Source organism: Pteropus vampyrus, unplaced genomic scaffold (assembly GCF_000151845.1).
Source record: "Pteropus vampyrus isolate Shadow unplaced genomic scaffold, Pvam_2.0 Scaffold67, whole genome shotgun sequence".
NCBI lineage: Eukaryota > Metazoa > Chordata > Mammalia > Chiroptera > Pteropodidae > Pteropus > Pteropus vampyrus.
The window spans coordinates 8165227-8309405 of record NW_011888848.1 but is presented as its reverse complement, the minus strand read 5'-3'; the positions used below and the strand labels follow the sequence as shown (position 1 = coordinate 8309405).

The 144179-nt window shown below is 36.4% G+C and overlaps 4 protein-coding genes across 13 annotated transcripts in view; 2 read left to right on the top strand and 2 right to left on the bottom strand.

The window, feature by feature from the left end:
- Nucleotides 1-16429, top strand: part of CUNH4orf17 (chromosome unknown C4orf17 homolog) — a 41810-nt gene extending 25381 nt beyond the window's left edge. Inside the window, exons 3-8 of the mRNA XM_011361536.1 lie at nucleotides 2034-2098; nucleotides 6931-7074; nucleotides 11916-11997; nucleotides 13358-13547; nucleotides 14579-14622; nucleotides 16227-16429. Coding sequence (XP_011359838.1) covers nucleotides 2034-2098; nucleotides 6931-7074; nucleotides 11916-11997; nucleotides 13358-13547; nucleotides 14579-14622; nucleotides 16227-16429 — 728 coding nt within the window. The remainder of the gene's footprint in view (nucleotides 1-2033; nucleotides 2099-6930; nucleotides 7075-11915; nucleotides 11998-13357; nucleotides 13548-14578; nucleotides 14623-16226) is intronic.
- Nucleotides 16430-23317: 6888 nt separating this feature from the next.
- TRMT10A (tRNA methyltransferase 10A) lies at nucleotides 23318-38667 on the bottom strand. 8 transcript variants are annotated; one of them, XM_023531406.1, is made up of 9 exons: nucleotides 38501-38667; nucleotides 32960-33108; nucleotides 32627-32828; nucleotides 31600-31762; nucleotides 30764-30835; nucleotides 29663-29737; nucleotides 27676-27825; nucleotides 25836-25941; nucleotides 23318-24630 (listed from the first exon to the last, which is right to left on the bottom strand). In XM_023531406.1, exons 2-9 carry the CDS (start codon nucleotides 32970-32972, stop codon nucleotides 24365-24367), a joined length of 1047 nt encoding a protein of 348 aa, XP_023387174.1. In that variant the 5' UTR covers nucleotides 32973-33108; nucleotides 38501-38667; the 3' UTR covers nucleotides 23318-24364. The 8 variants fall into 8 exon arrangements, with proteins under 8 accessions (XP_023387174.1, XP_023387173.1, XP_011359828.1 ...); XM_023531405.1 differs by lacking the exon at nucleotides 38501-38667 and adding an exon at nucleotides 35774-35869; XM_011361526.2 differs by lacking the exon at nucleotides 32960-33108.
- MTTP (microsomal triglyceride transfer protein) lies at nucleotides 38299-92039 on the top strand. 3 transcript variants are annotated; one of them, XM_023531403.1, is made up of 19 exons: nucleotides 38299-38463; nucleotides 52664-52851; nucleotides 54140-54283; nucleotides 59969-60076; nucleotides 61274-61390; nucleotides 61704-61843; nucleotides 63516-63666; nucleotides 66048-66205; nucleotides 69100-69268; nucleotides 70120-70227; nucleotides 75421-75633; nucleotides 77145-77356; nucleotides 79562-79659; nucleotides 79765-79886; nucleotides 81276-81503; nucleotides 86986-87110; nucleotides 89126-89296; nucleotides 90685-90903; nucleotides 91665-92039. In XM_023531403.1, exons 1-18 carry the CDS (start codon nucleotides 38331-38333, stop codon nucleotides 90854-90856), a joined length of 2757 nt encoding a protein of 918 aa, XP_023387171.1. In that variant the 5' UTR covers nucleotides 38299-38330; the 3' UTR covers nucleotides 90857-90903; nucleotides 91665-92039. The 3 variants fall into 3 exon arrangements, with proteins under 3 accessions (XP_023387171.1, XP_023387170.1, XP_011359827.1); XM_023531402.1 differs by having other exon boundaries at nucleotides 90685-92039; XM_011361525.1 differs by lacking the exons at nucleotides 38299-38463; nucleotides 91665-92039 and adding an exon at nucleotides 47167-47301 and having other exon boundaries at nucleotides 90685-91308.
- Nucleotides 92040-98822: 6783 nt separating this feature from the next.
- LOC105293058 lies at nucleotides 98823-119126 on the bottom strand. The gene is made up of 3 exons (XM_011361535.2): nucleotides 118750-119126; nucleotides 110986-116432; nucleotides 98823-103480 (listed from the first exon to the last, which is right to left on the bottom strand). Exons 1-2 carry the CDS (start codon nucleotides 118803-118805, stop codon nucleotides 111023-111025), a joined length of 5466 nt encoding a protein of 1821 aa, XP_011359837.2. The 5' UTR covers nucleotides 118806-119126; the 3' UTR covers nucleotides 98823-103480; nucleotides 110986-111022.
- Nucleotides 119127-144179: the final 25053 nt, after the last annotated feature.

Genomic DNA, 144179 nt, shown 5'->3' with positions numbered 1-144179 from the left:
TCCAGTCCCTACAAAAATACCTAAGATATATCAAAAATGAATGTTTGGCCAACATTGATAGGGAAAATACTTCAGACAAAAAATGAGCCTGGGAAACGCAATAGGGATGGAATTGCATGTTTACATATCCCCACTGGATGGTCAACTGTTAAGGTTAGGGTTCTGTGTTCTTGCCGTTCTTGGTATCTCTCCAGGTTCTAGCATAACGCCTGGTCTTTAGTAAACAATTTAATTCATTTATTAATGTTTTCTGAAGTAAAATAAAGAGGGATTAAAAAATACAGCATAATGGCTATAGTTATTATGTATTGTGTATTTGAAAATTGAGTGTGGATCTTAAAATTTCTCATCGTAAGAAAAAAATTTGTAACTATGTGAGATTATGGATGTTAACTAAATTTATTGTGATAATCATTTCACAATATATACATATATCAAATCATGTCATACATCTTAAACTAATACAAAAAAAGCACAGTATGACAAAATGTAAAAATCAAGGTAAAAAGGAAAGAATTCTGGATGTTAGAAATTATATCCAGTTCTCTTTCTCCTACCCTGTACAATTCTATGATGTTACTAAAAGTTTCAGAGCATATGAAAATTATTTTGGCATAATATGGTAAAATATATGTTATTCAAAAGGTAACAATAAGAGGGATTATTAATAGAGTACTTACTCCATGATCCCATTCTAAGGTCTTCTCATTTGGTAATTCTTCGCCTTCTAGAGAGTTCCTCTTCTTTCCTTTCCACTAGCAATGAAGAATCAAAGACCACTTATTTACCTTCCTTCTGGTGTGTCTTATATTGTGAAATGTAGAAACTTAAAAATTACATTTGCAAGAGTCCCTTGATGGGAATTAGCTGTTGGCATCTGGTAAACTTTATATCACAGATGTGGGACTAAAGTCATCTTTTTGGTTGATGTCTGCTATCATAACTGGAGACATGAGGTGTTTGTTTGTTGCTACAACATCCCAGTGTTCAAATTCTGTATTTATAGGTGTCATAAAGCAAAGTCAGCAGATATGGTGGCTTTCTGATTGCAGTCGCAATCCAGTACCTAATTTTTAGCCTCATGGATGTTATGACAGCAAATTGAAGTGGCAATGACCTCCTGACTCCCCTTCCTCCCGATTGTGATAAAGACTGTGCCCCACTTGGTGGGCCAGGTGCAAGGTGTTGTTCTTGAAATGATTTATGAAGGATCAAGACCAGAGCTCACTGCTCTGGCTCTTCCAAAGTTGTTACAAAACAACTAATTCCCTGTATCATTTACATTTTCGCTTAAAATAGCTAGACAGGTTTCTGTTTGCCACAAGAAGGCACTAACAATAGACTCACACTTATTAACTTTGTTCTCCCTACTCTAAGTAATGAATTCAATTATTGTGTATATACGTAAAATCTTTTTATCTTTAAAAAAAATTGTTAACTATGGCTTCAGTAAAAAAGATAGCATTGCTTACACAGAATATACCTTTAAATTAATGCAAAAGAAAATTAAGCAAATGTTTAAGTGGTTTTAGGTAATTTAGAGAGATTTAGTTAGATGACTATATGAAATAGGCGGGGTTAAGAGACTGATGAAACAGGAAATAAAATAATGTAATAATAATGCAGCACACCACTTCACTTTCTGTCTACAGGAAAAAGATCACATGTATGCACTGTCTTTAATTAGAGAAAGTGAAAGTTATACGGGTAGGAAACAGAGAAAAACATTTCTGACACTGAAATATGTACTTTTAAAAATCAGTTTACCTAGACCAAGAAGCTGTTGCAGTATTTCTTTATATCATCTTCCCAGGCATGGAATTAGTTTTGTAATATAAATATGCTTTTATTATGTTATTATAGAATAATTCTACCTGCAGATTCTCTAATGTTTATAAACAGGTCCTCAGTTGCCCTTAATTAAAATTCAGGTGTACTCTCATCTATTTCAGCAACTGATGCTGTATATGGCAAGTGATAGATTTTTTTGTTGTTGTTTCATCTAAATATATTTTTCCTCAATATCATTTCAGAGCCCTGTAGAAAAATCAAGGAGTGCTTCAAAACTTCCAGTGAGAATCCCTTGGTAATTAAAAAGGTAAAAAAAAAACTATTTACACCTACCTACTTAGTTTGACTTCTATCATTCCCTCTCTTTTTCTTCACAAAATTTTCTGCAAAACCAATGTTTTTTACAGCTTTATTTAAGTATAATTAACATAATATAATGTGCACATATTTAAAGTGCATGATTTGATGAGCTTTGACAAATGTATATCCACGCCTGGGAATCTACCACTGAAATCAAGAGCATTAAACATATCCATCACTCCCAAAAGTTTTCTAATGCCCCTGGCCCCACTATGGGCAAAAATTTATCTGCTGTCATTAAAGATCTGGCATGTAATTTTTAGGATTTTTATATAATGAAATCATATGCTGTGTGGGTTTTTTTTACTGTTTTCTTTAACTCAGCATAAATACTTTAAGATTCATCCATATTGTTATATGCCTAGATAGTTCATTCCTTCTTATTGCTGAGGAGTATTCAATTGTGTGGGCACCCCACAATTTGTTTATCCATTTACCTGTTGTTGAACATTTAGCCTGTTTCCAATTTTTTACAAAGGTGATACGAACATTTGTGTACAAATCATTGTGTAAATATACATTTTCTTTTCTCTTGGGTAAATACCTACGAGTGGAATGGCTGGATTTTATAGTAGGTGTATTTTAAGAAACTGCCAAAGTGTTTTTCATTTTACATTCGTGCCAGCAGTGTGTAAGACTTTCATTTCTTCCACATCTTTAGTATGGTATTTTTATTTTCATCAATGGGTGTGTGGTGTGTAATGGTATCTCATTATAGTTTTAATTTGCATTTCCCTAATGACTAATGAGGCTGACATGTTTTCATATTAATTGCCAACTACATATCTTTTTATAGAAAGTGTGTGTTTAAATCTTTTGCCAACTTTTAAAATTGGGTTGTTTGTCTTGTTATTATAAAGTAAAAGTTCTTTTTATTTTCTAGGTATAAATATTTTGTCACACACACATTTTGCAAATATTTTCTTTTAGTCTGAGGCTTCTTTTTCTAACTGTATCTTTTGAAGAAGCAAAATTTATAATTTTGATGAAGCCCAAATTTTTAATTTTTCTATTATAGTTTCAATGAATATGCTGTTTATCTATCTATTGTGCCTTATTGCAATGCCTAGAAGTTCTAGTGCAATGTCGAGTGGAATTGATGAGAGCATACATCCTTACCTCACCCAAATCATAGGGAGGAAGTATTCAGACTTTCACCACTAAGCATGATGTTAGTTTACTGTATTCATAAATGCCCTTATCCAGCTAAGGAAGTCCCTTTCCATTCCTAGTGTTCTGAGAGTTTCTTTTTTAAATCAGAAATGAGGGTTGGATTTTGCTAGATGCTTTTTCCGCATCTCTTTGAGATGGTCATATTATTTTTCCCTTTTAGCCTGTTTAAAAGGTAAATTACATTGATTAACTCTCAAATGTTAAACTAAACTTGCATTCCTGGGAAACACCCCACCTGGTAGTGATATGTTATCCCTTCCATATATTAAATTGTTTGGCATTCTTGTATCTACATTCATAAGGAATATTTTCAGTTTATTTGTAATGTCTTTTCTGATTTTAGTATCAGCATAATACTGGCTTTGTAGAATATGTTGGGAACTCCTCTTTAATATTCTGAGAGATTTTATGTAGAATTAGTATTATCTGTTCCTTAAAAACTTAACAATTCTTCAGCAAATCCACTGAAGCTGGAGTTTGCTTCGAGTCAAGATTTTTAACTATAAATTCAATTTCTTGTTTTCATAGATGTAGACTATGCAGTTTACCTATTCTTTAGTGAGTTTAGGTAGTTTATGTTTTTCAAGAAATTTGTCCATTTCATCTAAGTTGTTGTATTTACTGATACAAAGTCATTCATAAAATATCCTTTTAAGGATTTTATGATCTATAGAAATGTTCTCTGATGCAACTAGCTAGAGATTTAAGAGTTTTATTGATCTTCTTAAAGAATCAGCTTTTCATTTAATTGATTATCTCCATTGTTTGTATCTATAAAAAATGAAAGCTTAGGTCATTGATTTGAGACATTTTTCCTTTCTAATAAAAGCACATATTATTATAATTTTTTTCTATAAACACTGTTATGGCTGCATCTCAAAAACTTTATGTTGAGTTTTCATTTTCATTCTGTTCAAAATACTTCCTAATTTTCTTTTTAATTTCTTCTTTGACCCATGATTTACTTAAAATTTTGTTATTTACTTTTCAAATATTTTAAAGATATTAAAGGTTTTAATATATCACATAAATGTGATCTTAAAGATATCCCATAAATATGCTTGATTTCCAATTTAATTCCATTGTGGTCAGAGAACGTACCTTTTTTAAAAATCTTAAATCCCACGATCATTGTTAATTATAAAGGTACTCTAATCTTCATGATGGCTTATCAATAGGATTTCCGGTAGTAAGCACCAGCATCAGGGATTCTGAGATTTTTAAATTCACAGTGATGGGGATTAGGTAACAACGAGGTCTAGTCATACTGGATGAGAATGTCTTTGAACTTTGGAGTTGAACTGGTAGGTTGCATAAATCTGGGCCATATGACCACCATCCTTCACATGGACATGGATGCCTACACGAGCTAATCAATTCTGTCCAAAATACTTTGAAATTTTTTAAATTTATTAAGATTTGTTATATGGCTCAGAATATGGTTGACCTTGACAAATTTTCTGTATGCCTATGAAAAAAAAGTTCAGTCCAATGTTATCGGGTAGAATGTAATATAAGTATCAATTGAGTCAAGTTCATTGATACTGTCATTCAAGTCTTCTATGACGATACTGATTTGCTCTCTATCTATCAATTATTGAGAGGGAGGTGTTGAAATTTCTGACTATAATTGTGGAGTTTTATATTTCTTTTTTTTTTTCTATCAGTTTTTAATCATGTCGCTTGAAGCTTTCTTATTAGCAGTATAACTTGTTAGGTTTATTATATCCTCTTGATGAAATGACTCTTCAATGACTGTAAAATTATTATCTTCCACCCTGACAATATTCTTTGATTTGAAATTTATTTTGTTATAGAATTGTTTAGGTTTTCTATTTCTACTTGAATTGATTTTGGTTAACACATTCTTTTTCTAAAAATTATTTATTTTGGATAAATATTCAAATTTATTGACAATGTTATATATCATATCTTCATAGTCTTTTAAAATATCTCAGGATCTCTAAGATGTACCCTTTTATATATCAGTCTTGTTAATTTGTGTCTTTTTCTTGATCAGTTTCAAAAGAAGTTTACCAACTTTATTAGTATATCGAAGAACTAATTTTTCCTTTTTTTATCCTCTATGTTGCATATTTTTTATTTTGTTGATTTCTGTTATCTCTTTCCTTTCATACACTTTATTTAATTGTTCTTGTAGGTTCTTTTATCTTTCTAATATATGTATATATTAAAGCTATGAATTCTCCTCTGAGGATTGCTTTAGCTGCTTTCATAATTTTTGCTACATAACATTTTCATTAGTATTAAGTTAAATTTTTTTCTAATTTGCATTATAATTTTTCTTGACTCACAGCTCAGTTGCTGGATATTGTGTATGAAAAAGATATTTGTGGGAATCTGAAGCCCATGGTAAATAGATTTTCTTCCAGAAGAATTTGTGCTTGCTTCTATAGGAAGCCAGAGGCCCTACCAGCCTAGATCAATTTAAACTGAGTTCAAACCTTGACCACAGGCTATATTTCTTCAAGGACTGTTACATTTCTAGGTCACCTTTGCCTTGAGAATATAGCCGTGGGTGGCTCTTATCTGGGTCCTTAACTTTGAGTCTAGTTTTTTAAGACTTTTAAGTTAAAAAGAGAGTTCTCATTTTCTAGAGTCAGACAATGACTTCAGGGTAAAAATGGCTACTGTACTGGATACACCTCAGGCTTTTCACTTCCCCTTCACTTTTGACCTATTAATTCCTATATTATTCACTCCTTGATAGTGGGTTTAAAAAAAAAATTTAACCTGCTTTTTTAGTTGTATTCAGTGGGAGGGTTAAAGCAAAAAAAAAAAAAAATGTATATTACTATTTCCCAAAACTGGAAGTCTACATAATAAACTTTAACAAAAGAATGCACCCAAATAAAACATAGCTTTTATTATTCTGTCAATTCCAATTATCACAGTCCCCGATTATTGACACACTCAGCCACTAGCTTCCGTGTGTCTTTATATACCACTCACTTCTGAAGGTTAAAAAGCTTTTCTTGGAATAAGCACACAGATCTATAACTCTTCTTAGACTTAAAGGTACTACAAACTTTTTTAAAAAATTGCAGTGTATTTACCTCCTAGAACAAGAAAATAGACTTTCTATTTCCTCTTCCAACTAATCAAGGGAAGTAATTTAGTTTACCTCTCTAATTCCCCAGCTCTCAGCTGACATTTAGCAGAGCAAGGAAGCAGCAGTTCACACCATATAGTCTTTTATCAGACACAGCATAAAACCTCTTGGCTTTTTTTTTCGGTCATAAAAGAAATATCTTCCCAACTCAACAGAAATCTCATGTGTCATACGTTGGCTGTTACCTGAAACAGGAATATAAATAAAAATTACACATTAAACATTTAAAATTTATTATCTTGATGTTCAACAAAGGTTTAAAATGTTTTCACAAAAAGTAATATATTACCATTTGTTCTATCTCCAAATGCCAATATTTGAAAATTAAATAATTAAAGGAAGAGTAAAATTAACCTCTTTTTACTTTTATGTATGTCTCTCATTTAGCTACAACATTTCTCATTCATTTTAATTTTTATATAAAATATAAGTGGATGCAAATGCATATTGATTATATTGTATCTTTGATTTAGGAAGAAATTAAGGTAAAAAATCCACCCTCACCACCAAAGGCATGCTCTACAGCTGGCTCTGATACTTCAGAGGTGATGAGTACCAAGACTAATGTCAAAGAGAACACCATATGCATACCAAACTACCTGGATCAGGAAATCAAAGTAAGAGGCAGGTTTATTTAATCCATAACTTGGGAACAGCATGAACAAACAAAAATATTATATCACTTATCATCTTTAAAACTCTTTGGTCCCCCTTGACAACTGAATTGATTTAAAACTACTTAGCCTGAAATCCAAAGCCTGCTCTTCTTTTCATTTGCAGTCTTACTTCTCCCTGGAAACCTGTCACTCTTAAAGAAACACAACCTTTGGTTTAGACATAATGAAAAGCTTAGCATTTGCCAGACAACCTTGGCCCTATTCTTCCCATGTCTTTCTTTATCATCTTCTTAATGCTTAAGAGGCACTATCCCCAGCTTCTAATCATTACCTATATATTTCTTTCACATATTTTAAAGAGATTCTTCCAATCAACAGAAATTACTCCAATCAACATTCACCTCCCTCTCTTATCTATGGAAAACTGTTTCCTTAAAACTTTACCTGGAGTTATAAACTTAGTTGTATTAATAGTAATGAGCCATATCAGACTACTGGACAATTCTCTCCAGCCACAGTTATTTCTGAAAATGACATACAATCAAGAATAAATCAATCAGCTGATATTTGTCATCTGCCATTCTTTGTTCTCTTTCTTTAGATCCTTTTGGTAATTTCCACCTTGCCTCATTATAAGACCCATTACAATAAATTAAGGGTCAAAATATTATAATGATGACTCTGATAGAAGTGTTAAATAAGTATCTGTAGTAGCAATTGCAAATAACAGGGCATGTTGTAAAGGTTGTTATTGAATAATTCTAATAAGGAACTATTTTTAATGTAAAGGATAACTGTCATTGAGTATAATAATTTATGCTGGTAATTAAAATTGGGAAGGAGAATATAAGCAAAATGAGGACAAGTATAGAGAATATCTATAGACAGGACTTGTGTTTATACATGATTTCCTGATGATTCTGGCTAAAGACTTTATGTTACACAGAGTCTTCAGAATCACTGTCCACCTCTGGTGCCACCAATCTTTCTCTATAATTTGCTCACTCCCTCCTTAAGAGTTTTCCCCTATGAAGAAGTCTCTTCTCTTTGATTTTTCCAGTGGTCATTTTCTTCTCATTAAGGTCTCAGTTTAAATATCACTTACTCAGAAGTACTTTCTCTGACCACCCAATCTGAAATAGTTATCCAGTCACTCTCTATCTCATTACTACCCCCTTTTTTTTGCATAGCACATGCCATATCTGATATGTTCATCTTCATTATTTTTTGCAATATTATCTCTGCCTCCCTGCCCCACTTAAACTAAAATTTAAGCCTTTTAAGATCTTAAACTTGTCTGTCTTGGTTATTGCTTTATTTTCAGAGTCTAGATAAGTGCTAGGCATCTAGTAATTATTAAATAAGTATTTATCGAATGTCGAATACATAAATTAAAAAATAAAAGTTTTACCAAGATCAAAGTAAAACTATAGAAAATCATCTAACCACACAGGCCCTCTCAACTCAACCAAGCTGAGTACAGTTTTAGTAAGGCTGTCTTGCTCCCTCGGGTACATCAATAGACCAGCATGATTCTATAGAACTGGTCTTGTGGGGCATCTATTAAAGAGCCCTCTTGTCAAAAACATCTTAACACATTACAGATATTGACTTAACTGGACATCAGTTGATATAAAATCCACTCGAATGTAAACTCTTTGAAAGAGAGAATCTTGTCTATCTTGTTCACAACTGATTCCTCAGCACTCATCACTTTGCTTGAAAAATATTAACTGAAACACACAGCATGACATTTTACTAAATAATTATTGACTAATTTGTTGAATAAATGAAAGCAGAGGGAGTAAAGTGAGAAAATAGGTCTTATTAAAAATTTTTGGCATGAGTCCTAAAAGTAGAGCCCATCTCGGTGATATTCTATCCTTCCATGCCTTCTACAAAAAAAAAAAAAAAAAAAAAAAAAAAATTCTGAATTATCTTCAAATTTCCTACTATCTAAGCTGGTAACTCTGAATGTTTGTGCAGGGGTATGTATGAAAAATTATGGTTTCACAATTATTACTCTAAGGAAAATAGAATTCCATGTCTGTTATGATCTTGTTTTTAGCCCTTCTCCCAAATACCTTGAAGTTATAGAAATAATAGTCTCATTATTATTGACACCAAAGTCTGTCAAACACATTCACTTGCTCTATAAGTATTTAATGTAAAATTAAAAATACTATATTTTGGAGATACAGTTGGTTCCTTCATTCACAAAGTTTATGAGGAGGATTGTACAGGTGTGTTAGATTATATAGGAAGAGATTTTGGAGCTAAGAAATTCTTCGAAGAGAAAGAAACCTAAATAATGTTTAAGGTATAACTAGAAGATAAAGAGAAGCATAGAAAAAGATCATTCCAAGACAAAAGAACTTCTATCTAAAGGTTAAGAGGTGAGAGCATAGTTTATTTAAGGAGCTAAAAGCAATTAATAATGGCTATTGCAGAGAGTTCAGGGAGAACATTGGAAGAGATGGGGCTGGAGACTAAGCAGAAATCTGATAATGAAGTACTTTATAAGCCATATTGAGGCATTCATATTTCATCTCTAGGGCTGTGGAAAGTCAACAAGGAATTTTAAGTAGTGAATTATACAGAATTACTTTGTAAGTACAAGAATTATGTAGTCAAAGTTGTACTTTCAAAAAATTACTCGAGATACAATATGCAAAATTAATTGGGAGTAGGAAGCAAAATTGCGGGCAAGGTACTCTGCTTCCAAAATGATAGATTAGGTTCAAGACTTAGCCTCCTAGTGTAAACAACTATATAACTGGGGAAATTTTATAAAGAAAGTGACTGTTTTCAGGCAGTTTTGGGCAACAGACTATACAAATATATGACTACTGAGAGAAGGAAAATAATTGGGAAGGTTTCCACATTTCTGTCTAAGACACTTTCCTAATCATGGCACAGAAAACTGGAGTCCAAAAAAAGAGTAATAGTTTCGCTAAGTAGGGAAAGCAATTCAGATTTGGGGATGCTGAGGTGGCTAGAATTTGCGAATTAAGATTTTGAAGAAGAGGGATCTGTGGAGAGAATGAGCTCCAAAAATCTGTATAGGGTTCCATGAATCTTTAGTTCATAATAAACTGAGACATGGCAGAAAGAAGCTAACGGAAGGTAGCACATTGCTTAGAGATGCTGTACTTCTGTTCTGCCAGAGTAAAGAGACCTTGCTGAACACACCAGGAATTCAGTTGAGACCCTAGAAAAGTCATACCTTAAAAAAAAGTAGGGTACTCCAGCCCCACAGTAGGAGATACCGTAGACCTACACTCTCAAATCCTAAAATCAAGTTTCAACAGATCAAACTCACCTGCCAATATATTCACTACCTTCTAGAACAAAACTCAATGAAGAAAAAGCAGGAGGCTTCCGAGGAGAAGATATTCTACTTCCTCTGACTGCAAGGATAATTATATTCTCTCAAAGTTGATCAATGGGCGATCTATGAATTATAAGAAACTGAGAGTAATGTGCAATCACCATATTGATGAAAATACCATTAGAGGCAGAGTGGCCTAGAGAATACCATAGAGTTCTTTTTTCTGTGTTTGCCATGGCCATTGATTTCTTGTGAAATTAAGAGCAAATTTAACTTGCTGTCTTCAGGATATGGCATTACTGAGAACAAAAATATTAATAATATAATAAGTACAATATAAGGGAGTGCATTTTTCTGCCCTTTATTTCAATTCTATATTTCTAGCATCCAGATCAATGAAAGATACAAATATTTGTTGAATTAATGGTATTTTAAGAAAAGATTTCAGGCAGTGAGGCTAGGAAAAACGTTGTTGTAGTAGCTCAAGGAAGAATTGATGATGGTTTTGACTGGATCGAGGGTGTGCCAATAAAGAAAAATAGATTTAAAAAATATTTAGAAAGAAGAATTTACTGAACTTGTTGTTTGGTGATATGTCTTAGAAAAGGGAAGGGAGTTGTCCAGGATGAATCCCAGGGTCTGGCTTGGACATACATTCAATGTATGCTTGTGCTATCCACTGAGACAGGGGAACCAGAAGGAACAGCAAGTTTGGTACAGGTTTTAGGAAGAGAAAAATGAGGTTTTAGTTTTAGATATTTGGGGTTCAAAGTAACTATAGTGTATCTAAGTGGATACATCTGCTAGGCAGATTGGATATGCAGGACTGAAGTTCAAGAGACAGGTATGAATTTCAGATATGTCTGAAGTCCAACAGCAGACACAGTATAAGGTCAAACTAGAAACATCATTACTTGTGCTTAAGACTTTGTACTTTAATGCTTATTATAGTCCATTTTTATTAGAATTAATTACTTCATATATTTATCTCCTCTATCATCCACACTTCAGCCCTTAGCTCCAGATAAAAATTGTCAAAGAAGGATTCTGACTGGCAAAAGGGAACTATATTCCTATTTTATTGGGCAATTGCTGTGTTCAGGTAACTGAGGAACAATGATGAATCCAGCTAGGTCCACCCACTATAGAGAGGAGCAGTACAGATGGAGGCAGTACTGTGACTAAAAAATCCCCATTAGAACCTCGCGGTACAAAGGGGAAGGATCAATTTCCCGAGAGAAGAAAAAATAATGGTTCCTCCAGATGCTATTTGTACTGAACAGACAAAACAAGGGAAACACCACACTGCCTAACCTAAACTATGACTACTTGTACTAGAGATGTTTTTTAAAGATTCCACTGGCTCCCAAGCTAAAATCCCAATTGATTTAATTGAGCATTGTATACAGAGTGACATTTGGGAAGATGAGATTGTAGAGAAAGTAAAGGGATCTTTGTAAGTCTTGTATGATTTATTTGCTCACTGTGTAATTCTAATATTCTCTATCAGATTTTGGCAAAGCTTTGTAACATTTTACGTACTGATTCTCTGGCAGAAGTTCTACAGTGGCTGCTTCATGCAAGTTCAAAAGGTAAGATTAAAATAACCATTTGCGAACACTGAGCTAATTTATTGTCAGAAACTAGGAATGTGCCAATATCTGAAGAAATTAGAATTTACCTTGTATTAACGAATATATATTTCAGTGTTATTTCCCTAGTGTTTCACTGTCAGAATCTTTGTAGTCCTGTATATCCAACTGCATGCAAGCTGACTCAATGACCCCAAATTTGGTATGCCCCATATTGAACTTCTCTGGATGATGTGAAACACTCATGTCCAGCGCTGGTTTGTGCTTCTTCTAAGTCCATACACCCAGGGCTCCCCTGAGCATATCCTCCAGCCTACTGTGAACCCTGAACACAGAGCCTGCTTCTTCTTTCAGTATGGAAGGCAGTAGCACAACCTTCCAAGTTTCAGATTCTAACAGATTTGCCAATTCCTCTAGCAAAACCATCAATTTAGCCATCTCTCAGCCTTCTTTAGACCCTTTCTGGCCTGTTCCATGAAAACGCATGCCAATCTTACCTAGAACAACCACAAACAGCACAGAGCAACTATGGTCAAACCTAACTGGTCATCAGTCTGACTGAGACAAAACTTCTGAGGTGGGCGGGACCTGAGAATTTACAATTCTAATAAGTTCCCAGGTGATGGTAATAATACTGGTCTGAGGACCACTCCTTGAGAATCACTGCACTAGTCAACGTTAGGAAATACCAATGTGTTAGTGACAGTCTAATGTTTTTAAATGAGAGCATTTTGTAAATAGTGCCTAACCCTAGGAATTCAAAATTACTTGGCAGGCAATGAAGAAGTATTTGGGGATAAGGAGTCTTTAGTTATTCTCTATTTTTTTCCTTGTTAAGAATGTAACTTTTAAAAAATCACACAAGTAATAAGTGCTTATTGTTGGGGGAAAAATAGATGAACCAGGAAAAAAAAAGAACAATAATCAATAAAATTATCACAGACATGATTTCAGTGAATACCTTGGTGTATATCTTTCTAGATATGTTTGTAACTATTTATTATTTAACTGTCACTGTATTTTAATGAATATTTATTGTTTTGTATAGGTATCTTTTTTTTTTTTTTTCCATTTGGCAGTGGCCTTTTGTACTCAATATTTGAAAACTATTCCACTGTCATTCTGGGACAAGTACCCCAGTGAGTTAACTATCCTGGACACTCTACAGTATCACAGGTGGACAGAAACTGCATTGTTGAGAACTGACTTTTCTGCAGAAACCTTGACTCACGCATAGGTCCCTATCCGCAAAACTGCCTTTCACACTAGAGTACTGAATAAAACAACTAATTCAGTGTTTCTAGCCAACATGATAATTACAACCTTCCTGCATTCCCCCCACCCACCCTTTTTAAATCAGAAAAAGAGTGGGTCTCAGCTTTGATTCATGCTGAACTGGCTGAGATAAACTTGTTGACTCGTCTCCGAAGAAACATCTCAGCAGAACCAGCAGCAGTGGCTGGGAAGCCACCCAGGGCTAAACTGCCTCCAAATTCACCTCTAAAATCAAAAGTGCTGACCAGATCTGGGGAAGGATATCAACTGACCAGGTAATTAGACATAATGGCCACCTAGAGGGTATGTGGTATACAAAGACTGAATTCTCTTTTCATTATCTTTCCAAACACTAAACATGCTAAAGTTTTAAGTCTCCTCTTTATTCAATAAATGACAACAATTTGTATTTGTTTTCTTTCATTTTCATAAACGTAATTAGAATCGTTCTAAATCCTATTGTTCAGAGCTTTTCACAGGTGCTATGACTTTCTAGCCCAACCACCTTTCTTTTTAAGGGCAAAGCAAGTGTAGCCAACTAGAAATCTAAGAAGATGTCTTTTTTTTTTTAGTTTACCTAAAAATAAAAGCTATAAAACCAAAATTGTATCATTATTATATATTTTGATAAATGCATATCATACAGGTATCATTTTTCTGTGCATAGAGTAATGCGAGATTAAAATAAATTGCTTCACTTAATTATCTTTGACATACTCCTGCCAGAGGGAAAAATAACTATTAAGGGAATTGGAAATTGTTTCAGTAGAAATTCTTCCTTCACCTTATAATTTCAATGATAGGATAAAATATATATTTACGTATAACATCTTGGTGAAAGAATGTGGTAAGATGTTATTTAAGCTGGTAAAGAAAACTTTGTCGCTTTAAAATTAAGTTGAGTAAAGCTTAAATTCAGAGAAAATAAATATTCAAAACACATAATTATGTCATTTAAAGAAAACATTAAAACGAGGAGGATTTTGTAGTATTGCAATTTGTCTCTACCTTAAATTAGAAACCATAAAATTAGAACTAGGAGATAGTTAAGGTCAGTCTCTCTACCTTAGTGAGAAATATATGAAGTACTATTTAGCTATTTACTCAGTCATAAGAATTTTTTATCAGAAACTACATTTATTTTTGGGGGCGGGGAACTACACTTAATACTGTATGCTTTGAAAAACAAAGAATTGGAATAGCACATTTAAGATACATATATATTTAGCTTATGTGATGATAATGCAATTAGAAAATACTTGTTTGTATTTGTGAATTTCATTTTCTCTTTCTCCAATTAATATAGAGTGTCAAGTCCAGGATCTGAAGGAAATAAGGAAGTACCAAAAGGTTAAGTACAGTTTGTAATAATTATTGAGTTGGTATACGAAAACCAGTAGGTATCTAATTAGTTAGGGACACAGATATTAAGCATCTATGGTTTTAAAAGCAGTAAAATACAACAGTGATTTCCAGCTACTCCAAGGAACAGCATCTGCTGAATTTCTAACAGAGATAAATTTGACATAAATTTAACTTTATTTTGAAAGGTAAAGTGCCTCATCGGGTATAGAATCTTTAAGAAATAAGACAGCCAGACACAGGGAATCATAGGGTTTAGTCATGTCAGTACAGTGACAGAAGCTCTGCATTAATTTAACAAAAAGACAATGGCTTCAGAGTTTTGGTTCTTCACAGCTCAACTGTCATTAAGCTAAATGATTTTCACTAGAAACAAGGTCAACCAGAGGAAACAGTAAAATGGCAATAAGCCACAAGCAATTGCCCCAGGAGACAGCTGAAGTACAATAGAAAGGAACAGTTTTGTGTCCCCACCAAAATTTTAGCCCCAGCCTACAATTTAGACCAAGAAGAATCGAGAATCAGAGGGGAAAAAAATTTTAATCATATATTCAATTTAAAACATTTAAATCGTTAATTTTAATAAATAAATAAATAAAAGTGTGTCTTCAATACAAAAAAAAAAAAAAAAAAGAATCACAGAAAGTCCTACGTTGGTCTAGAATAGCCCAACTGAAACATACCTGTGTGACTGGCAATCCCTAGGTTTGAAATAAGCACAGCAACAATGACTATAGAGCAATAGCTATGACATATGTCTACTAGCCTCAAACAAAAAGTCTGTCTTGTTATTTCTACAAGTTCTCTTATACCAGGAATGGTATGGTAATCAATTAGAGTTTTTTGAGGTCTCTCCAGACCCCAGAAGGTTCCATTGGGGTTAACCAACCCAAAAGACGCCCTATCTGCTAATGGGCAATAATAACTGTAATTTAGAAATTTAAAAAAATACCCCCTTACTCTGACAGTCCAAGGATGATCTATTCTATCTGACTTTTCCTACCAAACTTGTCACCCAAGAACTACCAAATCTTGACAGTGATGGTTTCTATTACTCAATTTTATCTTACTTGATGGTCCCAAATATATTTACCCTGTCTAGATATTTGGAAAACATTTTGTATAAGAATCCCCAAATCAAAACCCTTTGTCTCCAGTGTTGATATCCAGCATCTCCCCAAATCCTTATTCCTCCTTGAGGGTGACCTTTGAGAAGGCTTTATGAATACAATTAATTTGTTTTAACCTGCTTGTCTATTTTTTGTCTATCAGGACCATAGATCCTTCTCCTCACTCTCTGGTCCTAATCTTGACTTTCACCTTTACCCATCACCAGCTTCAGTACATTCCTACCAAAATAATGTTTGATTCTAAGATTAAAGAATGTATCTGCATGTTATAGAACACATAACTCATTAGAGATGAGCAGGCGGTAAGAAAGAAAGATGAGAATAGATTATTTTATAAATTTTGGTGTATTAGATTCACCTAAACTTCATGTAGTTTTTTGAATACCATTTGCTACTAAAACATGGCAGATATTATGTTTGATGTCTCAATTATGGTCTTATTTAGATTTTTTTCTATTTCAGAGGCTGAGCACAAGCCTCCATTATTTATAAGAAGAAATAAGATGACAATACCTGTTGCAGAGTATTTCAGCCAGCCAAAGTCTCCTTCCAGGCCTAAAACTCAGGAGAGCATATCAACAAAACCAATGTCGGCAAGAAGTATACAACAAGGATACAATCTCTCTCCCCAAAGAACATTTTCTTCTCTAACATACCAAAGGTAGAAGTTCTAGACTAGGCTAATTCTTTCCTAAACACAAGCTTTACTTTGTTACAAAATCAAATTATTATTTTTTTAAAATTTGGTATCAAGGAATCGATAGCTTCTCTATCTGGTGGCACATGTAAATCTCAAAGCGCCTGCATATAATGCTACCAAATAAATGTTAATAGATACAATATGTCTACTTGTAGTTAATTTTAATTCCATGTATAAAAAACATTTATATACATTTCTAATCTTGCACTATTAGTATTAATACATAAGTATAGGGCCTTGATACTAGAAAAATCATCCACAATCAGAATTAAGCAGTTATAATTAGACACCAGCCCAAAAACTCTGATAGAGGAAAAAAAGTTTTAATAGCTGAGCTTATATTCATAATGTTTCAATATTGTTGGGCTATTATGAGAAAATGCTGACCTCCCTCAAAAAAGAAAAGATATAAAAATTATCCCTAACTTATGAGCCAGAAAGAAGCTAATTTCCACTCATTACTAATTGTGAATATTAACAAATTTCCTAATACTAAACATTTTTGTATTTTAAAATAAACGATTCTTTGGCCATGGCTGCTATTCTTTCAGTGTACTGCTGGATTCTGTCTACTAATTAGCCAATCTTTCATTTAGAATTCTTGGTCAATATTCAAAAGAGACATTACAAATTGTGTGTGTTTGCATGTGTGCATGCATTCATGCCTGTGTGCCATCTTAATAATAAAATTTATATCCTACAACTAAGAATATACAGCAGAAGTCACATCAAGACTGGTAGGAGGGGAAGAGACATGTAATGGGTTGGTCCCCATACCCCGAGCATGGTATAGCCTTCCATTTATTTATATCTTTCTTCAATGCCTTATAGTTTACTGAGTACAGGTCTTTTGTCTCTTTGGTTAAAATTCTTCCTAAGTGTTTTTTTTTTTTTGTGGGGGGGATGCAAATGTAAATAAGATGGTTTTCTTAATTTCCCTTTCTGATAGTTCATTATTGGTATATAAAAATGCAACTGATTTCTGAATATTAATTTTATATCCTCCTACTTTACTGAATTCTTAGTTGTAATAGATGTTTGTTGGACTCTTTAGGGTTCTCTCTATATGTAGTATCATGTCATCTGCAAATAATGACAGTTTTACTTCTTCCTTTCCAATTCAGACATTTCTTTTTTTCTTGTCCGATCGCTATGGCTAAGACTTCCAATGCTATGTTGAATAAAAGTAGTGAAATTGGTAGAGTAGTTCTAGTCAAGAAGGCAGAGTAGGTAAACACCACGCTTGCTTCCTCTCATGACCACATCAAAATTACATCTAAACTACAGAACAACAATCATTGAGAATTGCCCAAAGTCGAGCTGAAAAGAAGCCCTATAACTAAGGACATACAGAAGAAGCCACATTGAGGTCAGTAGGAGGGGTGAAGGTGTGGAACAAAGCTAGTCCCACACCTACATGTGGCAGTTAAAAATTGGGAAGGATATCTTGGCTGTGGAGGTCCCCCCTGAGGAGCACGGAATCCCAGCCCCATACCAAGATCCCCAGCCCAGGGTTCCAGTTCCAGGGAGAGAAGTTCCCACAACTTCTGACTGTGAAAACCAGCAGAGATTATGGCTGAGTCAGACAGAGGGTGGCTGGACTCCCAGGTATTCCTCTTAACGGGTCCATCTGTGAACTTACTGGTGATGGACTCACCAGCTCTTAGCTCCAGTTCTGGGCGGCAGCTCAGGCACCAGGGACATACAGGGAGTAACTGAGTTGTCTGGCTTCAGGGCAAGGGATGGAGGGACAGCTTTCTTCCAGATAGAGGTGCTGGCAGAAGCCATTGTTCCTTTGTTGATCCCTCCCCCTTTCTAGTATGCAGACACAGGTGGTAGCCATATCTGAGTCTCCATCAACCTGGCTAACGCTGACAGCCCTACCCTGGTGATTCCCTGAGACTCTGCCAACCCAACTTGCAAGCCCACCTGTCTTGGCTCATGCTTTGGACTATCTGAAAATCTCTCGAATGTTCACAAACCCCAAACGAACAATATCTGGCCTAGGCATGCCCCATATCTATTATCAAGCAGCCCCAGGTCTGGCACTGGCAGCGGCCAACTTCAGTTCGCAGCTTAGCCGCTCCAGGCACCTTCAAGCTCAACACGAGTGAAAAACGTCTGTGGATCACTTTGTGGCTCATGCCAGGTGGCCCCACTCAAGGTACAGGCTGCAGCTGAATTTGGCCTATGCTGGGGCCCTTCCCAGGAGGCCCTTGTCTGGCTTTGAATGGTGCCAAAGGACCACTTGGCTGCCTCCACAGATGACAAACCTAAAGGGCAGTCTGGGTGGGTACCAGAGCCCTGCTAAGGCAAATTCTGCTTTGTAGGATCAGTGCCTGCACAATAGGTCCTCCACTGGAGTCACAGCCCGTCCTCACAACCAGTCAGCTTGTGAGTCAATCCCATTCATGGGCAAACAGCAACCAAGGCTCACCTACAATAGGAAGGCAAACACGACCCACACAAGGGACACAACTGGAGCACCCAGCTCAGATGACCAAGGACACTGCACTGCTCGGGCCCCAGAGGACACCTACTATGTAAGGCCACTCTACGAAGACCAGGAGACAGATCAGCTCTACCTAATATGTAGAAACAAACACAGGAAGACAGTCAAAATAGGAAGACGGACATGTCCCAAATGAAAGAACAGAACAAAGATCCTGTAAAAGAACTAAACAAAATGGAGACAAGCAATCTACCAGATATAGAGTTCAAAACACTGTTTTTAAGACTATTCAATGATCTCAGTGAGAGCTTCAACAAAGAGATAGGAAGCATTAAAATGGAGATAGAAAACATAAAAATAGAACCAGTTAGAAATGAAGAATACGATAACTGAAATGAAGAATACATTAGAGGGAATCAACAGTAGATTAGATGAAACAGAAGTTCGAATCAGCAATTTAGAAGATTAGGTAGCAGAATACACCCAGTCAGAACAGCAATGAGAAGAAGAATCCCAGAAAATAAGGCTAGTTTAAGGGGCCCCTGAGACAACATCAACTGTATCAACATTCGCATCATAGGATTACCAGATGGAGATGAGAGAGAGCAAGAAATTGAATACCTACTTGAAGAAATAATGACTGAAAACTTCCCTAACCTGGTAAAGGAAAAAGGTATACAAGCTTGGAAAGTGTAGAGTCCCAAACAAGATGAACCCAAGGAGACCCACACCGAAGCACATTGTCATTAAAATGTTAAGGTTAAAGACAAAGAGAATCTTAAAGCAGCAAGAGAAAAACAGTTAATTACCTACAAGGGAGCTCCCATTAGACTGTCAGCTGACTTCTCAACAAAATTTTCAGGCCAGAAAGGATGGGCAGGAAATATTCAAAGTGATATTTCAGGAGAAAGAGGAGGGAAAGGGTAAGGAGAGGGAGGAGGAGGAGTTGTTTTCCAAACATATTTTTATATGATTCATTATTTAATTGCCTTGTAATCAGATGTGATCTGTAATATTGACCAATCCTTTGATTTTGAGGGTAGCATTGAGGTTTAGCATATAGTCAATTTCATAAGTGTTCCATATAACTTGAAAAGATTGTAAATTTTAAAATTGTCGGACACAATGGGGAGCACACAATGCAATATATATATGCCTTACTGTTAAATTATACACCTAAAACTTACTGGAATTTGTTAACCAATGTCACCAAAAAATAAAAAATAACAATAAGTAAATTAATAAATAAAATTGTTGGACACAAAGTTGTAGATATACTCATTAGAAAAAAACTTGTGCTGTTCGAATTTTATATATATCATCTAATTTTCTCTTTTTGCTTGATTTATCAATTACAAAGTTGTACATTAAATATTTTCAATTATGGTAGATATTGTGTTGTTCTGTGGTCTTTGTAATTTTGTCCATTTTGATTTATATATTTTGTAGTGTGTAAACATAGTTTATAATTTTATAATTAATTCATGACCAACTTTATTTCTAACACTGCTTTTTACAATAGACCATCTGACATTAAATAAAAAACATTTTAGGTAGTAAGGCTTTCCTCCTGTCTTTATTTTAATAGCTTATTTTCTACCTTAAGGTATTGTCAGAGAAGGTGCATATATTACTTCTACTATTGGAATTTATTTTCCATTGTGGAAAGTCCACATATAGATACCTCCATGAACATTCCTTGGGCACTGGAAAACTGCTTTCAGCTTATAGAACTTGATATATATCAATTACATCTCTTATTAGAACATTTACATATCTCATATATTCCTTGTTCATTTGAGCTGCTGCAAGTTGGAAAACATGAATCAATCTCCTAATGCAAATGCATTTCTTACTACCTCATCTAATTCCTTAAGTTTTTTCTTAATGAACTTGAATACTATGCTACTTGATGTATATTCATACTTGTCAGATTTTCATTAAGGATTGCATTCTTGAACATTACAACATGCCCTTCTTTTCCTTGTTTAATTGTAATGTGTTGAACCTCATCCAATATTAAAACTGTGACTTCTATCTTCTTTTTATTAGCCCAATAAATGTCTTTCGCTATTCTTTATTTTCAACATTGCTCAGTAACTTTATTGAAATACAGCATGTATTTAGGTTTTGGGTTTTTTTTAAATCCAATTTGAGTGATTTTTAGACCTTTGTATTTGCTAATAGGAGAGATTTGGTCTTGCGTGGTTATTATGATAGCTTTTGGTTTTTATTGAATTTTTAAACGTTTCACTAAATGATCTGTGATTTCCATATTTTGTTTAACGACTATTCTGGTAATTTAGAAAGCTTGCATTTTAAAATCTTATCTCAGCTTGGGTTCCTCCAAGTGTAGAGTGTGAAAGCATATTCCTACTTTTTCTCAGTCAGGCAATGTTAAAAAGACTGAGAAACAAAGAAAATAGGGCAAGAACGGAAGGAATGTCAATATGAGAAAGTATTACCAAGTTAGCAGCTGCTTGGTTTCAAACTGATTGCTCAATCTTAAGAGAAGATAAATGGGATAACATTCTCAATTTATTAATGAGTACACTGAGACTTACAAAGGTTGAATCAGTTGCCCAAAGTCACATGACTGAGTGGCAGTGCCAAGATTTAAGAGTATTGGATAATACTCTTTCCAATAATAGTATTATCTCGATTGTCACTGGTTCCTTTCTTCACGTTTCTTAAGTGCCAACTCTCTGTGTCTGACCAGGAGCTAGGAAACAGAGATAAACTTCCCAATGCTAATTGAGATCAAATTTTAAGGAGCATTATAGACCACTGCTGTCATTAATTCTAATCTCTGCCTTTTTTTTTTTTTTACAACCGTTCTCTGTACATGTTCTTGGTGTTCTATGAACAATTCTTGCCTTTTATCTGTATCATTTCAGTGATCCATTCTATGTATAAAATGAAATATCACTTTACTTCGTAATTGTAATTAGTGGGTTTCATAATGGTTCATTCATCTCCTAAAAGACATTCCTTCAGAATTGCTTCCTTTTTTCCTTTTTGCTTTTCCAATTTCCAGTATTTTCAAATGCTACAAGACTGATCTCTGAAAAACCAGTCTGAAGACTGTCCCTTTTCTTAAGAATGAGCTTCCTTTATGAAGACCATAGGTTTTTAAGGAAATAAAACGAGAGAAAACCTATTATTTCAGCAGACATATGTCCTTTTGGTGCATTCACTTAAAAACTAACTAAATTCCCTACCTATATTATGTCCCAATACATGCGGCTTTACTACTACTGAAGTTTTAAATAATAAGGCACCTCAATAAACCAAGTGTTGAGAGAAAATACATAAAGAAAATTAGTTACTTAAAAAATCAAACTTTTAAATACCTCAGAAATTTGTTATTTCTAATTGTGATCTCTCCCTTCTTGTCATTAACAGCCTAAATAAGATATGGATTTGTAGTAGATAGAATTGTGTTATCTAAAACATTCAAATCTCAGTAGCTAGTCCTTGTGAATATATTAGGAAATAGGGTCTTTGTAAATGTAATCAAGTAAAGATTACAGTGAACCCTACCTAACCCAATGACTGGTGCCCTTATAATAGGGACACAGACACAGGCAGGGGAGACAGAGGGTTAGGTAGGCCATGTGAACAAAACAGAGATTGGAGTGAGGCAGCTGCAAGCCAAGGAACACCACGGATTGCCGACGACCACCAAAAGCCAGGAAGGGGCTGGGACGGATTCTTCACCATTACCTTTGGAGGGAGCATGATCCCACTGACCCCTTAATTCCGGGCTTTTAGCCTCCAGAACTGTAAGAAAATGAATTTCTGTTGTTTTAAGCCACACAGTTGTGGTACTCTGTTTATGGCAGTCCTAGGAAACTAATACAGGGCTTTTATAGTTAGTGAAAATTAAACTACACAGTGCCTGTATTGATTTTTCCCCACCTTTCAAAATTAAACTATGCCTGTTCTATCTATACGGAATAATTTAAGTAAAAGGCACAATATTTCATGCTACTAAGCCATATTAACTCGGAAAAACCTTTGAAAAATACAACTTAAGACAAAAGCTTTGTTCTTCTAGAATTGTAGGGGCCTTTATTAGATTTAATATTGATGTTCACTGTCTCTTAGTTTTTGTTGCTTTATTCCTAGTAATCTATTACAGTTATCCACTTAAAGCAAGGTCTGTGAGCAAGGTATGTAAATAAACTTTCTACCAAATGTGTATGTAATTCGAGTTGCCAATGAATAAAAAGAAAAGCAACTTCATTTATCCACTCAGGTAAGGCTTCTGAAGTCTTACTTTAGCTGTGACAAAGAACAACTGCTTAAACATAACTGCTCTACTTTTACTGGTAGGGAACTAAAACATCTCCTTTAAGCCTCATCTCCCCTTGCCAATGTCTTTATACAAATGTTTACTTATGAATATTTATATTTTGTAAAATTTAAATTCCTTAGTGTAGTTCAACACAACCATTCACAGAAATAATACACATATATGGCAACTCAATTGTTTACTATTAATAACAGACTCATACATGCTGTGGACAAACATGTATATATACAATTATGTGCATATTTTCATACATCCTTATATAATTTACAGAAATATACATTTACATTAGCTTGATTATATAATAGTAGGCAGATGCACATATAAAGTTAACTTTATTCAAACAACAAATATTTTATTTAATCAAAGAAAAGATAGCTGCTGAGAGGTTTTTCATCTTAAATTTAGGTAAAGATAAAATTTATCCTTCAACAGCCTTTTAAAATAATCTAGCCTGAAAAATTAATTTTTGTAACTGAAATAATTCATCACCATTATTTGAATTAAGAAAATATAATAAAGAGATTAACTCTTCAGTGATTGCGTTAGAACCATGAAAAGGCATCACAAAGGAGGAACAGAGACAGGCTTCATAGTCCAGAGAAATTAATTAAGTTTGTCAATCCAACACTTCCTCCTGAAATCACTATATTCCTTTGAAGTCATTAAATTCGATATAAAAGTTGAAATAGAAGCTAACTTCCCATACAGAACATTTTGGTACACTTACATGTGAGTATCTACCTTTACAAATAAGTAGGCAATAAATCAGAAAGACACTGATATAAACACCATAATAAAACTAAAAGGTCAAAGGCACATTTTGAAGAATCCAATCCAAAAAATAAGAGAAGGAAAGTCTACTAATAAAGTAAAATTCTCAAAAACTCTTATTTGAGGCTTAGAAAACTATTTTAAAAAAATTACACATTTAAATCTTATGCAAAAACAAAAAGTGCTTTTTTTTACAAGTGTTTTTACACTTAGCTCTAAAAAAAAGGTTTAAAAATTCACAACAGAAATAAGGGAAAATGGAATTTTCTTCCAATTTGAATATTCTATGAAACACCTCATTTTCTCCTATTTTGTTTTTAAACTAAAGAACAAAAACAAAAACAAGAAAACAGATGACATTAGTGTGGTATAGAGTTCACTGTAGAGTCAGTGCTATTTTCTTTGTCCTGCTTTTCTTCAGGTGGAGAATCTAGTTTATTTCTGCTATTTTCTTCCTCACTGGAATCACTGTCCAATTCACCTTCAACTCTGGCAGACTTCTTGTCATGGGAAGAAGTTTCACAGGCTTTGTCTGTGGGAATGGCTCCTTTCCGCTGGGGTAAGATAGTAAAAAATGCTTCTTGCCAGTCTCTTGTTTCCAGGTATTCCAGAATTATTTCAAACACTGAAACAAAGACAAACTCTATACATTTCTTAGCCAAGTTCATCACAATGTTGCATACTATATTTTAAAATACATTGCTTTTGTATTAAGAGTGCTAATATATCCTAATTACTTTGCTCTTATCACTTTCTTCTCCTATTGGCTGTCAGAGCCAATTTGCCCCAATGCTCTCAAGTATGTTACCTTTTCTTGAGCTTTTCTTCAATTCAGTCCTTAAGTGCTCAGAGGTTTACCATTACCTATCGCCAATTACAATCAATAGAGAATCTTTTTGTTTCCTTCCTATTCTTCATTCTTTTTATTTCTTTATCCTTTATGTGATAACATAAAACTAGGGGGGAAAAAAAAGGTTGGGATTAATCTAAATTTCTTCTATCTTTTCTATAAAGAGCCACTCACTCTAGGGAGCTCCTTGCCTTTTTTTTTTTCCCCCCCCACATTGGAGGTAAAAGAATATTAATACTGTCTCCAAAGTACTCACACGTTAATATATTGCTGCAGGGTTAATCTGGACTGCTTTATGAAAAAGCAATTTCCACTATCTATGAAAGGTCTTAGAAATTCAATCCTTGAATCAGCAAGATCATTTCTATAACTCTCTGAGCCTGCTATAGAGAAAGTGCTTAGCACATAAGAGACCAATGAACAGTTGTGTACTAACAAAAATCTCTATTAAAAAAAATTTTTTAAAGCAAAACTTCAGGCAAATACTTAGCATCCAAGAATGTCTATTACAATGTTATTTACAACAGAAAAAAAATGAACAGGAGAATGGTTACATTTTTTATATTCAGATAATGGAGCATAGTCACTAACAATTATTCAATGATAGAGAAAAATATAATTATAAATGAGGGGAAACACCCCAGATTTCTAATATTTTATGCAACAGAGTAAGAATCCAATCATGTAATAAATACCATATATGTATAAGAAAAGAACTGTAAAGAAACACATCAAAAAGTTGATACCAAGTATCTTTAGTGAAATTATAGCTTATTTATTTTTCTTTATACTTCTCTGCATTTTCAAAGATTTTTAAATATGCGTGTTATTTCTATATTCAAACAAATTATAAGTGATTATATTTTATAATTTTGTCTCCAACAAGGTGTATATTTTCTATTTGTCCAAAATGTAAATATAATGTTATTTTTCACAGTGTTGGCTCAGGTATATTTTCAGTTTATCCCCTTATAGCTTACCATGATTAATTGCCAAAACTTTTCTACTATTCATCTTCACAAAATTTCCAAGGGGGAGCTGTGCATGATCAATTCCATGATCTGATGCTTGTTTATATGTGAGTCCCTAAAACAAAGACACTATAACTTGAACTAGAACATTAAATTATTTTAACTTTAAGTCTAAGACAGAATAATTTTCAGAAAAGATTTTAGTTCAGAGAACATTATCTGAAGAAGAGTGTGTGTGTGTGTGTGTGTGTGTGTGTGTGTGTGTGTGTCTGCTAATTTGGAAATATTCCCTTGACAGTAAATACAGACAGAATGTTTAGGGTATTTGTTTTAATCCATTTACAAGTGAGAAAACCAAAGACATTATGTTCCCTGCCCTGTCACAAAGCTCCTCAGTGGCAGAACCACAGGAAAAACCTGACTCATGCCTCCCGGCCCAATACCTTTTCACCATTCCACACTGCCTTTCTCTAAGTTTAAAATACTCAAACTCAATTCTTAGAAAAGCACCATCACTTCTGCATTTCCCATGAATGCAAAAGATATATAGATAAAACTATGTTTCAATTACATAATACTGAGGCACAAATGACAAAATTACATGAAAACCTGAACTGAAAAAAATGTTTAAATTGCCTATAAATTTAATTTTTCCTGTCAATTAAAAGAATGTTGAATATGAATTTTCTCTTTTCTCAAACTTAAAATTCTTAAAGCCCATCTAACCAGAACTGAAATAACCAAAACAGAGTACAGGAGAAAAAAGAGCTAATTTTCTCAACCAGTAGTTTACATATTTTAGGGACGAATAATTAATAATAGATTGAGGCATGTGCTTTCGAAAACAAAATTGTTTTAGTTCACAGAAACATACATGAAAGAAAAAAAATATTCTACATAAATAATAAAATAGAATTTTCCCACTAGGAAAAAAAAAAAGGCTAAAGATCATTCTGATAAAATTCCCTCTGATGCTACAGAGATTCACTGTCCAACTATAGTCGCATGTGACTACTTAAATTTAAATCGATTACAATTTTAAAAAATTCCATTTCTCAATTATACTGCACACATTTCATGTGCTCAACAGCCACAGGGCTGCCGCACTGGACAGATGATAGAAACATCTCCAGCACTGCAAGGAGTTCTACTACACAGTGGTGCTATACAAGAACAATGAAGTACTTCACATTATTTTGCTGACAATATTTCCTCAGACACTTAGTAAACATGTTTTTTCTTTAGTTGGGTTGAATTTAGACATTGCAAAGTAGCTGACAAAGTACATTATTATGTTTTCTATCAGAAAGTATATTTCTGTAATTCTTCATTCAAATGAGGATAAGGAGGTAGAAAGAGACAAAAGTGGAAATGTTAAAGAACAGAAAGCACATCCCATGAAAATCGCATATTTAAAATATAAATGTACCAGTTTTATTATAAATTTTACCCGTGGCCTAGAAATTTATTAGCAGCAGCATCTTCTATCAATACAACATAGCGTTGAGCATATGGGCTCGGGAAAACTCTGCGAGGTTTCAAATATCTGTTTTACCACCCACTACTATTGATTTTACACTTCATTTCTCTAGGCCTCCAGTTCTTCATCTGCGAATGTTGATAATAATAGCACTGACCTCACTGGTTTATAATGAGGATTAAGCACACTAATAAATGTGAAATGTTCTGCTTAGCCAGAAGGATGACTGAAATATAGTAGACACTCAATAGAGATTAGTTATCATCAGTATTATTGTTACTATCAAGAAGATTATTGTTACTATTGAGAAAATTGATTTATCAATTTTAGATACAAGCAAAAAAAATAAATAAATGAAAACAATGGTACCTTGTGATGGTTGTGATCTACTAATCCTCCAATTACATAAGCTTTTGATTCATCTAATTCCTTCAGTACATTAGGTGAATCAGATGTAAGATAAATCAGATCTTCTTTCTTTATAAATGCACTATAATGCTCTGGTTTAATGTGGATATCCTTTAAGATACATGGGGAAAGATGTTATTAATTAATAAAATTTTGTGAAGATTGGCTAATAATCATTTTGAAAGGAAGTGAATCATATGAAATTTGAAAGAATGTCATTACAATGTATTTTTTATAAGCTACTACTAAAAACTCCTTATCACCTCACATCTCAATTATTTAAATAGCTTCCCAATGTTATTTATCTGTGTCTAGCCTCAGATTACCCAATTTATTTCCATACACCAATGGTAGACTCATTTTCTACAAATACTACTTTTAATGTTTTATCTTTATAGGATAAAATTCAAACTCCTTAACTTTGTAACTTTCCTGGATATGGCACTAACCTACCTTTCTAACTTTATCTGTTCCAATGAAACAAATGCCTTTTGTTGCATATTTGCTCACATTGTTTTCTAGCCAAAGAATGCCTTTTTCAAATTACTTCCTCTCCATCTATATGAATCATCAAAGGGAAATGGCTTATAGATTTAATAAATTCCATGTCTCTGTTTCTACACAGATACACATCTGAAATCTTCTTCACCAAAACTGTTAGGTCATAGATACAAAATTGAACAGTTGGCAGTCAGAATTTTGCAAACTACATTGATGGTATAAGGCTCAGATGACATTTACCCAACAATTTTGAAGGAAATAAAAAGTGAAGCGGGAGACTTCTCACCTAAAATGTATAACCTATTAATAAACAGTTGCTTTTCTGTAAAATGTTATAAATTTGACACCTACGCTTAATAAAGGCTCCGAGAGGGACCTGAAATTAGAGACCAGAGAACTTGTGTCTCTCTGGAAAGCTGGTGGCAGAAATAATAAATTTAACAAGCCACGAAATAACTAAAAGTATACCTACTCTAACTTATTATATTACTTCTTAGGAAAATAGGCATGATCATAAAACTTGGTAAGTATATTGTACTTTCTTACTTTAAAAAGCCTTTAAAATGTTTCACATTATAGGCTATAATATAAATGTAGTCATTATGGGATTAGTGAGTATGAGAGAAAAAGTCTGTTACAGTGAGAACTGGCTTTTAGAAAGAAAAAGGACAGAAATAATCCAGTACTCTGACTAAAATAGGGTTCCTCAGTGACTGGTACTAATGCCAATCTATTAGTCATCTCTGCAAATGACTGAGAATGATTTAGTCTCACTAAAAAAAATTGTGAGCCACACATGTAATTTTAAATCCTTTGGTAGTCACATTAAAAAAAGTGTAAATAAGTGACATTAATTTTAATAATACATTGTATTCAACACAATATACCTGCCATGTCATCATTTCAACATGTAATAAATATTTTTTAAAATTTCAAGGAGATATTTTACATTCTTTTTTTGTACTAAGTCTTTGAAATCCAGTGTATGTTACACATTTATAGTACATCTCATTTCAGACCAGTCACATTTCAAGAGCTCAATAGCCACATGTGGATAACGGACACCAAATGGGAGAGTGCAGATTTAAAATAAACAGAATGCAAGCATACTCCCAGATTTTAGAGTGATTTCACTCCTATAAATAATGTATAACTAGTTTTCTAAGTAGACATTGTATAAAAACCTTTAACATCTTTCTTTTTTAAAAAAATATGTTTTAAGGTTGGCAGCAAAATAGCAAGTGAGTTTTAATGAGAACAATACAAACTAACAGACATCTCAATCTCTTTAGCTTCTCTCATTCTTAACTTTAGACTAGTACAGGGATACAAAGGTTTGGTGACTGAAGATTCCTGTATTAGCATTATGTAGAACTTAAGTAAAAAATGTAGACCTTCAAGCATAAAAATACTTGGAATTATGGGAGAGTTAATCTATTTTAATTACCTTCCAGTTGACCCATCCTTTGTCATTTTCATCCATGTTCTTTTTCAACTGGCCTCCATGGCTTGTCAAGTAAAACTGATGGAGATTTGGAGGCATAGAAAGAGAGAGCAAATAATAAAGCACAATATTTTATTTCCCTCACACACTCATCTGATTACCAATGAAACACATCATTTTCATTCTAGAAAAAAATAAATTTGTGACATACTTTAAACATGCAAGAATAAATCTGTGGTAGAAATGACATATTTTGTGCATCTCATAACTAACTTCCTTATTCCATCTATATATTTATCCTACTTTTCAAGCAGCTATAATCTGCCTCTCCCCTAATGATCACTTTCTTACAAATCCCATTTCCATGTCAAGTTTCATTCCCTTCTTGTTGCCACAACCTCTATTTTTACCAGTCCAAAGTCTTCATAATTTTTCTTTGATTCTAAACTCTGACACTTATTTCAAGTCTAATCAGGGGTGAGAAGAATATGAAATATAAGAATATAAAATTACTATCACTTCATAAAAAGAAAATCTCTAACAAAAAATATAGTAAGTTTCTGGTTTTCAACATCAGTGAACCAGTGTTAATTTTTATGTCACCTAGAATTTGAATTCAAGTAGAAAAAAGACCCTACTCTTAACAGCAGGCAGCTAGTCTCACAAAGTATTCCTTCACTCTAAGGAAGTACTTTTCAAAATTATCAATGACTCGAAATCCTATAAGTAGGAAACCACAGCACACATCAGGGACCACAGCACACATCAGGCAGGGAAGAAAGAAGAGCTGAGAAACGCATGAAAATGTGTATATCCTTTAATGAAGATGTTCAACTATACAGCAACGAGAGGGTTAGTGTGTGCAAGACTGATGATAACTGGGCTATGTCTGACAATGACATAGGTGAAAAAATGTTTAAAATATTTTACTTTATTTTTGTAGAAAAATAAAACATGTTTCGAACAGGCATTTTGTTCTCTAAGGAAGATTATTTGTAAGACTCTCGTAAAGGTAGTCAGGATTACCTGTGTCTTTTCCCAAGGAAGATCTGAAAAAAAAAAAAAAAAAAAAAATGGAATCCATTTTAAATTCTTCAAACATACCTGTACAGGATGCGGTGCTCGTCGATTTTCTGCATAACATCGTTGAATCTGCTTATGAAGTTTTTTAATGTCCTATAAAAGAGTACAATTTTTAAAGTAGCATTTTCGAAATTGTCTGTGGCCATTTCACAATCTTAGTGGACTAGAATAAACAGAAGGGATGACTAGACAGGTACATTGTTTTAGCTCGAAGTACAAGTCCTTTCTGATAATTTCCATTCAATTTCCTTACATACTAACAAAATAATTACTATAAGTAAAATCAATACTCTGTAATCGAACCATTATTTCGTATTTTGTATCCACTTAAAATGCTAGTTTATGAAAATACTCACTCTTACTAAGAGTCAGCAGATGAAAAAATTCTTTTAGAGCCACACTATTACTATTTTCATAATTTGCCAATGGTTTGGAAAGTAATTAAAACCATGTTCTCTTCACTAGCATTGTTCAAACAATCAGGTTTCTCAAACTATTAAATAAGTAATAATTCTCTTAGGCCAGTCATATTTCTTATTTTCTTATTTTTGATTAGGAAAAATAACAAAAACACTGTTTACGATTAACATGTAGTTACTGAGTTTTATAATCTAATTACAGTGTGTGTCTCTCCCATTGTCTATATATATATATATATATACACACACACACACACACACACATATATACATAAGCAATTTTTTAGATCATTTAATTTAGGGAGCACAGATTTTGAAAATCTTGATTTAAGCTGCATTTTAGTACATAAATTTCTATCAAAGTCATACTATATATTAAAGTAAGAATCATTCGGCTTAGTTCACCTACAGGATTTTTCTGACAATGATTCATGATACCTTTAATACCATCAAGCTGTCAAAACTACAGTCAATAATGAGGCGAAGTGTGCTGTGAACAACATCTCTTCGAATACGTTTCCTGTCATTTCCATCAGAGTTTGATTCCATTTGACACTGTCGCTCTAACTGCTTTCTCTTACGTTTTTCCTTCCGCTTTTGTCTGAAAGTAGAAATTGAAATAACTGTTGCTATTTGTTTATTCAGATATTTACAAGACTTCTAAATAGACATCTTTTTAAAATTTGAATCATATGAAATTGCCACTTATATGGATCAAAATTGGTCAAATATCCACAATTTTATATAGTCTATCTAAAAGATACAGATAGGAAGGAAATGAGTTTGTAAATACAATATAACGCTTTCTACATAAATCTTAACTATACTACTAATAAATTCATTTATTATTGGTATCACACTATGCTAAGAAAACTTGTACGGTTTGAGAATTATGATAAATTTTACCTTTATCACTCTTCCCGTACATGATTTTCAAGCAACATTTATATGGTTTAGGAAAACAAGCAACATAAAACAGTGAGTGGGGAGAAAAAAACATCTCATACACTTTTCTCCTCATCTCCATCAACTATAGTTTATTTTCTACCACTAAATTTTGGCATTATACAATAACAGCTTCATCCTAACTGTTCTTGACAAAACCTGCAATATTTCTTCCAGCAAAATCAATGTTAGGCCCAAATCTGATCTTTCTGAGATAGTTATTTTTATTCATATCTAGGACATAGATGCTAATTATATCCCTTTCCTAAGTCAATTGTTTCAGAAATTGTGCTGTTACTCACAATAGATTCTGGGTGAGAAAACGTGTATAGTACAAATTCATTCACTGCTAAAAAAAAAAAATCAAAACAGTTTTAACAGCCAACTGACAGTGTTAAGCAAACTATGCATAGCTCCCATTTTAATTAACACAATTACTTTTAATGTATCAAAGGACTATGAAAGATCCAACATTCCATATTTTTGAACAGGGACAGGATATATATATTTCAAAACATACTTGCGGAGTTCTCGTTGTTCTTCCCATTGTTTCTGTTTTATTAGCTTCTTCCTTTGTCGTTTAGATATTGGTTCAAAGTCTTTACTTAATCTTGGTTTCTGGCTCTCTTGATCTTCACTTAAGTCTTGCTTTCTTTCAACATTAGAAGTCTCAACAAATGCTGGTAACATTTCAGATGACATTTGATGCCTCTGAAAGGCAACTTTGACATGAATAGATGTTTCACAGACACATAAAAAAATAAAAAAAAGAAATGATGAATAGATGTGATTAAAATTAAACCGTATCAGTAATGAGTAAAAATGCAAATTTAGAAAATTAAATATCATTTACTGGCAAAGATCATGTGATGAAATGGAGTGATTTCATAAACTATTGGTGGTCATGACACAATTTTTCCAGAAGGCTACGCTGATCTATATGTTTCAAGAGCTTTAAAATGTTGATACCCTTTGACTTAATAATTTATTTCCTTAGAATGTCTGTAAATGAATCAGAAATAAACATAAAATGCTAAAGGGTATAATGTAGTCTCCCCTTATCTTTGGGAGATACATTCCATGATCCCCAGTAGAGCCCTGAAAAGGCAGATAGTACCAAACTATCAAACCCTATATATATTATGTTTCTTTCTATACATATTATATACCTACGATAAAGTTTAATTTATAAATTAGGCACACTTAAGAGTTTAAATGCAATAACTAATAAAATAGAACACTTATAACTAATATAAGTTATTTAAATGTGGTCTAACCCATTTATATTTTCGGACTGTGGTTGACCTCAGATAACTGAAACCATGGAAATCAAAACCATGGATTGGGGGATTACTGTATGTACTGCAGTGTTATTTTTAACAATGAAAAATCAGAAACTACTTGAATGTCAGCAAAAGGGACTAAATAAATTACAGTTCATCTATAACATGGGCTAAGAATACTAAGTAGCCAATAAAAATCAAGTTTCCCAAAATTATTTAGTGATTAAGGAAAACTTTTATTAAATCAGAAAACTAAAAAAAACCCCACTATATATACATTATGTCCAATTGTTTTAAAAAGTATACACACTAACATGTTTAATTCTTACCTATTTTATTCATTTTCTAAATTTTATATAATAAAAATGTATTATAAAATATTTTATATATTTTTTAAAAAGAGATGAAAAGCACTTTAATGCTACAGTATGAGGGAGATGTTACTTTCATTAACTGGATGTACACTCACAACTAGTTTTTGACAAAAGATGTTCTTTTGGAAAATGATTCATATATTTTGGAAAATGCAGAAAATAAATTTGGTTGCCCCCTCCTATATATTTCATTGTAAATATATAATTGTAAATATTCTACTTTAGTCATGGCTAAAAGACAAAATATATATGTTGATTCTGTAATCACTTATGGAATGCTTAAGGCCATCTCTAACATCTTTATGTGATTTTAAGCACCCATATATATATATCTATTGCCTGGAACTTAATTGGCCTTCAGATTAAAGGGCTAGAAATGCTGAGATTTCTTTTCTCTTTAAAAGATTATTAACACCAAAGTGTTAAAATATATTTACTTTTTATCCCTACCAAAGACTATGCATAAAGCTTACAAATGTTCTATTGGCCTTAAAGAAAATTCTATGATTCCTCCTTCATGCAGAAACAGCTAACAAGTCTATGCAGAAAAGCTAGTATCTAAAAGAAAGAAAAATCTCCACAATTCAGATAATAGAAAGACAAAACCTTTGAAGAACATAACTTAAGCAGTAGTTTTATAATATGGTTCTTGCTTTCTTTAAAAGTGCAATGTTGTAACAGGACATATGGGGATAACTAAGCAAACTTAGAAAGCTTACCAAATTATGACTAAAAGACAGGAAATTTTAAGGTGTGTGCTTTGGGGCTACAGCAAAAGCTCTGGTATTTTACTAGGTTACAAAATTACTAAGAAGGAGAAAGGATCATCTAGTAAACGAAGTAAGAGTTCACAAGTCTTCTTTATAACACTAACCAAACAGTATCCTTAGTAAAATGGGGAAATACCTCCTAGATATGACGACCAAATCTGATTCTCCACCAGAAACTCCATACAGACAGGGATGATGTTTGCTTTTGCCCAACTATTATACTGTCAGTACTAACACTGTGCCTGGCACTTAGTAGATACTTATTATATATTGGTGGAATAAATGAGTGAAAATGATATTACAAAGGATTTTAAAAATGAAAATGGTAATGGCAAACATTAATTTTAAATTACTTAATAAAAAAATCTAATTTAATCCCTAAAACAACCCTGTGAGGTAGACAGTATTATGCCACTTTACAAAGGAAGAAAGCACAGTGAAGTTAAATAACTTGCCCCAAATTGCAAAGCAACTAAACAATTCCTAAGAAACAATGTACCTAGAACAAATTTAGCACAGAGTAGGTCCTTAAAACGCTTCTTGAATGAACAAATGACGTGATGGAGCTAAGATTTAAATCCATATCTAACTCTACTTTCTCCCAGAAACCCAAAATCTTATTTAGGACATGAGGGTTTCCAAAGAATGTAAAAGAGCTATGCTGCTTCAACTCTGCTGTTGGAGGGCTCTGAGATCTGTGTCATTGAAAGGTAAGGAAAAAAAAAAATAGCTCCGGTTTTATTCCTATGCCGCTGAATCAAAAAAATTGGGACAGACTTCTAAGAGATGGTTGCCAAAAATTCATGTTTTGAGGCATCCTGTCTCCCACTCATGAATACATGACACAGTAAATAAACTATAAAAAGGGGAAACAAAAAAGGTATAGCTTCTCTCAAAACCCCAAACGAGAAATAGAATAGATATTGTTCCTGCTGGGCCTGCTGTGCAAAGACAGCTGAGAGTTTCCCTGGCTTTAAAGTAGGGAGAATAAAAATAATACAAGACAGAGGATGGGAGAGAGGTGAGAGACAGTTTAAGATGAAACCTTAACCTAGTATTGAGGGTGGTGTTCCTCCTTCCATGTAAAAAGCCTGGAAACAGGTAAAAGGAGACAATGGCTTATACGAACATGAGTACTTGAGAGAAACCTGAAGGAAGCAGACCCAGCACTATGACCTGGGCCAAGCCACTAAAGTGACATATGAACTTAAAACACTACATGATTGGAATTCTGAATCACCTATATAAGCTCTACTGTGGACTGAGGCAGAACAGGGTCATGAGTTGGGAGCAACCACAAAATCAGTAGTAGATGGAGAGGTGGTTTGGAGAGGGGAAGTGATAATCCCAGTTAAGTCTGCAAAACAAAATTACAGAAAGAAATGATTTTAAAAGACAACAACAAAATCAACAATCAGGAGATAAATTCATTAAACATAAATTAAAAATAATAGGATGATGTGAAAATAATTTTAAAATTAATTCGGTTGGAATCTTTCAGAGATCATAAAGAGTAAGGATCATAAAAATGAAACAGGACATTGAAACACAAAAGCAGGCATAATAAAAGCAAAACAGCAATCCATGAAAAAAAAAAATCAATTTGGAAATCAGGAAATGAAGATATAAAAATTGCAATAGATGAGACAAATTCCAGATAACCTGGAGTCCAAGAGATAACTGATGGATTAGAAGGTAGCCTGACAATCTGACTCAGAAATAGAACAAAAAATGATATTAGAACAGTTAATAAAAGACTTGAATTATAGAGTGAGAGAAATACAGGCAAAAAGGTAATTGGAGATAAATGTATAACCCTGAGTGTACTCATTAATATATTTTTTTTAAGTTGGAAAACAAAGTAAGCATTCAACGTAAGAAATAGGAGACAAAGAACACCCAGTAAACGTGAAAAGATCAGAAGAAAATTTTAAAATAAATGTTATAATCCCCGCGATCACTTTAATTTTACCTCATTTCCATAGATAGTGCATTAAATAAAAATCAGCAATGCACGAATCCAAAACAATATAGGGTGGAGAAAACATAAGCTAAACCTACCCATTACTCTAAATATGCAAACTTAACAATTAAAGTTCATAGGAAACAAAGTGCTCTCTTCATGAAACAATAACATTTTAAAAGAGAGTATTTCCAATCATCATTGGTATCATTTTTTGCTACTTCTCTATTATGTTCAAAACTGCAAGTGTTGCCTGGCTCTACGTGAAAATTTAAAACCGTAATGCATAGCAATGTTTTACAGCTCACGTACACCAGGGGGAGCTTTTGCCTTTCCTATCCAAGAAGTCAGTTAAATTTAACTTGGCCTATCATTGCATACTAATGTTTTTAAACAACCTATCAAATACAAAGCAAAGTCATAAGCTAGTCAACATCATTATCATTATTATTTTTAAAGCTCTGCCTAATTAAGAAAATGTTGTGTAGTAAGTGTATTTTTTAAAGCTTTGATTCAGCTAGATATATTGAGGCATGAAATACAACAGTGATGCTAGCTTGAGATACTATGCATTATTGCTTACAGCACTTTACATACAAGGATATGTACCAACTCCCACTGCCTATACCATACATTAAACTGTTCACTATGTACGAACTTGTTCGGATTACCAGTTAAGCAAAAATGGGGCATTTTACTAGGCATACTAGCTTTCTTATTTTAATTTTGACCAGTTTATAAACTCCAGTTTATAAGCAGAGATTTTTGCCTTCCTCCCTCACACGCAGTGACGCTCCCACAGTACATTTTCATTCATTCAATCATGTTCGACAAATATTTAAGAACATTTTGTAGCAATTATATAAATATTTGTACAAAATTCAGTTCAGCATATAATTTTAAAAATGGTTCATTTAGTAACAGAAATAGGTTACCAGGTTGTCTTATAAAACTAAGAACTGGATAAAGATGACTAAGGCCATTTGGTGTAGGATGCATACATTAAGAAGTATTTTGGTATTCCTTGTATTTCCACTTAGCACAGATGGCAGCAGGGGAAAACAAAAACTTTCATGGATTTTATCGATTCGGTTAAAATCTTCTTAAGTTACGACTCATATTCCCTTCCAGAAAGATCCAAACGAATGGTGGAATATCTACAGACTGGAATCAAATGACCTGACAGCAGGTTTTAAAAGGAAAAATGTGCCGGCAAAATGTGCAGTAGAGAAAGCGCTTGGTTCGGCGGCCAAGCCCTTTGGGCGGAGGGTTGAGCTGGGATAGGGAGAGAATAGGATTGAAAACACAAACAAAAAGTTAAGAAAATCATCTGTGGCTATCTCCTTCTTAGCTCTCTATAAATGCCCGAATTTTAACACTTTAAATATTTCAGTGAAATCGGTCTTCTTAAAGTCGTCCTCAGCTCACCACCGCGGGGCCTAACAGCACTTGCAACTTTCTCTCGTGCTCTCTATATTTCAGAGTGCTCAGCTACGTCAGCCCCATGTCGGAGAAATGAGATAAAGCAGATTTAAAGCGACTTGCCCACGGTCTCTAGCCACCAAGTGGCAGAACCACAACTCGTTTCCGACCCTTCAGAGTCCAGATTTCCCTCTCCCTTCGTTCTTTGGAAACACACTCTTCACACACTAGGGACCGGATCCCGACCCCCATACCGACATCGACAGCCAGCATCCTTCCGCCGGTGGGCAGAACCTCTACCCACTCTGCCCCTAAGTGACTCGAGGGGCACCGGCGAACGCACTACAGAGGCTGGATTAAGGGCAGCCAGCCAATCAAGGAGCTGCGTGGCGGGAGGCGCAAGCGCGCTGTGATGTCACTTCCTCAGGAAACAGGGTCGCGGCTGCCACTTCCAAAGCCCCACTCCCCTCGTGCCCGGAAGCTCTTGTTGCTGATTGAGGGCGGCCCTGACACGCGCCCCTTTTGCGCCCGGTGGCTAACAAAGGGTAGGCGAACCCCAGCCTCAGCTTCCAGGAAACTTACAGAGCTGAGGAGTTGTCGGAGAACCTGAGAGCACGCGCAGAAAGCCTTTGTAGAGCGGTCTCGATACCGCTCACGAGTCTTCCTTCCGAGACTTCAACTCCCAGAGGCAGGGACGGTAGCTACACGTAGGAGGATATGGCGGTTACGCTTACGTCATGTAACTGCGCCAACTCCGCACCCGCAGTGGGAGAAAGGGGAGGGAGTTAATTTGGGGCGGGGTCAGGAGTTAGGGTTTTTGGAGTGGAAGGTGATCTGTTTTTCCACTTAAAGGCACGTGTGTCTCTGCGGTTCTGTATTCGTATATTCCTGTGGGGATGTTGAAGGCGGGTTAAGACATTTATACTCTTAAAAATTAAAAACGCGAAACAAGGACTCAGTTCTTTTGTGCTAGAGATGAGAGGAGAGCAAGAGTGCCTAACTATAATTTATACAGAAGAATGTCAGCATCACGTGATTTTACACAATACACAATTCAAATGGAAAATCAAATTAAAACAGTGAAATTCCTAGTAATACTTTTTAATCTAGAATATTTAAGCCTTTTTTCTTGCTTACAACCGGAAATCTTACTCTCCATTCTTGAGTTGTTTTTTCCTATGCTGTTTTACAAAACAAGTGATATTTCATATTTTATATACTTGACCTTATGTAATCTTTTTTTGCTACATAGAGCAAGTCAACGGGAGGGAGAACTGAATGAATCCTGTACATTGTCATTTTCTGGTTAGTTTTCTTATTTGGTTCTTTTATTGCAGAATTTGAAGATAAGCATAAACTGTCAGTATGGAAACAGTTCTGAAGTAAATTATTCCTGATATTTTAAAACGTATTTGAACGTGTTTAAAGGTTTCAATAAATAAAAATTAAATTCAGAATTTCAGTTTTCTAAAATAATTGAAATTTGTCTAAACTTAGTCACAAAAATGAATTCACTCTTGCTTTAAACCTTTAAATATGTTTTGAAAAACTGAACTGTAAATCTTTTGTGGGACTGTTTCTTCCTCATCACAAATCTAAAAGATCTCTGAACATTGTATCCGTTTCTGATTTGTTAGTAGGGCATCTTTTTTTCAGCTGTCCCCATATCAGGGCAAAGAGTAGCTGAAAGGATTAGTAATTAGATACGAAGCCTTTCACATGTAGGTCATTAAACTCGGGCTGGCATAGTGGTGTGTCATATCTTTCAACAGCTGTTCAGTTGCCTTTCTGGGATCTGTTTTATGAATAATTACATTTTTTTTTCAGAGTTAATACCTGGCATCCTTAGGTATTTTAAAAAAATTAAGTTACTTTAAAAACTCTCATATTTTAATAGTTGAGTCAATAAGTTTCTTTTTTTCACAATGCCATTTCACTTTATGGTCATGGTGCAACCCAAAGCAAGCAAGCACCTAAAAAATACCAGCAAAAAAAAAGAAAAGTATGTGCGTGTGGGGGGGGCGGTGTGGGGGGTGGAGGATTTAACCAAAGATGGAAGCATATAAAAGGTATAGGGAAGTAAAATCATGATATGAAATAATCTTATTTTCATTGATTTGTAAAATTCATGTTTATTTGACAAATTTATTGAGTTCCATATTTTTTGTCTTAGTATTTGTAATACAAAGATAACTAAATCATGATTGTTGTCCTTAAGGAATCCCTAGTCTAGTAGGAGAACCAGCAGTAAATAAATACTATATACTATATAACGTACTTGAGATGTTTGTACATGGAAAGGAGCAACTAAATGCTCCTGGAGGCAGGAGACATAGTTTCAAAAGTTGAATAAGTTTGCTCCATCTTAGAAAGTAAGTAGGAGTTTTCTAGATATGAAGATAGGAAAGGTATTTAAAATATCGGGAACAGTGAAAGCAAAGACATGTCATGGTTTGGCACATGACTGAAAAGCTCTGGGTAGGATTAGGAGGAAAGAAGAGAAAATAGCCCTGAAGATTTTTCTAATTTAGACAATTGTATGAATGTAATTGTGTTAACTGGGTTATTAAGAGAATAGTGAAAGAAAATTGGTCTTGAAAAAAATAGTTTGGTTTTGAATATGTGGATTCTGGGGAGTTGTCAGGACATCTAAGTAGAAATATTTAGAAATCATCACATGTTTACTACTTAAAGTCATCATAAGAGGTTGAAATCAAAGAGATGTTAGTCCATGGTTATAAACCTATAATGGTTATGAGGACTAGAAAGTAACAAAAGAGAAAAGCTATCTGGGAGAAAAGTATAAAACATGAGGGCACGTTCTCTAATCAGGGTACAAGTTCCAAGTAGGAATACGGGCCTACAGATATCAATTTTTTAAGAACAGCTAGAAATTGAACTTTTTTGTGAAATCTGGTTGTCAAGTGTTGTCAACAACTTTTTTTTTTTTTTAATAGGGAGCAGGCTAAACAAAACATGTCTGTGAACCACATTCAGACAACTGGCAGCCAGTTTATTAAATTGGACTAGATTATAGAGTGAAAAGGGAGCTACAGATAGAACCAGAATCTTAGAACACAAAAACGTGGTAATAGATTTATGAGCTCCTCCAAATGTTTGGCCTGAGAACATTGGGCAATCATCACAAATTTAATTATTTTAAGCCTAATTCTGATATTAAGTCTGAGAGTACTCTTTAGCAAGTTGCGAGTGAGAAGATGTGGGAATAGAGTTGTGAATACAACTCTATTGTGAGTACAGTTGGCCTTCTGGATCTGCAGCTTCTGTATCCTCAGATTCAACTGAGGATGGAAACTATTGGGAAAAACATGTTATGTTGTTGCTGATGCTTACTTAGGTTTACAATGGTTGTGCTGTGCTGAACGTGTACAGATATTTTCCTTGTCATTATTCCTTAAGCAATACAGTATAACAGCTATTTACAGAGCATTTACATTGTATTAGATATTGTAAGTAATCTAGGGATGATTTAAAGAACATGGGAGGATGTGCATAGGTTATATGAGAATGCTACACCATTATATATAAGGGACTGGAGCATCTGTGGATTTTGGTATCTGCAGGGAGCCCTGAAACCAATTCCCCATGGATGCCAAGGACAACTTACATTAATTTCAGGTTAAGGAAATCAAATATAAACTAATTTTTAAAATGACTTGAAACGTACCTAAAAGCTGAATCAACCTATCATCTAGAATCATTTCCATCTTACATTTTGATTGATTTAAAAAATATAGGAAAAGTTTAAAATTTTTTAAAAATCCCTTATTCACTCCTCCTAAGTAATAGGTAGATGTTGAAGACCCTAAAAAAAATGACTATGGAGGTAGTATAGTTTGAATCTCCTCATAAAAACAGGTAGAGCATCTAAGATATCAAAACAACAATAATGACAACAAACACGTTATGGCCACAACATAACTAAGTGAAAAAAAATCCTTATAAAGCTCAAAATGTGAGTGAGTAGGAGCAAACCATCAACTTAACATCTGTGTAGGAGGAAATAGTGAGAAGGCAACATAGCATCTAAAGGCTATGAGAATAGGAGGACCCTAAAACTGCCAATAGGTATTCACTGAAAAGTAAGGGAGACCAATATGAGCAGCTGCAAAACTGGCAGGCTATAATTTCAGATTAAGTGCGAAGGGATGAGTGGGAAGGTCTGTAAGTGCTAGAGGGGTGTGGGACCTCTGCACTCTCAAAACTTAAACCTGATCTCCCTTGGACAAAGCCCAACACTAAGGAGAAACTTCTGAAAGTAGAATTCAAATTGAACAGGACAAAGACAATAGAGGCAAGGGAAAAAACAATGTCCAGGTAAACGTGGGAGAGAAGAGGAGACAGCTCAGAAATGACAAGGATACATGTGTGTCACTTTATGAAAACATCAGAAAAAGAAGTTCTAGAACCATGAGGCTAGAAAAGCTATTCTACCTACTTTCCCCTCTTAAAAGTACAGAATAACATTTAGCCTAAAAATATACCACAAAAAAGGATTATAGTTGAATCCTATTAAAAATATTATAATAAAAATGAATATGAAAGAGAAAAAAAGCAGAAAAGTATAACCTAATATTTCAAAATGAGAAAATTTTTAAATATTATAAGATAGAACAACAAAAAAAAACTCAGAAATATAGTTGGAGAAAAGATTTGAGGAGTGACAGAATGCAGAAAAGAATATGTAATGTAAAAAGTACACATATATATTTAACATCATTCTGGAAATTCTAGCTAGTGCAATAAAAGAGGAAAAGGAATGATTGTCTATGTAAAGAAATCCCAAAAAATCAATAACAAAAAATCATCATGGAACTAAGAAGTGATTATAGAAAAGTCACAAGATACGAGGTTAACAAGAGTGAATTGATTTCCTATCAATAAACAATTGGAACTTGAAATTTAAAAAAGAAAATAGAACCCCCCCAAAAGAAATATTTATGTACAAATCTAACAAAACATTTACAATATCTGTATGAGGGAAACTACAAAACTCTGATGAAAGAAATAGAGATCTAAATAAATGAAGAGATATTCTACATTCATGGGTTGGGAGTACTCAATATTGTAGAAATAACACTCTGTGCCTAGATCTTTGTTTCTAATACCATTCTTCAATAAAAAGAACCAGAGCTCCTTGGAGAAATGACTGATTCTAAGTTTGGGGTGAAAATGTACAAGATTTGAAACTGGAGCATCTTGTAGTGCCAGAAATTAAGGAAATGCTTACACACACGGATAGGATATATTAAAGGAACACGAGCCAGCTAAAAGAGCTCCCAATGGTCATAGCTGGAACAGTTGTAGAAACAAATTAAAGTTGTATTGGCTTATAACTCAAAATATAAAATATTCATGAGTCCATACTGATATAAATAAATGGAGAAGAGAAAAATCTCTCATGCAGAGGAATGCCAAATAATTTATATAGATACTCCACCCTTAAGGAGAAGGAATATAACTCTCTACTTCTTAAGCATTGTCTGCACGTAATACTTTCCAAAGAGTATAGTATGGAAAAGAAAGTTAAAAAAAAGAGTAACTTTACAGAAACCTGACAACACTGCTTTGCCAGGTGATCAAGGTCAATATCAACAGTGATAAATCATGTTGATAGTCTGTACCTTTGATATGATGTGATGAAAATGGCACCTCTGTGGTCTTCCTCCCCCAAACCTATAAGCCCAGTCAAATCACAAGAAAAACATCCCACAAATTCCAATACAAGAGCATCCTCCAAATAACTTATAGTCAAGAGGCACATAAGATTACATGACAACTAAATGTAATATTGTATCCTAGATGGCATCTTGGAATGAAAAAAAAAATTAGATAAGAACTAAGGAAATCTAAATAAAGTATGGATGTTAGTTAATAATATCAATACTGGTTTCTTAGTATTAACAAATCTACCACACTAATATAAGATACTAATAATAGGGGTAACTGGAAGCAAGCTGTATAAGAAATTTCTAGACTGTTTTTGTAAATAAAGTTTACAAAACTTTATTGACTGTTATTGATTCATAAGGATTTTTCGATGGTCTGAAAAATGACTATCTTTTTTTGGGTGCCTTATATTCCAAATATTTCAAACCCAAGTCTCAAGTTTACTCCTGTCAAGGAAAGGTAATTAATTAGTGGTTATTTATTTTCTCAAACAGAATTCTTAAACAATACCTTTAAAAAATAGTTTGTGTATTCTATAACTTTGCCATGGTATAAAACATTTCATCACATTATAAGAATATTCTTAATCTCACAAATATTTTTTCAGGATTCCTTGAAAATGCTAATTCTTTCACTGAATTGAAAATATTAGTTTTTCTTATGACCACTTAGGGATAATTTGAAGTGCCCCTCTAAAAAAATTTTTTATCAATTCTTTCTAAGAATAGAGTGAAGTGTTCTGATGTTATAAAGACTTTTTTTTTCCTCTATAGTTACCACACATTCTGACTTACTATATCTATATCTTGTAGGGTAATACACTTTCTTCCAGCCTTTAATGGGGTGAAATTCATTTATCTTATAATTCAAGGAAAATGAGTTAACTCCTAACAACCTCTGATACTGAACAGAAACACAACTGTACTTTGGAATTAATCATCAACCTTTATTTCAGAGTCTCTTATTTATCACTGAAAAATAGTGATATAGCAAGTATTCCACAGTGCTGTGTACTACCACTGGAATTACATTGCAATAATATTGTTTTAAAATCTATTATTTGGTTTTGACCTGGTTAGCACAGATCAACTTGTCCCCCTGTAAGTTCAGCCCAGAACATCTAACTGCCAACAACCAAGTGCTCTGTTAGCCTCCATACAAAATTGTGATAGACTTATTAAATGACAGTCCCAATTAATAATTCTATGTTATCCATAAGAAATCATTTTTTTCCACTTTCTATCTCTAATATTTTTTTTATTAAAGGGGAATATTGGGTCGAGTTCTCAAGATTTGTTTTTCTTAAATCATTTCACTAAATTAACCTGAGCCCCATTTTTCTAATATGTAAAATGATTTTTCTTAGGATATACTATAAAAAAATGTACAGTGTATTGTAATATAGTGTATTGTAAATAGTAATTGTTCCATAGATGGCAGCTCCTGTTTTTTTTATACTGTGCTGTGCTTCTGTCTTGCTTCTCATGCCATGTAAAATAGGCATGATCAACAGAGCAAAAAAGGAAAATGCCTCTTCTTTGGTATACAAAATTCACTGAATATGGAAAGAGTTTGGCATTTTTATTTCATCTCTGGTGGAGCAATCCTGTCTTTTGAATGTCTTTGTGAAAAAAAAGGTATAAACAAAATATAAAAAGATGATGTTATTTATTACCAACAGAAGCAGCCTTATTTGAACAATCTATGTTGAAATGACTAATACAGTGACTTATAGGAGCTTTCTAGTAGAAAGCAAATGCTCAAGTGAAACAACATGTATTTTACTGAGCAATAGTAATATGCCTTTTATTGGTTGGACTCTGGCAAACACCTAACAACGAATGGTACTTTACCCGAAGAGACACGTATAATGCACTGCTTAGTCTAACTACAAACATTAAAGGTCTGTGCATCTGTGAGCCTCAAATGGAACTACAAAAGACAGTACTCATAGATTCAAACTAGTCCTTAATTTAAATAAGTATGCAAAATTTAAGTAATTATATGACTTCATGTCCCTATGTATGAAGTACAGAAATTATGGAAATGTAGAAATCTATTCAAACGTAAAGCAATAAAGAACTTTTACATTGCCTTCTATTTATAGTAACTATTTTTTATAAAAATGTACACTTCTTCAACAAAAGTATTTTTCTAAGAATGGTCTTTTTTTTTTACCGTGGGAAAATTTATTATTTATAACTTTAAGATGACAGTCACAACCAAACATTTTATTTTTTTATAGGTACTTTAGCTATAATTTGTATATAAAACTTATGATAGCAAATGAAATTCTAATCTCAATGGATGACACAGACAAACAATTTTCATCTTTCGGTTCTTTATATAAACTTAGGAAATTATTAAATTTTTATTTCATTTTGTGGCCCTAGCTGGGTTGTCTAAATTTAAGCTTAAGATGAGATTCTAGAAAAGAGTTTTAAGTAAGGTGAGGTTAGATTTAAGAATCCATTTTATACTTAAACATGGCCTTCGGTATTTTCAAATTCATTCAAATAACCCTTTACCGGCACTTTATTCCCTCCTTTGCCAAAATAACCCCGCATGCCACCCAAATCCCTCCTTTTAGTAGGTTTTGTTCATATCAGGTCTCCCTCATGGGAATTTATGAGGATAAGAGTTGGTTCAGTTAGCATGGCCTTAGCCATACTAGGGTATTTGCTTTAATTCTATAGACATTTCCTAGTTAATTTTCTGTAGCAAAAAGCCTGGAATTCCACCCTTGAATCTCTTCCTAGAAATGGGATTCAGAAAACACAGGGCACTCCATCCAGCCAATGTGGGGAGTCTGACAAGTGTTTCTTGTCATTGACATAGCTAGACGTCTACTATGAGGTATATGAATACATACATACATATATATATATATATATATATATATATATATATATATATATATATATTCAATTGGCCTGCTAGCAGGTTAATAATAGACAGCGCTGATTTGCTACAAACTCACATAGTCTCACACATAAGGAGAATCATCTAGGTTTCAGAAATGAAAGTTCTGTCTATTCTAACATTAATTTGAACTGATTGGTGATGATACAACTTAAAATTTTTAAATTTAAGCCTGAAATTCACAGTGACTTTTTCTAATAGCATATACATAGTAAAAAAAAATTCGAGGATGAGCGTTTAAGATATAGTGAAATTTAATTAATTTTAGCTGAGTTTGAGAATCCTCACCACCTCCCACATAAAGTGATAAAATATGAAGACAGGCATTTAATATCACAGACATTATTATTATTGAGCAAAAAACCATCACCACCAGTTTTCCTCAAATGTTCCTCAGTACTTCTGAATTTACAAGAAGGTAGACTGGTTTAGTTTTCCTCTCAAAGGTGAAAATTTTCTTGATTTTCTTTATTGAGTAAAAAAAAAAGTTAAAGACTGAAAATTACAGCCCACCTATGTTTAATCATTAATAAGGATCTCTTTGGTGAACTTAGTCCTGATTTTGGAGTTTGGAATCTGACCTTTCCTCAAAGATAAACATTACAGTCGCAGGTTCTAAGAAGGGTTATTCCCTCACTGCCATAAGAAGAGTCCACTTCTCAGTGACTCCTTGCTAGGAACTGTATGCGTTAGAAGGTGGTTAGTCAATATGATTCTTCTTGCTGTGCTTTTTCTCTGCTTTATTTCCTCATATTCAGCTTCTGTTAAAGGTAAGTTTGTATTGCCTTTTGCTAAACTTTAATTTTAATTGTTGTGGGAAAATTGCGTGTGTCTCTAGTGAAAGAGTTTCCAACTAAACCATCGTCAAAACCGTGTATATGAAGTGTTTGTGAAGGCATGACTGGGTTAGAATGAAAACCAAATTTAAATTCCTCCATACATTAAAAAAAAATGGACGTTCCTTTTAGTTACAGTCCCTCAGACTAGTGTGCTTCCTGCTTCATTTTCTCATTCATGGTCTATTTTTAAAAGGGAGAAAAAAGATGCCGGTTATTGTTACCTGCTGCTATTGGTCACTCACTGAATGCAACTCCTTCATTTGAATTGTAAAACAGGATAAAAAAAACAGCTCTTAAATTTCCTTCTAGTTGCTTAGCAATGTGACATCAAGAAGATTTAGACCCAATGAAAAAAGCATTTGATTTGCTAAAGAATTATGAATGAAATGGTAAAGCATGTATTTAATTCCATTACTATTTAAAAGTGATGGAATCATCATAGTTGGTGAATTACAGAAAATAAAACTATAGGTTTAAGAAAGAAGATTTATTATCTTTGGAAAAATAGTGTTGCTAGCTAAATGTTTCACCAGTAAAATTACCGCTTTTTAGAGTTTCTTAAAAGAGTGCACTATGAAAGCCAATCGATCAAACAGATAACTTAGCATGATAAGGTCCAATTTTAATAATGGTGTACTCTAAGTAATCGATATAAAACAATTCATTTGTAAACTTCTAAAAGTCTTTTTGAATAACTGTGACTTTTGATCATAAAGTGAAGTTTTTCTCAAGATTTTTTGCATGGAAAATTTTCACATGAGAGAAAAAGACAGTCTTGGTTATTGGAACAATAAATGGAGGTTTAAAATTGTATTATTTCACCTAAGTAAATGGCACTTTAGGTTCTCAAACTAAAGACAGTATTTTTTTTTTTTAACCAGTTTCTAAATTGTTTAGTATTTAAAGATATAGTCCCTACTTGGATGAAAAAACATTTTAATGAGAACAAATTAAAGGTTTATAAATTATAGCTGACTGAGAATTATTATATAGAAAGCTTACCGTTTTGTTATCTGTCAAATAAACTGTTGTATATTTGAAATATGAGTGATTTGTACACCATAATATCAAACCAATACTGTGATTATTTTGAAAAAAATATTTGAAATGTAGTAGTTAATGTAGGTTTCTCTTTTTTCCCACCCTACAAATGAGAAAATTGGATAACTTGATATTTTCAACTACATGCACTTAGAAAGATTTAAAGATACACACTTGCACTTGCACTCACACCAATGACATACAGGTTTAGAAGATGACAGATAGCTACAGTATGTTGTGTACAAGCTCAGTGGTAAATCCAGATGTTTAGAACCCGAAGCTTATGCAATTTAGGGGCCATCTTTGAGAAAAGATTACAAAATATCTTACTTTTGCGAATATCATTGAAAAAAAGATATGGCATATGCCCACATTGCTAGGGCCCCTTCTAAACCTTGAAATGAGCCTGGGCAAGTGAGGGCCCCAAAGCTTAAGTGTCATTAGCTTCACAGTACAAGCTGTTTATACCAAATGTCATAAATAAAAAGTATAGGACTTGACAACTCTCTCTCTACTTAGATGCGATAACCTTTTGTATTATAATACCATGATGTAATTATAGATTCCTTGCCCTCTGTAATAATCGACATTTAACAAACAAACTACTTGTAAAAAGTTTACTTCAAAATCAGGCCATTATAAATTTGGGGATCCGGTGTATCACCTCAAAACTCATCTAAAATTTAATTGTCAATGCAATTTCTTAGAAAATTTTTGTTTTGGATGGATTTTGAGTGCAGGTTGGACTATGAAAAGAATGGAGGAGATTAGGAATAGTACAGAAGAGGTTCTATTTAGAAGAGATATGAGTGCGAACATTCTAAAGACTCAAGTATTCCCTGCTTTTTCTGAATTGTATTTTATGATGATGGATCTATTCTCATGGCCTTTTTAGGGTTTTCTTTATAGTAATTTTATTTTTGATAATCCACACTTAAAATTTCCATTTAATTTGTCACCTCTAAACTTGAACTGTTTCTTCACTTCCACTCTTTCTCTCAGTCCCTGGCCCTGCCCATATTTTTCAGTTCATTCATATTAATCATGTTTTTTTTTTTACATCCCTTATCCTTTATCCTACTCTTTTACTTCCAGCCTTATTGTTTTTTGTTGGAATCCTAAATTTAATTACGTATTATTCTTATCATGGTTACATGTTTTTTCAAACTTCACTTTTAATTTATCTTTGTCTTCTTGCTTAAGCCAATTAACTGTGCTATTGTACTCATCTAAGTTTGATAAATTAGTATTTTAAGATGTTTCTTAAATGGTTGGAAACTAAGAGTTTGTTGCTTTTCAGTCACTTAAAAATTCTGGATGCACTTGAAAGGGCACATTGAAGAGATACTTACTCCTTTTTCGGTTAAAATTGATCTCTCTTCTGCTTTTCTCTAATATCTACTTCAAAAAATATCATTCTGCCTTCTCTAAAGAGTAACACCCTGAGAAAGAAATCAGCAATGTCAATAGAACATGCCCCCATTGTCCATTGTTGCCAGATCTCTCAACACATAAACAAAGAAATATTTATCAAACAGGAAAGGATAGCAGGGAAAACACTACAGCATAATCCACTTATTTGAACCACTTTAGGCTTTATCTCCTGTTGAAAGTAGTAACAAAAAGTTTTAGGAGAACAAGGCTCATTCTTTCTTGTACTCTATCACTTGCAAGTCAATTAAAAACTGATCTACTCTTTTCACATTCTTATGACTACTAGTAAAGTGAAAGTAAGAAAAAAATGATCAACATGATAGTTTGGAAAGCTCTGAAATTTGAGAGCCTACCTTCCTACAAACTTTTCATAGTTATTTTAATCAGAAGACACATTTGTGTAGTCCACAAAATTTGGACCTCAATAAATTTAAATGTCAGATTCTGCATTATATCTGCTATGTTGAGTTGAACACAAAGTCAGCTTTTATCAGCTGTCACATAATGCTTACCTTTTAGAATTCCTATGAGGATTAGTTAAGAGAAGATGTATTTCCTTTATGCCTTGCGTGGAATTTGATAGGTGTCATTAAAAAAAGGCTTCTCTAGCCAAAATATCTTTCCTGGCTAGAAGGCCAATTTTTGAACCTGTAGCAGTGTCCCCAGTTAAAATGTGGAAGAGATAGAGGTAGAGAAAGCTAGAGGGAGTCACAGACTTCATCTCCTTCAAGGTTTTTCCTGACTTTTTCTGCCTTCTATATCTCATATCTGAAGTTCTACCTGACTTTGTGCTCAGACATAGTCTGTTTTTTTCTGTGTCTATGCACTTGGATACCTACTCCCACACTTTGTCAGATTATGTAATTTCACTACACATCTCACTCAGAATCAAATTCTAAGTCTATACAAAGTTCCCTCCAAGTCTTCATGCCATTCATAAGAACCTATTTGACCTTATCTCCTTCTGCTGTGTCTTTCACTTAATTTCAGCCTCTTTGGCCTCCCTGCTGTTCCTCCATTACACCTTCATGAACTCTCCTCAGGGCCTTTGAATCTGTTATTTCCTCTGTGGAGAGGATGTAGGGATAGTAGTGTGGGAGGGAATGCTCTTCCCACAGATATAAATGTGGCTAGCCTAAAGCCTTTGTCCAGAATATTACCTTTTCACAAAGGTCTTTATCCCCAATCCCTTTTCTGTTTCATTTTTCTTCATATATTTATATAATTTATAAGTATATATAAGCTTATTGCCCATCTCCTCCTCATTCAAATATAAACTCCACAAAGGTAGACATTTTGTCTGCTCATTAACTGGTATAGCCCCTGAGCCTAGAAAGGTGCCAACCACCTAGTGGGTGCTCAATACATCTCTATTGAATGAATGGATGAGTGAATGAATGAATGAATGAATGAATGTATTCCCTGCTCACGTCTTAGGAATGGAAACATGTTCAACCTAAAGATTTAGATGTGTATAGTATAGGTTAGAGCATGATCTCTAGAGCTTGACAGCCTGGGTTCACATTCTGATTCCACTACTATCTGAATGATCTTAGATAAAATGTATAATTTCCGTGTCTCTCGATTTCCTTATCTATGAAATGAGATTAATAATGGTACCCATCCCTTTAGGTTTTGGGGAGGATTAAATAAGGAAATGCACATAAAGCACTTAGTTTACTAGAGACACTGTGTTATGACCATTTTTCCTCAGGGCAGTAGGTGCCATAGTAGGTGGTAATGGAGACAATAGATGGTAAAGATTTTTCAAAGTTTTTCTTAATTTTTTGTCTTTGCAAAGTGATTTTACTCCCTTTCTCAGCTTCCTCACTTCTAGCTCAGTCATCTCAACCTCTTTTCCTGTCCTTCTGCTCATATGCATATTTCCTGAAGGGGGAAAAATGTTATAGTTCTCTGTTATAGTTAACTAGGCAATGCAATCTCATTAGCACTAAGGAAAAATGTATACTGAAAACTTTTTTTTACTACTTCCTGAGGGCTATAGGTAGAAAATATATTTTAAAAAGTTTGTATGACCATGAACTTCAAGTCATCTCTAGGAAATTCTTTGAATTAAGTCAAATTGAATTGAAAAGTGTGTGAACTATTCCATATATAATTTTTTTGGCTCACAATATTGACTTTTATACTATTTTAGCCTTTGCTAAAATTTTATGTAATGAAACATTTTATTTAGAAACAGCTGATTTAAATTTACATATGTATGGCCTTGAAATGTACTTTTGTACTAAAACTTTACTAATTAAATTAACAGAGTAAGTTACATTGGAGGGATATTTTTGAAATATTCAAAATATATGATTTAAGGAACTGCCTTTTAATTCCTAAAATTACTTTGGAATGATCCATTGCATTTAAATGATATGTTAATTACAAATGATTTTTATTAATTTTACAAAGCAATTCTAGGCTGAACCTCTTCTCAAAATCATATTCATTATACCATAATAAAGCTGGGGTAGGGGGAAGAAATAATATACTTAAAGGCAATAAAATGTTTCTTTAAAGAACATTTTGTAGTTCAACCAGAACACTATTTAGATAATCCGATTATTGATTAGGGATACAAACTAATGTTTCCAGAATAGAAGCTTATTTGTTTGTTTTTGTTGTTGCTCAAGCCAATTATTTTAGCACTTGGAGAAGTAGAACCATATTTTATTTAGCAAATATTTATTCAGCTCCCACTGGGCATCATTGAGCTGGATGAGGAATGCATTGATGGCAAGATAGCATAGTCCCTGGCCTTTTGTATGCCTTACAACTAAGACTTCACTTGTGTCATATTTTTATATAGGTCACACAACTGGTCTCTCATTAAATAATGACCGACTGTACAAACTCACATACTCCACTGAAGTTTTTCTTAATCGGGGCAAAGAAAAACTTCAAGACAGTGTGGGTTACCGAATTTCATCCAATGTGGACGTCGTCCTACTGTGGAGAAATCCTGATGGTGATGATGACCAACTGATCCAAATCACGGTGGGCATTTTCTAACCAGAAATGCAAACATTAGATGTCAGCAAAGTCTCTGAGAAGTATACCATTCAACAGCACTCGTTTTGTATTCTTGGTTATATGTTCATTTAGTTTGTTATCTATCACAAAAATAAGTAGATCTATAGTCTTGAAGTTTTTGCTAAAGTGATCTGATATTTCCAAATTGTTGAAACAGGCAAAAGAAGGCATATCCTGGTGAGTAACTGGAATATGATGTCCAGTTCTATATGTCATATTAATAGGCACATTTGCTAGAATCTCTTTGAAAAGTTCTGGGTGTGAGGAGCCTAGAATCCATGTCATGTGAAAAATGATTGAGGCCACTCTAGCTGAAAGAAGATATAAATTGAGACCTCCCAATTTTCTTGAGTTCCTTAAAATAAAAGGTGAAATCGCCAGTGAAGGAGTAAACTTTTTCTGTATTCTTCCTCAGGAAAGAACCAGGTATTCCTCTACATGGCAATATTTGGTCAGTAATGATGCTTTAGATTTATGGATTGAGAAAGTCAAATTGGATGGTTTTTGTGGCCTCTTCCAGGTTTACTTTATAGTGTTTCATGTTTGTTTTTGAAGGATCTAAAAGCAATAGATTTCTTTAGTAAAGTTTTTCTTCTTCTACATGTTAGTGTGAAACAGGTATACAGGACCAAAATTTGCTCCACTGTAACTGAGAAATAGTTGCGGTTATACTTTATAATGAGGTGTCATTGAAATACATTTATCAAGTGATCCTTGCTTTTTTGGATGTCTCTAACAGGTGTTGTGTTTTCCAAGTTGAATCAAAATTTTATTTTCCACCTCTCTGAGCCATTTATCAATAGAACAGTATTCTGCAAAAAACATTATGTATCTGCAAAAAACATTATGAATTCTGCAGTATTCTGCAAAAAACATTATGAATCAGACTGTTCATCTTTAATTTTATATATACAGATAAAGTACAATGAGACAGGATTTCTTTCAAACAAATTGTATGGAAAGTGAATATTATCAGGCAGATAGCAACAGCTATTTTCTACTCACAATTATTATAAACCTGAAGTCACAGATTCCTTTATCAGTATTTCAGCCTAATTCAGAAACCTAATTGTTGAATACCTTTTCCATTCTTTTAAAGTTAATAGCTAGATCCCATGAATTATGAATTGAAAAAACAGCAGAAGAAATTATGGCTAACACTGTTTATTGCTTTACCATTTTTTTTTCTAAGAAACTCTGATGGAAACAGATATAGACAGTTTTTCTAATAGATTTCTTTCCTCAATTCCAGATAAAGGATGTAAATGTTGAAAATGTGAATCCGAAGAGAGGAGAGAAGAGCATTTTCAAAGGAAAAAATCCATCCAAAATTATAAGAAAAAAAAATTTACAGGCTTTACAAAGACCTGTACTCCTTCATCTAATCCATGGAAAGGTAAAAGTAACTTTTTTCTCCAACTTCATATTTTTCTTTTCTTCAGGAGCTCTTATTTTTAGGTGATCATGGTATCACTACTTTTTTGGTAAATGGAATTTTTTCAAGAACTAATAAACAGAGGTCGCAAATTAAATGTTTCAGAAGTGAATCAAGGCATTGAATTCACATATTTTCTAACTATTTATGTTCCTTATTTTAATGAAAATCTTTATAGTACTTGTTTATTGTTGAGAGGAATTATTAAAAGGTTTATTTTTTATTAAATTAGGAAGGGTTACAAAGATATTGTAATGTAAACGTTCATCACAGATGATTGGATAAATTCAGGAAAGTAAACGAATTATGAGAATGAAATTATCTAACGTAGATAAGTGATATTAACTTGTTATGAGAATATCAATATCTGGCTAAAGTACAAAATTGAAGCTTTTGAAAGGATATGGCATTTTTAAAGTAGAGTTGATTTTTTAAAAAAGCATTTAGATATTATTTTAAAACTATGACTTTGAAAAGCATTTTATATATTAAAGTAATGAATAAATACAGTAATATCCATTTGAGAATTTGCTCAGACATTCCTATAAGTGCATTTCTTATGGTTTGATTCTAGTCTATTAAAATAGTCTTAATGTGTTTGGAATTGAGAAGCAATTGTGATCAGTGAATTATTTGGCATTATATATGTGGATTTATTAAAATCCACATATTGATATGAATAAAAATGCATTAGTAAAGGTGAATTTTAGGAACTAAAATAGAAATTTTAGAAACTAAAGTAGAAAAACAGAAAGGGACCCTTATAGTTAAAATTCCACATGTCTCAAATTTCTCTAGATTCAAAATAAAAGTGAAAACAAATAGTTTAAAATATAAATTTCAGACATGTAACATATTTCTCATCATGATGCATGTTTTTATGTAAAGTACTAAAAGAAGGATTATTGCGTAGTCACCTCTCCTACAACCAAATATGAAATTACCATCTCAAGAATGCTCCTCTTCCTTCTCCACTTGTCAAAATACTTACCATACTTCAGGTGTTGCTCACAGGCCTTTTCTTCTATGAAGTTCACACATTTCTAGAAATAGCTAGCCCTCTTTATAACCCTCTTAGCATTTTGTAGCTCACTCATAGCCTTATCATTTTCCTTTTGGTCATTTGTGTTCGTTGTTAGGTTATTGGTTTCAGTAGAGAAAATTCCCATTCCTTTTTATAGTCCAGCCCTCCACTCACCATCATGCCCTTCTGCTCTCTTTGTCCCCAAAGCACCCAGAACTATATCTTGCACTGACTGATTTGGTGTTGGAAGCCTTTTCCAACATTCTCTCATATTCCTGTGGACTTATTTCTATCTAAACATTTATCACAGTGTATTATAATCTTCTCTTTATTTGTCTGCCATCCACATTCAGAGTAAGCTTCTAATGAGCATCAGTGGTGTCTTTATCTCTATACATTCAGTGCCTTGCTCACAGTGTGAGCACAATAAATGTTTATAAACTAAAGGAATGAACAAATAAGGTTATATGTTAAAATGAGTTAGACTTTCAGAAAGGCTTTGCTTATTGTTTGCTTAATAATAACTAAATGGACTGAGTACTCAATGCCTGCATTGACTGAAAGCATTACATGAATTATCTCTTTTATCTTCAGGATAGGCCTAGGAAGCAGGTGTCGCTTAATCATCCTCTTGTGATAGATGTTGAAACAAAAATTAAGAGAAGTAAAGAAATTGCCTAGGGTCTTACAACTGGCAAGTGGTAGAATTGGGATTTAAAACAGAGTCTAAATTCAGGGTCTTTGCTGGAAACCATTGTTATACTGTCTTCTATCTGGAAAGCATTTGGAAAAATATCACTTCAGTTGACTTTCAGCATGCCTATTTCATTCTTCACCATATCCATGAACTCATTTGATTTTCATATGTCACAACTTTGTGAACAACACGACATATTGCTATTTTCTCTGGCTTTCCAACGTGGCAAAATACTTGAGCCCGTAAAATATTAATTGCATTTGTAGTTTTAATGACAACCAGTCATTTTACAGCCTCTTAGATATCAGTTGAGTACAAAGTCTGTTACACACAGACAACAAAAGATTCAGTGTCCTCACTGTTCAAAGGCTGGGATGGAGCTGCCACATCATTATTTCAGTGACTCCAACAATTCTAAAGGAGCTATGACTTGTGATGGTCTACTGTAGCCTCAGGTTAAAGTACATTGTGCTACCTTTCAATTACACGATAGAGTTCTTGGAAAAACATGACCCTGGAGACTAAAAAACTATGTGGACTTTTCAGCCACATCACTCTTAGAAAAGATCATTATTGAAACCCTCACTTCAGTTTATTATGAGAGAAATTATGAAAGGAAAGACTGAACTTCTGATTGACAATTTTCTTAAAGAGTATTTTCTACTCTAGGCTCAAACCGAGTTTTATTCCCTGAAATTTCTGTGATTTCAGGTATGCTCATCAGCATGTATTTTTTCTTTCCTAAGCCCCTTGTTTTAAGCCCCCATATTTACATTATAAAAGAGAGTCCATTAAAATACTTAGATACATCTTTTTTCCATGTTCACTCATCTCCCCTACATAAGTGTTTGGGCATGACTCTAATTTTGTCTACAAATCATAAATGAAGTTGGAAACATAACAGATTTCTGGTTAAGTTGATTAACACTGACAAGCAAAAGATGCTTCAAGTTACACCCTGGGACGCTTTCTTGGCCTGAAATGCTAATCCAGTTAACTGGATAATTACTAGATTTCCATTTTTGGCTTTCATTGTCAGTATTGATAAAATTAACCACGTGGCTGCTGAGTTGGCCCTTTGTTTTGTGTTGTTTCTAGGCATTGATTTGCTCTGTCAGTCTGGCAGTATGGTTTCTGTACACACACTGAACCTTCAAAAGAAATGTGACACCTTAAAAATCTAATTCTTCATATATTTCTTTACTTGTCTGTTTTTTAATGCGCTGTTTCCCAGCTATGCTCTGACTTAAATATATACCAAAAACATATTGAAAAGGTATAACTCTAGCTAAGTAAATGAAATAAAATGACTAATCTCCGTTTGCTGGAATCCGTTTTGTTCATTTTTGCAGTTTGGCCAGTTAATGGAATTTTGCTTTCTGTTAATCTTAAAGAATGTATAAATTAAGGGAATCTATAGCAGCATTTTTTCCCTAAGGAAAAAATATGAATAATCCTTACTGGTTCCAAGGGGAAACTGACCTTCCAGATTTGGCCAGAAGAGGCCCTTCGTCTCCTTTCCACAATCTACCCATCTCTCTCTGTTTGTTTCCTCAGGTTAAAGGCTTAGTTTGTAACTAGGTTGTGGCACTGCTGCTCTCCAGAAGCTCTAGGGACTGTGAATTTAGTTAAGAGTTTTGTGCTCTCAGATGTTCAGAGCTCATTTTGAACTGAAAGAAGAAATCAGTTTTATGGCTTGAATGTAATAAAACTTACTCAGTTCCTGTTGTGAAATAATAAATTTAAGATTACTATTGTGACAGCCATATAGATGGAACCACAAAGTTCTGACTTAATTATTATTTTTTTAATTACCGAAAGTCTGCTCAATTCTAACAGCTTTGGCAGTTAGCTAATCTGGATACCAGTGCTGTATTCACTTTCGATCTCAGTGGTCTGCACTAAGGGGACAGAATTTAGGCCCCAAAGGCAGCAGTCATACAAAGGAAAAAGAGACTTGTCCAGTTTTCTGGTTCCGGGGAAATAATAAAAACTAATAGAAAGAATGAAAAAGAAATTCTCTGTATGTCTCACAGTTTACGTTGTTTAGCCTGCCAGGAAAAAAAAAAAATCCCCAACCCCATTTTCTTACAGACCTAACTGTAAAGACCAAAACTTGATCTATGGAAGTGGACCAGAAAAAAATAGATGAGCACTTAGCCTTATGCATAGTCCAAAGATCAAATCTGAGAACTGGGTACTTGAAATTTTAGGTAAAACTTTATAAATAGTTCAGGCACATTTTGTAGCCTAGAAGGAAAGTGAGAATACCGAAGATAGTACAAGTAGTTTTCTCATTTAATGGTTCCCCTTGCTTTTTTAAGTATTTAAGACTCAGGCCAAAATAGTCACGGACCAGAGGCATGTAAGCATCACCACCAAGTGAGGCCTTCTGAATGTATCTGGGCTCAAGTCATCTAGTTATGAATTTCAGATAGTCATGATATCTTGAGATATCATACTCCCAAATATTCGAAAAGGAAGATACACTGTAATGCCTAAAAAGTAAGAAGACCCAGTTTACAAACTAGAACATCAGAAACTCAGCCTCGGATCTGAGAAATTTCCAGTGATTTGTTTGAGAATATGATACCACGAATTTTCAGACGCTGAGGTCACTATTTCAGTTCCCTCTTAACCTGGACAAACACAATTCCAACATTTATAGGTTTGTCCAATGTAATGACTGAAATTGATTGCAGGCCGGATAAAGTACCTAGTAAATCTGTCACTAGGCAGAGTATGTGTAGAAAATAAAAATAGGGATTTGAGGCACTCGTTTGGATAATTCAGGAAAAACATCTTTTTCTGAGGTACAAAATTTCATGTAGGCTGAATCATTCAGATTGATATTAATTGAATTCATTGCATAATTAATAAAATTTCTGTTTTACTTGAGAAGTCATGGTTGGCTTTAAAGAAAAATAGAAAGGCATTCAGGATATTTCTGGTAGAAGTGCTCAGCTATAATTACCATAGATCTTGGGAAGTTGTACAGGAAAGCTCTGTCTGTCCGTCCCCTATTTCTAAGTCATGTGTTGTGTTTGAAGTTAATACAGGGCGAAAACGATAGACTGCTTTTCAGAAAATGCTCCCTGTATTTTTGTCCTTGTTTCTTAAATATGAGCTAAATTATCAGAATGGTATGAGACATTGTTATCACTACCGTACCTATAATATCAAGGATGAAATGAAACTAACATAAGCCATTTACTATTGCAGTCTAATTGCAGTCACTTTCCTCATTCCAGCCTCTTTTTCCTGCCTTCTAAAGGGAAGCTCAGAGTAGTGCCTGGAGCAGGCTATGCAATGGTAGCAGTCTCAACCTAAAACCTTCCAATCTTCTACATCTTTGTCTACTGAACACCAGCATGAACGCTCTGAGGGCCATAGAAAGTCCCTCCTGTGGAATTTTGTCCGTAGGAGTTACAGCCATGTTTGGGCCCTTATCATAGCCCTTGGTGGCTGTGCTATCTCAGTAGTCTCAAGAGTGTTGAGCCTTTCTCTTCCAAAAACTTATTTCTTTGCTGTTATTTTTAAATTTGGTTAGTTTTTATTTCAAGCAGTTATAGGTAGAGAAACATGTTGACATATTCAAAGAGAATGTTCCTGATTTTTCTTCTCTTCCTTGAGTAATCCTTGCTTTCACAGAAATCCCAGCCTGTTTCTTTTCTTCTTTATATTATGCCCATCATGTTCAGAGCCTTCATTATCAGTCTCCTGAAATATCATATTCTGATGGTCTAGTTTCTTAGAAATTTAGATAGCTTCTTATCACAACAAAAGGTATCCCAGCTTTGAAATAATAGATTTCTTTCTCCCAAAATTCATAGGGGCAATAATCTGATCTTTCCTGCCACTTATTCAACCAAATATGATGTGATCTATTTTTGCTCCATTTATGTCTGTTCTTTTTTCCCCCTAGGTCAAAAACTTCTACTCATATGAAAATGAGCCAGCGGCCATAGAAAATCTTAAGAGAGGCCTCGCCAGCCTATTTCAGATGCAGTTAAGCTCTGGAACCACCAATGAGGTACTTAGTAATATTATTAAAAATCCAAAGTCTTATTTGTCAATAGAGTTGTCAAAATTATTTGTATAGATTTCTATTTGTAGAAATTCAGTTAAAAAGTTACTACTACAGTAATGCTCAGAAAAGGTGGGTGGAGTAGTAAAATCTCATTTACATATGAAAATACTATTTATACCAATGCGTACTCAAATACTGGGTAAAGAGAATTTGACTTAGCTTTACTAAGGAGACCTATTGATAGAGATGCAGAAAATCTTGGGGAGTGTTCCAGTGGCTTCACTGTGTATGACTAGCCCAATGGAGTGCTTATTAAAAATATAGATTCTCAGGATTCACTGCAAAGATTCTGATTCAATATACTAGGGAGGACCTAATCATCTCTATTTTAACAGTTCTCTCAGATAATTTGAATGAGTTTTCAGTTTAGGGACCCATTGGTCAACACCAACCCCTTTTCTTTTTACAGACAAAGAAACTGGGGTTAAATTAGGGAAGTTCAGTGGCTCCCTCAGTACTACACCTGGAATCAAAGGCAGAGCTGAGTCTAAGTTTCTTAGTCTGAATTTAGATAGCCCAGGAGTGAGTGAGAAAATCTGATACAAGGGCTGGGCCAAGGGAATGTTAGTTAGCTTGCTAGAGTGGAGGCTGGGTGTGGTGCTGGCAGAGGCCCATAGAAAGGCTGAGGTAGCTAAACAGAGTCCATATTGGGGTACACTTGCTTACACTCAATTTGTTGATGTGACATAATGAGTTGAATTAATCCAACAGCTTTTTAAAGATTTATAATCATACTCAGCTAGTCAAAGTGCATGAGCGTGCACATACATACACACAGCCTAGATATAGCATTAAAAGTCAACTCCTTTTGCCACATAATTACCCATTTACCAGAAATTTTTATTATGACCAGGCCATTGGTTCGATTATTCTTATTAGACATTAGAGAGAAGTAGGAAATCTTTTATTATTCCTTGGGCAATAAGAAGGCACTGGTAAGACTCAACCAAAGAGGATGGAAAAGAATCCACATGCTGCAGGCATCAATGAGTTAATCCTGTCTTCCTATTTTGTCAGCCTGGACAAAAAGAAGGCCTCCCATGATATATTAAGAGCCTCAATTTTTAAGCCATTTTCCACTGGAATTCTAGTGGTCCATGTGAGAATCCCCAAAATTATATTTTTTACTTTTATTTTTAGGTAGATATCTCCGGGGATTGTAAAGTGACCTACCAGGCTCATCAAGACAAAGTGACCAAAATTAAGGCCTTGGATTCATGCAAAATAGTAAGGTCTGGATTTACAACACCAAATCAGGTATGATTAATATCATTTTCTTTGAAGCATCCAAATAATTATGTTGTAGAGATTAGTTTAAATAATAGAAGAATAAGATAAAGATATTTTTGAGAAACATTTATAATTTGTAGTTTAGGGTATAGTTTCACATCATATCAAATGATTAGATTTCTTTTAATGTGCTATAGGGTTAAATGATGGGGGATGGTGTAAAGGGGAAGCTCCTTTGAGGATTAAAAGATAGTTTGATATTTGACTTAATTCAAAGATAGAAAGCTGATCGCATGTTACAACTACACATATTTATTTATTTATTTATTTATTTATTTAGGTCTTTGGTGTCACTTTGAAAGCCACCTCTGTCACTACCTATAAAATAGAAGACAGCTTTGTTATAGCTGTGCTCTCAGAAGAGACACATGCTTTTGGGGTGAATTTTCTACGAAACATTGCAGGCAAAATAGTATCAAAGTAAGACAATGCTGAAATTTTAATTTTTTTTATTCCTACATATTATATTTGATTTTTAAATATATATAGTTCTTCCTCATTTGACTGTGAGCTGCTTGAAAACAGTGACGATATCTTGTTCATCTTTTATTTTTCATATTATATACAATAATAGTGGCATATATTAAATACTTAGTGTTTTTTAATCAAATTTCATTAAAAATTGTTATTGAATAGAATTTAAATTTTAAAAAGACGATCAATTTGATTCATTTTGGTTTATTTTCTAATTTTTCTGTCAAACGTTTTCAATATTATGGTTAAAAGTTGTGGCATTTTCATGTTCTCTTCATGAGACTTTTTTGCTTTTGTTTTTGTTGTTAAGAAACACATACAAATTTTCACAGTAAATGCTTTGACAGATTTTTTATATGATTATAGTGCTTACATATTTGAGCTTGATATTTCAATTTGAAAAAGTTCTCTGATCAGAATAGTTCTCACAGGCTTAATAACTGGAATTTCAAATCTAATAATATGTGTTATTTTCAGATTTTAATTTAGAAGAACATCTTCTAGCATTAAATGTTTTATATCTTATGCCATTGTTTTGCAAACGTTTCCCTTGAAGTAATCATTATGTCGGAGGTGAAATGATGCAAAATCTCGGGAGAAGTGCCTCAAACCATAAATTCTTGAAATTTTATTGAAGTCTCATCTGGAGTAGAATTTCGTATTGTACTATTTTTTTCATATATTTTATATAAATTAATATTTTTAATTATTTATCAAGTTTATTAGGTTTCCGTTGCTCTTTAACAAACCATTCTAAATTTAGTGGTGTAAATAGCATTCCTTTCATAATTCTGGGGCTTGCCTTGGCCCACTAGGCATGCCTTGCTTGATGTCTATTATGCAGTTGCAGATAGTCACTGACCAGAGCTGATTCAAAGGTTCCGCCCTCACTTCTCTGGTGTCTGAGTTGAGAAGACGCCAACTACTGAGGCTCTTCATGTCTCTCTCTTTATCCCCATATGGCCTCTCAACATGGCAGCTTTAGGTAGCCAGACTTCTAACATGGCCATTCAAGTCTCCAAAGGTACACGTGCTTGAAAACACATGTACCCTTTCTTTTATGACTTAGCCTTAGAGGTCACATAGTGTCACTTCTGCCATTCGTTAGTTAGGACAGTCACAGAGTCCTGCCTGGGCTTAAGGAAAGGAATGTAGACTCTACTTGCTGGCGGGAGAGAGGCAAGTTTCTGAAAGAGCATATTAGACAAAAATATCATTGAGGCCATTTTTGGAAAATAAGATTTCCTAATTGTCTTAGCGAGTGACATGTGGTTGTATTAGAGATATCATTTTCAGAAAGCTGGGCTAAATTTAAAAAAGATGACATTACATACCTTGTTCAGCATCCAGCCAAATTTTCTTTTCTGTATTCTCTCATCATTATATTTTGAAAATCTAGACTCAAATTTTCAATCTTTAAATAAAATTGTTGCTCCAGAAAGATATCATAAATTACCTTGAGGTTTCCATTACTGCTGGAGATATAGCTTGAAACACATACAAAGACTAACACAACTTGAGTAAATTATTATCTTGTTTGCCAAAGAAATGGCAATTAGTAACTCTTTCACTCAACAGAATGCTGCTAATGTGATATTTCTCTTCCTTGGTTATACAGACAGAAATTAGAGCTGAAGACAACTGAAGCAGGCCCAAGACTGATGTCTGGAAAGCAAGTTGCAGCCATAATTAAAGCAGTTGATTCAAAGTACAAAGCTCTTTCCATCGTGGGGCAGGTCTTCCAGAGCGAGTGTAAAGGATGCCCTTCTGTATGTGTGAACAACTGCGTTGTGTGGCCAAATATGGGAATAATCGTGGCTTAAAATTCTGCTCTTTCTCTCTCCAAAGGAAGATTCGGTTAATTCTGTGAAGAAAGTTTTTAAAGAACTATTAGCCATCACCGAGTTACGACAGTAGCCTAAAATATACACTCGAGAGGATGCATGACACGATAATGAACAAATAATTACCATCTATTCATCTCAGACCAAAAATGTTGTGACTTAAGGACAGCTTCTTAAAAGTAGTAGCTAGAATGCAGGGAGACAATGGCCTAATGAAACGAGCAGGAAATATACTATCAAGAGTATGGGCAGAGGTCTAAATCCTGAAAGTTCTGCCACTTAATAGCAATATGTCCTCTGGTGAAATGTATCATTGAGCTCAGTGTTCTGAGTATTGCTGTGAGGACTCAAAAAGGATACCAAGCTCTCTGCCTAAAGTAGGGAACACTTCCTTACCACATCCCAATCTTTCCTACAATTGTAGCCAGAAATGAGATAGCATGTCCCCTAAAGCAAAGGGTAGATCATCTTATAACATTTTTAATCCAACAAAGAGAAATTTCACTTTTGGCCTGAATCCGTTTTGATGTGTGACCACAGAAATGACTTCAGGGTCCAGCATTTACTAATAATTAACCCCTGTCAGGAGAGCAGACCCTTGGCTTCATGCTCAGTTTGTAACTACCAAGAAGGTGCTCTTCCCTTGGGTATTATTAGTGTTCAGAAAAGTGGAATCATTGAGAATGCAATAATTTGCTTAAAGTACAAGGCACTAATTCCATACTAGTTTCTCAAATATACTAAAACTGAATTAAGGGAAAACCAAAATGAAACATAAAATTATCACTCTCAAATTTTGTTTTTCCTTTTATTATTTATTTTTTTTCTATATATTATTTAATGTTCCAGTTAATTTTCTAATGTCATATGACATGGAAATTATTTAGGAAAATGACTAACGAAACCAATCATCTTTTCTTATATTGCGAACTATAATTCCTCTCCCCAGTTTTCAAATATTATGAACCATCTAAGATTTTGATAACTATTTCTTCATTATTGTAGGAAGGGTTTATGTCTTTGAAGAATTTGCTTTTCCAACTTCGGTGTAATATCATCATTACGAAGCTTTAAAGAAAAAAAAAAATCTGACTTTACATTGATGTGCTCTCTCAGAAATGACCCAGTAATTCTTTAGCTAAGTACAGTTGGAATTTTTCTTTGCAATATCCTCTTAAGATTAGATAACCAACAGGGATTTGAAAAAGAACAAGATATGTCTATTGCTTATTAGAAAGAATGAATAATTTAAAACCTGGTAGCATGCTGATTATCCCATAGTCAAAGAGTTGGAGGTCAATAACGGGATTTAATAAATTCTTTACAACCAGGGGAAAAGTGGCAAACTATGAAAAATAAGTTTTTTAACTTATTTCAAAACCAAATGGTGTCATTAATTAAAACTATTTACCATTTTTAAAACTATAGTAGCAAAACAATAGTGCATGTGAAAATTACCTTTATCTAAATACTGTTCTACTTAATATAGATATATATATATCTATATTATGAAAAGGTAATTTTCACATGCACTATTGTGCTTAAAGGTAATTTTCACATGCACTATTGTGCTTAAAGGTAATTTTCACATGCACTATTGCACTTAATATAGATATATATATATCTGTATTAAGTAGAATAGTATTTAGATAAAGGTAATTTTCACATGCACTATTGTTATATATATATAGTTATATATATCTATCTATATATATATCTATATTAAGTAGAATAGTATTTAGATAAAGGTAATTTATCTAAATACAGTTCAGACCTTGACAATAGTAAAACATGGTATTTCATACAAACAATAAAATAGAGAGATAGATTAGGGAGGTCAAATTATTACGAAAGTTGATTTTTAGTGAGGTCCCAGTACATATGAAACCTACCACAATTCTTCAGCAGTTCTAATTTTATTCCCTCCCAAATATCCTGCTGTTAATGAAAATCCTGCATAATTTCACTATGGTAGTCAAAGCTTGGCCTCAGATATAATTTCCTTGGTGTAACCATAAAATAACCTATACGCCTAGAAGCCCAAGGTCTTTTGAGCTAAATACTAATAGACAAAATGGTCCTACTACAGAAGAGTCATACACAAGGTCAGCAGGCTTCTGTTTTTGCCTCTGAGAGGCACAGGAGTGTGATATGGGCAGGTGGTGATCAAGTATATTGAGGTAAGGCACCAAAAGTTTCTTTTGCCTGTCAGATACAAGGAAAAAATTATTTCTGGAGAGAGCATTCCTTGTAATTGTGGATGTTCAGCATTATAAATGGGGTATGAGCCTGAAGCTGTTTTGCAGCTCTCGGAGCACTGGCAGTCCATCAGAAAACACCTGCTGCCTGACAACCTCTCCAAGGCGGAGGCCACCAGGAGCTTCCTGGTCTTTATTCACCACCTCAGGACTGCGGAGAAAGAAGAGATCCTCCAAATCTTAAAGGCTGAAAACAAGGAAATTCTGTAAGTGCCTTGAACATTCTGTGAGGTTGTCTATAGGAAAGCATTTTGGTTATTTTTTTCGAGCAAGAAAGACCTACTTTTTTTTTTTTTTTTTTTACCAACTGCTCCTCCTCCAAATCAATTATTTTGTTGTCTCGCATTTTTATTGAACAGTTATACTGCAATGCAGTAATTTAATGATGACTTGGCCAGAAATGCAATAAAAAGTTTTCAGCAGTGTCTCAGAATGAACATTTTTTGAGCATTTATGAGTTTAAATAGGGTCTAGATTGGTGTACAGACAGAGGAGGGCAGGGCTTTATTATAATACAATGATACATGTGATGTCTCACTGTTTTAGAAAATGTATTCCAAGAGCTATTAATTTATACTTGAAAAGATTTCAGAGGTGATTATAAAAACAAAAAAAGTGTATGATTTTTTTTTCAATTGAAAAATGAGCTTCTATTAAAGATCCAGTGATCCTCCCCATCAAAGCCTTGTTTTACATAGAAAAGTGAGAACTGAGATAAATAGCCAAAAGAATCTAGAGAAAAGAAATATGTACACCATTTGGATATTTGATGAAAGAGTGATTTATTTTGCATGCATAATTAATAGAGTTGACTTAATTCTCAAATTTACTTTGTAAATACAAGCGTTTTTGGTCTGTAATACAGAAATTTATCTATAAATACAAATTCAGCTATATGATACTAATTATTCTAATTGATGAGGTAGAACATGACTCAATTAATTTGACATTGAAAACTAGCCATTAACATAATCAAAAGTGGAAATTGGCCACACACACACACACACACATACACAGAGCAGCTGTAGTTACTGATTTCAAAGTACTCAGTTACCCAAAGAGAAGAGAATTCAGCACTTTTCTTCTGAGAAGTCTGTTTATTCTTGATTGTATATGTTATTTACATGCCTTGAGGACATTAAAAAATTGAAAAAAATTTAAAAATGACTAAAAATAACTATTTAAACATAAAGTTAAAAGATATACAAAATCATAAATTTTCAGACTCTATTTTAATTATAGAACTTTAAAATATATCCATTGGTAGGGTGACTTGTCTTTATATCAAAGATGAAAATACTAACAAGAAAAATGCAAAAACTAGCTATAATTTAGAATAGGGATTACACTAACCTTATTTGTATCCTAAAAATCTTAAGGCAGCAATAGTTTGGATGACTTCATTATTTATTTTCTAAGTCAGATTATTTACACAATATTGTACCATATCATATATAACATATATATAGCACAGTGTAGAAGAAAAGATATGAGGATGAACTGAAATCAAAAGACCTAGTTTTAAATTCTGACCCATCAGTGTATATAGCCTTCAAGCAAGTCATTTACATTTGGCCTCTCTGAGCCTCACTTTCAACATCTGTAAAATACAGAGAATAATTCCTTTTATTTATTGTACGAAAGGCAGGGTAGTAGAATGTAACATTTCCTAGAATGTTTGTGGTGTGTATGCTGTAATTTGTAGAATATTAACAATTATGGCAAGAGGAAACTGAGCAACTGAGTTTGCAAAACACTGGATAAAACCAAGCCAAATAGTTCTCTCTGCAGCTGAAATTTTTAACATCTTTAATATGATAATTCGTGTATAAATTTCCTTAAGCATTTTCTAAACTTACATGACCTTAAAATTACCTTTTCTTAAAGCATTTTGTAGGACTAGTGTTGTATGGAAAACACTTTGGGAAATATTGATGTAATTGAAAGACCGTAGACTCCAGAGTCAGAAAAACCTGAGTTCCAATCCTAGCTATACTCTTATCAGCTATGGGACCTTGAACAAATGATGACTCGATATCTTTGAGTCTGTTTCCTCATATGTAAGGGGGGATATTAGTATTTAGCTGACAAAGATGTTTAGTGAGGTGATCATATTAACAATGGCATATATTTATATAGCATTTATAATGTGCCAAACACTATTCTCAGTGTTTTACATACATTATGTAATTTAATCCTCTCACTAAGTCTAAAGTAACTACTATTTTTAGCCCCATGTTACAGATGAAGAAATTAAAGCAAAGAGAGTTTGCAAACCTAAAATTTCTAGCGCAGAGCTTCTATAATAGACACTTAAATATCTCTCAGCTTCTGCTTCATTCACGGGGTTTTTGTTAGGATCAAAATTACATAGTATAAGTATATCTTTTTTAAGTATAAAGCAGTAAATACATGTATGGTGTGTTTATGTGGATGTGGAATAAAATATTTACATACATAATATGTTCATTAGTATGAAAATTAGTTTCAGAAGTTTTAGCATCCCAGACTCAACCAATCAAAGATTCTTGATGAGTAGAATATGTAACTAGAACTTTCCTGTAGGAGTTCTGCTCTGCTCACACGTAATCGTGTGGTTGAACATTTTTTTTTTTTTTTTAAAAAGAACAAAAACTCTCCCTTGGATATAAATTAATGTTAAGAGAATTTTCCATCTTTCCATTAAATAATACTGCCCTAGTTAAGCATTGTATATGCATATATTTGCAAAGCTAATTAGAAAAAGAGAATCAATTTTTGGAACCATAGTTTTTGCATTACTTATACAGAAAGGAATTTGGATCTAATTTATCATTTTATTTATATAATTTTTACTTACAAATCTCCAAATTATATTTGGCTTATGGTAATATATTAAAATTGGTTTGTATATTCTGAGTACACATTGAATGAGAGAAGTTTGAAATTAAACGAGGGGAGGATCTTTTTGAGAAAGTCATTCTTTTTTTGTTGTTCACACAAAAATGATTTCACCTCTTTAGAGAACTCAAACCAATGTAGAATCTGTAAATGGTAGAGATTTTAAATAATTCCTTAAGGACCCTAAATATTTCTATCCATTATTATGCCTTTTTTGTAGACCTCAGCTGGTGGATGCTGTCACCTCTGCTCAGACCCCAGACTCATTAGATGCTATTTTGGACTTTTTGGATTTCAAAAGTGACAGTAGCATTATCCTCCAGGAGAGGTTTCTCTATGCCTGTGGATTTGCCTCCCATCCCAATGAAGAACTCCTGAGAGCCCTCATTGTAAGTCGAATGGACACTGGGAATGTAAAGACTCTCAGCTGCTGAAAAGCTCTTAAGAATCTAATAATTAGAAGTTGTTCATATCAGAATGAAGGCAGAACTAGAGCATTCCCATTATTCATATTCAAATTATATTGAACTATTTTCTATCCATTAATCATTAACTCTTCAGTAAATAGTCTTTGCAATTCCTCTAAATAACATAAACTCTACTCTGTGGAAATTTAAAGATTGTGTTCACCTATCATATAATGTGATGTTGGATAAAATTTCAGAGGGAAAAGTCTTGGTTATGCTTCAAAATTTGATTTTAAAAGATTTGTTTTGACTTCAAAAATTTTCATGATATGTAATACACAATATGTTGAAAAGATACAATTCTTTCAATATTTAAAAATTTATGTTGGAAACACAAACTAGACTTCTCTAGGGTCCAAGATATTTTTTGAGTACATTAGTCCACTTATAATTTAGTCAAATAGTTCATAATCTTTTTGGAAAGAAAATGGGCCTATTTGAGAATCTGATAAAAGCAATGAAGCCCCTTTTTACCCATCCATAAAATTTTACAGACTATTTTTTTTTTTGGTTCACTGACCCAGTGAATTCAATCCATAAACCTCTAGGGATTCTTACTTATGTTAAGAATATCTAGAAAGGGGATATTCTATTAACTGTTTCTTTCAGACTTATATAGTGAATTTGTAAGTGTCTCCAAAGCAAAATTCTGAGTTTGAAGTCTAGGAACATAACAACAATTTTCTCAGGCATTGATTATTTCTTAACTAAAAATGTCCCTTGGAAATGTTTAAATGTTTTGTTAACCTATTTTCTCCCTGTTTGGCTAATAGAGTAAGTTCAAAGGTTCCTTTGCAAGCAATGACATCAGAGAAACTGTTATGATTGTCATTGGGGCCGTCGTCAGGAAGCTGTGTCAGAATGAAGGCTGCAAACTCAAAGTAAGTGTGATCCACCCTCATGTACTATATATAGAGTTGCAGATCATCCTATTTAACACTCACCATGCTGCCTACCACTGGCACTCCTAATCCCCCTTATCCTACTCTACTTTCCTTATTTGCATAGCCATTATTGCCATCCAACATACTTTATAATTCAGTTATTTATTATATTTTTTGTTTACTTCTGTCTCCCAATAACATGTAAGCTCCATCAAGTATTGGATCTTTCTTTGTTCAACACCAATTGCTTAAAATGGTGCCTGGTATATAGATAATGTTCAATTAATATTTGGTAAAAGTGAATAGTCCATTAATCCCCCATCAACATATACTTATTGAGTGCCCACTATGTATTCAGTTTGAATGGTATGTATGGTATAGTTCTTGCTCTTAGAAAAATACTAGACTCTAGAGCTACCTCCTAGAGCAGAACTTTATCTATAGTAATTGTGGTTTGCAGTTTTGAGTTCTGATGGTAGGAATTATTTACTTCTAATTACTTAAGACTTTACATTTTATTTCTAATTTTATTTTCTCAAAGCTTCTCTACTTTTCTGAGTGGACTATCAATTTTAACATCGTTCTCATTAAAACAAAACAAAAGAAAACTTCACTTTGTAAGCATTACTAAATATGGAAAATTCAAATGAGTTAATATACAACACAGCCCATCTTTCTATAATGCAAATAGATTAAAGATGTTGAATATATAAACAGTTTTTTTCTGTCTACATTTATCATATAGCCAGCTTCCAGTAGCATTTTTCTTCTATTTTAAAAAGACATCACTACATTGTTGTCCTTACTGAGTGCTTGCTATTAAAAACTATAGAGAACATTCTTGAAACCAAATAGTTCCAAAAGAGGCAATTCATATGTAGAATGTGAACTAAATATAAAAAAGATTAATCGCTAAAAAAACGAAGGCATCGAAAATTTTGAGTATCAGTTTATTAAGATCTGGCAGAAATCAAATGTGTATAATTTTATGATGTTCAAAAACTGACTTCTTATATTTTTCAATTTCCATGGTTATTTAAGTAGCTGGTTTATTTCAGCAATCATATATCAAATATCTTGGCTAAAGACAAAACTCACATATAAAAACATTCAGCAGTATTTGATGAGCATTTACTCTGTGCTAGGTATGATGCTAATACCTTAATATAAAGATACATAAAATATTCTACCATCCTCAATGAACTCCTAGTTTGTTTATCAAATGCAAACAGATAAATACAATAATATTAAAACATAAAAAGAGTGCTTTGAGAATACAGAATATGTAGCAAATGATTCTGTTTGGGGTGCTGGGGAAGTTTTCACCAAAATGGTAATACTTGAGCTTAGTCTAGAAGAGCTTTGTAGGTGAAGAGATAGTGGTATAGAATGAAGAACAGTCTGTGAAAAGGATTAAAGTCAAAGTGTTCCTGGTATGCTTGGGAATAGTGAGAAATTCTGTGGGACTGGAGCACAAAATATATATGTTTGTGGGGCAGATAAGTGGGAGTGGAGATGTAGAAAAGGGGAGAAGAGAGGTAGACTGCATCTCTTTGAGCACAAGCTAGGGAGTCTGGCCTTCAATCTATATGGAAAAGGGAGAACAGTGTGATTTTTAGGCAGGTGAATGATGTGCTCAGGTGTTTTATTTAGAAAGAAGCAAAATGGTGTATTGCCTGGGTGTTGGCTAGATTAGAGCCAGTGATATCTGATTGGAAAATCCCTTGCAACAACCTGAGAAAGAATGAGTAAAGCTGTGATTAATGTAGGAACAGTAAGGTTAGAAAAGGAGGCAGATTCAAGAGCCATTTAGGAAGTAGAGTCAATATAGTATTTTATACTGACAGGATGTGGAGAATGAGAAGGAAATAAGAATCTAGATGACTATTAAGTTTTTAGGTTAGGATAATAGATTTATGATGATGTCAACCACTTAAGCCAAGGTTATAGAACCTAGTTTGGGGGTGGGAAGAAGGTAGAGCTATTAATTTTGGGGGGCCATGTTAAACTTGAAATCCTTTGGGCTACCAGGTAGAGTTGTCCAACGGGCAGATTGCCCTACCCATCTGCAGCCCAGAGAACTGTTAACACCAAGAAAGGAGAGTGGCTGAAATTTGGGGAGAGTAGGATTACTCAGAGGTGGCATATAGAATGAGGAGGAAACTAGCAAAGGATTAACTTTATTGTTATTTATTTATTTACTTAGTTGTTTTTATTTTTTTAATTGTTATTTTTCAATTAGAGTTGACATTCAATATTATTTTATATTATTTTCAGTTATACAGCATAATGGTTAGACATTTATGTAATATATATTTCCCCTAGTACCTGCCTGGCACTCACTACACATAGTTATTATACTGTTACTGATTATATTCCCTATGCTATACTTCACACCTCTATGACTATTTTGTAACCACCAATTTGTATTTTTAACCCCTTCGCCTTTTCCACCCAGTTCCTCAATTGCTCTCGCATCTGGCAATCACCAGTCTGCTCTTTTTATCCATGAGTTTGTTTCTGTTCTGTTTGTTATTTTGTTCTTTAGATTCCACATATAAGTGAAATCATATGGTATTTGTCTTTCTCAATCTGACTTATTTCACTTAGCATAATACCCTCTAAGTCCATCCATGTTGTTGCAAATGGTAATATTTTATTATTATTTTTTTTATGGCTGAGTAATATAACAAAGGATTAAATTTAAAGTTCTTTTGATAATGGGGCAGCCTAGTTCTCATCACATCTTTAAAGTTTCCTTGTAGGTAGCTGTAAACTATTTACTATCTCTGTCATTCAGTTTTGTTGAAGTTTTTGAGCAACCTTTTCTTAAAATGTATCTTTGAAGATAATGAGACGTGGCCACAAGGTGGACTGTAATAGGTATTCAAATTTTCTTTTTAACTTTTTGCTGTGGAATACTCATCGACCTTTTGCCCAAATCAAAGACATATGAATAGAAAGAAAATGATGTATTCTAAGTACAAATTTATGATATCTACTGAGCACGCAATACTCACACTGCCCAAAAGGTGCCTGCCATCTTGTCATGTGCTATAAAGCTTTTCAGCATTTACTAGCATGGAAGCTATTGCCCTATGACAGTCCGAATGGCAGCTAGACAAGTTCACAATGAGTACGAAGGCTCTGAGGTTTTTCTTACCTTTTTTTTTTGCTTGCATTTTGATTTCCCTGCATCCTAATTTCCCACCTCCAAATTTGTATTTGGAAAAATTCAAACCTACAGAAAAGTTGTAAGAGTAGTGCAATTTCACGAAACCTGATTCATCTAGATTCACCAGTTGTTAACATACTACCATATTTGCATGATCTCATTCTGTTTCATTTCACTTAATTTTCTTTTCTTGGAACCATTTGAGAGTGAGTTGTAGACATCTGACATTTACTCCTAAATACTTTTACCTCTTACTACTTGAGTACCATTGCCTGTAGACTCTTACAATGGACAAAAATACTGCTACCTCTAATTCTGATCAAACATTGTAGGGTTCTCTCTCTGCTTCTCCCATTTCATAATTATATCTTCCTTCTGCCAACAATGAGCTGGTTTTCAAGAACTTCAATCTATCATTCATTTGCTCAATCCTAAAACACACCTAAATTAGTTTTGGAATTGCTACACCAATATCATTATAAAAAATAAAGTTTAAAACTTCATCACTGTTATTTTTGCCCATAGAGTATATTCCAATAAAGCTATACAGTCAGAGTTCTGTATTCAAAAACTACTTGGATTAATTCTTTTTCATTCTCTCCTATTTAGTTATGTTGTAAATTTGATATACATTTATGTTCATTTGTTTCTGTTTGAATTCAGTTTTAGTAATCTTTCATCTCTGTTGATTTTAGTTTTTGAATATGTGAAACAGTAACATGGTTCAAAAGTCAAAACTCTATTTTAGAAGTATTCTCAAAGAAGTCTCATTCTCTTCCACATATTGTCACCTACCTCCTCTACATAAGCTTGGTCATTTGGTGGTTTCTATGATTTTGCTATTACAAATAAAACTGAAACTAATAAAAAAAACTAATTTTTTTTCTTATTGTTGGAGATGTAGCTTCAGGGCTAGGGTTGCTGGATCAAAATGCAGATTTGTTAGCTTTTGCTAAATTATCTTCCATAGGAATCATACAATTTTATGGTTCCACCAGCAGTGTATGAGAATACCTATTTCCCCATAACTTCAATAATAAAGCGCATTATCAAACTTTTGAATTTTCATATCAATCTGATAGTTGGCATAGATAATTGGCATAGTTAGAGAAAAAGACATTTGATTATACATGAAGGTTAGCATCTTTCCTTCTATTCGGAAGCCTTTTATATCTTCCCTAACCCTCATCCCTCCTTTCCTCCACCCCTACCCGCAACTGTGTGTGTGGGTTTGTATATGTATGCACCTGCAGCCTATTTTCAAATCCTATAGATAAATTGTATCTCAGGAATCTTTATTTTAAAGATAAAACTGAAGCCCCTGAAACATACATAGTGGCAAAGACCCGAACCTAATTGTCCTTATTTCTAATTTGTTTTTCCATTAGACTATGAACTTGTACTCAATTCTTATTTTTCTAGGCCAGGAAAAAAAGGCCTTTTCTGATTAAAAAGCATATTTGAAAAGTACTTAGCAAAGTATATGCTATATAGCAAGCATTCAGTAAATATTTTCTAACTATATGGCAGCATTAATAAAATTTGAAATCAAGTGGAAACAATCACTTTTTAAACATTTATTACAACAAGACCCTATGGTCAATTTGTAAGTACTTTCACCAGAGTTATTACTTTAGAAAAGATGTATGGTACCACTTAGACATCATCTAATTGTTGCTTTAGACATTCAATGAATGGGCAGTTTTATGAATAATCAACCACAAGAGAATTTTTAAAATGACTTTATATGTTCAGAATATGTTCAAAAGTAAATATATCCACTATTATACTCATTGCTTAAGAACATGTTAATGTATGTATTTTTTTAAAAAAAGAAAATTACCTTTATCAAGCTTTATTTGTTCATTTCCACTGTGTGCCTCAGTCAAGCAACCAGTGCAAAACTTTATAAAACTTTAGGTTGTTTTCTCGGTCCCAGGAGTGAAGCCAATCTTGCCCAAGACTTGTTTAATGTATCGCTATGAATATGTCTGAGGTAGTATGTGATTTTTTAGGCAGTGGTAGAAGCTGAGAAGTTAATCCTGGGAGGACTTGGGAAAGCAGAGAGAAAAGAGGACATCACGATGTACCTGCTGGCTCTGAAGAATGCCCTGATTCCGGAAGGCATCCCGCTCCTCTTGAAGTATGCAGAGGCAGGAGAAGGGCCCATCAGCCACCTCGCCATCACCAGTCTCCAGAGATACGATGTCTCTTTCATAACAGATGAGGTAATTTCCCCAAGAATATTTGCAAAATTCCCAAAGGAAAAAAAAGCATGCCTAAACATGAGTCAAATGTAAACACCTTGGAAGTTATTCTCTCCCGCCACCTCCCCCTGCACACACACCAAACTATCAATCTCTCTTTCCTGTTTAAAAATAACTTTTAGATTGGATTTAAAGCTATTGTGAAGCAGACTCATCTTTTGAATAGAAGATATCCTATATCCTCAAGCATAAATATTAAGGCATATTCTCTTATTTTAAGAAACAAAGTATCTTCAGAAATACCTTATTTTCCCCATAAGTTTTAAGATGCTTTTAACACTGAAATATTCTGGCTTAAGTATTAATGTGTTGGTTCCAAAAGCTACATTTTCAGGAAGCTATCTCTATTAAACTTATATTATGGTAGAGAATGTTTGCAAAACTCAAGAAAAACTGCCTGCTGAGAATGTTTTCGGTTTGCAGCTAAACACCTTCCACCAATTTTGTGTCAAAGCTGGTAGGCTGCAAAACACGATGGTTAGGGACATACAGATAAACCTACATATACATCCTGGCTTTGTTCATTCCTAGTTGTTTGTGCTTCAGTGAGTCACTTAACTCCTATACATCTGAAAACAAGGCCAACATTTAGGGGAGTAGAAAAAGGCAGAGGGAGGTAGAAATGAAAGAAATATTTATAAATGCTTAGTACAGAACACCACACACAACCTATTATTAGGCAATCTTAGTAACCAATGGAATTATTTGTTGCCACAAACTGCAGTTATTTCAACAAATTTTCTTTGGCATTAATGTTTTATTTTTTAAAAATCCCCTAATGTAACCTCTGGATTTTCAGTGATAATGATGTGCCAATATAGATTCATTGGATGCAACAAATGACCACTGTGATACAGGGTGTTGATAGAGGGGGAGGTTGTGTGTGTGTTTGTCAGGATGAGGAGCAGGGGTATATAGGAACTCTTTGTATCTTCAGCTCAATTTTGCTACGAATCTAAAATTGCTCTAAAAAGAAAGTCTATTAATTTAAAAAAGGAGAAGGGAAGATTCTGAAGTACTTCATTGTAAGAGTACAGTGGTTCATATAGCCATCTCTCTTCAGAACCCCATTGCCACATGGCAGTAGTGGCTTTAAAAATCTATATTAGTGAGGTAACGCCATGATATGCTATGATAACTAACAAGGGAACCTCAAAATTTCAGCTTATCAAAAATTTATTTCTCATTCATGCTATGTCTTATACAGGTAAAGAAAAATGTGACCCTAAGTTCACTACAGTAGTGGAAGAAAGAGACAGAGAAGGCATAGCATCTCTTAACTATCTCAGCTCAGAAATTACCTGAAGTGATTCTGTTCATAAGCCGTTAGCGAGAACTTTGGCCCCAATCTAATTGCAAAGGAATCTGGGAAATGTAGGAATGCATGTGTATTTTAAGAGCACCACTATGCCTGCCACAATATCAGTTTAAAAAGTCTAGATATGCACTAAGTTTGAACGTCTTATGAACAGGTGAAGAAGACTTTAAACAGGATATACCATCAGAATCGTAAAGTTCATGAAAAAACTGTGCGCACGACTGCAGCTGCTATCATTTTAAATAACAACCCATCCTACATGGAAGTTAAAAACATCCTGCTCTCTATTGGGGAGCTTCCAAAAGAAATGAATAAGTATATGCTTGCCATTATTCAAGACATCATACGTTTTGAAATGCCTGCAAGGTATGATATAGTGCACCTTTCTCTCAGCTTATTTAAGCTTATTTGTGTATTTGTGTGGTACACATGTGGATAATAATAATGGCGTCATCATTATGCTGGGTTGTGTTGCATAGTCAGAATTTGTCAAGTTTCTCATAAGAGAATTATTTAGTGGAATAGATGAAACAAGATCACTTTGGCACTGTGATTTGGAATTCTGGATATGGTTTTTACTCTAGGTCTCCTGTTTAGTCTGGTAAATATATATTACCAAATATTAGTCATGTTTTAAAATCCAACTACATTTTTAATACGACTATTTTTATAAATAGCACAACAAAATGATGTTAAGTTCTCACCTAATGGTCTGTTATCTTAACATTCCAAATGTCAGTAATCTTTGAAGCCACATTTATCACAGCTCAAATGAACTTACCATTTAAGTTTAAAACCTTAGTCATGGCCCATGTTTGAGGACTAGTCAAGGTATGAAGAATGCAGACTTCATTGCTCTAAGTTACTCTCACTGGATTCATCTTCCTGGCAGTTCCCAAGTCTCTTCTGAATTCACTGATGTCCATCTTTGAAGTGGCTCTCCCAGAGCTCTCTTTACCTCCTCCCTGAAACAGAGGTCCAGAAAAGGAATTTTCATTTCCCCTGAGTTACAGGCAGAGCACTAACCCAGGAAAAATTAAATCTGAGCATTACCAATTGAAAAGGAAAACAGACATGGAGGAGGGTGGAAAATAAAGAGAAATGGAAAAAATAAAAAGACAGTAAAAGATTGAAAGAAAGAGCAACAAGGAATAAGAAGGATGAAGGAAAAAAGAAACTGGGAGAGCTAGTAGAAAGGAGAAAAGAGCAGGACAAAAGATAAAAATGGATGGAGCATGAGTGAGTGAGAAAAGAAGCAGAGTCCATCTGTAGCCATGTATTGCTAGTCAAGGATCTGACTTCTGTTTCTTTGTTTGCTCTTATAAGACTCTGTGAAGGAGATCTTGGGTGAATTTGCTGCCCTTGTCTTTGAACCTAGTGATTCAGGGGCAGTAAAGGGAAGGCAGTGGGGTAGAGAGCAGCCTAGGAAAGGCGTGGAAGCCATCACAAACGCTGCAGGTCAGATTCTCAGAACGAAAACTGTTAGAATTGGAAGGGACAGTAAGGGCCATCCCACCTTCCATTGTGGGGGGTCTAGTCTCCTGGCAGGTGGTGTCCAGACTTTGCTTATATCTCTCCAGTGGCAGGAGGCTCACCTCTGAGGGAACTTGGGTCACTGTTTGGGCTCACCATTACTTCTTTGTATAACTGAAATCTTCCCATAGGTTCTGGTTTTATCCCTGGAGCAAAACAGAATAAGGCTAATCATTGATCCACATGCAGGCCCTTTGAATATTTGAGGACAGCTGTCATAGCCCTCCTCTTTTCTTCTCCAGGCTAAAATCTTATAACGTAGTGATACTAGGGGGGGAAAACTGTAAGGTAACCATTCCCTCCTCTCGATAATTTTCTACTTCAGACCTAAGTCTGATTTCTTTGGTTGATTTAAAAAATGTTTTTGCTGCACTAGTATAATTTTATAATTACTGGTATGATTAGTGTTAAGTAGGAATGGAAAGATCTCAACACTGATTAGATAGGAAGACAAGCTAGAGGCATGGGTTAAAGTTCAAGATTTACTTTAGAGGACATGGTTTACATATGGGTGTAATTGAGATGTTTCTTTAATTGAAAACTGCATAAACATAGAAGAAATTTCTGGAAATCTACTGTCATGTATCATTAGCCAGCGATAACATTAGAGGTTGTAGGAAAATGTTTAAAGAAATATTGGCAACTTCCCCTGTTTGGTACAGCTTTTCTTAAAAGTATATCCTATTTAAGAGTAGAACCATGATGATTCGAAGAACATATGTTTTCTACTCCTGAGGTGTTTCCATCAGCCAACTTATGCCATCTCACAGCTGGGCATCCTCACCTCGCTATCATTTTGATACCAAACTAAATTTCAAATATCTGAGGAATGAAGGGGGAAGCCCTAATCCTGATGTTGGCACTCCAGCTGACACCTCCCTAGTCTTGGGGCAGCATGAGGAAAATTGAGCTTCCTCTTTTCTTCCACTGAGGATTTGGGTGTTTTGTTTTGTTTTGTTTTGTTTTGTTTTCTCCAAATCTAACTTGGGAAACAACAATTACAATGAATGTGCAGCTTTTTCCTTTTACATGTTTCAGCAAAATGGTCCGTCGAGTTCTGAAGGAAATGGTTGCTCATAATTATGACCGTTTCGCCAAGACTGGATCCTCTTCTGCCTATACTGGCTACATAGAACGTATGTAACTCAAAAACAGGTTCCCCTCCGCGCCCCTCCCCGGTGTGGTATTGCTGAAACTATTATTAAATTACAGGGTTGTTTTGTGTGTGTGTGTGTCATTAGGTAGTCCCCATTCGGCATCTACTTACAGCCTTGACATTCTTTACTCTGGTTCTGGCATTCTAAGGAGAAGCAACCTGAACATCTTTCAGTACATTGGGAACGCTCATGTTCATGGTAGCCAGGTAATTCATTTTCTATTAATTTTTCTGAATAAAGTATATAAGAAATTAGTCCGAGGTAAAATAAAATATATAGTGATGGTAACACTATAGAATGTGTAAGTTAACAGTGGCTTCTGTCATACATCACCCATGATTCCATCACCTGCAAGAGACTATATGGTTTAGTCACAGAGACAGTTCCAAATATGAACTTGAAACCTAATTAATTTGATTCACTGGACTTGCCAAACATCTATCGGTCTTTTCAAAGATATACATATTCAAAAAATTGAAATCTTGTCAGTATTTCTCACATATTTAAAAAAATATTTTATTTTTATTCTCAGAGCTCCAGATATTTAATTCTGGAATCTGTTTCCCTTCTCTTGGTGTTTCTATGAAGAGATTGAGTCCCCATAATAAAAACTTTCATAATAGAATATGGCTCTCTAAAGAGTCAATCTATGTTTTTCCAGTACCGCTAGGAGAGAAAAGAATAAAGTGCAGGCATTTGACAGTTGGCTGACTTTCATTCCTTTCATTTTATCTAAAATTTGTGACACTCTTTAAAGGCTTCCTAATTTGAAATATGCTTTCTTTTTAGGTTTTATGTATATCAAATTATAACCTTCTAAATAAACTCATTTAAGCTTTAGAAATTATCCAGTGCTACATAAACTTTAGTTTCTATCAATATTATATTTACTACACCCTTTGATAGGACTCTAGTCAGAATATCATGCCCTTCTCTCCTGAGGAATCACCATCTGTTTTCTGATATGCACTCTGAAATGCCACACGCCCAGTGGTTAAGAGGCTGGGTATAGAGGACAAAGCGTATGTAGGATTCCTATGTATAGTAGAAAGCAGGCTGAGAGTCACCTCATGGTGTTGATCGTCTTTTCAGGGAAAGGTGTAAGTCATGGCTTAGAGAGTTCTACACCTTCTCATAGCAGCAGCCTTAGTGTGACTTTCCCTGAACCTCTCCATCTCCTTTTAGGGGTTCTACACAATAACTGATGCATTATGTATGACAACCTGGAGAGACTCAGAGTCTCTAGGATAATACCATGAAATGGAAAGTTCGTGGCCTTTGTATTTAGACAGAGAGATTTGAATCCTGCCTCTGCCATTTGAGCTTTTTTTTTTTTTTTTTTTTGCCTCACATACAAAATATATAAAATCACATGTACCTCAGAGTGTGGTTGTGGGGATTAAATGAAGAAAACTAACTCAGGCATATGTATTCAGGTATAGGGTTGTTCTTTTTTTGTTTTGTTTTTGCCTAGACTTTCTACACTACAGACTTTCAAGTTTTTGATCCCTAGGAAAGTTCTGGCTGTGGCTCCACATGTCTTACAGAACAGGCAGGGAGCTTATATCATGAATGTTATATCCTTTTCTCCCTAGGTGGTCATTGAAGCCCAAGGACTAGAGGCCTTAATTGCCGCCACTCCCGATGAGGGGGAGGAGAACCTTGACTCCTATGGTGGGCTGTCCGCCATCCTCTTTGATGTTCAGCTCAGACCTGTCACTTTTTTCAGCGGATACAGTGATTTGATGTCCAAAATGCTGTCGGCATCTAGTGACCCTGTTAGTGTGGTGAAAGGACTTATTCTACTAATAGACCACTCTCAGGTAATTCATTCATTCTGCAAGTATTTATAGAACTCTTAAAATGTGCCATCCACATTTTAAGTATGCTCTGTGCTTGGAGGCTGTAAGACAAAGTTCCAGCCATCTTGGAGCTCACATTCTAAGCATTCAGCTTCTTGTTTGGTATTGTCGCCCTGTCCCCCTTTCTCTCTTGCTATAGGTAAGCAGGGAATTTCTTTTGCTCTAGAAATTTTTACACAGACACACATATGCAGATACTCATGCATTTACGCCAGCCTGGATGTCCACACACACACACACACACACACACACACACACAAACACACACACATGGGTTCCAAGTACACTCAGTCAGTTGCTCCTTTGAACTCAGTGTCTCAGACACTTAGAAACATCGCACAGATACACAACACCCACAACAGATAGTAGATAATAAAGCCAACTCCTCACCGTTGAAGCAAAAGAGAAAATATTCAATATAATATGACTATAATATAATCTCAATTATATCTCAGTACAACTGGAAAAAAAAGAATACTGATACTAACATACACAAGAGATTATGGAGAAAATAACCTAAGATACAACAGAGCAGAGATGACATTTCCTGTTCACTTGGCCTTCCGGGGCAAAAGGCCCTAGATAATATTTATTCTGAAGGCAAGAGCTAAACCACATGGCTTAATTAGTTACTGATGACAATTATCATGACAATGATGATGAAGATCCACATAGTATATCAATTTGGCCCTGTCAAATTAGTAGAGGTACACACAACCACTGACACCAACTACATGTTTCATGGAGACATTTTGCCCCAAACTCTCACGTTCACAGAATCTTACAAAGGTTCGTTCATTAGTGGATAATAGGAGAATTTTGATTCACTTGAACTTCATTCTTTAGAATGGCTTTCAATTTTCCTCACCCTTAAATCTTACTATACTAAAGTATGACAATGCTATCTTCTGTGTAGTAAGATTTAGGTGACCAAGATACAATAGGATGGGAGTCCCAATGTATCTGCCTCAGTGGATTTTCTGAGAAACAGAAGAAGGTCAATCTGAATAATCTTTGAGTCTGAATACTTGAAGCTTAAAAAATTTTTAATGGCTTGACTTATTTCCTGCTTTACTAAGCAAAACAATATAAAAATGAAATTTTTGCTAGATAAGGATCCTAAAGGGAAATCCTTAAAGTGATCACTGTATACTCTAATTCATACTTGTGATATTAGAGATATGTGAGAAGACTGGATTAAAATTTACAGACTATAGGACTCACTTTGGAACTTTGACTTTATGGTTTAATAAATTCATGAGTAATAATCTAGGCTTGAATTTTGCCCCCACTAGTTACTTTCTATATGCTCTTCGTCGGTTACTAAATAGCTTTAAACCAAGATTTCCTACTAACGAAGTGAGACATTTGGAAGAGGTGATCCAAAGTCTTTATCAGCTTTGTTCCTTGCCAGATAATTTGAGGATTTGGATTTGTTGAGTTCTGGTTATGACGTCACAGATTTTAAGAGCTGGGAGAGAACTTAAATATCAGATTTTACTAAAACTCCTCCCAAAACATCATTGGTTGGAACCAAATGCTAATTCCTTATCTTTATGATTCTTCATAACAAACAATTCAGGATAACTATATATAATAACTATAACAAAAAAAACAAATAGTTTGACTCTTATCGTGTAATAAATATTCAGAAATAGGTAATCTAGTATTTATGTAGAAATCCTAAGATATTGTCAGGCTCTTTTTCTGTCAGCCTAGACATTTTCCCTTGTGGCTTTAACCTCATGCTTGTCGCCTCATGATTATCTGATGGCTGCTGCACTTTCAGCACTAATTCCTCATTCTAAGAAGGAACAAGGGAAGGGCCAGGGGCAGGAGAGTCTAGCTCTTTTTCAAAGATGTCCCTGGAAGCCCTATCTATTCCTACTAAAGTAAGCATCTACAAAAGGAAGCTATTTGGTTATATACTGTATCATATGGATATCTCTAGCTACAAGAGAAACTGGTAAATATAATTTTTCAATGGTTGAATTGACACTCTAGAAAAAACTGTGTTTCTGTTAATATGAATGAAAAGAAGGACACTGAGCAGTGTCTCTCATATCCCTTAATCCTCAAGGTCACATGTGGAAAAAAAAAACAGTTTTCAAATTATATCAGAATTATACATTGTACATTTCTTTTGCTGTGTTACCTTTGGGGAGGTTCATTCTTAATGAGAGAATCTCTGAAGGCATGAGAATGCTGAGGATGTAGTTCACATTTTAAGACACAGGAATAATAAAAGTTCAGTATCATCTGTATATGCTCAATTGTCTATCAATAATGCCTTAATGGCATGAATCCAGCTATAAAACTTGATGGAAACATAAGTAGTAATCTAGATGATGGCTGGCAAACTTTTTATGTAAAGGGCAGAAAGTAAGTATTTTAGGCTTTGTAGGACACATAGTCTCTATTGCAGCTATTAAACTCTGCAATTATAGAATGAAAATAGCCATCAGCAAGATATTAACAAATGAGTGTGGCACTGTTCCAAAAAAAATTTTATTTACAAAAATGGCCAGTGGGATAGATTTGCCTGCAGGCCATAACTTGCCAATCTCTGATCTAGATTATCTTACAAAATTTTTCTATTCATTAAGCTAGGGCACCTGAGGCATAGTCTAAGAAGATTGTCTCCAAGCTATTAAATATAACAATGTCCATATATTTCATATTGGAGTACTTGGCAGATCTTGGGTTATTATACAAATAAGCTGTTTGAGGCTCTCAGCTCTGCAGAGCACTCCAGTAATGTCGTCTCAGCTTCAGAGGCAAATACCACTCTAGGTCAAGTGCTGACGTTGAAGGAAATTTTGGCAGTGGGTGGCCTGTCACAGCCACCAGTGCAGATGGAATTACTCTGTGCTTACTCTCTCTGTGTTTTCAGCTAATTGTATTACTCTTCAGAGAAGGATGTCCAATAAAGTCAGCTTAATAGGGGGATCCTCGTTAGTCAGCAAAGAACATATTTTCCTGAATGGAAACGATGGGATGAGTTATGAAAATAGCAGTGTCTGAGTTGTAAGAAACACCTTTGGGACCAAAACTAGAAGGTCAAAGGGGTCACATTAGCTACAAATATAAAGCTCCAGTTTCTTATTCCTCTAATTCATAGGCAAGAATTTAAATAAATATGCACTCTGGGTCAAACAAAGACATAAACCTATGCTCTATCTTTGTTGCACTATTTCTCAGAACAGTATTCCTTGCACACCAAGAGACAAAAGACAGTTATGATTTTGTGATAGTCATGGATGGAAGTAGCATAGTCTCTCTCCCCCACTGGAGACAGTCTGCGTGCTCATTCTGACTCCACATGTAGCCTCCCATTTGATTTTTCTTTTCAATTTTCAGATATAATGCTTACCATGGAAGATTAGCATGAAAATTACATGAGATATCAAATGTAGAGCTTTTAGGATGCAGTTGGTGCTCAGAAACTGTTAGCTTCATTTATTTTATACCCGTCAAAAGTTAGAACCACTGCGCTATGTAGTTTAGTTCTGTTCACGAAGTAAAGTGTGGTTTGTGCTTCTACAGGAGTCAGTGGTCTCTCTGTCTTTGGGGGTCCAGAAAATCCTTCTGTGACTACACATGGAGTTCTTCCATGATCCCTTTGCATGAAGGAAATGGAATCTTCCCCGAAAGCCAAGGCACTCCTTAACACCCACACTGCAATGGAAAATGCTCCTTCCACAAAAGGCACTTCATCTAGTCACCATGAAATGTTCCTTTCCATGGCACTTGGTGTGTTTTGACATCCACCTAGTATGTGGTCAGCAGGAAGGCCAAAGTCCACATCACAGATCTCTGCTGGGTTGGGTGGACTAACAATTAGATTATTATAATTTTTCAATTTGAGAACAGAGAAGATACAAAGAAAGAAATACTTTTAAGGCAGGGCACACAGTAGGGCTCATTTGGGAACAATCACAATTACAATGCAAATGTGAAGATCTGATATCTCAGTTCTACAGTTCATAAGCATAGGTTAAAATTTGGACAAGGTTATTGTAGTTTTCCTGGGATAATTTGTGTTCCTTCATATTAGCTATGATGCATGGGACAATCCCTGCGTGACATCACAACCACACTTGTTCTAGACTGAATGTAACTGTAAATATCCTTAGGGCTCTCACCTAATGTGTCTTGAGCTCTGTGTCAAGAATCTCATGCTTTCCTTTAACTGTCTTTCAGACAGAAGGAGCTTCAGACCACAACCAGACTTTTTTTAGTATACCTGGTTGTAACTCAAGTCTTTTGACTGACATCCTTTGCCACATTTTTTGGAAAGTAGAGATAATTCATGAAGATCAACAATATCCTTTCTAGAAATTAAAATCATGACATTTATAGTTGGCAAAAACATGGCTTGTTTGGTCTGAGTAGAGCAGTTACATAAAGTTAGTCATGCTGCCAGTGCCATGAACCTAAGATCTTTGAAAAAATTTCAAAATTAAGGACACAGAGCCTTTCTCCCCAAACCATTATCATTTCCAACACTGTCCCCAGGCAATTTGATTCCAATCCAGCTGAAGAAGTTTTCAGCCAACAATACCAGAGCTAATGTACATAGAAACTTCAAGGCTTAAAGGTGAAATGCTGGCAAACAGCACAAAACAATGAATTTCAGACAACTATAAAATTGCTTAGGAGGGACTATGCTTGTAAATGAGTACTGTCCCTCTGGAATATGCTGTCAAGTTCATGCTGGACTCAACATGTTAACTTGATGTCATTCCAAATGTCAAACAGCAAGGTGGTGAGAGTTGGATTGCCTTGCCTTCCTTTCCTAGCTTGGTCTGGGCAGTTCCTGGAACTTTCATAGTGCACTGGCAGTTTTTATCACGCATTTCATTTGCCAGAAGGATGCAGTTGTCTATATTGGACACTACATATAACTGGAAAAGTGTGAAAGCATTTCAAGAAGTCATCATGCCCAACCCCTCACTCTCATCCCAAAGCCACAGTTGGATTCCTGATGAAGATGCTTTCATTTTTCCTAGTCTAATGGTTCTCAAATTTGAGTGCATCAGCATCACAAAAGGGCTTATTACAACGCAGATTGCTGGACTCCCCCTCAGAGTTTCTAATTCAGTAGGTATGAGACTTGCATTTCTAACAAGTTTCTAGGATGATGATGTTATTTATCAGGGGACAACACTGAGAACCATTTCCCCTCCCAAAGTGAGGCAAAGATTGAAAGAAAACACCTTCTTAGTTGTCACTGACTTTTCTAGTATTTTAACTGGCTATATAATTTAGCAAATCAATAATCTTCCAGTGATTAAGGTTAGGGTGTGTTTCTGAGCCTAGAGAAAGACTTCAACATTAACACAACTCAAATGACGTTATTTACAGTAGGAAGTTGAGTGTATCTTTGGAAATGGGTTGGCTGATTGTGATTATTACTATTATTATAAATTTTTGCTTCTAGGAGCTTCAGTTGCAATCAGGACTGAAGGCCAATATAGAGATCCAGGGTGCTCTGGCCATTGATATTTCTGGTGCAATGGAGTTTAGTCTGTGGTATCGTGAATCAAAAACCCGAGTGAAAAATCGGTAAGCATATGTATAATACTTTATGCAAATAACTATAGACATATGTTTTTGGAATTGTTTAACCTTCTGACTTTTCAAAATCTATGCTTCCTATTTGTAATCATTAAGTAATAGAATAGGAAGTAACCACAAGAAGTCATTCTTTCCATAGCTTCTTTTGAGCTGGTCATACCTAATACAACTCAGGCAAAAATCTTGCTTTTAAAGACATCAATTGACAGCTTTCCTAGTAGATGAAAGGTTCATCTTCTCTTGGTATGTTACTTTAGCAGTTGACAATGCTATCAGGAAGTTTTACTTAGAAGCAAACTTTTTTAGCTTAACCCTCTTGTTGGGATTTCAAATCTTTCCTCTTTTGCTGTCTTCAGCAGATAAAAAAAAAAAAAGAGGATCACTTTCATTCAGAATCTAAGTATTAAACATTAAGAGTCTTTAAGGTTTTTTTTGTTAGTATTTATTTTTCTAAAAAATAATATCTCAAGTCCTTTAGTTTTTCTAATCTACTTATCAGATCAAATGCAAGTATCTTATTTTGAACCTTAAACAATGTTTCTGGACCAATGCAATAATCAAAAGAATTATTCTTTTGTTTGTTATAACATTGAAGAAAAGGAAATGGAAGTACAATTGATTTTTGCTCTTCGGATATTTAAAAAAATGTATGTTGAGGCAGAAGTGACATAGGAGTGATAAAATTATATTTTTAATTTTGAACTACAGTTGAAGGAGTTAAGAACAGTCAAAAGGTGGCACATTTAATGTGAAAAGTGGCCCATGTTGTTACTAAAGGAACTGTAGGATGAGAAGTGGAGCAGGCCATAAGAGGGATCAGCGTACAATTTCGGGCTTCTCATTGAATCAGTCATCTGTTTCCTCTTTCTGAAGTTTTTTTCTGGATAAAAGTATCCCCAAATTAAACTGAACTGAACTCTTTGCAGAAAGAAATCAGCAACAGCAACAACGACCAAAATCTGGATTTTTAAAAAGGACACAGTATCCCTAAGAATCTCCCAGCATCTGCATTGTAGCCCATCTATCTTCAATTTTCCATTTGTTTATTTAAAAAACACCTCTTAAGCCTTTGTTGAGTGTAAGGTATGAGAAGGTACAATGAGATATTCAGGGAGTTAAACAATACCACCTCTGACCTTCGTTTACAGTGACAACAGTAGCTGATGTCCTTTAAGTTGCACAACAAAAATGAGTACCCCTATCAAAAAAGCACGGACATACAACTCTGATTTAATTGTGGGAGTAACTTCCCACAATTTCATTTAAAGTCTACAATTAAACTAGAGTGGTCCTAGAGGTAAGCCTTCCACTGGGATTGTTTATCCTCTTCATTTTCATCCAGTTCAATCTCCCTAGTCAATTCAATCTGTCTATCTGGTCCTCTGAGCAATTGTTGGAGAATCCACCATATCTGTTGTTCCTGGAGCACCCACGTACATGTGTCACTGTAGGAATGGTTCTTCGTGACACAATATTTTTTCAAATATCTTGGCAACCATAGAGTTACGTCTCTAGAGACCATATGGAGAAAGTAATAAAATGGAATTGAAATAGCTACATAGAAGCCCACAGAGTAACCAAGAAACTAAGAAAATGGTTATAAACATCAGCTGTCTTCTTGTGGAGTTTAGACTTCTCTTTAAGATAACTCAGGTATTTCTGACTTCATGAAAAGGTCTGGCTATAGGTATATCTTCATCTTGGCCCTTGGTATGCCCATTCCAAACAGTAATACCTGATAGACTTTCATTCCCGCATCTAGAATTGAAGGCTGGGCGAGGGTTCAGGGGAAAAAACAAACCGTCATTGCCCAAACCCTGAGACTAACCTGGCCCTAATTAACAAAAGAACTCTAAGCACATTTAGGTCATATATTAGTCATTTAAGTATTTCCTTCTAATCATCAGCATCATGAGTTCAGATCCTATGAAATTATAGCTGTTAGTCTACTTCAGTTAAATGTGATATTAATAGGTTTTTCCCCCCCCCAAAAAAATCTTTAGGTTGGCTGTGGTAATAACTGGTGACATCACTGTGGACTCTTCCTTTGTGAAAGCTGGCCTGGAAATCAGTACAGAAACAGAAGCAGGCATGGAGTTTATCTCCACAGTGCAATTTTCTCAGTACCCATTCTTTGTTTGCCTGCAGATGGACAAAGATGAAGCACCACTCAGGTAAGAAGCAATGCTCATGTAATGTTCCATGGCCATCCCCAGTTCACCAGGAACTCGCACCCAATTTGAGCATTCACTTTTCAGAATTAAAAGAGTGGTTGATTTGATTCAGGAGATAATATCATATTCTTTCTAGAAGTAATTTATCAAGAAAAAAAAAAAAAGATTTGATTTACTATAAGAGTTGCCGTGTAGTTTCAGCAAAAATACTGAATGCATATTTACTATTGGCTATCTTCACAATTGTCTCCTGGACAGAAAGTTCAAAACAAAACATCTTCCAATCATTTACCATGGTTTAAGAGCCCAGATAAATTCACAGCTTCTAGGTAATTCATACAACAGCAACTTGACCTTATTTGAGTTTTGGCTCAAACTTGAGAGTTTGGGATTTTTAATTAAAAAAAAAAAATGTTTTCAGTAGAATTCTTAGTGTCTCAAAAACCAAATATATAATTGTCCATGTAACTTTCCCAATACCTCCTCTACTCCAGAACGTCTCATTTATACCATGTCCTCTGAGTCTTGTAACCATATTTATAACAATACGATCATGTGGAGGTAGAATGCTTTTGGTCTAGCTAGTGCTGACTCTCCTGTTAGCTGTAAAGGTTTTCTTGACACACTATTAACCATGAATGCAATTCGTATACTTAAAACAGCAAGCCATATCTTACATCATCTCCTTTGATAAGCAGGCCAGAGTTGAGTGTCTTCTTTACATTACTGACATTTCATGATCCACATAAAGATTATATAAATGATATAAGTACAAATATGAGTTGGTTATATTTTTACAGAATAAAATATAGTAAATTATAATCAGAATGTTAAGCCGTTTCTAATTTATATTAATTTATGTGTAGAACAAATCTCCATTAATGCATTTTAAAAATCAACCTTCCAATGGTCAAAATGCAGTGACCACCAACCTAAGCACATGGCTAATTGTTTGCCTTCATATTTCGCGTGGGCCAGAGCTCTGGGAATGTTTCCTTGTCAGCATTCTCATCTTAAATACAGCTGGACTTGCTGCTTACTCAAAACGGGTGTGTGCCCCAGGTGGGGCTCCTGGAATGATGAGTGGGTAACATAGCAAGGCTTGCAAGGCTTAATAGCATCTCCAAAAAGCTGAGAGGAATTTAGTTCATTCCAGAAACATGTATAGCACACTTCCATATTCCAAGCATTTGAAGTATATCTGTTGTATAAAAAGAGGAAAATTAAAAAATCACCCCATTCATGAGAATGGAAGCTGAGGCACTCATATCCTACCTCAAATTGCTTGGAAACAGAGGCTTTGAGTATACACTAATAACTTGGCTCTGACGGGCGTTAAATGACTCTAATATGCGTGTAATTTTGTTATCGTTGTTGTTGTTATGCAGGCAATTTGAGACAAAGTATGAAAGACTGTCCACTGGCAGAGGATACGTCTTACGGAAAAGAAAAGAAAAGCTGGTGGCAGGATCTGAATTCCCTCTCCACCAAGAGAACTCTGAGATGTGCAAGATGGTGTTCGCCCCGCAACCTGAGAGCACTTCCGGTGGTTGGTTTTGAAACTGGTGTAGTTTCACTTGAATTCGTCTCCTCAGAAGGGATACGATGTGACATGTCTAAGTCCTTGCTCTCTGAGAGCACAGTGTTTACATATTTACCTGTATTTAAGATTTTTGTAAAAAGCTACGAAAAAACCTCAAATGATCAAATTTGGGCCCATTCAGTATATTGCCCACAGTGTCAGTTTTGAGCCAAAATATGTGGCACTTTTAGCAACATTCTTAGTTTTCTAATACTTCTCTCAAATCCCCTTTGATACAGTGAGGATAGTTCTTCCCTAAGAAGAAACTATTATTTATAAACACACACACAAACGCACGCACGCACGCACACACGCACTCAGAAGAACCCAATTTTGTTTCAATAATTTTCGATCTGTGTGTACGTAGCCCTTGACAGAACCTTAAACATGGATTGTTTCTAACAAACATGTTTCCCAATCAGGAAAAAAACAGACCTTTTTGTGGGGTGGGTAGACAAGGTGGTAGGGGACAAGGTGGTAAGATTTTCTAGACTTGTAAGCCAGCTCCAAGAATTAATATTTATCTCTTCTGTTCTTAGTTTTACTAAGCATTGGAGTAGAAGTCACACAAAATTACAACATACCATCTCATCTTTCTGTTGACTACATAGTCAGTCCTCTGCCTTCTGCCCTACAAAAATATTGAACTTAGCACATAAAAGTTAGAAATATTAATTTCAGAAACTCTCGATTTTTCTAGTGCTGTGTCTCTTTGAGACTGCAGTGTGGTATACTGTCCTTTATAAGGGACGTCTTCATATATTCATCATTTTATCTTTCATTCAGTTGTTTTGCAGTGGAAGTTCCAGTCTGTTTGACTACAATCTGTACAAAAGTTAGAATGGCTGAAAGAATTTAATCCTGCTTTGAGAAACTGATGGATTTGGACTTCGAAATATGAAATCAAAAAAAGATTGTCTTTATACAAATTAAAAGAGGCATGTTAAACATTTTAAAACATTTATTAGTAAAACAGATGCACATGTTTATAATGATGAATCCAAAATAGGTAACAGATGTTCATTTGTCCATTAAACACATATGCACGCACACACACACACACACACACACACACACACACACACAATGGAAGTTTAGCTAGCCCATCACTGGTTGTAAATTTAAAATGATGAGTGATGAAATAAATATGTGGAAATCCTATCAAATTACTTTTGTCTTCTGTTACTTCGAACACCATATTTCTCTGTTCATGCCAGTTTCTGAGCTCAGACATATACACTAAGCCTCTGCAGCTCTAAAGGACAACACAGATAATCAAGTAGGAGGTCAGAACCCTTTGGAAAAATAGGTCATTGAAATTAATAGCAATATGAACCTCTTAAAGACTTGTAAACCTGAAAACAAGTTCTAAGCCAAGTTTTTATAAAGCTCTGAACTGGCACCCTTACTGTTATGTTACTGAGAAGAGAGAAAGGAATCAGAAATTGGCTGGGGGGGCAGGGCGGTGTGTCATTGATGGTAGCATTGGCTTTGGAGGAAGCCTCTGTAAATATACTTATGCTGCAGCAAAAGCAAGTTGATTTAGGACAGTAAGCCAAAGATGTCATGGGCTAAGGAACCTCAGCCTTGTAATGTTTAACAAATCACAGCTGCTTCTTTAAAAAAAAAAAGTAAGATAGGTTCCTTACTTTAAGAGGTGAGAGAAACAATAAAGCAGAAAATAATTTGAGTGCAATGATATAAATGTTGCAAAAGAACTGTGTTCATAATCTTAAGAGGGCACAAAACTTCTTTACTTCTATCTAAGCTACTACTTAACCAAAACTGGCCTCTTCCTTTGGCTGTATATCGGATTCCTTCACTATCCTTGATTTCTAACACCTCAGAGTGGAGTGCACTCTGTTTGCCTTCAGCTTGAGTGTGCAGACAAATAAGTGTCCCCCCTCAGAGACTACTGAACAATTGGGTGTGCTATTTGATAAGATTATAAAATAATACAAAAATTTAGATTGATGAAAAGTTCACCATCAGAGGTATATTAGTTAATTATTTATCTTCCATCATGGAACTGCAATTACTTTAGAATGAATTAGTAATCCTTTGCAACTCTTCTACTTAAAAAGTTTAATTTATTCACAGTTGACTTGGAACATCACATAGACCTGAAAGCTATTTTCATCCTTCTATTTTTACTAGAAATATTCCTGCCATAATCTTCTAGGATTACGTGTAAAAGTTTGGACGTTCTCTTTCCAGAATAGGCTTCAGGCTTAAATTATCTGATTCCTCTTGTTAGTAAAAAGTGAGTCACCACAATCTATTTTGGGGTACTGGCTCCATTTTCTTATACTTCTCCCACTCAATTTGCCTAAAGATTAAACATGTAAACACAGTCATGGAGAAAGATTTCAGTGTGAGATGAATCTTTCAGATTATTGAGATATGAAGAGATGCAGCAGAGATAGTCTAACATATTCCTCAATTAAGTTCTTTATTAGACCTAATTCATTAGCTCTTTAATGAAATCTAAAGGGGGCGTGGTAACTACAAATCACTTATTAGATGAAAAGACAATTCCTAAGTGACAATTATTTATGCCTAACTAAAGTCTTCCATAGCCTCCTCTACTTTTATTACTTATCAAACACTTTATATTGCACTTGTTAGGTTCAGTGAACTTGCTCTAGGCATCTCTCAGGTATCAAGTCATTTCCTCCTCAGAACAACCCTATAAGGTAGGAATTATTATTCACTCTTGGTATAGGGAGAACAGAAACACAGAGAGATTCAGTGTCTTGTCCAACCAAGATCTCACAACTCAAGAAGGGCAGAGTCAGGATTTAACCCAGGAATCTCCCTTGAGAGTTCAAGCACGCAACCATTGTACAGTGAGTCCTCAGTTAACTTTGGGACATAGGTTCCTAGAAACTACAACTTTAAGTGAAAGGATGTATAATGGAGCCAATTTTACCATAGTGTAATTGATATAAACAAGAGCTATGTTCCTAAGGTATATTTCTGGTCACAAAAACATCACCAAACTTCTAATAAAGACCCCAGAGACTTCTAATATTAAATATTGAAATAAATTTGAACTATACATAAATTCAAGAAAGATTAATAAACACAAGTAAGATCATTCTTTTCCAACCCAGTTATTCCAGCTCAGGGACATGGGTAGCTGGAGCCTCTCCCAGCAACTAAGACACAAGGCAGGACCCAACCTGGACAGGATGTCCCTCCGTTGCAGGGCCTCTCACGCACACCCACACTCACTCAGATTGGGACAATCTAGACATGCCACTCGCCTCACATGCACATTTCTGGGATGTGGGAGGAAACCTATGCAGACATGGGAAGAATATCCAAACTCCACCCAGGCAGTGGCCCCAGACAAAAACTGATTTTTTCTCAACATTATAATGAATTGACTTTGAACAAAAAGACATTATTCAAGGACCAGCTGTACTCTGCTACCTACTTACCCAGGATTCAGTTTGAGTTTCTAAACCTGGAAGTCAATCCCTTCTCCACATTTAGTTTCAACATTTCACCCCGGCCTTTTATGCGCCCCTCCTGTTCTTGCAAGGTGCACTCTCCAAACAAACCAATGTTTGGCTGTCCCAGTTCCTCTGCTCTCATCCTTTCTCCAGCCCTTCAGCCCAGATGAGTCTCATCAATTCCAGTTCCCATTACATTTGCTGTGCATAGAAGCTGTCAGCTACTAAGATGCCTGTTTCTTCTATTACATGTACCACCCACTTGAGAATTAACTATACCAAGTTGGGTGACAACCCTTCTCTATTGCCTCATGTTATTAAAAATTATTTTTAAGGTGCAAATACCTCATCTTCCCAAATACAGTGTGAGCTTCTCAAGCTCAGGACCATGTATACAGTCCGCAGTATCCTCTGCACAGTGCATAGTTGGTGTTCAGTAACTACTAAACTATTCCCTATGGACGTCAGTGCATTCTTCACTTTCAGGATGTTCACAATGCTTTCAGGATGGCCAAGGAGCCACCTGAACCAGACAGATTTTTGTCTGAGCCTCCATAGCAAAGCAGTCTACTCTTCCTTCATGGCCCAGTGCTCTTATACTCCCCTCAAAAGAAAAAAAATAAAGGAGCAAAAAATAAAAACCAGATTAACTTTGCCAAAAAGGAAGAAAAGCAATATTTCTTAAGCATTATCTTTTTTGAAATGCTTACAAAAACCCTGAAACAAGAATTTGTTGTCTCCATTAAAAAAATTATTGAGGAAAATGAGGATCGAAAAGGTAGTATCTCACTGTATGCTAACATCATAGATCAAGAGCAGAGTTCTCAGGAGCATCAGCCTTCTTGCTTCCCTCCAAGAAAGTGGCCAGCTTGTGGTTGCCAGTGCCCTGTGGTCCAGAACGATGGTTCTCAAAACTGTAACCATGAGAATCTCCTGGAGGGCTTGTTAAACTAGATTGCTCCCACTCTCCTCCACTTCAAATTCTACTGTGCCGAGGATTTGCACCGAAAACAGAAGTTTCCTAAGTGAAGCACTTGCTGTTGGTATAGGGACCACACTTTGAGAGTTTTGCCCTAGAGGGAAATGAAGACATTTAAAATCATAAGACCATTGGTCTCTCCTGATATTTGTAAAGTGTGTGTGTATGCGTGTGTGATAACTTTATCCTAAAATTATCTTTAGGATAATTTTAAACAAGTGAAGTGCTAAAATATGAAGTTTCTAAATAGGGTGTTTGCATGTTTGGGAGTGGCAGAGTTGGGATATGAGCGGTAGAGAGACATCTCAAAATCTTATATGTCAAAAGTTTAAAGGATGTTCATGTCCTTTTATTCAGTAATTCTAGTTAAAGGACTTCATCTCAAAGAAATAATCAGAGATGCTTGGAAAGATCTGTGTTCAAAGATGTCCGTTGCATCGTTATTTTCATAGACCCAAAGTATAAAAACTAAGCACTTAAAATATTACATTGATTAAACATGTTATAATACAGCCATATGAAGAAATAAGGTTCACCTGTTAAAAAACCCTTTCTCTAAGAATACTGAAAGATAAGAAGATAGGTTTAAAATTTTATGAAACAAATAAGTAGACTACAAAATAACATGAGAAGTATCAAATACACTTAAAAATATTAATTTCTAGAGGCAATTCGTGTGGTAGTTCCCTCTGAGTGATTAAGGATTTTCTATATTTTTCAGTTTTCAGAATATTTTAAGATTTTCTAAATTTCCTTCAAAAAACATTTTTATACATAGAAGATACATAGAAGATCTCAATAAATGGTTTGACTATTTTTAGCAACCTGTAGAGCAGTGAATTTAATTTTTTTCAGAAGCAGAAATTCTATAATGGAGAAGTGTATTATAGTAGTTAATACTTCTTGAATGCTAACTACAGGCCAAGGGTAATATGTTCTCTCTTTGTAATTTTCACATTATAATCATCTATATAATATAATAATGTTATCCTGTAATACTATATTTAATGTTTTTGTGTATATATACATATGCATATAATAAAACCTGTTCTTACTCTCTATCCAGAAGTACTGAAGGCATATAAGGCTTCAGAGAACACTTCACTCAAGGGACAATCTCTTGATCAGGTTGTAACTTCAAGGGGCAGAAGGAAATATTCATTTTTGCTATGTCTTTAATGACTATCTCTTCACACCACTTCTGTTGGATACACTCCTATCAAAGAGCTTTCGCCACACTACTTCTCCCTACACTCCTCCCTTATTGCTCCTTCAGTAGCTCCTCTGCCCGGGCACAGCTAAACAGCTTCTTTATGTTTGGTCTCTTGCTATTGTTCTGGTTTTCCCAGTTCTTTTCACACTAAGCCCTCTTTGCTCCCTGCTTGCCCCATGCTGGGTCCTTGGCATGGATCTCTTCTTTGTGGCTCCTAGCCAGTTTCCTCTTTCAATCTCCATGTCTTTGACAAGGCTTAGGCCAGCTAGCTTCACCAGCATATCAGGCATTCTCACCATATTTAAAGGCTTCCTGAAACCCTAACCTCTTCATGAATCAGAGCACTTGGCATGAAGTAGGCTTTTTTTCATTCCTGAAGAACATTAATTCCCTCCACACTGGAAATACGACAGTGATTTCTGCTCTGTGAAACTCCAACATGTGCCCAACACACAAAAAACATGCCCATCAAACCTTGTATACACTACTCTTATTCTAGATTTTTTTTCTAGAATATTTGACAGAGCCTACAGTAATCTAAGAATTGACTTTAAAATTCCTTTTTAAAAAATATCTGTTTAAAAATATCCCTTAATGAGAATAGAGGTTTTAGAACACATTCCCAAATTATTTGACAGTCTTCCATTGAATCTGGGTTCTATGATTATTTGTCAAACAGAGAATGGTGAAAGTGATGTTGTGTCACTTTCTGAACTAGGCTTTAAGAAACGAAACTGGCAGCATCTGCTTCCTATCTCTTGGGATACTCATTGTTGCAACGTGGCCACCATGTTTTGAGGAAGCCCAAGCAGCCCATGGAGAGGCTAGGCTGAAGAGGAATTGAGGCCCCTGACCGGCACAGCTGAACTCTAGCTGATAGCTAGCATCTACTTTCCAGTCATGCGAGCAAGCCGTATTGGCAGTAGATTCTCCAGCCCCTAGTTGTGCACCTGTGTGAAGCAGAGCCAAACCTTCCATGCTGAGCCTTGCCCAAACTACAGATTCATGAGCTAAACAAACTATTTTTTGGTTTTTAAGCCACTAAGTTTTGGGGTGAATCATTACTCAACGATACATAAGTAGAACATGGCCATGCCTGGTTATGAAGATGAGTTCTTCTGGACATAGTGTAGTAGATCTGCATTAGTAGGATTTCAATAGATGGCTAAATTGCTCTATGTCAGCTATAACAGGAAATGAGAGGCTTCTGAGCCAGCAAGCTAAAGAACAGAAGAAGCAGAGGATGAAGAGAGGAAGAGAGCTTCAGTAATAGGGAGTGTGGCTAAAGCATGAATGGACTCAGTGACCTCTAAAAATTATCTTGTGCCAGAGATGGCATGGTGCTAATTAAGAACAAGTATGTAAGTAGTTCATGCTTAAGGTGTTTGCTAATGCAACGGGCTACCATATGATGGAGCACCTGCTCGTCTCCATCCCATGTACCCTAAACCTTTGGCAAACTCCTGCCATGCATATAATCTTGAGTCAGGAATACTCAGGATCGAATGAGTGTACTGCAGTACAGTCTAGTGAGGTAACGCAATGCAGAGTAGAACAGTGCACACTTGAGTCAAGATGGAGAATGGAATTTGAAAATTCTGGAAACAAGAAAAAAGAGCTGGAAGCCAGAAGTGACTCAGGAAAGTAAAAGGCCTAGAACTGCTCTCAACCTTCTTTCTTGCCCTATCACCACCAACCATGGACATATGTGAGGAATTCTAGATGTCCCTCTTTGTGGAATGTGGGTTCAAGTCTCTTTAGGGTTTCAATCTTAAGATTTACAATGACTCCAGCTGACTCATGGTTGACTTAAGGGATCTGTGATGGTATTGATCCTTGCTGTGCAGTAGGTCCCCCAAAATGTGTGCCTCTTATATTTAGATTTCAAAGGGGATAACCTCGATGACTTTCCTGGGCCTTGGTGTAGATCCTCAGGGACACTGTCATCTAGATTCCTCTTTGGTGTCAGTGGAGTACCACATACCTTGGTTGATGCTTCTCACAATGCAATTAGATTCATTTGGTTGGTCAGGTAACATAATGTGGGTTCAGGGAAAGACCCATCCCAGACTTCTGACCTCCAGAACTGTAAGATAACAAATTTGAGTCATCTTAAGCCACTGAGTGCAGTTACTGACTGCAACAGTCGAAAACTAATAAGACCTGGATGTGAAATATTAGAGTATTTTAGTTAAATGAAGGATTCGAGTTAGAAAACTGAAGGAGATGAAAATGTCCAAAGCTAGTTAAACTAGCTTTTTCCTAGTTAAAATAAAGACAAACAATGCACATTTTCTTTGGAGTTACTTTTACTGGAAAAAAAAAACAAACAACGAAACATTTTTGTTTTCAAAAGAGTCGAAATAAAAGACCATTACACAAGATTGCATGATCTCTTACAAATACTGGCAATTAAGGCACATAAGCTAGTCTCACAGAATCCTCATCTAAGTAGTTTTCTCCATACGTAGTACACTGACAATGTAATTCTCAGAGCTGTTGGGCTGGATTTGCAGTCCCACTGGCCAAGCTCACTGCATTTCATAATTGAGTCACATCAGACCTCAGGTAGGAACTCTTCTACCAAAATTTCTGTCTTGAAAACAGTTCAAATTTTCACATTCTTTTTATTTACCACTGGCTTATTTCGTAGTCAGGGGTATAATTCAGCATTATCCAATGTCTTTCTCCATCATCACACAATTTCCTCTGTTTGGGACATAACTTAGTCAGTCTTCACATTCTTTTCAACCACCACTGTCTTCACTGTATAATAATATGATTTAAATGTAAATATAGAAACCTATATCTTCAAAGGGAGAGGCAAAAAGGACAACCTGTTAAAAAATAGATTCAAAGACTATAGGTAATTCAGGGAGCCCTTGAAAGGACTTTCTGCCATTAACACTAGTTTGTAAAAAGCAATTATGAAACTTTTTTTAAAAAGATATCAAATTAGACGTGTGTGTTTTATTCTGCACCATTATGAATTAAATAGAAATAAATCTAATAATATATTCTAGTTGCAACATGAAACAAGAATGTTAACAGCTTACAAATACTTCTGTGAATGTTCAGTTCTCTTTGGAGACACGAGACATACAAGCAAGTCCAATTTGCAGAATCCTCCCCTGGGTCTTGTAATCACATGTGCCACAAATAAACATGATTTTTCCCCCCTAGAGGACCAGAGTATGCAATTTTGATTAGATTCAAGCTCAAGGTACAATTTAGCAAATGCTACATGCTTTATTAATGATTTTATGCACCTGTGAGGTCTACTTAGGACCAAGAAGTTAATTAAGAATATAGAAACAGTCTCTTGAAAATATATATCATATCTATATGTATATCTCCTTAGAAATTATGTTAAAACCTAACAGATTTTATAAATTTGACTTTTATAAGTAGTTTTCTAAAACAAACCTACACATAATTTTCCCCCTCAACAGTACTGATAAGATACAGGGCACCTTTTTTCTTTCAAGTATTTGGGTAAAATAACATACCCTGAGAATTTGGGGTGCAAATCTACACCTTGTAAACTGTAGAATGAAACTCTTCAAGCACCACATAGGAAAATGTATACCATGGTAGTTTTTTAAACACAGAGACTATAATTGAATGTGTTTTCTCATGCACATATATATACTTATCATGAGAGTACAGTCAATCTACTTAGGAATCAATACTGTCCTGCAGTCCAAAGTATTATTTCAGGTAGCATGAGCATTCAATTCATAGCAAACACATAAAGTATGAAAATAATTAAAATGCATTAAATCTCTTTAAGAGGCAAGGATGATAGAGTCAAATCTGAAATTAAGAAAAAGAAATTTATATCATTGGGCATTTTCTAGTGATATAGGATGATTTTGAAATGTGTATTGACATTTGATATTTATCAGAGATGTCAAAATATAATTTGTTTTAACTTATTTACTCAATGATACATAGAAAGCCATATACACACAGACAGATAGAGACATATACAGACAACAGAGAGCCTGTAAGTTAAATCACTAACTGCATATCTGGGCTTTATTTAATCCTGAGGGCAATTTTAGTGAGTGTTTCAAAGAAAATATATCCTGGTGAATTAAATTTTCATACTGGTTACAAGTGTATTCAGTTTTCCAAAAACAATTCAAATAAAGCATATTTCAACCTGAGCATTTAATCAACAGGGAAAAGGGAGTCTAGATTTCTACACACAGTGCCCTGTGGTTCCTCTGGAAAACTGAGTCACATATGTAACCCTGAGAGAAAACGGCAAAAGCCAGACTCTGCCAGTCTAATTAGATTCAAGCTCAAGGCATTATTTAGGAAATGCTACATGCTTTACAAATAGTTTTGTGTAGTAAAACATAAAAGGATAGTTCACTAGCTAAAGGGAAATTGTTAGGGTAATAGTTTTATGGATTGGAAAGTTCATAGACTCTTATCCCACTTAACTTTGAAGAGCACGACCTTCATTCAAATATCAATGTGACCTCAAGACATAATAAAATAATGACAATGAGGATTTAGATTTGCCTCATGTCTTTAAAAATGTTCCTCTCCATCACTTGAGGTAATAAATGGCCTAGCAGCTTTGTATGGTTTGAGGAAACAGCCATAAAATTATCAATAGATGATGTCATGTTCATAGAATATTATTTTAAGGTCATATATTCAATCACTTAGACGTTTACTACACCCTTGACAGCTCCTCAGAAGATGTAGCCTCTCTGATAAAACCAACAAATAAAAAGTTCTCCTTTCTTTCCTAGTTGCTGTCCTAGTTTACCTCAATGTGAGAATGCAAGGCTCAGATCTGCTGGAAATAAATAACAACAAACAGCTTATGGAGCCCCCGGACCATTGGTAGGTAAAAACATTACCACATTTTCTAGGAAAGAAATGTCTCTCTTTCTGAAGAGCTGGCAAGCAGTTGACTATTCAACATGACCACTGGGTTTTCCTAAAAGTCACACATGGTTTTAAAACAGTGTTGGTAATTCTGGTACTACCCACCCAAATGCTATACAAGTTTCACCAGATATGTTCAAATCCTTGAGAATTCATGGTACTATTTTTGAGTATTATAGGTTTGAGACCTTTGAAATTGATTCTACTCTATTATTTTTATATTAAGTGACCTCATACCCAGCCAATCTCTACTGAAAACGAGGATGAGCTGATGCTGTAAGTAGTTCCCCAGTGGTGGAAAACTAAGTAAGTTCTGGGGTGAAGCTGTTGATGTCCCTGGGTAAGAAGACCTCTGTGACAAAGGAATAATACTTTCACTAATACAATACAAGGTCATCTCTTCCATACATAGAGGTTGCTTCATATTTCATGTCTCATAGAGGTTATCATTTCATTTCATAGCTCATGAGCCCAATGATTGACTAAATTGTGACCAGAGCTGACTATTTCTCTCTCAAACCTTTCCTATTTTCCAATAGTTTTTTTTTAAGGAAGTCCCCCAAAGTGAAATTGAGTTATTTTTCTAAAGAGTCTGAGATAGTAAGCATAACTACAAAGTAATTTGATTACATAAATCAGATAAAAATCAATCTCATAGTTTTTTACCCACACCTTCAGTCATGAATAGGATAAAATTCTGTGGCTTCAAGAAGCAAATCTTAATTAGAAACCAATTATTTATGACCATTAAAATCAAAATAAGCCTTTTTAAAAAATGACCAGAATGTTTTATCTTTGAACAAATGAGTAACTAAGAGAGTCCTTAAATAGGAAAGCCTGAAAGAATCTTCAAGGTATTCTTTTTTAGAGTAAGAAATAATCCAATGTAACATTTGTCAAATATATTGACACGCATTAATTCTGACGAGCTAAATATTTATCTATAGGACTATTTAACTCTTCGAGACTCACTGTGAACACTCACTGAAATAACCTTCAGAACTGGGTTACAACTGAGTCAGTTTTGAATGTACATGCAAGATTCTGTGATTTGGATTCTCAGTATCACTTAAAACCATAGGGAGCAAGCGATGTACTCCTAGGTTACTGTTATTGGTATAGCTAGGGCTGGAGAAAATCAGAGCCACTGAATCGGAGCTTACATTCTACTCTATCACTCCAAACGCGTCACTCTTCAGATTGCAAACAATCTGTGAGAGACAGGAGTATGCAACTGTGGTGGGAATCATTGAAGAAGACAAAAAAAAAAAAAAAAAATGCTATACACTCATAACAAAGTTTGGGAAATAAATACTTTATACATTTCTGAGACTAAGAACTTAATTTTAAATGCAGTTATGGGCTCTTTGGTATTTTAAGCCATTCTATTTTAAGACAACAAATAGTGTCATGATGTTGTATACAAGTGGGAAAATTAAAGCACAAAAGTTAAAACCACTATTTTCACAATCAAATCTGAAATCATGCTAAATCCAATAAAAGAACATGTAGAATATAACCAAGAGAATGACTAGGCTTGGCTAGCATATGATTCAAAGTGCAGATTCATTATATTTAAAATCCAGGCACATGCTATAATTCTGTCAGCTAGTCCTCATATTCCAAGAAACTATAAGGAGATTTTTGATCCAAATTATTGATTTGCTCACTTGGTTTATAAAAGAACCAATCCCATTCTGTTGTATGGTTTGACTGAACTATGAAAATACTTAAGGGATTGTTTGTCTAGTTAAAAGAAGGGAAAGATGAATAGAAAGCTTATATACTGTATTAAAGTATAAAAAGAAAGTTGTACAGAGGAAAAAGATGCAACCATTCAATCAGCCTAGTAAAACTAAAATAACATGAAGTGTCTTAACAGAGTTGTTCAGGAAAATATAGAAACTTACACACTTGATTTATAAGAAGCAAAAACTAAGAATAATACATGTAGAGGAAGTTTTTCAGATGAATTCTTAGTGCTGTTATAATGCAGTCTTCAGATTAAAGAAGAGTAGTCCATCTTTCTGTCTTGCTCCTATAAACAAACATAGTCAAAAAACAGATTGTTAGTGCTAAAGTAAATATCACTTTTAAAGAAACAAGAACAATGTCAAACACATTTTATTTAACTATTTGGCAGATTTCAATATTAATGATGATGACATTCACATTTTAAAAAGTGTTTGCAAATATTTCTGAACTTACTAAACATTATACTGACTTTCAGGAAAGTGCCCAAAGTGGAGCTTCTCTTTGAAACTTGAATCTAATCAACTATACAAAAATGATTTGAGTTAAATATTTAGTTTCATTGAAATCATCCACAGCAGAGTTAAAACGGTATAATAGATATATTCCTGAAATATCATGCAGAAATGAAACTTAGTTTGAGTTAGTAATCTAGTTAAATGAGTGAACTCTATACTGAGAATTCTTGTAAAGTGAATGATCACTATCTAAACTACGTGGACTTTCAAGTAGTGCATTTCATTTAAAATGAGATATACTGGTTAGAACCTAAAACTTAGTTAAATCCATTCTAAGACAAGCATTGACATGTTCAAAAGCTTACTGAAAATTAGCTTTTTCTGTAGATATCTCTCTATGTGTAGTATTGCTACTAAAATTGCCTAAGGAACATTTTTTTTTTTTAACATTTAAGAGTTGATACTTGAACTTAATATTATGAAGACAGAAATAGAGTGGCCTACAGGTAATATTTGTGAGAGATTAAGAAGACTGTCATGTGAAAAATAACCTTCAAGAAGTATCAAATAACAGTTATCTAATCAATTATATGCAGAATAGCCAGCAAGGGATATTTTAATCTTGTCATCTAGAAATTGAACTGTTAAATATATGATTAAAAAAAGAAGTCTATAAGAATAATTATGGTTCATATGTATATATTTTGTGTTTATTTATTTTATTCTTTTGTATTTTATATTAAGGAATGATCTTCGAGATGAAAGGGACAGTTGTGGGTTTAGAGACTCCTCATTTGCTAACTTTAAGTTTCCTACCTGAGGACATATAAAGTAACAACAGGAAAAGAAAATATAATTACAAGAGGAAGAGAAGAAAATAGAAGACAATGAAGAATCATTTCAATGCAATCCAGGGACGTGCAACAACTCAGGTTGAGTCCCATCATGAGGCAAGATTTGCAGACTCCCTGGGCAAAGTAAGAAGATCCAGAGGGGAGGGAGGAAAGACAAGAGGAAGTGGGAGGCAAGGGAGTGCGGGGAGAGAAAGAGAGTGAAAAACAGTGAGGGGGCCGAGGGCACCTCATGACAGAGAGAATAGTCTGAGAAACAAAGGAGAAATCTGTTTATACTACCTACTGGGGTCACTTCAAGGATCCATGGTCTAGACATTGCCTTTTCATTCATTCACAGGATATTGCTTCTGCTTATGTTACCTTGAGGGAATTTTATTTGAAATCTTGAAAGTAATAAAGTTGCTCCAATTTCTATTAAGGATAAAATAACAAAATCACCAGTTTAACCAATCGGAGGATCGTGAAGGAGTCAGTTAAAGATGAGAGCGGTAACTACACTGTGTCACCAGGCAGTTTGGCCTAGGTGACTTCCCATGATTATAGGACCAGAACACATGACGATTCAGCAGGGATGCTGGGTCATATTTTGCCTTGCTCCACACAGGACTGTACCCAGACAGAGAGGAAAATCACCACATGTAGCTGGCAGTCTAAGCCCAGAGTTGTATAACATTCTGGAAAGTCTTAGGGGATACTAGAGTACTCTGACCCATGGCCAACTGACCTGCCCCAAGAGATCAGACAGCTCAAAGGGGACTGCAGAACTGTGGACATTGCCTCCAGTTTGGGGACGTATAAAGCAATCCTGGATTCAGGCCCCTGCCCCTGCCCTAGGAGTCTGCAAAGAGAAGGGCCAATTTTCTGCTCTGGTGAGGGCCTCTCGGAGATGAAGGGCTCTGAGACATTTATGAGGTTATTGTCTGAGGCAGAGTGAACTCTTATTATATGCCATGAACTATTTGATATGTCTTTTGTAACGGTTTTATAATTCAGTCTTCACAACACTCCTGCAAGGTGTTTTCATTTTATAGTTGAGAAAACTGAGGCCCAGAGAGGGCAAGTCACTTGTCCAGAGTAGTAAGAGTATTAGAATTTGGGCCAGATCTGCCTGACTTCAAGGTACACACACTTGGGCTTTTGTAAACCACCCGGCTCCCCTCCAACTAAATTGCATGAACCTGTTGGCATCCAGAGGGGATCCCACTCTCAGGAAGACATCCCACACCCATCCCTCCCCACACACACACAAAATTACCCCACTACTGGGAGCCCCTAGAAGTACTGACTCTGGCTTGGATTTCTCTTTGGGGCATCAATTGTTCTGATAACTAAGGACAGCTAATTTTTTTATCAAAAGAAAAAACACACATGGAGGCTTAGTATATGCTAGACATTACTAGATCCCGGGTCAATTTCTTACCTTATTCCTTTCTCTTTTTCCCAAATGAGGGGAGGGGACAATTCACAACAAAGAATTGAGACCTGGAGGGCAGAGAGTAAGAGAAGGGCAAACAAGGGGCCATCTATAAGAGCACTGCCAGGGAGCCCAAAGGGCCATGATTTCAGTTGATATGTTGATTTAGGACAAGTTATTTCTCCACTCATCAAAAAAGAATAGGTGGCATAATGATAAGTCTTGGTATATAATAAATAATTAACACATTAGCTATCCTGGATTCAGGCCCCTGCCCCTGCCCTAGGAGTCTGCAAGGAGAAGGGCCAATTTTCTGCTCTGGTGAGGGCCTCTCGGAGGTGAGGGGGTCTGAGACATTTATGAGGTTATTGTCTGAGGCAGAGTGAATTAGCTACTACTTTTCTGTTTTATTAATTTTATAGAGGGCAGAGAAGAAAATAATAAAGGCAATGAAATTGTGGAGAAAGGCACAAAATTAGGAGCTAGAGGAAAGCTATAATCCAAGAAGACAGAAAAGGAGAAAAGAAAAGGATAAAAAAAAATAGACATTAAGAAGATAAAATAAAACAGCAACCATATATAAAAATTGGGAGAGGAAGTCACAACAAAAGGAAGTTAGAAAAAAAAATAAAAATAAACTAATTATTCAGGGATGTAACTATGGAATGAAGTGAAAATGAAATGTCTTCAGTCTTGGCCTCTCATGCAAAGCTGCAAAGCCCATGCGGGTGAAGGAACTGGCAAGGAGGACCAGCTCTTTAAGTTGTCCAGGGTGTGATAAAACAAACAAACAAAAAGGTGAGGAGAAGGGAAGAAGCAAGATGGGGTATTAAACTAAATTAGCTTGAAGTGAATGGGAAAGGAGAAACCACAATAAGGAATAAAATCACCAAAAAAAAAAAAAAAGCAAAAAGAAAGAAGTAAATAATCGAAGAGTAAGAGAAGGAAGGAAGGGAAGTGAACTAGTGGGACAGACTCCAGGGAAGAGGACAACCAAAGAAGAGTGGCCCTGAGGACAAAAATAGAAGGGGACTGGCGAGCAATGCGACAGAAGCAAACTGAGAAAAGACTAATATGAGGTGATTTGGGGTTTGGGTCTCCACTCTGCCCCAAAGGGACACTGACAGAAGAATGGCCACTTAATCTCTCTGAGCTCTAATTTCCTTCTTCAATTTTAACACAAGAAGATGGAGTTTGATGATCTAAGGACCTGACTAGAGTCTCCCTGGAACACTCTACAAAAATAGAGTGTTAAATCCAGCCTCTTAAATCCAGCCTCCCCTCTCTTTCCACTTCAGTTGCTGGCTTGCAGGGCTCTATCCAAGGGCTAGAAATAATTCCAAAGAGGTAAAGAGAAAAGGAAGACCAACATGTAGAAGCAACGTAAAGCACACTCAGAAGTAAAGAAACAAATGAATAAAGTCTTACAGAAAAGAAAAAAAAGGACATCCAAATGAAACAAAATATTGTAATACCCACTGCATAGCGGGCATAGTGGTAATTAAAGTTTTCCTTTGTTATTATTACATATTTATTTCATCTTTATGCCCTTGTTAATATTCCTTAGTATCAATTCTCAGTTAAAATTTTAAAACAAAACTATGGCATCCAATTGGGTGGGCAGAGAAAACATGAGAGTGAATATGTCAGAGAAGGAAAAATATAGCTACATGCCTGCAATGACAGAAAACTAAAAGAAAAATAATCTGATTGGAAAAGGCCTCAAAGATCCTATGGAGCTGGGACCTTTCAAAACAAAAATCGACAAACAATAAAGGTCTAAAACAGAAAAGTGTTAACAAAAAAGTTTTGCAACTGGTGTGCCTAGCCCGCTGGTGTGTCACATTTGGGTTCCTGTTGTGACTATCTGGCCACTGGGCTACTGGTTGTAAACTGCCTCATCCATTTATCACAATTTGCTATGTCATTACTAAACAATAATAAAATAAATAATGCTAATTATCTACTTAAAAGTAAAAAAAGACCTACCTATAAAAGCAAAACTAAAGAGAAGTTCATAACAAAAATTAGAGAGAACGGCAGCTGGTTATGCTCAAATACATACAGGAGGAGAAAGCAAATCTCCCTGTTACAAAGTGCAGCTAAAAATAGATGATGAAATACTTATTATTTGAGCTGGAAGGAATCTTAAAGGTTAAGATAGGACTTGAAAACTGGTTTTGCAGTTCTGTGTGTCCGATGTGTGTCCTTTTGCTGGAGCGTAGGTTCCTGGCCGATGGGATCGTACCAGGTCACGTGGGGGTTTATAATCACTGCAGAGGACACTGCAGCTGGTAGAGTGTAAACATGTAATTCATGTTTGTTGAATGAATGAGGGAATTAGTGCATTTCATTCAACCATTCATTTTACAAATGTCTGGAGAGGCAGAGAGTGTCCTGGCTGTCAGTTCAGATCTCACGGCACTCTTCTGCCATCCTTCATTTGCTCCATGCCTCCTATCAAGGAACACACAGAGTGGCCCTCAGGGAGCATGGTGTGGCCCAGGAGCTAAGAGCCAGCTCCACAAGTCCTGGCTCTCTCACTCACTGGGGTCCTCAGCAAAACCCTTTTTTTCCAAGCCTGTTTTCCTCTCTGTGAAATGCTGTGATTGAATCAAGTCATTTATATGATTTAGTTCTAAGAAGGAAATAAAACCCTATCTTACTTCAAGGAAAATCTCTGAGACAAGTCTGGTTTTCAAAGGAAATCTTGAACTGAAAGCAGCTTCCAAGACTTCTCAGAAGGACCATTCAGTTGGGCATCAGTTGATGAACGAGTGTGCACAATGTAATTTTTGGATATATATGAACAATCTTTAAAATTTTTTTCACACAAGGAAAAGAACTACACAATTCTTTCTGTATCTGACTTTTCTTTGGAAAGTGGCATAGAACTTTCAGAAAGGTGAATTTCAAAGAATTTTTATTAGTTATCTGAATTTTGATCATTAGATTTTTTGCCTGTATACAGAAAACTAATCTTTGGTTCCTCACTAGTCTCCTTAAATTGTGAAGCCGGCTTTTGCCTTCTATCTTTAGGGCTGTGGACTAAAATAAAGGTTGTGCTTTTAAAAAAAAAAAACAACAACTTTCAAAATAATCACTGTTCAAATCTCGAACACTAAAAACTCTGATTTCCATTTGCGTCTGATGGGAACAACTTCAGGCTCAGCAGACAGGAGAAAGGCCAAAGGCAGCTGCAAAGGGCACACTACGGGAGCTTGGGCCTGGTTCCTCCCTCCTCTGCACTCTGTCCTCCCTTCCCCTTGCTTCTGCACCTCCACAGCTCACACAAAGGCCTCACAGGATTAGCCGCTCCCAAATAACCTTAGGTAAAGATATCACCTGTCCAGAAGATTAAAACATTTTTGTCCAGAAGCTACTCTTTTCCTTCTGCAAAACTAATTATCTGAGTCTCTTCCATATGCATACTGATTTTTTTCCTTATTTTCTTTATCAGACAAAAGATACATTATTTCTTTTTAATCCTCCCACTCCTCTCCTTATCTGTGATTATATACACTGTGCCTGTTACAAATTCTTGAAGAAAAATCATTCAAATCATCTATTACTAGACTGTAAGTAAAATGAGGCTTGTGCTTTCACCTGAATTCTTAGAGAAAGACCCAAGGATTTTTGAACAGTGGCCTAATGTTGTCTTGCAGTCCAATAAGTGTAAAGCATCGTAACAATCCCTTAGTTTAAAAGGGGTTTTGTAAGTTGCAATATACTGTTATGTCACCTGATGTTCAGATACATTTTGAGTAGATATTATCGACATGTAAGTGTCATGAGTGCTACAGAGTGAGTAGCCTAAGAACACGTAGCCGTAGCCGCAGCTGGTGAGAAGCTGTTACTCTAATCAAATGATCCTACTTCCTAATTTAAGGCTCTTTCATTGCACAATGAAACAATGTTCTGTTCTTTTTCAGTTCAGAAAATAAAGAAATAGCTTATTTCTTCTATATATGCATAGAAAAGTTTTCTCTCCTTCGATAAGGGATAATCTTACCAAAGAGTGAAAGTCCAAGAAATATTTACAATGTCAACCCTTCCTAATCAGAAGAGAACAGAAGAATTTGGCCCCAGAGCGCTGTCATCTTCGTGCTTATATCTGAAGTTTGCCTGTCTTACGTGTGTGACCTGACGTGTCCTGGTTCACTTTTCCTATCAAGTTCCATGGACTGTATTTACAGCAAGGATTCCTGTTGTCAATTTGGATTAACTCAGGTATTACAAATCTACTTTATCTGATCTCCTTTAAAGAGGGACAAGTGGAAGTTGCTTCTTTTCTGAAAGGAGAGAATGCAGATATGAAAGTGAGTGCCTTGTAAGGGCTGCAGGCTGAGAGTAGTGGATTCAGTCTGAATGGACTAAATCAAACACAGCAACCCCTCTAGTAGATGTCAAGCCCGTATGTGTGTGTGTGTGTGTGTGTGTGTGCGTGCGTGCGTGTGCATGTACAACATCTTAAAGACCTTAGACTCATCTAAGAAAAAGTATTTGGATCATCCGAAAACAAAAACGAGAGCTTAAAAAATACAGCCTTTTTGTTTAAGAAACTTCAAGAGGAAAATGTGGAGGAGGGAGATAAGCTTTTCTACAGATTTTAGAAAACCCCCATAACACGAAAATGTCGACTCTCCTTACTCCTGAGGAGTTAACAGTGTTCCCAGTGCTGTCTCAGGATGTTCTGCCTTCTGTCCCTGAGGCTGCCAGGAATAGAGTGAGGCTCACTCCATGAAATCCAGACCAGGTTTTTGTTTCTCTCCCATACCAACCATCACCAAAGGCTAATCTGACAGATACATGGTTCAGTTCCCTCCCACTCACAGGTGAGAAAAACAACAGGCAATTCAAAAGAGTCAAAGGGAGAAAAGCCACAGAGGCTGAGGAGTGAGGAAGCTAGGCAAGAAAATTAGCTCCTTAATAATTTGGATAGGATTTTGTTCTAATCTTCCAAAATGCCCATTTCTAGACAGTGTTCTCTGCTATAAATCTGCCACTTCAAACACAAAGAAATAGGATTGCTCTTAATCCCTTAAATAATTGAAGTCACACTCACCAGCAGCTGTTCTGTCCTACTTCCTGGTGACTGCTCATCATCTGTGTTCCACCACAAAACTCATGGTGGTGCCGTCAAAAGAAGGGGGGGCAATGATCCTTGGCCCCAGGGGCTGCGAAGTGATGCTGATGACAGGCTTGCCATGCAGCTGGGCGAAGCCTTTGGCTCCCACGAGCTGGGATGTGGCTGCTGGGGCAGAGGAGGAAGAGGAGGCGGGAGACTGACCAGAGGCTGTGAAGTATGGGGCCTCAGTGAATGTCGAAGCTGCCTCTTTGCTGGGGGGCTCTGTGGCCATCTGAGAGAGCTCACTGCTCCCTGTAGTGTGAGCAATTGGTGTGGGCTGCAGGGCGTTGGCGGGCAGCACTGTGGGCAGAAATCCAGGGTAGATCATGTAGGTGGGTCCATAGGCACCGGGACTCAGGGCTAAGGGGGGCACAGGGAGAGACATGGGAGCCACAGCCTGCTGCTGGGAGGTCATGGGTACATCCACATACTGCCCTGTCTCAGGGTCAAACAGTCTCCGGGTCATGGGCTGTACTGGAGTGTCCACCAGATAGTACTGGCCAGTCGTCACATCCAGGAGCATCTTGCGCTGGGTCTGCTGAGGCTGTGGCTGCTGGAAGGGATCTGTGGGGACAGGAGCTGCGCCTGCAGGCGCCGGGGCAGGCATGCCAGGTGGAGAGAAGCAGAGGACCTGGGGCTGGGCCCCCTGCAGGGTGAAGGGCAGTGGCTGTTGGTGGTAGATGGCAGTGGGAGGATGCTCTGGGCTCTGCGGCCCTGGAGGGGCAGTTACCGGCTCTCGTGGGTTGTCAGGTTTGGTACGCCACGCTGGACGGCTGGTTCCACTGACCTGGGAGCCTTTGGAGCTGCTAGGGACCTGACTGCGGGCGCTCAGGGGGGGCAAGCTGCAGAGAGTGGTCACTGAGGAGGCCGGGGCCCCCTCCCTCCCAGCCCCAGGCCTGCCTGGAAGCTCCCCAGCTGCAGAGCTTCCTTTAAGGGGGGTAGTCAGATAATTCTCACAGTCACTATTGTTCTTATCCAAACTGCTGCCATTTTTCCTGTTGGTCACCTCATCGAGAGGTGCCCTGGTGGCTGGAGAGATCTTGAGGGACCGTAGTCCCTGAGACTTGATGCCCTTTGCTGCTGAAGGACTTTCTGGAGAAAGCCCCTGTGGGAACTTGCCAGCGACACCCCCAGTTTTCTGGGTGCTGCTGGCACTAACTGTGAAGACATTCCGGTTGCTGGGGAGTGGTGGGAGGGGCTGCAGGGGCTGGGTTCTCTCCACATCCTTGTGGACTGGGGGGATATAGAGGGAACGGGGCCTTTCCCTGGCCAGGTTCTCAAAAGCAGCGGCTCGAGCAGACACACTCTCCATGCTCGGATTGGAGTTTCTCCGCTGCAGACGCTCCATGGGCGCCCCTCGCAGGACCACTCCGCCCTTGTTTCCCGTGCCGCGCTCTCCTGCCTCACCCAGGCGTTTGGCCAGCTTGTCCGGGTCCCTCTCGGCAACCCCGGAGCCTTCCCTCTCCTCGCTGGCAATGAGCGACAGGACGTGGCTGTCGGTCATGATGGGCAAGGGGTCGCTTTTGCGCTTCCACTCGTTCCTGTCGAAGCTGTACAGCTCCTCCATGGACCTTACAGCTGCAGTCAGCTTCTCCAGGGCATTCCGAGATGGCTTGGGGCCTTTCCCTTCCTCCTTGACCTCCTCGTCCTTGGCCTTCTCTGGGGTCTTCTGAGCAGAAGCCTTGGAGACAATCTTGAGCACAGGCAGGTATGAGCCCTGCTCAGGCTTATTGGGAGCAATGGTGGCCACGGGCAGCCTGCCAGATGCCCTGTGAACCAAGACTGTCCCTTCCAGAGAGGAGGAATTCAAGCCACTGCTGCAGCCACCTTTGCCCAGGCTCTCCCTCAGCTCTCGGTCCATGCCGTCTTCTCTCTGGTTCACCACAGCCTGGCATGTAATCACCATGGGGGAGAGGGATCTGGACCCACCAGCTGCAGGAGCCAGCTGCCTGGGTTTGGGCCCCGTCAGCCCCTGCTCCGGGGTCACACTGCCCTTGTCACTGCTATCTGCTGACCCTTTGATTAGTTTCCTGACATCTCTCACTTGGTGGAGGGGTCCCTGAGCCTTGGATTTGTCTCTGACGTCTCTCACCTGGAACTGGGGCACTTTTTCCAGGTTGTCCCCCCGGAAGAGTTTCTGCTGCACCCTGCTGTTGTCCTCAATGGTCCTGAGGAGGTTAGAGGCGCTGCCACTGGCCAGTTTGGGCGTGAGCAGCTTGGCAATGTTGAAGTCGGAACTTGGCTGCTGCACACTCCCCAGCCGGATCTTGATTTCCGGAGCCTTGGGCCTGATGGGGGCAGTGGAGGTGGCCTGGGCAGCTGGGTACTTGGTGGCCTGTTTCCCTGGCTGCTTGTCTTTGGATGTCTGCTGGATGTTGGGGACAAAGAGACGAGACATGATGGTGGACTTGCTGGCAGAGATCTCCCCGAGATCAGCCCTCCAGTCGCCCCCTTTGGGGAGTTTCAGCTTCCCAATGGGGGCTTTTTCTTCTCGCTTCTCGGCCTCTTTCTCTTTCCACGATCGGAATGCACTGTTCTGACTCCGGAGGAAGATGCCCTTGACAGTCTCTGATGCATTCTTTTTAATTTCACACACTTCTTCTGTGTGCCCATCGGCGAAATTTCGGCTGGAGCCTGCATTGCTCTCCCGAGGAGCACTGGCTTTGAAAATTGGGGATTTAGACCCGGCTATAGACCCCTCCCCACCAGGGTCTGACACGCTGAGCACCGTGTACTCGGAGCTGGCCTCCGAGTGGCGAGAGCTCTGCCTCTGCAGGCACCTCTCTCGCTGCTTCTCAGCCCCAGGGGGGCCCTCTAGCTCCTTGGATGTACTGGAGAGGCTGTGGTGAGATGTGTCAGTGACTTCTCCCCTCTCCATTTTGAACTCATGTTCCCGCTGCATCTTCTTGGAGATGACATTTTTGAGCAGACTGGAAGCAAACTTGGACTTCTTCTGGGCGCCCTCCACACGGGAGACAGGTTTGCTGCTCTCAGAGGTCTCTGAGCCATCGTCTGTGTACACTGACCCGGGACCTTTGTTGGAGCCTTTGGTGGTCTTGCAGGGCCCAGTGGCTGAGCTGGCTTTGCTCTCACTGCGAAAATTCAGAGGCTCCAGAAGGGTGACCACGCGGGAGCCAGTCTGGACCTGCTTCTGGAAACACAGAGGTGTCTCCACGTGTTTGATTTCCCCCTCAACTTTGCTGACCACGAACTCCAAGGCCTTGGTCTGGGACTTCCTGGAGTGGATGTAGAGCTGGTCTGCAGCCGTCCTGGCTCCACCGCCCTTCCTCAGACCTGCGGCCACCGAGGCCGCACTGCTCCTGAGCAGGCTCTGTTCCACCCTGGCTCCAACACCTCCACATTTTAGGTCCAGGAAGGTTGACCAGCGTCCGAAGCCGACTTCGGAGAGCGTGGAGGACTCCCGAGAGCTGATGTTCAAAGCCTCAAAGTAGGGGTAAGCGAGGCTCCGGAAGGCACGGGAGGTCAGGTTACGCACCTCTTTGTCCGCATCGTCTAGTTCACTCACGGCACTGGAGGCCCCGCTCGAATAGTCCACCAGCTCCTTCGCCCGGATGGCCCCGCATCGGGTTTGCAGGCGAGCAGGAACAGCGATGAATTTCTTTGCATGGTCCTGAGCCACCGCTGCAGCCGGGTCTTGCTTCAGTGAACTTGAATTGTGTTCAGCAGCTGTAGAGACGCGGAGGCTCATGTCGCCTTCATGCTTGGCAGCATAAATAATGTTTTGCTTTGCACGCACGTTGCTAGGCTCATTTATAGCCCGGGAAGTCGGTTTGATTGATAGGAGGATCTGGCTCGCTGCATTCCCACAGCTGCTTGCGGCGGCTGCTACCCCTGAAGCTGCCTCCGGGGGCTGTGGCAAGGGCTCAGGCAGAGTGGCAGTGCCAGGGCCAGTGGGTGGGGGAGTGGGGCCACTGTCAGAAGGGCCACTGCCCACTTCTGTGCTGCTGGTGTTGCGACCACTGCTGCCTGCGCTGGGGCGGGCGGGATCACTGCTGGTGGGGCTGGGCGTCCGGGTGGCATTGGTGCTGGGAGTGGTGCTGAGGTAGCAGCTGTTATCCTCTTCAGTGGGGGTAGTGACGTCCCCTGGGGTCTCATCGCTGCCACCAAAGGAAGCATAGTCCACGAATGAATAGATCACGTTGTTGTCCTCGAAATCCCAGCGGGAGGCCAGCCCTACGTCGAAATCCATGTCCTGTTCAACCTCACTCAGCTGGATCTCGTGGGTGGTGATATAATGAGGCTCCTCATTTGGTGGGGGGCCCCTGCTGCCCTGAGACTTGGCAATAATGTCTCTGCACTCTGTTCCATCTTCTCCAATACCTGCATCCGCGCCCCCTCCTGCTTTTTTCCCTCCCACTCCTCCCCGGGGCTGGCAGCTCACTGCACTCTCACCACTGTCACTCTCAAAGCCTAAAGATGAAGACGAGGTGGCCAGAGCCCCTGCCGATGTGGTGGTTTCATCCAACTTGGAAAGGCCACTTTCTGCTTTGTCCCCCAGGGAGGAGGAGGAGGAAGAGGAGGAGAAGGACAAGTTACTGCACTCGTCATTGGAGGAGAGTTGGGGTCTGGAGAGTTCCGAGGAAGCAGGATTCTCCTGGGGGGTTGGAGCCTTGCACTCTTGACCACTGGGTTCATCCTGGGCTTTCTCTTTGGGACTCCTGGAGGGCCTTTGATCCCCAGATGAGCGCTCCAGTGTTAGTGTCACGGTCCGGGGACTCTCCTTCTTGACTCCAGCTGAAGCACACATCTCTACATATTGCGCTTCTCCCTGGGAGCAGGCTGATGGCTTGGGCAGTGGCTGCAGCTGCTGCTTTAGCTCCTGGCTATCTTGAGCTCCGCTCACCCGGTCCCCCACCTCCCTCAGTCTGGCCTGTGGATCCAGCTCAGGAGTGGCCGCTTCCATTCTGAGCCCTCGCCTAGGTATCGGCAACAGGAGGAAACAGTGGTGAGCGCTCGGGCTGTCCTGGATCCCTCCCCGGCAATGGAGGGGCTGCAGAGTTGCCCGAAGCAGGGTCCCACGTGCCTGGACTGGCCCCAAGGCTGCAGGCACCACTGCCACTGCCGCCACCACCTCCCAGTTCTTCAGCCCCTGTGGCGAGGCCGGGACAAGCCTGACGGAGGTGGGAAGGCTTCTGGATGGGGTAGCAGAGGTGGTCTGTGGCCAGGGGGCTGCTCCTCTGGCCGAGACTGTGGCCACCTTCCTGTAGCTGAGCTGTTCTGTCCAGTTGTTGGCCTGGCACCGTCGGCAGCTAGGAGTTTGAATGCCATCAGCCACGGAAGGAGCAGCATCTGTAGGTCGACCCCGAGACTCCCAGAAATGAAAGGAAAGCATGTGCTGTTTCTCGTGAAGCCTTGTCCCTTTCCTGGATGGGGCAAGAGTGGGTCACGTCATTCCAGAAATATTTTTAGTGTCTATTTCCTAGTTATAGTGAAACCATACTTGAGGGTAGAGAGGAGGCTCTAAGATGAAAAGAGAAGGTTGGGGGCGTAGGAGGCATGTGGGTTCTAATTTAAACCAACCAAATGTCCTATGTAATCTATTATAGTGTTGTCTAGCAAGTATGAAAGTATTCTTCACTGACTGCCACTTTTACTCCCAAGTCTGATTAAATGTTATTTTTTTCCCTCTTGTTCTTAAATGAAATCCAAATTCTGCATTGCGTTTCAAATCAATTAAGGACAATCCAGAACAATTTCGAAATCTCCCTTCTAGAATCCTCACTGTGCAGACTCAAAGTACAAAAGGGCATTTTAAAGACTTAAAACATAATACTTTAAATAAACCTTTTATTATAGTGACTAAAAAGGAGAGCGTGGGGTCAAAACTGACACTACTTCAACTCCCAACACTATCCAATCAACCTCAAAATAGTTCCCTAAACTAAAACTGTGACAAGACAATAAACCTCCAATTAAATATAGCCTGAGCTGCAGCCTCCCGATTCGGTTACACTGGCTGAACTCCAGACCTGCAGGGCACCAAGTCAATAGGCACGAAAGAACAACGAACACACTTACCCTTCATGAGTACAGTGTAGCTTGGAGGGAGGTTCAGAGAGGAAATGTGACCCGCTGGCATGCCCCATGGAAACAAAGCCAAAATCCCAGGTCACTGGCTCTGAGGTACATCCATTTCAGACAATTCAGTAGTTGTGAATTTGCCAAGCAACCCAGATGGGGGTTCTATGCTTGCTATCCTCAGGGCAGATCACTTGGGTTATAAGTGGAGAACCACAACTCTTGGTTTTGGTGAGATCTGGCCCTCATCACTGCCAGGCCCAGTTCCACCACTATACATAGCCTATGTGTCACTTATACCGATTGAATAAAGCACTATTTTAAACATCCACGTTTGTGAAGAACAAAAATAACACCATCGACCATCCCCTTCCAACATGAAAGCCACCCCCGCACAGAAAAATGTTCCTTCCTCTGGTTAGGCGTGGGGGTAGGTATGGAGTGGGGGCCTCAGACAACTGAAGCATTTACCTTCCCATACTGAGATGTGGACAACACAGCCCTGCCACTCTTCCCACAACAACTTGCTTCTGCCTATATCATTGACATTAAAAACACAACACAGGGAAAAACTGGAAATATCAAGTCTCACGATGTGTAAATGAAGCCAGAGGAGCATAAGGTGAAGAGAGTAAAAGAGAAAAGGAAAGGGAAAGAAACAGAGAGAGGGAGAGAGGAAGAGAAGGAAGAAGAATTTGCCAATTTGCTCTCAGCTTTGTGATAATGGGGACCATGTTCAAAGGCACAAAATCCTAGATTCTTAATGATAATAGAAAATTTTAAATAATGATGACTATAACTAAAACTTATAAGTGCTTACTATGAGCAAAGCACTATTTGGAGAATTTTTAAATGTGTATATATTAATTTTTTTAATCCTCATAACCACCTGAGTTAGGTATAATTGCTATAGTGACTTTATAGATGGGAAAGCTGAGTCACAGAGATGGTAAAGAATTACAGAGCAGAATTCAAACCCAGGCCGTCTGGCTCCAGAGCTTGAATGTTTACCACAATGCTACAGCGCTTTGCTGATTTCCATGCTCAAATACTCTCCATGGCATGTTGATGCTCAGCTGGAAGGAATTTCATCTGCATGACCACAGATAAACCATATAACCATTTCTTGGTTTTCTTCTCTCTTTCTTTCTTTCTTTCTTTTTTTTTTTTTTAAATATCATCAACCTGTGTATACATTATATACTCAGGGATTAAGTAAACTGACACTATAAATAAAATGAAGTAAAATATAATTGGCTCCTTCAGGCAAACAGAGTATTTTAAATCTTCCATTTTATCTTTGCTTTGAGGCCTTGAACAATAAATCCCGAACACTGTCTCAAGCACTATGAGCCATACACACTTCGTAACTGAATAGAGGACAGAGTTTCTGCCCACCAAGACAATTATAATCTAAGGAGGAATTTTCCATCACTTTCCATATGGCCCTGTCTGTCATGACAACTTGATAGATTTCAGTAGTTCCCCCTGCAGCTGGCAAACAGCACTGGAAGGTCAGATGCCCTGGGTACAGTGCGTAATTGCTTAATGCCTGAAGTTCTGGAAACCGACTTCCAGAGTCTTGCTTCCTCCAGTGAGCACAGTCCTAGCCAAAGCTCCTCAAGAGACAAAGGGAGAGGTTATCCTAGAAGAGGTACTTACCTCCAAAATATCTGTGTGGCACCTTTTCTCTTTTCTATATGAATGGATGCAAGCATAGGAAAAATTTTGTAGGAAAATCTTTTTCAAATAAAGTCAATTTCCAAAAAGTAGAATTTAATTCAAACCACAAATTCTAGTTAAAAATCAAACAAACAGAGAATTTGGAGGACAAATTGAAAGATTAAAAAAAAAAAAAAAAAAGAAACTCATAAATGAAAAACAATGACCAATTGAAGGGTAAAATGGAACGATTACCCCAAATTCCTGCCCTCTGGCATTTTCAGAGTCCCAGGCAGTATATGTTACTATGAGATAGGCTCAATTCTGTTGAAATAATTTGCAGGCATTTGGTAGGCATGGAGCCTTTTATTCCTTAATATGACTACAGTCATTTTTTTTACAGATGAACTCAGTGATTGCCTACCTGATCTCAACTCTTGAGCAATTAACAGTGACTAATGTCACAAGCATCAGCCCATGTTAAGCAGGCACACTTACCAGACTAGGCAAGGTATATTTGGTAGATAACTTTATATGGGAATTCAAAGAGCAATAAAGGAAATGACTCAGTGTCATTATTTTTACCTCTACAGAGAAAGTTTCTCAACATCCCCTGAAAGTCTTGTGAGATGTATCATAGTATGGAAAACTTTAACATGATTAAAGAAATTAAGAATGAAAGCCAGTCTATTCACCAGCTGGTAAAAGGGTATGGTTATACTTCAGGTCTCTGACAGTGGCACAATATGATAGACAAGTAAATCATTCGAAAGGAAGAAAAGTTTATCAGAGGCAGATCACTAGACTAGAAATGAAAAGATAGATTTAAACTCTGACTCAAAGTAGGAACCAAAGGGTGATACCAAACACAGACATTCTCAGGATTCTCTGAGTTAACAGGAGAGAGGTATTCTCTGATTACTTTAAGGCTTTCCATAAACGCGTGCACACCTTTTCCTGCACGCCTATTCCAGCACACTTATGTGAAGGAGGCTTTTCTGTTGGCCACTGTTTAACACCCAGAGTGTGGCCCAAGTAGGCATACCTAAGAATTACATCCAAAGGAAAAGCACCATGTTATTTATATTTTGCTTGGGGGGACCAAAGAGTGTCTATTTCTTTAGTTATTGAAGTAAATGCTTTACATATTTTAGCTTGTTTAATCGTCTCAAAAAACACTGTGAGAGAGAAATTGTTATTCCCATTTTATAGATAAAAAATTGGAGTTGAGCGAAGACATGTAGTCTGCATGACTTTTCACAATTATTAAGGACTGGAGCCCTGACTGACCAGCTGTGAGTGACTCAAGTCCACACTCAGTTGGTGATTGAGCACTCGGCCCATGAGATGGAGGTTGCAGGCTCATTCCTACTGCTGGCCAATTAGCTGTTCTACGGCTTCAACCAGCTGCCTGCAAAAGGGACCAGCTGGTCACCATGGAGTCCAAGGAAATGGAGTGGCACGATTTGTGTAAAACTATCCTAGCAAATAGAATACAACATGTACCACCAGGACGAATAAGTAGCGCTATCTTCTTGTGCAAAGAAGAGCACATTATTGTAGACTCATGCCACGTACATTGCAGACACAACCCCTCAACTATGCCCTTGAAACTTGGAAGGACAAGAAGGAACAGTTCACCACCAGAAATAAAACTTTAACAGACACTCAAGCCTGCACGCAGAGGGCAGATGTGATGCAAAAAAGGTTCTTTATTTTTCCCCTGTGAGTCAGGGTGTGTATCAAGCGGTTGCTCTCTCTGGTCTCCTTTCCTCCTCCCTCTTCTCTCAGTGATCTCATAGACATTTCGCCTTCCTTTTCCTCACCCCCATTCCCCATCTCCTTCCTCTTGGCCCCTGATGATAGTTTTCATCTGATTTTCTTTTGAGAGGTTGAGGTTTTGGTGTTTCAGAGCTTACTGGATAAAGGAAAATTATACCTTCCAGACCAATGTCAAAGTGAAACATGGACATAACAAATAAATCTTCCTCTTTGTAATACTGCACTTTGGAGAATCTAACTGTAAATGTTTGCTCGTCTCTCTGTTATCCCAGCCTGCAGGAGGCAGGGTCCTGAGAGGGGAGATGTGGAGTGTGCCTCCCTGGTCTGGGACAGCAGCTCAGAGAAGATGCCTCAAGGCTTTACTAAGTCACTGTAACTTTTTCCAGTTGGTGATGAAACAGAATTTAAATAACCAGTCAACTCAGCTGCCTATCTGCAGTATAACATAAATGAATGATTTCTATGATTTTAGAAAGAAATGTTTTCTTTGCCCTTTAATTGCATTTCGGGAGCTAGAATCATGGTTTTGTTTTGTGTGACTTGGGAAAATATTTCTTCCTTTCTACATTTCTGATTTCAGACTTCAGCTATTTCAAACATGAGCCCTTAAAGATTTACTCAATATTTTATTTTTCGGCTTTTTATTTTCTATGAATACTTTGAATAACTACGAAAAGATTTTAAGATCTCATTTCTTGATTTGAATCTCATATTTAAATCTGCTGAAAACTCAAGTATTAAGATGTATGTTAAGCAACTTTTTAGAAAACAATCTGATAGTTTCTATCATACAGAATAAGAACACTAGGGTTTAATAATATATGTACAGAGTCCGACCATGCTACTCTGAACAAGCCTGATCCCATCTGATCTTGAAAGCTAAGCAGGGTCGGGCCTTGTTAGTACTTGGATGAGAGACGACCTAGGAAGACCAGGTGCTGTAGGCTTACAATAACCATGTTTTTTTCTTTTATAATAGAAATAATTTTATTTTGGGAAATTTTAATTTCTTTTCTATAAACTTTCCTTAAGCTCATTCAGCTTAGAATTGAAGCAAAAATAACTCACGCAGAGGCAGATCAAAGAAAACTTGCAGCTGTTTTATTATTTTATTAATGTAAGAAATGAAGTTGAGAGAATTTAAGTAACTTGCCAAAGGTCACACAGCTATGAGAAGCAGAGGAGGACTAGAATCCATGTCTCCCGACCCCAAATTCAGTGCTTGTTACTGTGAAGCTCAAACTTTGCCATCAAAGTGACCAAAGGGAAACAGAGACTAAATTGCTTTCTCAAAAATGTTTATGTTCTCTAAAAAGGCAAATAATTTCATTGTGTTTGGAAGAAGAGTCCAGACTCCAAAGTCTGGAAATGTGTAACTTACATGGATACGGAGAGGAAGAAGGACAATAGTGGCCACCCTACTCCTATCTCCATGGCCTTTTATTAAGTTTCACAACGATGCTGGCTTTGTAATTTAGTAATAGTTATTATCAGGTTAGTAGATACGAGCTACAGCCAACTCCCAGATTCAGCCTCAAAGCCACCTCCGTGTTCTCAGCTACTTCCTCTCAAGTATCTTTTTCTTATCCTCTTAAGTATCTTTTTCTAGGCCCTAGAGCAAGAAGTCTCGGAATTGGTCAGGCATATGCGCCCTCCCTGCAATGTGTCCTTGTGTGCAAGTCCACATTTGCTTCCATTGTTCTTATAGCTCCAAGCACCAGACATCCTGCCAGGACCGCAGGCATCTCTTACAACAGTTGTGGTATTATGTTTTACCTTATAAACTAATGTGAGCCAAGTAAACAAACTACTGCCACATGCAACAATATAGGTGAATCTCACAAACGTTATATTAGGAAAAAGATGCCAGCTGCAAAGAGATCATACTAAATGATTCTATTTATGTAAAAATCTAAAGCAGGCCAAACTAATCCCTGGTGTCAGAAGTTAGGATAGTGGTGACGCTTGGTGATGGTGTCAGAGAAAGGGCAAAAGGGCCTCTGCAGTGCTCTTGTGCACAGTGAATCCGCAATAAAATTGTGTTGACTGTCCCCTTCTCATCTACAGTCTTCCCTCGGGTGATCATCTCCTGGTCTCTGGTTTTAAACGCTTTACATTTGCTAATGGCTGCCAACATTATGCTTTTTGCCTAGACATTGTCCCTCAATTGCTGATTTATATATTCTGCAGTCTACTTGATGCTTTCATGTATATGACAATAGGCATCACAGATGTAACACGTCAAGAAGGGAACTCTTAGTTATTCACATCACCCTCCCCTCTCCCCAGCCAACCTTATTTCTATCCTAGTCTTTTCTATCTCGATATGTGGCACTTTCATCATTTGAGACCTGGTTCCTCCTTTTGCTCATACGCACACCAGTTTTTAATAAGTCCTCTTAAATCAGCCTCCAAAACATGTCCCAAATCATTCTCTACACTCCATTTCCTGAGTCACCATCATGGTCCAAACCTTTTCCATCTTACACAGCCTCCGAGCTGCTCTCTCTGCTCTCTATTTGCCCTTCTGCCATCCATTCTCCAGTTGTCAGGATGATTTTTTTTTGCAAATGCAAATCAGCTCTGCCACTCCCTCTCTGAAAACGCTTTCCTTTGCACTTGGGATAAAATCTAAACCACGCTAGACCTAGCTCCCACGTGTGTTTCCAGAGTTTATTGTGAGCAGTCACAACAAACGCTGGTCACAGCAGTTTTCTTTCTCTCTGTGTTACTCTTCCCTGCCTTGAGCTGTCAAACTGTTTGAAAACTCTTCCTCCTTTCCCCTGGTTCTTTAATACCTGGTTTCTTCTTATTCTTCCTGTTTTAGCTTAGTCTTCATTTCCTCAGATCTTCCCTGACCATTCTGTCTAAAGTGGCTCTCAGAATGACCAGGTGTCCCATCACACCATACTGTCGCATCACATTACATGACAATTACCTTTATAAAATTGTTGTCCTGGTTTCTTGCCTATTAGGCTAGGTCATGTCTAACTTGTTTATTGCTTTAATCTCAACGTCTAGGAAAATACAAGCTTCACAAAGACAGAGATTTTCTTTTCTTTCTTTTTTACTGATATTGTGCCCAGTGCCTACAAAAGGGCTACACAATAGGCACACGACAAATTTTTGTTGACTGTTGAATGAAGGGTAGAGACCCAGTAAATGCTGTTTTGTCTATATTATTTAATCAATCCATTAGTCAATAAATAGTTTAATTATTACTTTTGGATAACTGGAGGGAAGTTAGCAAAATTATTTAGGGAGAATTCTCCTTAAATGAATAGCTAAAAATGATTTAGAACCATGTATCAAACCATTAAGATCTATGGGTATTATTAATATATTATTTATAAACAGTCACAGCCAAAGTCCTTAGAAAACACTTAGCACTCAAAAGTTAGCAAACTAGTCCCTCGTTATCTTCTTTACCTTATAAATTTGCTTGGTAACAAATTTTTAAAAATAATGCAAAGATAGACTTCCAAATACAGTGTTATCAAATAATACAAATTCAGAATGAATAAATTTTAAAATAATGACTTTTGTTTACAATTCAACTCAACAGTTGATGCAGTAAATTCAGAGTCGGCCCCTTTGGCATATGCCACAGTACTTCATCAAACTAGTCACTGCCTCCAACACAACTCTTTGCTGTCAGTTGGCCCATTATATCACGCAAGAGCCTCCTGGGCTAAAAGAAATCTCTGAATATATAGTCTTTAAAAGGTCAGAGGTCATTAATCAAGAAAGACTCATTACTTTAAGTTCAGAAAGCTAACCATTTTCTTCCAGCAGCCACCGGTGATGAAGGGTGCAAGGAGATCTTTCACTGCTGAGCTTCTAGGCTTAGTGGGATTATTAAGGAAGGAGAAATCAGGCAGATGCATTTCAGGCCCACAGACCCTTCTTATATTTATAACAAGATGTTTTCCTAGTAACAGTTTATTTTGCTGAAAACATTTAAATAAAAACTTCTAGAGCTTCTTTTGAAAAGATGAGTTCACATTCCCGGTCAAGCACCTGCCTGACTTTAATGTGCTCCTATTTTAGTCCCTGTAAACATATATCCCCTTCCTTAAGACTTGAGTAAGTCTCTGTATAATTACCACACACACACAGCCTCTAAAAAGAGATTAAGTACAGAGGATCTTTCTGACTCTGTGAACTGTCCTCTCTGTATGCCCTTAGCAGCTAGAGAAGCAAACTCATGGGTATGGAAACCATTCTAACTCAACACTACACACTTCTAATATGATTGCTCACAAAACGCTCTTACTGACTCTGGAGTATGTTCTCCTAGTTTTGAAAAGTCTTCTCACCTGAGTTTTCTCCAATGTCTTAGTGTGACTAAACCAATCTTTGTACAATTCTGGATAAGAACCAACATACAGCTGAAAAACTCTCCTGTGTCACTCTGACCTTGTCTCCTTCTCTATTCCTGCTGAATTTCAGACTCCACCTTAACAACAACAGATCTGGCTTAGTACTTAGGACTTGAGGACATCCATTCCTTGGGCTTTCTCACTCTCTGAAAGGCCATTTTAATTCCCATTGGAGTAACAGGCTGCTTGGGCTTCTAAGATGGTACTCAAAGCAAAATGCAAGTAAAGTCAAAATTAACCTTGGAAATTTCTTATATTGCCCATAAAGTCTTATTTCAGAGTTTTGATTATACAGCCCTCTATAATATAATATTGGAAGTGCATAATTATGTACAATATATGCACTCCCACAGAAAGAATGGTTGAATTTGCATAAGTCAATTGCACTTGAATTCAAGGTTCACTACTTCAGATGTGAGAGCTGACTTTTAGCCTATAAGTTCTATCTTAAAGCCTTGCTTTCTGTTCTATGCTTAAAACAAGCCCATTGGAAACAGTGTACACCTTAGATACTGTTTCCATGGAAAGAAATTTTAATGAATACTCACAACCTTAATTAAATAAATCAAATAGTCATAAGAAATCCATATCTTGGCACCCATAAATCATCTGATTATCTAGAAAGACAGGCAGTTTTTTTCTTTCCTAGCAGAGCCTTTATCTTTTCAAATTTCTATTTGTTATTTGCTACCTTTCTTCTATAAAATGATTCATTCACCTGTTTGCTTTTTGTTTTGGGCTTTGGGTTTTTTTAAATATTCTATTTCTAATATTGTGATATGCAATCAAATTTAAGTTATTTTAAATGGCTGAAGCAAATGCCTTGTATATGTGTGAAGGGTGGGGAGGACTAGATTTTACAAATTCTAAGCAAAGTGTTATACCTCTCAGAATGGACTTCTAGACCACATGTTTACTCGTTTGCTAAAAAGGATGTGTCTTACTCAGTTCTCCCCTTGAAGAACTGCACTTTTTAAAGTTTAGCTCCCACTGTTACTGGCCAGAAGACTATATTAATGACTCAATGGAGAGAGTAAGAATGCTCTCCTCTGAGTCTGGTGAGTGGAGAAAGCCCTTAAGGAGATACCAGGCAACTCTGGAAACTTAGAATAACAATAGCTAATAGAGTCAGGGGGAGAATTAAAGGAGTAAAACATGTGAGAAGCTTAAAATGTTTCCCAGCATACAGGGAGCCCTCCATCGGTTTTGGTACTGCTTCTAGTGCTGGTCTCATGACAACAGGCATCCTGGGAATGAGTTTAGATCTTTTTGAACCATCTGGTGAAGCTTTTATAACTTACTGACCCAAGGTACTCCAAAGATATATAAAAGGCAGGTAGAGTTCAGCTGTAAGACTAGATAGTCACTTAGAAACAAAGATTTAGCCAAGCCTTTCATCTTTTGTAGTAGCCCTTGGTGGACAAGAAGCGAGCTTGTGATTTCTCTGTTGGGGAATAAGTAGAAATCTGGAGGAAGAAAGACTCCATAGGCCATTTAGTTCAATCCAATTATTTTATTTATTTGTTTATTTAGGAAGAACTATGACTTTTTTTTTTTTACAAATCTTTGTATTTTTTTAATTTTTAAATAATTTTTATTGTTCAATTAGAGTTGACATTCAGTATTTTTTATTATTAGTTTCAGGTGTACAGCATAGTGGTTAGACATTTATATAATTTATGGAATGATCCCCCTGATCAGTCTAGTATCCACCCGGCACTGTACAGTTATTACAATATTATTGACTATATTCTCTATGCTGTACATCATACTCCCATGACTGTTCTGTAGCTAACAAGTCATACTTCTTAATCCCATCACCTTTTCATCCAACCCACCAACCCTCTGCCATCTGGCAATCACCAGTTTGTTCTCTGTATCTATGAGTCAATCCAATTACTTTAAACTTGATAAAATTGAAAACAAGAGAGACATCAAGGTAACAGCCACAAGGTCACTATCAGTAGGTCTATGCTACAAGTAGATCTTCTTCCCTACTTGTCAAATTCCATGAGGAAAGGAAAACCAAAGTCACATTTAACCATAAGATGGAAGCATAGCCTAACTTTCTTTAAATAAAGCAAAATCTATGTAATTTAAAAATTAATCCTACTACAGAGATTTAACTCACCCTACAAAGTCTTCGGATACTTGGCCAAAGTTACAATTCTATATCTCTACTAAGAATTGAATGGTTGAATAATTTATGCATTTCATTATAGGTTTAACAATAGGTCACTTACCTATAAAAAAGGGAATCAATAGAAATATAATCATCAAAATTAAATTTATTGCTAAAATTGTGCCTTAACTGGCTCAGTAGTATGTGCTTCTATCATGAGAATACCTGCAACATGCTTGCTTTATTGTGGGCTATAGAAAAGGGAGTAAAGAAGTTAGAGAAATAGACATGTTGCAAAATTAAATAATGATTATTATAGATATAATTACATACGTTCGGGAAGAAGTACAGGGCAATAGCTGAGACCACTGTAGAGAATTGCAAAGGCTCTTTTACCTCACAAAGAATTTACCTGCAAATTGAAAACAAGGAGATTTTTATTTTCTCCATCATCATCATATCATTCCTATCCTTCTCCTCATCATCATTGATAGTTTGTGTGAGCCAGCAATGCGCCAAGCGTTCTACATACGATATTTAATTAATCTTTACATTAGTCTTTTGCCTTAGGTTTTTATTATAATCATTATGCTGACAAAAAAACTGAGGCACATCTCTCTTAAAGTCATATTGCTAATGGGTGGTGGCAAGACGGTGATTTAACTAACATCTATTAACTTCAAAGCCCGACTTCTGAATCACTAAGCTAAATGTTGGTAAATATCAAGGTAAAGGGGTCAAATGTTTAGAACTCTGGAAACATTTTCAAATGGAAATTAAATCATGCTTTGAGAGATCAGGTAAATGAAGTTGATTTTATTAGCACTCTAGGATTTGAGAGATATTTCCATATGACACTATATTTAATATCAATTGCTTTGTAAAATATGCCACAACTCAGTGACTTAAAACAATGAATGTTTATTATCTCACATGATTTCTGTGGCTCAGGAATTTAGAAGCTGATTAGCTGAAGGGTTCTGGCTCAGGAACTCTCGAGACGTTTCCGTGAAGGTGTTGAAGAGGGCTGAAGATGTAAAGGCTTAGTGGGGCTGGAGAACCCACTTCCAAAGTGGCTTACTCACACGTTGGCAAGAGAATTCAGTTTCTTACTGGAAGTTGGTAGGGGGCCTTGGTTCCTCACCGTGTAGGCCTCTCCATAAGCAGAAGCCTGGATGCCTTTTATAAGCTAGCTTTGGAAGTCACACACCATCATTTCTGCTTCACTCTATTGATCACAGTGTTGGAGGGGACTATAGAGGAGGGTGACTACTAGAAGGGCGAGATCCCTGGGGGCTATCTTAGAGGCTGGCTACCACAGACACCTTCCAAAATTTTCTATCACTGTAAACCTAAATGGTAAGTCTTACACACAGTTTTTATTAGGATGCCTAACCTAGTCACTGTGGCCATTCTAAGGTATTATAAACTAAATATTTAGTTTAAATATTTCACAAAATATTTAAACTAAAGAACATAGACAAAGAACATCAATTTGAATTTTCTCTGAGGATGGTGTCCTCTAGCAGACATTATTTAACAATCTTCCATTGCCATCACATCATTCCCTTATTTTTCAAGGGAATTTAAGAATGTATTTCTGTCATCATTATTAGGGTTCCATCCTGGTTTAAATGGAGCCATAACAAACATAAGAGCCAACATAAGCCTCTGAAGAATACTTCCTTATCGTGTTTCTTTGGATGACAAATATCTATTAGGAATCCTCCTGACCTTTTTTTCATCTGTGTGTCACTAGTATTCAGCATATAGTGATGCAAATAAGATGAGTATTAATGCTCTAGTTAGTGACAAGAACTTAGTGGAAGTTCTTATATGGGCTGATCTTCGAAAGAGAAAGTTCCAAAATAGCTCAAAGGAATTCAGAGGAAGACAGGCTACTAAGAATATAGAACTCTCCATGAAAACTTCATGGCTACTAAGAGAAAATAGGCCTTATGGCCAGCTCAAGACATGAAGAGTCCCAGCCTCATGGAAGGGTAGATCTAAAAGTTACATCCAGTTTGGTGAGTTTGCCTCAGGAAAAATGAAACAAACTAGGTTGACAGGAAGAAAAAAACTTGGTAGGTTCTATGCACCGAGAAAGCTTTGCCAACAACCGAATCTACAGTAGGCTCTTTGACATTTATATCTGGTTCTCTCTAAAGCCAGAACCCAGTAACAGTAAACCACGAGGATAAAGTCATAATAGAAAGGGTCAGAGTCCCAGAGAGCTGGGAAGCGTATTTGAGACACTTGGAGGCAATGTGACTGGGACATAGTCATTATTTAAAGGAGTCAAAGTTATAACCGTAGCATTAGGGTCAAATCAAAACCTGATATGAAGACAGAAATGAGAAAACAGCAAGGTAAATAGGCAGGAGAATAAGATGCAGGGCAGAAACAGGACTAAGTTGGGGACCATGGTTCTGAAACACATACTGCAACTGATTTACTCCAATCAAGCGTTACCCCCACCACTCCATTAGAACTGCTCTGGTAAGAGTTACCAATGAGTCCTTGAATTTAAGAATAAGTTGTACATTGTTAAATACAAAGGCCAGTTCTGCGCTTATGTTCAGCACCATCGGACACAGTTGACCATTCTCTCTTCTTTTGTGGTAACTTTCTTCATGAGGCTTCCAGGAAACTCCATTGCCTGGTGTTTCTCCTACCTCAGTGATTGCTCATTCTCATCTTTTGTACTTGTTTTTTATTTCTTTTCTCACTACATGGTCTTCTTTTCTTCTCCAAATACACACATTCACTTTGTGATTTCATCCAGTACGATTCAGTAATTTCAGTACAAATTACATACCAAAAATTTCCAAATGAGTCTCTCCATCCTAATCTCGCTCGTGAACTCAGATTCATGTCTCTGCTGGAGATCTAATAGACATCTCATACTCCCTATGTCCAAGATCAAATTTCTTATCTTATTCCCAAATCTGTTTCACCTGCAACCTTTCCCATTTTAACCAATGGAAAATTTATTCTGATAGATACTTAGGCCAAAATCCTTGGTGTCATCTTTGAATCCTCCCATTCTTCACCTCATGGCTAATCCAATTGCAAATCTTATTGACTTTGGCCTCAAAATATATCCAGAATCCTCTTCTTTTCATCACTTCCTCTGCTATTCACTTACTCTTAGCCCCCGTCTTCTTCTTCCTGGGTTATTGTGCAGCCTTCCAAGCTTTCTTCCTGTTTCAACTTTTCTCCCTACTACCAATACCCCACACAATGGCCAGATTGTTTCTTTTTGAAGTATAAGTCAGAACATGTCATTTCTCTGTCCCAAACCCATTTCCCACAGAGCAAAAAGCAGATCCCTTACAATACCCAAACAGACCCTTCAAGAGATGACCTTCTGTTACTTCTCTGACTCATCCTTACTTCTCTCTCTCTTGCTCTTTGCTGCAGCTACAACTGACTCTTTGCTGTTCTATATCTGCTGTTTACATTGGCTGTTCTCTCTGCCTGTAACACTCTTTCCCAATGATCTACATGACTAACTCTTTCCCCTTCTTTAAATTTTTGCTTAAATGTGAATTTCTCAGTGGGGTCTGTCCTGGCCACCCTATTTAAAGTTTCAACCTGCTCCCACTCCACTACTTGTGGTACCCTTTCTCTACTTAATTAACATCTTATTTCTTTCTAATATATTCTAAAACTAACTTATTTATATTTATTGTGTGACTGTCTCCCACTACTAAAAAGTAAGCTTAACAAGGACAAGGGTATCTGTTTTGTTTACTCACATATTCCAAATGTCTAGCAGAGTGCCTGACATATAGCAGGTGCTCTGTAAATACGTGTTAAAGAAAGAGTCATAATATTAAAAGGATGTAACTTGATGTTCTAAGAAGAAAAAAACATCTATACAAGGGTGAGAGATGAAGCAGGAAGACCAGTTAGGAGCCTAGCATTTCAATCCAGGTGAGAGCTGATGGGGGCTTAGCCTAGGTGGCAGCAGATGAGGAATTCTGTCTCTGGCCCAACTGCCTTGTCTAAACAGAGCAGGCCTAACTGTTTGAGAGTGCCGTGCAATATGTACCCATTCAGCCCTGTCCTTACTTCTAAATTTTGTTGGATAGTATCTCTTTAAAGCCCAACTTAAAGTTAATATTCATGTGAAGCCGTAACAAACTTCTGCCCCACCCCAGGCCAAATTCATTGCCACTTCTTATTTCCATAACATTTTGCCCATACTTTTATATAATACTTATCACACTGTATGAAAATTAAAAAATATAGCTTTACATAGTCATAAATCTGTTTTTCTCCTAATAGATTGTGAGCCCCTGAGAACAGTGAATATGTTTTATTGGTCTTTATCTTTGTAACTAAACCAAGATTAATTCCTGCCCATAGTAAATGGTTAGCAAATAAGTAACAATGATTTTAGATCCAGTTCGATGAATTTCATTTTAAAGAGGGATATATTTTTGCCTTAAACAGTTTTAATTTAATCATATAGTAACAACAGGTGCAAAATGATACTTTCTTTGAGAAGTTATGCATTTTAACAATTAAAATTTTTTTTAAATAAAGGAGAAAGACCATCAAGCAGAATAGTTCAAGCATAACTTGTTTTTGGTTTAGTTTTTCACCAGAAAAAAAAAAAATTCAGAATCTCAGGCAATCACTAATTAAGTCCCAAGTTATTGGCCTTGAAAGTTAAGCATGCCTTCAGCTCTAAAGAAGCAGATTAAACCAGTTGTGCTGTAAGCTTGAAGCATTTGGAAACTGTCCAGACTGCCTAAGAATTTTTTTCCCCCTTCTTATTTTCTTCCTTTCTGCCAGGCTCACTCAGTGAGTTTATTTGCAGAATCAAATGAAAATCAATCCCTTTATGCGAACCTTCCTGAAGCAGCAAGACTATGTTTGGTCACAAGAGCAGAGGTTCGTGCAGTGAAAGCTCTACTGGTGATTTCTTCCCACCCAGGGCTGCCAAGGTCCTCTCCACCACGTAGCAATGAAAGGGAGGATCAAACAGCTCTCTCAAAGCCAAGCTTCATCAGACTTGCCTTTTCTAAATATAGTACACTTCAGTAAACACCATTGTGAATTTGCCGTTTGCTTGCTAGGGAATATAGTGCCACCTCCATCAAATTTTATGCGTGTGTGTATATATATTTAGATCTTATTGGACCCCTTTTTATCAACTAAAATACTAAGCAAATTCCTTTTTTATTTTAAAATTTGACATTCAGTCAGTTTCTGCTCAGCACTTTAGAAAAGGGCTCTGACACGGGTAAGGTTAAATGAATAAAGTTTAATGAAAAACAAAGTTGAGGTCTTGGAAATTCTTGAAAATATCACCTTAGGCCAGGCTGCTGAGGTCCCCTACCCTGTGTCTGCAATGTGACACTTCCGCCAGCCAAACTGGGACTAGGTTGATCAAATTAAGACAATGCATTGCTTTAGACAACTTTTTCTGAGCAGCGTCGCTAATATAATGGTAAAAAAATGTGTTCTGTTTTATTGTCTGACAGACCCTGATGGTGAAGGTATGGACTATCCTTACTTTTGATTTATGCTCACCTTTGATCTTGATGGAAACTAGACATCTCTGTTCTGCAGCCAACACCTGATCCTCGGGCTTCTGTTCACCCTCACCTAAAAAAAGACCAGGAGAGAAAGCACACCAAGTGTGCAAAGCTCAACAATGATTTAGGACAGGAACCAAGAACATGATCTCCAGCGGGAGCCGTGGGGATCACCACCGGAGGATGTGAAGTTTTGAGCTGACTTTGGTCCAAGAGGCCCTTGTGCAGGTGGGAAAGACATGGAAATCTGAGTAACCCACATGGGCAGAGCCCACTCTCAGTGGTACATCTGAGAGATGAGACTTTCTGAGATCACTCCCCTTACCAGTTTTGCACAGAAGAAATCTGGGAGCCTTAAAGATCATAACTCTTTCCACCTATGGTTTTCCATACTTGTGATTATGGGGGGAGTTTTTTCATCCCTCTACAGACCAATTTTTACTTCATTGATTTATCAAGTCAACCCAACAAATGAGAGTCCCAAATTTGGAAAATAAATCTTTCAGTCTCAAATCAGACCGAATAAAGAAGTAAAACATTATATAATGCTAGTTAAAAATGAGAGAGTAGATTCTAATATATAGAACAAAAAGAGAAATTAAGAAATTTAATAATTTATTTTTTTGCCTTCTGCTTTTTTTCTTTTTTATTCTTGTTGTGGCCACCAGCCATTTGTCTATCTTTTATGAGCTTTGCATACTCCATTTTCAAAATGAGTGAAAACTAAGGATTTATGCATTTACAAGATGACAGCCTCACTCTAGGAAAATCCAGGGGGAAAAAAATGACTTGCAAAATATACATTAAGCATGGTTTTCTCTTTTACGAGAAGATTCTTCAGTAGGTTTCTTTAAAGCATAATTATGCCTAATGACGCTTTTACAAGCAGCTACTGAGTGATGGAAAGAATGAAAGATCTCAATTCATGTACCAGCTACATTATTTATTAGCTATGTGACCTTGAGCACTTAAGTCAGTTAACCTTTTTGAGCTTCTGTTTTCTCTCCTATAAAACAAAGATAATGACACCTCCTTCACAGATCTGTTAAGATCAAATGAGATCATTTGTATAGAAGTAAACACTTGGTTAACTAACCCATTAAAATGTGAATTCAAACTCTCCAATGTTACTAACAGTAATGTCTTTTAGGCTTTATCTCTTCAAGCAAGGGAAACAAAAGAAAAAATAAACAAATGGGATTACATCAAACTAAAAGATTTTGCACAGCAAAGGAAACCATCAACAAAACAAAAAGACAACCAACTGATTGGGAGAGATATTCACTAATGATACATCTGATAAGAGGTTAATATCCAAAATATATAAAGAACTCATACAACTCAACAACAACAACAACAACAAAATCCAATTTAAAAAAATGGATACTTCTCTAAAGAGAAAATACGGATGGCTAATAGACATATGAAAAGATGCTCAAGGTTGCTAATCATCAGAGAAATGCAAATTAAAACCACAATGAGATATCTGTCAGAATGTCTATCATCAATAAATCAAAAGCCAACAAGTATTGGTGAGGATGCCGAGAAAAGGGAACCCTCATACATTGTTGATGGGATTGCAAATTGGTACAGCTGCTATGGAAAATGATATAGAGGTTTCTCAAAAAATTAAAAATAGATATACCTTTTGACCCAGCAATTGCACTTCTGGGTATTTATCCAAAGAAAACCAAAACAATAATTTGTAAAGATCTATGCACTCCAATATTCATGGCAGCACAATTTACAATAGCCAAGATACAGAAGCAACCTAAAGGCCTATTAACAGATGATTAGATAAAGAAATTATGGTTCATATATACAATGGAACAATACTCAGCCATTAAAAAAATGAAATCTTACCATTTGCAATGACATGGATGGACCTAGAGGTTATTATGCTGAGTGAAATGTCAGACAGAAAAAGATAAATGCCACATGATTTCACTTATATGCAGAATCTAAGGAACAAAAAGAACAAACTAATCAAAAACACACTCACAAATATAGTGGACAATTTGGTGATGAACAGAGGGGAGGGTGGTTTGGGGGGCTGGGAGAATGGGGTGAAAAGTTAAGGAAGTACAAATTAGTAGTTGATCGATTGTCACAGTGATGGGGAGCACGGCCTAGGAAATGCAGTCAGCATTCATATGTTGGCTAGGTGAGGGCCCGGGGGAGGGAGGAAGCAATTGGGGGGATTGTTTTATGAACTATATAGATATTTAACCAATATACTGTATACTTGAAATTAATTAAAATAAATAAATAATTTTTTATTAAATGTGAATTCAATGAATGTTTGTGGAGCATCTACTATGTGCTAGACTCTGTTGGGCACTGAGAGTATGATCTACATGACATGCGTCATTTTCATTTGCAATTTTCATCTCTTAGAGCCTTTCAATTTGTGTTAAAATTTGGCTTGTCTGAAGTACAGTGTATAGTGAAAAATTATACATATTCATTTACTTCTTCACGTAGTTCACATGCACCATGAATTGCAAACAAAGGGCCTACTTCTAGAAGACTTACCATTCTTATTGGCTAATGTTAAGCAAAGTAAGGTGCACGACCCTCAGCCTTTTCCAAACAGAATGGAAAGGAAATGCCTCTTGGTATGTGGGTGCAGATGCTACCGACGGGCTTGCCATTGTGGATGCTCTTCCAAGTTCCTCAGTCCATCCCTGGAGCCCTTGAATTGGACGTCATGGCCAGTGTCCTTGGTTAGGCTGGTTATTATATTCCAGAGGCGAACCATAATAGTGGAAGTTCTGCCTTGGTCTATTCTGATGCTAAGTGTTTTGCATGATCCCCTTGTGTCATTCCCCAACTGACTGACAGCCTCCTGCCATCTGCACTCCTCTCCTCTCTCATTACCTGTGTGGAGCAAGGACAGTGTCAGTCTTGCATTAAACCCTAAAAGCTACCATTATTAATCTCACCTCACCCTACCTCTTCTACTTAGTAGATTTCATAAACCCCACATAACATTTCTCCAGAATATATGCAGACTGTTTCTAGAAAGTTTTGTTCACACAGTCATAGGGAACAGAATTCTGGCGTTGCAGACTTGAAGGGCTTTTAAATACATTGCAGCCTATGTCGGTAGCATCTTCTGGAGTTGTGCATTGTACAGCCAGTACAGCCACTTGGTAGCCCTGATAAGAAAACTAGAAGCTCTGGTATATTCTATGAAATTAAATCTGAAGCTTGATCACATGTGAAATCTACATTCTCTTTCATGCCCCTGAAAATTCTTTTGGCCACTTAGACTTTCCAGTCAGCATTTGAAAGTATTCTAAGCACAGACAGGCTTATGCTTTGGTATCTATCTCCTTCTCTCCAAAATGCCACTCCTTTAGTTCAGGTCTCTATCGTCTTTCCCCTGATCACCATCTGGTCTCCTATCTGGTCTCCATACTTTCAGTCTACCTCCCACCACCATCCATTTTCTAATGTTGACAGGATGACCCAACTAAATCATAAATCTGGTCATGTCACGATCCTGTTTGTAATCCTTTAGTAACTTTTCATTGTCTTCAGGATAAAATCAAAATTCTTTAGCATGGAAACAAGGCCCTTCATGATTCTGGCCCTTGCTCTCATGTTCTTCTAAAACTCTGTACTGGCTCAAGTCAAGTCAAGGTCTTCGCGTTTGATAGTCACTCTGCTTAGAATGCCTTCCACTCTTCTCCCCCTTCCCCTGACCAAGCCCAGTTCAGACGTTACCTCCCCTGGGAACAATCTGAAGGCCAGTGCAGGGACCTATGTAGTTAGCAATGAAAATACTTCTATAGCCCACAAAGTGTTGAAAAGTAAATCTTGAAGAAAGGTCAGAAAGAAAGTCATTATTGGCCAACCATACACTGATTCACAGGGGTTAGATGCTGGTGTATAGAATTTCAGGGAGCTATACAGAGAGTAAGGGCCACACTGAGCTCATTCCACCATGTTCTTTCCTGACCTCTGGGTAGTCACACAGAGATAATCAGATGACAGAAAAGCCCCAGAGGGACAGCCTCAAGTTGTCTGGGAAATAAAAGAAAATCTAGCGAAAAAAAGTGTAAGCTTAGGAACCAGAGAAACTGAGTTCTGGTTACAATATCTTTAGATCTCAGTTTATCATTTAATTATGCAAGGATTGGATTCTGTCAGAGATTTTCATATTGTACATCACATAGCCTTAGGCATTCCAGATATTCCTCAAGTGCCACCTCAGGGGAATAAGAGGAATATCGAGGGAATGAAGGCATCCCCTAGAACACTTCTGCTCTTGTCAGATATTCTGCTCTTCGGTGTAAGATTTCATCTGACAAAAAGGTTATGCTGTTTAAAATATATTTTTTTAAAAGCCTAAAAGAGATGTTCCATGAACTGATCTATGCTTCACCTTCTCCTAGAATTAAGACCTTTTGACCAATGCCCTCCAGTGGCTAATTGATTGTTATGGCTGCTCCCTTAATCATCTATCTCTCTTCTCTCTCTAGCTAGTCTTCTCACTGTTCAAAGATCAGATGGACTTTGTCCCCAAACCAGTCGATGCCAGTCGTACTTGTTATTTTGATTATTTTTAAAGTTATATACTATGTAGATCAGTGAAATACAGCTCAATGAGAATCTTTTTTTCTATGAATACACTAAGAGTGCTTTGGAAATATTTAATAAAAACAGGTCACTAAAAATATTGCTATAGAATTAGGTACAGATGAGTTAAATTTGGGGGAAAGATTCTAAAAATCCAAACGGAATCTACTCTCGGATTGTTTCTGAAGTATTTTGGAGTTCTAATTCCACTTTAAAGGAATCCAATCTGGAAATTATACATGGTCAGAAAGTGTGGTTCATCCAAAAGGGCAACAACACAACTCCAAACAGTGTGTCTACACTCAAATCAAACCTTGGTCTTACATGAGACATTGGAAAATAAATAGACATCTGTGTTTTAAGATAAAACAAAATATTTAAATGTATATGTGTTATTTTTATAATTCCCAACTTTGACTTTTTCAACTAACTGCTTGTCCAACCACCGATGTGTGTCTGTGTGTGTATGTACAATGAGACAGACCAGAAAATATTCTTTGGAGACAACAAAGAAGCAAATAAACAAAAAAACTCACAGCAACAGCCCAGGATCTGAGGTTCTCTTTGCATTTTTTTTCTAACCGGAGAAGACAGTTCTATTGAAGTGGACCCTGACTGGTCTTGCATTTGTGCAGCTGTCAGGCTCGGTAGCCACTATAACACAGACAACATAGTCATTTCCAACTACAACAGGTGTCTTGATTTTTAGTCTTTCTTAAATTTCAGCAGAGACTGCAGTATGATCATGGAAAAGAAGTTGGACGACAAGAAGAAAGATAGTTGGGGATGCAGAGTGAATGGTGTGACCTGGAGGCTCTCACTCTAACTAGTCAGTACGTGTGTAGTGCCAGGGAGCTCTGCTTGGCAAGCTCAACATTACAAAGATTTACTAGCTTCTTGCAACTGTGATCACTAGATGACTTATCTCGTTTTTGTAGGGTAGCGACAGGGCACTGACCATACAAAGCCATCTTTGCCCAATGATAGTTGTAACTGTTTACAGAAAAATCAGCATTGCCAGGAGTCAACTAGATGGTCATCGATCTTAAATGAGTAATAATACGTTAATGCATGGAAGATGCATTACGCTCCTCTTTGAAAGGTATAATTATTTTGAAATCTGAGTGTGGATCCCTGGTGTGTCAAGTAGTTTTGTGAACAAATAAAAATTTATTTATTAGGAGACTTTATGACCTGTAATTAAAATACAACCTTAAGTAAATAAATAAGGAGCTTAGTGCCTTAAATTATAGATAAGGCATGAGCCTCCTAAGTGACATCTTGTCATCTTAGGATTCCACCTGGATTGAATAGGTCTTAGAAACCCCCAAAAAGCAAACATCTTCTACATCTCACCAATCTCTGACATCTTCTGCCCCTCTTCCTTCTGATAAGCATTGTCTCAGTCTAGACATATTTTATGCATATTGAAATATGTTTTCCTTTCATAACACAGTTCAAATCACATTCTATATGCTGTTCTGCAACTGGTTTTATGCATCTTATTTTTTAAGCTGTACCATATCATACAATTCTATGTATTTACTAAAGATTATTTACCTAGCTAGCTCATGTTTTGATTTATACAAGGAATGTGGGCATACTGAGGAAAAACATTAAGACAATAGATGGATAAATATTTTTTTAAAACTGCTGACACTCTGGGAGATACAGGAGATACTCTGAGGGGTGGGGAAGTGGCTGGCATCTGAGGATTAATAATTTTTTTGAAAACAGGAATAGTCCTGCTGGTGATGAGACTTCCATCTTCTGTGAAATTCAAGGCTAACCTCAGGCTCACTGAGAATTTGTTTAATTTCCAAGGGAGAAATCTGTAGAACAGAGCTTGAGTAATATCAAGAAAAGTCCTCAACATCTTTATTATCCCTAACTGATGCCTGCTAGAATATAGCACTTCGACTAAGATACTGATTAATTAGGAGTCAAATTTTCAAAATCCAGCCTTTCTGATGGAATGAGAGTCAAGCCATTATGAGAGCTCTCTATTCCCTTGGTTAATATTTTTCCTTTTATCTGGGACTGTGCTTACTTCTTTGAGGGGAAGTCAAGTGAATTTAATAGAGTTTCCCAAATTACAAGAACCAACTGGAGCACAGTTCTTAATGAGATGAAGAGTTGTAATGCTCAGCTGCCATCAATTGGAAGCGAGTCATGGAGTTTCACAAGAAGGGCATTGGCTTTGGGGTCAGACTATGTACTCGGGTTCAAATCCAGGGTCTACTACACACTATCTGACCTGTGCATGATTCATCCCTCCAAACCTCTATTTACTCGTGCATAAGATGAAGTATATTAACCTCTTTATTATAAAGCTATTATTGGGAGAAGTAAATGAAATAATATATGTACTCATGGGACTGGGTCAGGCATGGGGCTGGATTTCCAGAGAATGAACATGTGTTAAGCACGTGGTAGGTAGTCATTAAAGACTTGTCGAGTCAACAACTTCATAAAGTAATGGGAAACTCAAAAAATAAACAAAACAAGTAAAAGAGCTTTGGAACTGTGCTATGAGATAGGAGAATAAGTAATTCTTTCCACATAAGCTCCCCATGCCTCTTCACCAGAAATAAAAATAAAGAGAAGAAGCAGGAAGAAGAAAAATAAGATATTTCTCAAGACTAAAATAGGTTCATGAAAACAATGTACATATGTTCATTGCAACATGATTATTAATGGAAAATTCTGTTGTGAAAGATCATGGCCTGAACCTTAGCCCCACTCACTTCCAGTACGTAGATATTTAAGGTAGACTTTCTTAACCTTAGCATTATTGACACTTTAGGATACATAATGCTTTGTCGTGGAGGGCTGTCTTATACATTTCAGTGTTTTTAGCAGCATTCTTGACCTCTTCCTACTAGATGCTAGTAGCACCCTCCATCAAGTTATAATAACCAAAAATGTCTCCAGACCCCCCAAAAATTGTTAGAATTGATACATGAATTCAGTAAAGTCGAAGGATACAAACTCAATATATAGTACTCTGTGGTATTTTTATACACTAATAATAAACTATCAAAAAGAAAATTGAGAAAACAATCCCATTTACAATTGCACCTAAAAGAATAAAATACCTAGGAATAAATTTCATGAGAGGTAAATATGAACTAGTTATAATTCATATATCCATTCCCCCCTTTCTAATCTTTGTCATTGAATAATAGTCCTCCTTGTTCGTGCTGATTCTAAGTGTTCAATATTTGAAGTTATGAAATACATGTATTATAATAAATAAATTTTTAAAAATTAAAAAAAAATCTCCATACTTCAGATTTCATCTCAATCAGGAACTTCCTCAGAGACCTTCCCTGAGCCTCCCTCCAGGTTAAGTCCTTTTGCTGTTGTCCTCAGTGCACGCTATTGTTTCTTCACAGGACTTGACAAAGCTTGTGTTTGATTCCCTGGGTGATTATTTGATTGAGGTCTCCCACTGGATTGGAAATGCCAAGAGAGCAGCAGTATCTATTTTTTCTCACGATTGCATCCCCAGTGCACTGCCTGATAAATAATATGTGTTCAATATCTGTTGATTGAATGAACAAATGAATCTCTTGGGAACTTTTAGAAATGAAGGGTGGAGTCCTTGAAGAGAGACTGAAGCCCAGCAAAAGAAAGTTGGAACAATCAAAGAAATATATTTTATTACTGTTAACATGACCTCAGTTTCCCTGGGCAGCTGGATCATAACAGAGAACATAAAGTTGACAACATAAATAGTTAAACGGATTATAGTATATACATACGATGGAATATAATACAGTCATAAGAAATCTTGTTTGCAATCCAAATATCTCATAATGTGGCATAGCCTTAGAAACAAACACTATGTAGTCATTGCAATTATATTGCAGATTTATGTTTCTTAGCATATAAAAATGATCCTGATAAAAACTATTCATAATTTCTTTTGGTGAAAAAAGTAGGTTATAAACAATTTATAAAGGTTCATTTTTCTTTGTTTAAAATTAGTATAAAATTATGTGTTTATAATATGCAAGTAACTGTGAAAAACATTTTACATTTGTATGTGTTATAACAACCTTATAAAGAAGATATTATTATTATCTCCATCTTAAAGATAAGAAAAATGAAGACTTTAGAGGCAAAACATACCTGTGACTCAGGGCTCACTATATCAATAGTGATCTCCAATTAGTTAAGACTATTTACTTTCTCTATATTTTAAATTTTCTGCAATGAACATGGGTTAATTTAATAATAAAACATAATTAATTTAAAAATATACGTAAAAAATAAAAATACATGTAAATGTTTTTAATAATAAAGTTCTTTAGCAATGTTTTCAAAAAACAGTAAGATAAATTTTTATACTGTAAAATTGCAATTATTTTTTCTAAAAGGTAGAATATACTGGAAAGAAATGGGTATAAGTGTTATAAGTAAGTCCTTTTCCTCTTTATTAAGGTACTCTTGCATTTCCAAATTTCTTGTAATGACCTTGTATTTGCTTTCATTATTAAGCGATTTGTCAAAGTTGCTTATCGTAGAGCAGTTGGCATGAGATACTTTAATTTCAGATGAAATCCTCAAATATCTAAGGCAATTTCAACTCTTATAATGCAATGTCAGGTGAAAAAATGAGACTGAAATTTTTTTCTATAACAAAATGAATTTTTATCTCAAATCTTCATTCTTCAAGAATGGAAAATCTTGATCTCAATACATTTCACTTCCCCTTGTTCTCGAGCCCGCCTCCAGCTTCGCCCTGGCCTTTATTCCCTTTCTAGGGATTATCGCCACCCTGTTTCACTGCATCTCAAAATCACAGAGAAAAAGCCACACGTTAATATTTCAGAACTATTATCTTTCCTCACATCAGTGGTTCTGAAACACTGAAACAATCAGATCCCAGACCAGACCAACCTTGACCGACCCGTCTGAGTGATCAACACATTGGCCTTTGTGAGGTAGGACTAAGTTGTAAAACTTCCACCCTCCTGTGACTTAAAGTCAGCCAGGATGACATGACCTTTCTTTCATCAGGTTGAGGATTTATTGTCAAATGGAGATAGAATCCTCTTTACCTAGAAAGGGTGGTCACATCAGGTCATCGGGGAGGGAATGAAAAGAGTACATTGAAGCATAAGCTGGCAGCTGCTCTTGCCTATTAAGTAGTCATTCTGCTCTAGAGCAGATGGTATTGGCAGTGCCACATAAGCCACCCTGGAGAGACATAAACATTTAAAAGTTGGCTTTGACTTTCCACATTACATATATAATTTCACTAGCATTTATGGTTTTTTTGCAGGCTGGTTTGTCAGTGTATTTTCAATGCCTACCACACTCAGTGCTTGGTACACATTAGGCACTCAATATCAGTTGGTTGTATCAATGATAAACAAATGGCACATGAATTTACATTTTTATTAAAGGTGAATTTCCACAGATAATATGCACATAGCTATGACACAATTCAAATGTATATTATCCATAAAATTACACATGGAGAGTCTTAAGAGAAAAAGAGCGTAACTGGCTGCTTTTCCCAGAGCTCCAGAGTAGAAGCAGGGATCCATCTGGAGTAGGAAATACTTAGAACTGTGCTGTAAGGAGCCTGGGGAGGAGAGAGCTTGCTTTGTCCTTTGGTGTTCTAGGTTCACACCATAGTGGCCCTTCTAAGTGGAAGCATGACAGGGGACACAGAGCCACTGTGGGGAGAGCCTCAAGCTCAGTTTATCTCTCAACTCAGGAAAGCCTCAGGTAGAATTGCATTCCCTAGATATCCAGGACCGCCGGCCAGAGGTACCCAGGTAGGAAGACCGTAACTCCTCCTGGTGGCTACAGAGCATTCAGGGTCTTCTCAACCAGGTATTCACTCAGCCAAGAATCCAATTGCAGGTATAAATGTCATAATGAGTTTGGGAATTTGGAACTCAGTGCCTGGTGATAATCTGTTTCCATTATCGTCGTCATGATCATTAACTTTGCAATTACATTTCTTTGAACACCTACACACCAGACACTATGCCAAGTACTTTTTTTCTAATCGTTCCAAACTCTCCGAAAGGTATTCTTATCTCCTTATTACACCGGAGAAAATGAGCCCCAGAGAAGCTAAATAACATTGTCAAGGCTCAGGAAAAGTCTTGCCTTCTCAGCTTAGATATTCATTAATGACTCCCCATTACCTAAAATTGCCATTTGTATTTATGTTTCAAAGAATGGTGCAGAGTGCCACAGAGGGAGCTCAGGAGCCGTCAAAAGGAGAATATCAATTGTGGCAAGTTTCAGGGTTCCTCTGAGTTGTGCACATTTTGATGAAGCTTCTCTGATTTAATCTATTTTCAATACTAGTCAGCCATGTAAAATTCAATTTGATTTCTTCAGGGCTCTGCTCTGATAGTTGAAAAAAAATAAATAAATAAGAGGAAGATAGAAAGGAAGAGATTGAAGTAGGAAGGGAAGTGTTGGGGAGGGGGGAGGAAAAAAATCTAAACTTCTTAATTTTGGTATTTCTGAACCTTCAGAAACTTTCCCTAAGATACTATCCCTTATGTAACCACAATCCATGATTTTGAACACGTTGGCTCCCATCATACTGGCCAAATTGTTTCTTGAGCACTTCTCTTGCCTATTTGCCTCTTTGTTTCATTCCTTCAGTCTCCTAAGCATACGCTGTTTTTAATACTCATTTTCAGCTGTCTCACAGCTTCTGCTTCCTGAAGACTTTACTAGACTCCCTTGCTGGAAGTTACCTAGAGGGACAGAGAACTGAGGGAGGGCGTTGTGACGGGTACCTAGAAGGTAGAGGCCAAAGATGCTGCTAAAATAAACATTTTACAATGCACAGGACAGGCCCAAATTGTCAGTGGTGCCAAGGATGGGAAATCCTCTAACAAGGCATGGAAACTAAATAAAATACCATGAAAAATGGAAAGTGAAAAGTAAAACCATCTTTATTCTCAGATCACATGATTGTTAACGTAGAAATTCCTAAGGAATCTAAATAACACTACTAGG

What these genes read in the sequence shown, in the direction of transcription:
- TRMT10A (XM_023531404.1), bottom strand. An exon ending in GAACAACGAGAACTCCGCAA is followed by an intron (nt 31,763 to 32,626) that starts GTATGTTTTGAA and finishes TTCTACTTTCAG; the next exon opens with ACAAAAGCGGAAGGAAAAAC. An exon ending in AGTTTTGGCAATTAATCATG is followed by an intron (nt 24,631 to 25,835) that starts GTAAGCTATAAG and finishes TCTTTGTTTCAG; the next exon opens with TGTTTGAAATAATTCTGGAA.
- LOC105293058 (XM_011361535.2), bottom strand. Translation starts at nt 118,805, where the DNA reads ATGCTTGCATCCATTCATATAGAAAAGAGAAAAGGTGCCACACAGATA. An exon ending in GCCACACAGATATTTTGGAG is followed by an intron (nt 116,433 to 118,749) that starts GTAAGTACCTCT and finishes TGCCCCATCCAG; the next exon opens with GAAAGGGACAAGGCTTCACG.
- MTTP (XM_023531403.1), top strand. Translation starts at nt 38,331, where the DNA reads ATGTCACTTCCTCAGGAAACAGGGTCGCGGCTGCCACTTCCAAAGCCC. An exon ending in CTATACTGGCTACATAGAAC is followed by an intron (nt 79,660 to 79,764) that starts GTATGTAACTCA and finishes GTGTGTCATTAG; the next exon opens with GTAGTCCCCATTCGGCATCT. An exon ending in AAAACCCGAGTGAAAAATCG is followed by an intron (nt 87,111 to 89,125) that starts GTAAGCATATGT and finishes AAAAATCTTTAG; the next exon opens with GTTGGCTGTGGTAATAACTG.